This window comes from Monodon monoceros, unplaced genomic scaffold, assembly GCF_005190385.1.
Source record: "Monodon monoceros isolate NGI ecotype Baffin Bay Population unplaced genomic scaffold, NGI_Narwhal_1 Super_Scaffold_18, whole genome shotgun sequence".
NCBI classification, from domain to species: domain Eukaryota; kingdom Metazoa; phylum Chordata; class Mammalia; order Artiodactyla; family Monodontidae; genus Monodon; species Monodon monoceros.
The window spans coordinates 85,571,346-85,682,404 of record NW_021703774.1 but is presented as its reverse complement, the minus strand read 5'-3'; the positions used below and the strand labels follow the sequence as shown (position 1 = coordinate 85,682,404).

Below are 111,059 nucleotides of genomic sequence, written 5' to 3'. Positions count from 1 at the left end.
GGGCCCAGCCACTCCGCGGCATGTGGGATCTTCCCGGACCGGGGCACGAACCCGTGTCCCCTGCATCGGCAGGCGGAATCCCAACCACTGCGCCACCAGGGAAGCCCCAGCCCTTGCTTTTAAGTACACTTTTTAAATCTCTTATCTAACTGGAACATTCCTCATAATGGCCATTGTCATTCTAGGTTGTAATTTCCTTGAGGACTGGCAGCAGTTTGGTAGGACCCTAGTCACAAATGGAGTGTAACCCACATTTTCTTTCTTTTTTTTTTTTTTTTTAATATTTTCTTGGCCGCACCGTGCTGCATGTGGGATCTTGGTTCCCCAACCAGGGATCGAACACGAGTCCCTCGCATTGGAAGTGCAGAATCTTAACCACTGGACCGCCAGGAAAGTTCCATAACGTACATTTTCTGTCCAACCATATCTAGCTGCAAATAGGGTACAACCCATATTTTTGTCCAGCTATTTTTTATAGATATTTATAGCTTCCAGGGCTATAGTTCATAGTCATTTAATATTTCACTCCCCAATTTCCGTACAGTTTTTCTTTTCCTTCTTTTTCTTAAGTACAGGACAATTGAACTTCCGATGTCCTAATTTTTTACAATATCTGCAAATGTCTGAAGGCAAATAGGAAGGGGTCTGAGTGGATTTTGATTTTTGTTCTAATTTCTGTCCTTCCCTCTTATTAAGAGTCCCTAAAGTTAGCCATTACATATGTATATTTTTTAACCCACATTTAAATTTGGTCCTTGGATGAGAGCTGTCTATATTTTCACTTTTAAATATAGCCAATTCAACGGATGCATCATCTGGCCTTTGATGAGTAGGGTCCAATATTAATCTCAAATAGCAACTCAAATCGGTAAGCCTTTTTATGGCTTAACCAAAAATGCAAGAGGCACAAAGGATGAAGCCCTCATAAGATCCAGAAAGTTCATTCCCAGAATTCCTCAAGAAAGCAAAGACCAGGACTTCCCTGGTGGTGCAGTGGATAAGACTCCACACTAATGCAGGGGGCCCAGGTTCGATCCCTGGTCAGGGAACTAGATCCCACATGCATGCTGCAACTGAGTTCACATGCCGCAACTAAGGAGCCCACCTGCTGCAGCTAAGACCCGGTGCAACAAAATAAATAAATAAATATTTTTTAAAAAGAGAAAGCAAAGACCTTTGTTGTCACAGGTGGTAAGAATGGTGTACTGCAGTGTCTCCAGTTTCTCATGAGAACATGAAATGCCTCCAGTCAAAGACCCACTAATCTGTGACACCAGGCAGGTACTACAGGAATTGGACTTTTCCAGCACTAACAAAACAACGAAGGTTGAGAAGACAAAGGCCCCTTATGGACTGGACCCTTATGATAAATTCCCCTGAGAGCTGGCACAGTTGGAAAAGAGAAGACAGTTGCAAGGCTAGGTTGTTACCTGGGTTTCTGACCAACAGGCTACAGCTGCTCAGAATCCGTCTATTTGACTGACTGCCAAATGCACGCTGATACATGCACCTTCCTGATGGTGGAGACTAGAGAGAATATTCTCACTGGTCATAAAGCTAAGCTCTTAAGGCATAGAACAAGACAAACAACACAACAGACAGAGACAAAGAAAAACAGTGACCATCTCTGGGAGGAAAAGGATCAATAAAAACTGAGAGTACGCATTTACCAAATTTTTACCAGAGTTGTTGTGCCCAAGGGACTTGTTCCACAAATATCTTCTCCTGCTAATCTAAATTTAGAAAGAGAGAAAAGGGGCTCTCACCACTTTTGATTTCACTGGACCCTGCAGAGATCTGGGAGGCTGACATGGTGAGAAATTTTACCTTCTGCTGGCTTTTATCAGACGTCCCAGGATCTCATCTGTAGCAGTTTTGGGAGAAAGTTTCCAGCCAGTGAAGATTATCCTGACTACACCAACTGTTGGGGAGGGGGAAATCTCCCCCCTACCCTTCTTGAGTTCTTTTGGCTGGTCTAATAATTAAATTGACAGACGATAGATTAACAGGAGAAAAAAAAAACAAATGTAACTACTACATATGGGGGCTGCATAAGAATAGGAGGCCCAAAACCAAGTTAGGCAATTGAGGCTTATATGCCATCTGAGAAAGAGAAGGGGTTAGGGGTTTGGGACTTCAAAGGGAAAGAAAACAATTTATAGGAAGATGGGAAATGTCTGGTAAACAAATGTTTGCTGGGCCATGCAGAGACAGTGGGACACAAAGAGAACTTGGGTCTCCAGGCCCTGCAAAGTTCCCGCTACCACGCTGAGCCCATATTCTGTGTAGACATCTCTGGCGATAGTGCTCTTCCTGGACCAGGCCCTTTATCTAAATTCCTCTAGGCCGTTAAAGGGGAGTTAAAAAGAAAGACATCCTGAGTCTTTTGTTTCTTAAAAATAATCAGCCTAAGATAATCCTCATGCCAAAGAGATACATTTTAGGGTGGCAAATTTTGCTCCCCTACAAATACATAAAGCGCACTAAGAAGCATAATTTCAGATGAGTGTTTCAGGATAAAATTAGTAAGTTTCTAGTAATAAGCTTGAAAGCATGTTTAGTAAAACTTTCTATAAAAATAGTAGAAAAGCACAGAGATTCACCAAAATTTAGGTAGGTGTCTTATTATAAGCTCATGTGTCCCCAAAATACTTTAAAAAACCCAATTTCAGAAGTATAGTATAGTATTAGTATTTCTTTTAGAGCGTGGTCAGTAACTAAGAAGGTTCTTTCCTAATAAATTTTTATTTATTTATCAAAAATGGCCATGCAAAGGCAAATGACAAAACGATTTATGTTTTAGCTATTGTTCTTCCTGTTCTAAAAGAATACACCCAAGGATTTCGTAACAGTTTACCAGGCTTTCTGTGTTAAGTATAATAAAGCAAACGTGTGCATAGAAGTCTCAGAGCTACAAATAACATATGAATTGGGATTTTATACGAAAGTTCAAACTGAAACTCTTATCAATCTACGGGTAACATATAAGAAATCTGCTCCTTACTTTATTTCTATAACTTTAGAATCCCAATTATCCAGATACCATATAGCAAAATAGTATCTGTGCTATGCCTCAAGCATAATAGGTACTTAATAAATACTTGTCTGATATACCAAAACCTTTTCCTTGATCCTATCCCATAACATAACAGTCTGACTAGCTCATGCAGCCATTTACCAGGACTCAGGCAAAGCAGAAGCCTCCGCGACCCATTTAACACCTTGCTCACTGGTCGTCCACCCCTCAGTCTCTATTTGTGGTAAGAAGGGAAGCATAGAGACCCTAAGAAAATCAGGCCTAGAGAACTGGGAATGTTTTGGGACACAGGGAGAGCTCTTAAAAAGTTCTTGATTTTCAGGCCCAATGCTCAGTGTTGTCAGCTCTTAGGAGCAACTATGAAGCTCCCCTGAAGAACTTAGAAATAAAATTGCCCTCTTTGAACTACCTCTGAGATGAACATTTAAATGAAGTACAGTAGAAACACGCAAAGTCACTTTAAAGCTGACAAACAGACAATGCTTGGATGGGTATTGTCAATGGAAGTGAAAACTCAAGCCAAGTTTCTAGTGACAGTAACAAGGCAGTCTTGAAGGAAGATACCCAGGAAACACACCCCTCTGTATTGCTTCAGGCCCTGGGGAGCCACTTTTCCTGTATCAGCCCTAATCTTATCTTACCTGATGCTCTAGGTAAAGCATTCATGTAACTCCCCAAATTCTGATTTGCCCTCATAATTAATGCTTCAGTTTCCCACATGTCTGCCTGGAGAAGGGAAGAATTTGCTGGCCACACGATGCAAGTTTTACTTTACATCTGTAAATTGGCATCCATTTTCATACACTGGTCTTATGAACTTGGTTTCTGTGAGTCTGAGTCACCCCAAGAGATGGATGTGCTCTCCATTTTCTGATGAAATCAGTTTCTGAGCCTGCAATGCTGCAAATCAAACTCTGAACTACAATACATTCTCCCAAGTAACTCAACCTCCTGAGGCCTCTTGGGAAGCAGCCAAACAACTCTCCAGACAACACCTCTCTCCACTGATGAGAGGCCAAGTGAACTATTTCCCCTCATTTAAAAATTTCTACACTTAGAATATTACAGTTTTTACTTAAGAAAACCAGCTTAAATACAGTAAAAAACAATTTCAAGTGAGTCTTAGATAGCTATTAGACAGTCTGCTTGAGCAACTAATAAACATGCTAGCTAAAAAAAATAAAAGGTATGAATTTTTTCAAAGAAAGAGCTTCACTTTAAACAAAATGGGGGAGGGGAGCTATTAGAGATTAAAAGAAATTTAGACACACTCACCAAGTGCAATGGGCGACACCTTGTTTAGTTCCTGTTACAAACAAACTATGGTAGGCAGAATAACAGCCCCAAAAGATGTCCATGTCCTAATCCTCAGAACCTGTGAATGTTACCTTACATGGTAAAAGAGACTTTGCTGATGTGATTAAGTTAAGGACCTTGAAATGGGGAGAGTAGCCTGGCCTCTCCAGGTGGGTCCAATATAATCACATGGGTCCTTAAAAGCAGAGAACCTTTCCCAGCTGGGGGTCAGGGGGAGCTATGACTATGGAATAAGCATCAGAGAGATGCAACATTCCTAGTTTTGAAGATGGAAGGGGACCACGAGTCAAGGATTGCAGCCTCTAGAAGCTGGAAAAGGCAAGTAAACAGAGTCTCTTCTAAAACATCCAGAAAGGAACGTAGCTATATTGGTACTTTGATTTTGGCCCAGTTAAGACCGTTTCAAACTTCTGACCTAAAAAGCTGGAAAGAATGAAAGTGTTGTCACTATATTTGCAGTAACTTGTTACAGCAGCAATAGAAAACTAATACACAAACTCAAAGATATTTTGAGACAAATCAGGAGATTTAAACAGGGATTAGGTATTAGATAGAATATTGAGGAATTAAGGTTAATTTTTGCTAGGGTATGGTAGTAGTATTTGGGCTTTTTTATCCTTGTAGAGATACATACTGGAGTATTTATAGATGAAATAATACAGTGATATCTGGGATTTGCTTTAAAATAATACTGCCCCTCCCAGCAGGTAAGATACTAAATTAGCAAAAGGCTGGTTAACTGTTGAAGCCTGGGGCTCAAGATACTATTTTACTATTGTATATACTTGAGATTTTTCATAGTAAGTTAAAAGAAGTAAGTTAATTTAGGAGAGTGCACCTGAACGCTGCAGATCAGCACTATCTGAAATTTTCTATAATAATGGAAATGTATTGGTACTAGCCACAGGGCTATTGAGAACTTGACACGTAGCTAGTGTAACTGAGGAATTTAATTTCAATTTTATTTTAATTGGCTAAATTTAAATAGCCCCACATGGCTAGTGGCTACCATATTACACAGTGCAGCTCTAGATATTAGAAAAGAGCCATGCTGCCTTACTGTTAGAATTCAGTTAATAAGTAAGCTCATGAATCGAGTCAGTGTACACCTGTTATTTCTATCCGCCCAGCTTCTCTTTCCCTTTCTTGCTAATAGTAGTACCCAGCTCCGAGCCCCACTCCAAGCCCTTCTTCACCAAAGAGGTGGGGCATGAGACTCAGGCTACAGTACAACTTCTTCCTGGCCCAAGAATAATGACCAGAGGCAGGACAACCACACTCCTTGCTTGGAATCTTCTGTATTAGGAAGTAAAGTAACTCCCTTGATCAGGAGTTGTATGGATGGAACCCTAGAACTGCTAGCCATCATGCTCCCTTGACACATGATGAGACTCCTAAGAGAGCAAAACCAAAATTAGGATAAAGATGGGCAGAGTCTTCTCTTCAAGTTCTTAGATCCAGTCAACTGTGGAGTCAACTCCACCCTTTCTTTCCCTTCTTTCAGTTGGAGAAGCCAATAAATTCTTTTTTTTTTTTTTTTTTTTTTTTGCTTATGCTATTTTTGAGTTAAGTTCTAACAATTCCAACTTTAAAAAGTTTTAATACAAAGTCCCGTAAAAAACTTCTTAATGCCAGGATCATTAGCAAAATGGTAAGACTAATGGCACTGCTATAAGCTGAACTGTGTCCCCCTAACCCCCATCTGACTATATTGGAGAAAGGACTTTTAAGGTGGTGATAAGGTTAAAGGAGGTCATAAGGGTGGAACCCTTATCTGACAGAACTGGTGGCCTTATAAGAGGGAGAAACAACAGAGGTCTCTCTCAGCCACGTGAGGACACAGTGAGAAGGCAGCTATCTGCAATCCAGGAAGAATCCTCACCAGAACCTGACCATGTTGGCACCTGATCCCAGGCTTCCAGTCTTCAGAACTGTGAAAAAATAAATTTCCATTGTTTAAGACACCCAGTCTGACATTTTGTTATGGCAGCCCAAGCTGACTAATACAGGCACCCAGTATAACTTGCCTAGTGGCAGTTACTACCAGGTCCTTCTTCAGGGTGAAGTAGACCCCGACTAGCAAAAATAGTGATATTGGGCTTCCCTGGTGGCACAGTGGTTGAGAGTCCGCCTGCCAATGCAGGGGACACAGGTTTGTGCCCCGGTCCGGGAAGATCCCACATGCCGCGGAGCGGCTGGGCCCGTGAGCCATGGCCGCTGAGCCTGCGCGTCCGGAGCCTGTGCTCCGCAATGGGAGAGGCCACAACAGTGAGAGGCCCGCGTACCGCAAAAAAAAAAAAAAAAAAAAAAGTGATATTGATCTTTTGTTATTCCACTCTCAGTTTTGATTTCAGTTTAGACTAAAGTTGCTTTTTAACTGGTTTTTACTTTTTCAAATAAAAAGATCAGCCCAGCTATCTTGAATCTCATTACCAATTCAGAAGCATTACACGAATAATATGGAAAAAAAGTTTTTAGTGACATTAAGCAGCTAGAATTACATTGGGGAGAAAAGCTGATAAATCACATAGTCAAATTCAAGTATTAATCTTTTTAATTTTTCATAGTTTATTGCTTATATTGATAGGTTAAGAAAGTAAAGTAAAATTTTCCTAAGTACTGATTCATAATGTTTATAAGCAGCACATAAAACATTCAGTTTCACAAACAGTAATATCCAATGATCCCCTTAAATGCAATTTTAAATCCTTACTTTAAGCTAAGTGCAAGAATAATACAATAAGCTAAATACACACAACACCTGTATATGCTGAACTACAAAAGTGGTTTCCACAGCCACACGTGGTCTTAGTCAAGTACACATTTCCACAATGAACAAGTACTAACAAATATGTTAATAAAAACACGACCCCAAATGCTTATCCTACCATCAGCTTTTTCAGCAATGCCATTCCTGCTACTGAAAACACTTATATTTAGAAGCTTTAATTTGACCTGGGGAAATGAGTTCTCTTAAAACCTGACAAACAGTATAAGACCCAAAGATTTTTTTTTTTGCGGTACGCGGGCCTCTCACTGCTGTGGCCTCTCCCATGGCAGAGCACAGGCTCCGGACAGGCAGGCCCAGCGGCCACGGCTCACGGGCCCAGCTGCTCCGCGGCACGCAGGATCCTCCCAGACCGGGACACAAGCCCGTGTCCCCCGCATCGGCAGGCGGACTCTCAACCACTGCGCCACCAGGGAAGCCCAGCCCAAAAGATTTTAAATCAAATAGGTCTTCCAACACAGAAGAATTCATAGGAAACTTTTAGTTTCTCAAAAAATAAAAAATTAAAATCAAAAAAATCACTTGTTATCTAAAGAAAAGAGTATTAAAACAAATTATCTTAAGACAAACACTCTTAAAAAGGCTGTATTTTCTATCATTTTCTCCTTAAAAGAAACACAAACCAGTTCACTATCTTTTAATAACTTAGACTACTGTAATCTAAAAACTTTAGAAACATCAAACACATGTCTTAGCTATCAAAGGTACCATTGAGATTTCACATATTAAACAGCCACAGTACAGCCTACAATGGCACAAAATCAGAAGGAACTGAATGGTTTGCAAGGTACTTTGACTTACATGTGGTCATTAAAATCCAGTAAGTAATTCAAAGTATAGTAATATAACGGCAGGCAATTAAAGGCTCAAATATCACTCTAAAATTGAAGACATGAATAAAGACTGAAAACGTTGTGGTTCTCTATCTTTCATTCACATGGCTAGATATCAGAACCTTACTGTGGAAAATACAGTTATTAAATACGGTTTCCCCAGAAAATAAGCTTCAGAAAGTACCAAAGGTGTCAAGATCCATAGTTTGCTTCATCAAATGCTTTTCTAGCTCGTTTCAATTCTTCATTCATAGTAAGCAAGTCTTTAACCCTAGCAAACTTTCTTGGGTCCTTTCGAATCAAGAAGACGATATCTTCAACTTGTACCCGACCTTGTCTTCCAATTGACATTGCCTTGTGAGTCTATTACAAAAAAACATATTAAATTCAATTAATTTTTTAAAAATCTAACATTTTATTCTTTTAACTTGTGTCTATTTAATGCTGGTGAGTTTGAAACTTTCTCTAATTATTATAGCTAGTCACTTATGAATTGTCTTTCTATTAATGTCCTTTGTCCACTTTCTACCATTATTAGCAATGTTTCAATGCTTTATAGACATTTTAATATTAAGGACATTAAAACTATCAAATTCATTGATTTAAAAAAAAATTTTTTTTTACATCTTCATTGGAGTGTAATTGCTTTACAATGTTGTGTTAGTTTCTGCTGTTTAACAAAGTGAATCAGCTATACGTATACATATACCCCCATATCCCCTCCCTCTTGCCTCTCCCTCCCACCCTCCCTATCCCACCCCTCTAGGTGGACACAAAGCACTGAGTTGATCTCCCTGTGTCATGCAGCTGCTTCCCACTAGCTATCTATTTTACATTTGGTAGTGTATATATGTCAATGCTACTCTCTCACTTCGTCCCAGCTTACCCTTCCCTGCCCCTCCAGTGTCCTCAAATCCATTCTCTATGTCTGCGTCTTTATTCCTATCCTGCCCCTAGGTTCATCAGAACCTTTTTTTTTTTTAGATTCCATATATATGTGTTAGCATATGGTATTTGTTTTTCTCTTTCTGATTTACTTCACTCTGTATGACAGACTCTAGGTCCATCCACCTCACTACAAAGAACTCAATTTCATTTCTTTTTATGGCTGAGTAATATTCCATTGTATATATGTGCCACATCTTCTTTATCCATTTTCACTGATGTTTCTTTCTGTGTGTTTTGATATATGTAGTTTGTCTTCATTTGCATAAAATAATTTTATTTCTTTGTAACCACCGCTTCATTTAAACTTTGTGTCCATTTCAGTAGCTGATAAATATTGGTGGGTTTCCTTAAAATCAAATCTCATCCCCTACCGTTACATATTCATACTGCAAAAACAAAAATTCATCACAGCATTATTTCTAATGACTGAAAAAGGGAAATTAAATATTTAATAAATTGAACAAATTTGAGCACACCTAGTCAATTAATATTGTGAAGCCATCAAAAATATTAATTATGCGGTGACACAGGGAAAATGTTGTAGACGTACGTTAAGTGAAAAAGCAGGTTCTACGACTATATATACTGTATGATTTCAGTTTTATAAAGTTTAAAAATATGTGTAAAAAGACAAAAGAATATTCACCAAAATCTCAGCATTAGTTATCTCTAGGTAGAAGGATTACAGGTTTTTATTTTTTCCCCTGCACTCTTTAATACTTTCTAAATTTAATCAATATTACTTTCATAAGCAGAAAAAGATTTTAAAAAATGCACTCTCTGACCCAGTAATTTTACTTCTATTATTCTTTATGAAGGAAATAATCCAAAACACAGGGTAAAAATTCATAAGAACTGAACACAAACACACTCAGTATTCCCATCCCTGCAAACATATCCAGAGAAGGGGGAAATTTCATGAATATGGTCATTCAAACTTATCTACTCAGTTAAAAATAATATGTAAATAATTTCAGTAGGGAAATGGTTAAGTATATTAGAAAATAATTTGAATGAATTTTATGCAGCTACTAAAATAATTGTGATTAGAACATAGGAAATATGTATTAAAAACTTTGAGTAAAAAGAATGTTTACTATGATCAACACTATGTAAAACACTGTATATCTTTACATAAATACTGGAAGAGGGAAATTTATGTTGGATGATGGGATTATGGGTAATATTTTACATTTTATTCAAGGATCTTATAATTATGTCCTTATAAATAAAATTCAGAGGAGGGGGTAGAATATATTGTGTGTGCATGTGTGTGTGGGTGTTTGTGTATGTGTGTGTTTGTGTGTGTGTATACACCCACACACACTTATCTCTCTCTATCCTTAATGATAAATAGTAACTTCCACAAAACAGGCACTCAAATGGCACTCAAGCTTATTTCAAAGGATGCCATAGTTCTAGTCTTATCTAAAAGTTAGAATTTCAAATCTATTCCTTAATTAACTAAGACCAATTACAAAAAAAACTTACCATTTCAGTGATGAACTCTATGACAAGGTCTTCAAGAATATCTACTGACTCAGTATAAGGATTCTGGTCGTCCCCAAACCCATACATCATACACCGTACTGTAAAAAGAACAATCATTTTTGTTTAAACAAACTTGACCAATACTTTTTCAAATTAGAACTAAGCTATAGAAGATATTGGTATGAAAGTATATTTACATTGTATTTCTTGTCTCCAAGTATGGATTTTGGTGTAAAAGGTATTAACCACTAGCACATAACCAACTGTTCTTACCTAGCCTTCCCTAGGTAGGAACTCCCCTTCCCTCCCAGCTACTGAACCCTGATATCAATATTCCTTCCCTAATTTCTATTATCTACTCACCAACAACCCCAGAATACCTTTAAGTAGGAAACTTCATAGCAGGAACAGGATGAGTAGCAATGGTTTAGCCTTTACTGGGAGTGTTTTCGGGGGTGAGGGGGAGGTCTTGGAAAAAAGAAGGCAAAATCCTTTCTGATACTACCATAAGGAAGAGGACATGAGAGAAAGTGCTCCAATTACCTTCTTATAGGAAGAACAGGTTAATCAAAAGGAGAAAGCAAAGGGCTTACTATACAGAATCTTGACATTTTATTCCCTGGATCAAAGCAACTGCCAGCAAAGCCCTTTCAGTCTTCATCTGAAGGAACCATAGAAAATGCAAAAGAGAAGAAAAGTCTACAGAGTAATGAAAATAACTGCTAATAGCTAAAACTTATATAGCCCTTACTACATGCCAGGCACTGTTGTAAGCGCATTTAATCCTCAGGACAATCCTCTGAAGTAGAAACTACTATTATCCCCATTCTACGTAGATGAGAAAATTGAGGCATAGAGTTTAAGTGATTTACCCAAGGTCACACAGATAGTGAGATGGAACTTGAATTTGAACCCAGATGATCTGGCTCCAGAGTCTATACTCCTACCCACAACAGTATTACACTTCTTGGTAATTTAGGGCAGATGGGATCCATATGGATTCTTATGCTATAGCCTATAAACTCCCAATCAGTCCATGGACAAGTTTTGAGAAGTCCTGGAACCCTACTGAAATTATATGTAAAAATTTTATACCTTATTTGTGTGTGTATTTTTCTGGGAAGAGGAATCAACTCTTAGCAGATTCTCAAAGGGGTATATAAATACTAAGAAACTCTGTCATATGTTAGAAATGTTTTGTATCTTGATCTGACTGGTGGTTACAAGTATATGTATATATGGAAAATTCATCAAGCTGTTCAATGAAGACTAGTGCAATTTATTGTATTTAAGTTTTACATTTTAAAAAAAGGAACGGGGCTTCCCTGGTGGCGCAGTGGTTGGGAGTCCGCCTGCCGATGCAGGGGACACGGGTTTGTGCCCCGGTCCGGGAAGATCCCACATGCCGTGGAGTGGCTGGGCCTGTGAGCCATGGCCGCTGAGCCTGCGCGTCCGGAGCCTGTGCTCCACAACGGGAGAGGCCACAACAATGAGAGGCCTGCGTACCACAAAAAAAAAAATTAAATAAATAAATAAATGGAACGAACTCCTAGAACACTTCTAAAAGTAGGAATGAGTACGTCAAGAATAATTTCTATTTAGGAGAAGCAAAAGCAGGCAGAACTAAGAAGACAGTAGACCAGGCCTGCGGAAGAAAAGAAACAGGTGACCTAGAAGCCAGACTAGGATAGAGAAGTGCCCCTAGGGTTTATTCTGGCAAAAGCTTTTAGGTCCAGATACAGGAGGGAGAAAACAAACACAGGAGCCAATATTTTCTCCCCTCTGTGTTTTCTGGATTCTGAAATTTTTTTTTGCTTTTTCTTTTTTTTGGTTTTTTTAGATAATTTCAGACTTAGAGAAGAGTTGCAAAAACAGCACAATGTTCCCGAAACCCTATATCCAGCTTCCCCTTATGTTAACATCTTACACAACCAAAGACATTTCTCAAAACTAAGAAATTAACACTGGTACAAATACATAACTTATTCAGATTGTACCAGTTTTTCCACTAGTGTACCTTTTCTGTTTCAGGATCCCACAATATTTAGTTGTCATGCCTCCCTAGTTTCCTCTGTTCTGTGACAGTTCCTCAGACTTCCCTTGTCTTTTTTTTTTTTTTAATTTATATATTTATTTATTTATTTTTGGCTGCGTTGGGTTTTCGTTGCTGCACACGGGCTTTCTCTAGTTGTGGTGAGTGAGGGTCACTGTTTGTTGTGGTGCACAGGCTTCTCACTGCAGTGGCTTCTCTTGTTGAGGAGCACGGGCTCTAGGCGTGCGGGCTTCAGTAGTTGTGGCTCGCGGGCTCTAGAGCGCAGGCTCAGTAGTTGTGGTGCACGGGCTTAGTTGCTCTGCAGCATGTGGGTTCTTACCAAACCAGGGCTCGAACCCATGTCCCCTGCATTACCAGGTGGATTCTTAACCACTGCGCCACCAGGGAAGCCCTTCCTTGTCTTTTATAACCTTGACACTTCTGAAGAATACTGGTCAGTTATCTTGTAGAATGTCCCTCAATTTGGGTTTGTCTGATGTTTTCTCATGATTAGGTTGTGGTTATGAATTACTAGAAAGGGAATCACAGTGATGATGTACCTCTTAATGCGTCATATCAGGGGTATGTAATGTCAACATATATTACTGGTGATCTTATTAACTTTGATCACCTGGCTAAAGTAATGTCTGCCAGGATTCTCCACTGTAAACTTAATATTTTTCCTTAAATATTTTGAGGGAGATACCTTGTCATTAACATTCTGATGGGGAAAATTCATCAGTAGGGAAATATACTTCACTGGAAAAGCAAAATCATATTAGACAGGAAGTATGTGAACTGCATTTGGTTAAAGGGTCTGTAAAGACATAAACAAATAGAAGTGAATGCTTTGAAATTTTGTGTTATATTAGCAAAAATTTTTTTTAAAAAAGAAGGTCTAGGAGAACAGATCTTGGTCAGTAAGTCATAGGAAGATTCAGGTAAGACAAGGAAAAGGCTGTGAAGATTCCAAATTCTTGTCATCACTCTGGGATGCTCTGGTGTAGGAATCCCCTTCTTATGCCGACTTAGGTAAAACCACGTACAAATGGAGTAAATAACATCAGAGATGGAATAAGTAGTGGTAAGCTTAAGGTGAGAGATTGAGATATAGGAAGGGATTTGAATGGCAAAAAAAAAACCCCACATATTGACTCTGTAGTTTCAAGAGCATTTGGGAACTGCTTACATCGGAACCAGCATAAATAAATCAGGTGATGTGTCGCCTTATCAGGACTGGGATGGAGAGCACTTTCTCACGGTGCCTTAAAGGGGCTGACCTTGAACATCAGTAGTAGCAGCAGCTCTCCTTGCTGCTGCCACAAAAGGTCTACTGAGGGAACAGACTAGACAACCAAAACCTTATAATCTCTATGCCACTGGACTGCCTCACATTGTTCATCATCTTCCTGCCTTGTCCATTGCCTTAGTCCAAAGCCCCAACTTAATTCCTACCCTCAGCACCTGTTCCAGGACCCAAAAGAACCTTTGGCTTACAGTCAAAGGAGTCCCTGCTCCTACTGCTGAAAGGTAAGGGACAGGGGAGGTAACGGAGGTATGTTCTTAGGCCCTGAATTGAAACACTGATCACATCTCTTTACTTAAAAAAAAAAAAAAAAAAAGTATGGATGTGTGTGTATGTGTGTGTGTATACACGCATATATATAAATACATAAATTGGGGTTAGGGTTATTACTATCTGTGATTCACAGGTTAAACAGAATTTATGCACAAGTCTGAGAATATTGTCCCTACAAGGAAACACATTCAGAACAATAAATCTACTTTGAACCGACATACCCAGAAGTTTTTATCTATAAAAAATCATTGTCAAATACTACTTACATTCTTTAGAAAAAAGTCTCTTTCTTTTACCCTGTCCACCTTCTGCACCTCCTCCAATTTCTTCATTTTCCTCCTCAAACTAGAAGTTAAAATGTATATATGGATACGTCAAGCACTGCTTTTGACTTTTTAATAATTAACATTTTTTCCATCTTCAACACTGATATCATGCCAGAAAGCCTAAATAAAGCAAGCAGCAAAAAACCATGAAACCTTAGCATTTTAGGGGCCTTACAACTATCCTATCCAACTTCAGACTCACACAGGAATGGCTTCTACAATGTTCACAACAACTGTACTGCCTCTCCTGGAGCAGTTCCAACGACCATACATTCTTTTTTTTAACCAACAAAGTTGGCCTATTTCTAGACAGTTTTACTATTAAAAGAGTTGATATTGAATAAAAGTAAGCAAAACTAGTATTTACTAAGCACTGCTTACACAGTGCTAAGAACTTTCCTCAAGTAAGACTTAAGCCTATTTTATGACATGAAAACCGAGGCTCAAAGTTAAATAACTTTGCTCACAGAGAACAAATACTAGCTTTGTCCTCTGATGATTCTCTAGGTGTTTCAAAGGGTGTCTGGCAAATATGGACCAAAAGCAAAGGGCAGGGGACCACCCTCCTACTCTTCCTGCCCCGCGTCCTACGACTAATCGGAAGAAAAAGCCTAGCACGGGGTGAAGTCCCCGATTCTCTCGGCTGAATTCACTAAGGAAAACAAACCCGATTCTCGGCCTCCGCTACGGTGCCCGAGGGAGTGAATAAAAAAGTGGGCTGGAACAGAGGCGGTCACTCACCGCGGGGTCTTCTTCTTCATCTGCCATCCCAGCAGCCAGCCACCTCCAGGGCGCGCCCGCCTCCCATGGAGCGGGTTTTACTACTTCCGCGGCCTCACTTCCGGTGACGCGAGGAGGTGGGGCAGGGCCTAGCTGGAAACCCGCCTGCGGAAGTGGAGCGCGCGCGCGTCCCGCCCAGCGGTGAAACCACAGCAGTACTAAAGGAGGGAAGGGTGACGTCTTGGTAAGAAGGAATTAAAAATTAGCAACGAAAAGGAAATCACTGGCTAGGTGCCGTGTATCTCGCTGTCTCCTTGAACTTGCTTCTGCGTATCAGATCACCGCTTCCTTATTCGGGACTGCAAAGCTTTGGATCATTGAGGGGCTAGCCAGGGGTGTAAACAATTTCAACAACTTAGAGTACCACTATGATTTATTGCCAAGCTTATTCGTTATTGGGGATATTGTACTTCGCTACCAGTTCTCAAGGGAATGTGATCTCCCCTTAGACTGAGGATTTAATTTTTGTGGTTTTGTTTGTTGTTTTTTTAATCAGAACAGTGCTTGGGAAAACCAGGGACATTAGAAGGCTAAAGCTAGGAATATAAGGTGTTCTGCAATGCAAGAGATGATGTCACCAGGGAAAGATTGTTCCACAATACACTATTTCTGAATGTCCTGCTAAACATTCCTGTGAGTGAAAAATCTGTTCATAATTAGCTGGGCCTAGAACATAACTTTGTTAACATATAAACACAAAGCATTTTCCTATGCTTTTAAGGTACATTGAATTTTCTAGGAACGCAACTGTGAGATAGTAGAAAGTATATGTATTGGTTTCTGCTCACCCACCCCACCCCTCTTCCTGGCACAGAGCTCCTAAAACCCTTGTAGTTTGCTAAGTGATAAGAACACTAGGGCATCTTTTGTTCTAATGAGGCAACTCTGGGTGGGCTCCTGGCTGGCTCCTGGCTGGGTCACCAGAAAAACCAAGCCATGATTAGAAGCTTGGAATTTTCAGCCCTCTCCAGAGCGGGGAGAGGAACTAGAAATGGAGTTAGTAATTAATCATGCCTATACAAGGCATAACAATTGCCTTGTATTGCCTACTAATTCCAATAGTAGGAGGTTCAGAGAGCGTTCAGGTTGGGGGGCACATCCGCTTACCTGGAGGGTGATGCACTCCCAACTTCATGGAGGCAGAAGCTCTGTGCTCAGGATCCTCTCAGACCTTGCCCTATGTGTCTCTTCATCTGTATCCTTTACCATACCCTTTAATAAACTGGTAAACGTGTCCCCCTGCGTTTTGTGAGTTGCTCTAGGAAATAACCAAATCCAAGGGGGAGGAGGTCATGGAAACCTCTGAATTTTAGCCAAGTCAGACAGAAGTTGTGGGTAACCTGGGGACCTACTACTTTCGATTGGCATCTAAAGTTGGGAGCAGTCTTGCGGGACTGAGCCTTTGATCAGTGGGATCTAACACTATCTCCAGGTAAATAGCGTCAGTATTGAGTTAAATTGCAGGACACCCAGTTGGTGTCACAGAATTGTTTGGTGTGGAGGGGGGAGGGGGGACCCACATATTTGGTCATGAGAAGTGTCATAAGTGAAGCGTTCAGTGTAAAAGTAAAGGAGAAAGATACACGGGAAGGAAAAAGCTGAGAGTTTTCCCCCAAACAGTCACTACCCTGAAATTGGAGAGAGATAGTTCTTTGTTTTATTTGCAACTTATCAAGAGCTGTGAAACATTTCAGGAAACAATGTCATGAAAGGCTGTATCAGTTGTAATAGTTTGGATAGCCAAAACTCACTGGAATCAGTCTGCATTTTAGCTCCTGCATTCATGGTGCAAGCATATATATATGCTTGCATATACATATAGGTGCAAGCATCTGAAATCATTATACCTGCTAGTGTAGTCATACCTGAGCATTTACATATTGAAACACATATTATTATAATTTACTGTCTTTATTTTACTTTACATTATAGTTAGGACATTATATTTTATAGTTACGTGGGTAGTTAGGTTAGTTATTATTACTGTGAAACAAATTATCCCAAAACTTAGTGGTTTAAAAAATGAACATTTATCACACAGTTTCTGTGAGGAATCTGGGCACAGTTTAGCTGGATGCCTCTGGCTCAAGGTCCCTTATGTTGCAGTCAGGGTGTTGGTTGGGCCTCAGTCTGATCTGAAGTATTGATGGGGAAGGATCTGCTTCCAAAATCACTCACGTTATTGTCAGCAGGATTCAGCTACTTCAGGTTACATTAAGGGCCTCAGTTCTTCACTGGCTATTGTCAGAGGCCTCCCTCCATTCCTTGCCATGTCAACTTCCTAGGGCAGCTGGCTTCTCTCAGAGCAGGAGAGGGAGAGAACCAGGAAGAACACCCAAGAACACAGTTTTTTTGGTAACCTAACCTTGGAAGTGACATCCCATCATTTTTGCCCTATGCTATTCACTAGAAATCAATAAATGCAGCCCACCCTCAAGAGGAGGGGATTACACAAGGATGAGAATACCAGGAGGCAGACATCATTGGGGGCTATCTGAGAGGCTGCCTACCATAGTAGGTTATATTATTTGTGAATTTCATTTCAGAATAATAAAGGAGACATATTTGTTATTTAAGGAGGTTTGTTGGGTCTGAAAGGGTTGAGAACTGCTATGTTAGGTAGTAATGAAACACTGGTCTTGTCCAGGGAATCAGGTATAAAATATTCACAGTGTCCATTAGCAGGGGAATGGATAGGTAAAACGTGCTGGATGTACACCAAGGTGTACTATACAACAATCACAAGCAATAGACTAGCAACATGGATAGAGCTTAGCAACAGAGCGCTAAATTTAAAAAGTAAGAAATATGAGATCTGTAACAAAAGACCGTTTATGTATATTAAACACATAGACACACAAAAAATACATATTTTACAGGAACATATAAAAAAGGCATAGACATCAAATACATTAGGAAAGTTACAGGGTAGGAGACATAAGAATAGGGATAAAGAGAATGCATAAGATACATAACAGGGCTTCCCTGGTGGCGCAGTGGTTGAGAGCCCGCCTGCCGATGCAGGGGACACGGGTTCGTGCCCCGGTCTGGGAAGATCCCACATGCCGCGGAGTGGCTGGGCCCGTGAGCCATGGCCGCTGAGCATGCGCGTCCAGAGCCTGTGCTCCGCAACGGGAGAGGCCAAAACAGTGAGAGACCCGCGTACCACAAAAAAAAAAAAAAAAATACATAACAAGTGAAGGACTTGGGAAGGGTCAGTTACAATAGTATGGCATGAACTGTGGAGTGTGAATAATTCAACATTCTGAGCCTGAGATCCAAAATGTAAAGGAAAAAAAAATCAGTGTTGTGAGCAGAGCAGAAATAAAGCCCAGAGAGTGAAAAGTCACGGTGTGCTTCTAGAGGATGTTTCAGGTGGGTTTCCAGAGTCAAGTTTGTTGGGTGGAGATGCAGAAAATGAGGCTGGAATGAAACTGGAGTTTGAGTTTGTGAAAGGCCTTGAATATTCTCTTCAGAGACTGAACTTCATTCAAAGTGCAGAGTGCCTGGGAGGTCTTTAAGCAGAAGAGTCACATGACCCATCTTTAAAATAAAAAATCACTTCAGCAGGGAGACCACCTAAGATGAGAGCTGATTAGAACATGAATTAAGACGAAGGAATTTTAGGAGCAGAAATCACAGGACTTTGTGTCTGAATGAATCTGAGAGCTATGGAGAGAGAGGTTTATATCCAGATGGAATGCTATTAATATGAATTGGAAAGTAAAATGGAAAAGCAACTGGGGAGGGAAGGAAATGAGTTCAGTCTGAGTGTGAGAGTCTAGAGGTGTCCTGTAGACAGATGGAGGTGCAGGTCTGGAAATCCAGAGAAATCAGGACTAGAGAAAATGGCATGGGAGACATCAACGCGGGGGCAATAGTTTAAACGCTGCACAGAAACAAAAGTGAGAGAAGGGAGGCAACGGGCAGATCCTCAGAAACAGTACATCACGGGACAGAGAGAGAAGAAATGGTCCAAGAGGCAGAAAAAGATAAAAGAAGAAAAATGAAGAGGAAGTGAGGGAGGAGGAAGGGAAGAATATACAGTTGACTCTTGAACAACATAGGTTTGAACTGTGTAGGTCCACTTATATATGGATTTTTCTCAATAAATACCTACTACAATAAGTTACTTTTCAGCTTTCAATTATTCATGCAACAAATATTTATCAAGCACCTGAACAGCACTTACTATGGGACTGTTGATAAAATGATAACATAAATACACAGTTCAGGGTTCATGAACCTTACAATGTAGCAGGGAGACATGAATAAAATAGATATTGTATGCTTTGGAAGATTATGATGGGGAAAGGGGACCCAAGAAGGTCAGAGAAGACTTCCTTGTGCAAATAACATTTGAGCTGAGACCTGAGAGATGAATGGAGTTAGGCAGTGAAAGAGGAAGGGGAAAGTGGGCTGTGCCCCAAACTTATACCATCTTCAAGCCTATGGTGACACTACTCCTTTCCCACTAGGATACCTTTCTTTTCTGTTGAAATGCTACATGCCTTTCAGGCCCAGCTACAATGTCTGCCCCTCCATCAAGCCTTCCCTGAGTGCTCCAGCTGAAAGCACTTTCTCTCTTACACTCCCACCAGCACTTACTTTTCATTTTCCTTCAACACTTCTTTCTAATGTATTTTCTGATTACTTATACACACAGCTTGTCTCATACACTAAATCTTAAAACTTACTAAGAAAAGAGTCTGTTTCTTATTCACCTTTGAGCTCCCAAAGGCTAGCACATTCCTCAGACTCCCGGAACAAATATTTGTAGCATAAATTAATGCTTGTTTGACATCCCTTTTCAAATATGTTGTAATTCAATGAAGCTATTGTTGCAAGCTGTGCCTTTGGGACTGAACTTACTCTTTGGTTAAACCACAATCCCATAGTCATGGTCCCCATGACTGATTAGTGTTTGCCACAGGGACTGCAACAACCCTAACAAACGGGCAACTGTTCTTCACTGACAGGCGTTTGGCAACAACTGCCCGTCCTCCAGTGGAGGCTGAAATGAACTGAGGAAGGACTGTCTGAATTGAGTCCCCATGCAGTGGGGCTCTATTTATCCCTTGCATTTGGGCTGTGAGAGACAGTGACCCAGGCTTTGGCGTGAGGCTTTGGGGCTTTTCAGGACAACAGAAACACTAATGCTTGGAACAAAATCGTCAAAGATCAATATCAATGGACAGAATCCTAATTTGAGGCAGTGTGATAACAAGGGGAAGGGAGCTTTGAAGTCAGACAGACTAGCTCTGTGATCTCACCCATGTGCCTTCTTTGAGCCTCAGATTTCTCACCAAAAAACCATTCTGCAAAACAGTTGTGAAGATCAAAGATAATGTCTTTACACATACAATGCCTGTGCTCTACTAAAATGTGTTTATTCATCTATCTTCCCCAATATAGTTTGTACCCTGAGGTCAGGGACTCGTTTTTTGCCTCTACGCCTGCAAAATTTAGCAAAGTGTGTAAATATTTTTTAAACAAATGAACAACAACAGTGATAGCTAAGATTTATGGAGCACTTACTTCATGCCAGATATTGTTGTAAATAGTAATTTATTTAATCCTTCAACAACCCTACAAAGGAGCAACCATTATGACTCAATTTTACAGAAAGAAAGCAAAATATAATTTTAAAAAATATGAAATTCTTGGTATAACTAATTTTGAAATAAAAATCTGGTGAGATTCACTTTAATCAATAAAAAAGGTAAAAAAAAAATTTTTTTTTTTTGGCCACGGCATCCGGCTCCCCTCGCCCTTGGCGGTGAAAGCGCAGAGTCCTAACCACTGGACCGCCAGGGAATTCCTGGTAAAATACTTTTTAAAACCTGGAAATGAAAAAATACGGTGGAAGGAGAAAGAAGGAAGGAAGTAAATGTAAGAATGGGAAGAAAGAGTAGGAAGAAGAAAGAGAGATAGACACATGGAAAAAGAAGAAACAGTAAGATACTGTGGACTATCACTGTCCTTTGAAATAATAAGTAGACAACTAATTACTCTTCCCAGTTCTTCAACTGTGATATCTTTATTCTTAAACTCCGAGAGTGACAGGGGACGAAAGACTTATCTTTCAGAGCATGACACAATTGGAGTGGTTTCCATCCAGTGAAAAGACGAGGAGACAAAGTTATCTCCAAAAGAGGAGGGCATGAGCAAAATGTGAAAGTAAAGAGTACATTTGAAGAACACTGAACAGTGTTTTCGCAGCTGAAGCTTGAAGTCTGCCTATGGGAACAGTGAAAAATTCTGCTGGAAGGCCTTGAATAGCAGGGTAAGGAGTTAAACATATGTTCAGCAGACAGTCGCTGCTGTTAAAGGAAACAGCAGTTGTGGTCTGGAGCAAAATGTTTTAGTTCTGAGTTCAGAAGACCAGAATTATTGTTCAAGTCTGATACTGGTTAGTCCTTACCCTAAACCTTAGATTACCTCTAAAATAGGGGTGATAAGGCAGTTGTAAGGATTAAATAAGATATTATGACAAGGTGTGTTCATTTTACAAAGTAAAAATGTTATAGAAAAGTAAGTTTTCACTGGACTTCCCCGGTGGCGCAGTGGTTAAGAATCCACCTGCCAGTGGTTGGGAGTCCGCCTGCCAATGCAGGGGACACGGGTTCGTGCCCCGGTCCGGGAAGATCCCACATGCAGCAGAGCGGCTGGGCCCGTGAGCCATGGCCGCTGAGCCTGCGCGTCCGGAGCCTGTGCTCTGCAATGGGAGAGGCCACAACAGTGAGAGGCCCGCGTACCGCAAAAAAAAAAAAAAAAAAAGAATCCACCTGCCAATGCAGGGGACACCAGTTCGATCCCTGGTCTGGGAAGATACCACATGCTGCAGAGCAACTAAGCTCGCAAGCCACAGCTACTGAGCCTGTGCTCTAGAGCCTGTGCTCTAGAGCCCGTGCTCTGCAACGAGAAGCCACCGCAATGAGAAGGCCACATACTGCAACAAAGAGTCGCTACCCCCCCTCACTGCAACTAGAGAGAAAAGCCCCCACGCAGCAACGAATACCCAATGCAACCAAAAAATAGAAGAAATAAAACAATGAATAAATTGAGGCATAATTCAGTTTAAAAGAATAAGTTTTCACTGTTGTGAGGATTTAATTGATGCTTGAAGACTGAAATGGTAAAATTACAAAGTGATGGATGTAGAAATGAAAAGGGGGCAATTGGAACAACATTTTGGAAAAAAAGGAGTTAATCGATTCGAAGATAATTTACAAATTCTAAATTCAGTGATTAGGGGAAAAGGACTATTAACCATAGAAACAGGGAAATCAGAAGGGGGTGAGTTTTGTTTTAAACATTTCAAATGTCAGAAGAACATCTGCTAGGAAAGTAGGACTGGAGCTTGGGTAGGACATCAACTTAAGACCTCTGCACGGGGAATTCCCTGGCGGTCCAGTGGTTAGGAGTCCGCCCTTTCACTGCGGAGGGCTCGGCCACTTCGCCAAAAACAAAACCAAAACAAAACTCTTCGTAGAGGTGGTAGTTGAAGCCAGGGGACATGATAGGTCACCAAGTAAGGGTTAATAATGAGAAAAAGTGGGTGAGGGTATCTTAGGAACGTCTATGTTTACGTGGAAAAAGAGCCTGGGTAAAGAGAACAACGAAGTGCGGGTCAGGGAGGATAGCACAGTTCCACAGTATGTAAGAAAGGAGAATTTTTTTAGATGAAGATGAGCTACATGATTCAGTCTAAATTAGGGAACATGAATTTGTTTAGGACCTGGTTAGAGTATCTTGGGGCTTTTATCCAGCTTCGGTGCAGGGAACTAACAGTTGCCAGTGATGATACTAGTGCTGATACTGTTTTAGATAACTATTGATGAAAAGTTCAAAGGCAAAGACAATTAGGGATTTTTTATTGTCTTGTGTTTTTTTTGAGTAGTCCTTAGCAGTTCTTTTGGGCAGGGAGATTCGTCTGTGTATGTATTTGCACACATTTATTTGCTTTGTCTTATTTTGTCCTGTATGTCTTCCCTGGTTTTTTGTTTGTTTCTGCATTTAAGCACATTTTCACAAGGAGTCTGTCCTGCATCAGACTTTTGTTGGCTTGCCTTTCTACTCCAGCTCCTAGGAGGCTTTGGTAGCTTTTCTTCTGCGTAACCAAGCAGGCCACAGCCAGCAGATGGCACTATAGCAAGAGGGGCAGAGGGTCCCTTTAGGACCTGACAACAACTGCGGACTAGTAACTTTAGTTTCAGCCTCGGACAACTCAGTTGCACTTTAGCCCGGACTCTAATAAAGCAGGTCAAGCTGTGTGCAATTAAGAATTTCAATGTACAAAATGGGATCTGCGGCTTTGTCTCCTCCATCCTGGGCCACCATTAAACTGAAAGTATCGTTAAGCTGTGAAAGTGTTGTGAGAAGGGCTGTCCCAATATCGCCGTTTCCTAGTTAAAGTGGCCGAGGTGACTCCACTTTAACTAAATACAGGAGCCAGTCGAGACTATCCTGATAGTTTAAAGAAAAATTCATACAAATAGGCAATTACCTAAGCGTTTCCCGACAACGTGTAGCTTTAGCATATGAAATTTGCAACTTGTTTTTGTTACAGTGTTCCTAATTTCATTTGAAAGTTCAGACACAGACTCACTATCCAGATTTCCATAAGGAGTAAGAAAGATCCGCTGCGGTTCCGGAGGCCGCAGGGACGGCCTCTAGACCCCTATTGTCCGGGTTCTCTTACGTGGAAGCTTGAGACGGAGGCCTCTGTTGCAGGTGGGCTGCTCCTTACAGACACACCAAACGCACACACACAAACAGAGCAGCCGCCATAGCGGAAAACAAAGTGCAAAACTGCAAGCCTTGGACTTCACTGGTGGCGCAGTGGTTAAGAATCTGCCTGCCAATGCAAAGGACATGGGTTCGAGCCCTGGTCCGGGAAGATCCCACATGCCGCGCGCGGAGCAACTAAGCCCATGCTCAACAACTACTGAGCCTGTGTGCCACAACTACTGAAGCCCGTGTGCCTAGAGCCTGTGCTCCACAGCAAGAGAAGCCACCGCAGTGAGAAGCCCACGCACTGCAGCGAAGAGTAGCCCCCATTCACCACAACTAGAGAAAGCCTGTGCACAGCAACGAAGACCCAACCAGCCATAAATAAATAAAATAAATTTATTTTAAAAAAAAACAAAATTGCAAGCCTTTACCTTTTCAAACACAACTCGAGCAGGTCAGGTTACACCCCAACACTAACTAAAGGGGCACCCAGAAAAGATTGGTTACCATGGCCACGTAGGAAGCCTCCCGGATAGCTTTCTTAGCTTTTTTCTTACACACACCTACTCACGCGAGCTCCACCCACGCAGGTCCCTAGCTCGGCAATCTGCTAGCCACGCCTGATTGCGTTCTGCGCTCGTCTCTCTGACCTTGCACCTGCGTACTACGGCGCCTGCCCGTCGCCGCGGCCCGGATCGGGAAGTGTCAAGCGGGAGCTGGGTTCCCCCGCCTTTGCCGCTATCACCGCTGACCCCGGACCCCAGCTCCAGGCCCGGGCCCAGCCGCCATGACGAACGGTGAGAACTAATGACCAGAGCCGAGGATGGGAGTGCAGTACGAGTGGAAACCTGGCGGGCGGAGCCGGGACTGACGTGGCCGTTCTCCCCGCCCCCTCCCAGCCCAGTCCCCCTTTGGCCTCTCGGTTCCCCAACTCCTGTCCCCTATACTCCTCCGGGGGTTCCACCGTTCCGTGCCCGTATAGAACCCCCAGTGCCTCTTGTGCCCACACCCGTAGTTCTTGGCTCCCACACTGTGCCCTTCTCCCTTCCTAGAAGTTCGTTCTGACCCTTACAAGCCACTTCGAAAGGCCAGTCCCGGTTGAACTATTGCTTTAGCACCAGGAAAGAGAGGATCCTCCTCACAGCCCTCTGTGTTCTCAAACTTTTGGATAGTAGGCTCGTTGGGATGACCGATAAATCACACAGGATTTTAAACCCCATACTCTTAGGGGGGCGGGGGTGAATGTAGATCCTAAAAAAAAAAGTTTTCCTGTTTTGTTAAAATGTCGGGAAGCTTTCTCGTATTTGATTCTAAAGTCTTGCCTGGGCGATCCCATCTGGAGACCGTGGCTAGTGTTACAGGGGTTGGATTTAGACACTGCCTTTTCTAAAGATGTGGCAGTTGCCACCCTGTTTATCTGACCTAATTTTCCAGGCGTCTTCAAACACTTTATGGACATGATTTCTGAATTCCAGGAAAGGGCAGGAAATGATGACTTTGTGGTCTTTAGAGTCGATCTTACAGGAAAAAAGATGACAAGACCTCTTAGGTAGTATGATTTGAAGGGCATAGAACAGCATTTCTCAAAAGTACCTTCTTCATAAGCCTGGTACTAAAGTTTCAAATTTCACTTCCTTGTGACTTTTGGCTTTGCAAAAACTTACGGGAGAAAAGACTAGCACGTATTGTTCATCATAAAACTTGGTGTATGTGTTAATTTACTGGACCCTTTCCTGTGTGACATCTAGTTGTGAGATAGATTTACTGGAGGGAGAGAGGGAGATGGAGTGACCCAGAACTGGCAGATGCCAGTTGTGTAAAATATCCTTTTGGAGCTTCCTGGGCAGTCAGAGGTCTGAGGTTAGTAGGCACAGTACAAGAAGGGACATCACCCGGAGAAAGAAATAATCTGAACTGAGAAATAAGAGAGCAGTTGGACACATAGTAATTAATAAATAAGTTTTAGTCATCCTTTCCCCTTTTGTGGTCTGATTTTTTTTTCTACTTAGGTGATTCTTTGCGCTTACAAGACATAGCTTGGTTTACAAGTGTAAGAAATACAGCTAATTGTTCAAAGCTTTTTTCCCCCACAATTGTTCCACCTTGTCGAAGCCTCAGATCTTTTATTGCTTGTTTGTTTTCAAGAATCTGTTAACTCAGGCAGAAATTTGGTTTGTAAGTAGAGTATCATGCGTGAAGTGTAAGATAAGCATAGGAAAATTGTAGTCATATGGATTCTAACTCTTGCAATTTCCATTAAGCTTTACTTTTGCCTTAACATATTCTTCACCAACAGATGCAGATCTGAGAGACTTGGCCAAATATCTACCTCTCCTTTATCACATGAGTGATTTATAGGAAGAACATGTTTCATTCTCTCAGCTCAGGCTCGAAGGATTCTTATGCCTCTCTCAACCTAATGCCAACACTGGCCATTCCTTGTAGGCTGATTCCACATAAAGTGTTGCACTCTTCTCAGAATTGATACTTCTTGAAAGGAGAGGGAAGGGGGCAGTGAAATCTTTGTAAGGGGATTGTCTACAAGTGATTTGGGGGAACAGAAAGGTAACCTTGTTAGTCCCAGGACCTTGGCTTCCTCTTGTCAGGGCTGGCACTGCAGTTGAGATTATCATCTTGATATTTTATCACATTCTGTTCTCCAGGGGGATCGCCTGTCCCAAACTGGATTAGCACCAAAGGTTTTTTTCTCTTTCTGTAACAGTGTACTCCTTGGATGGGATTCTGGTGTTTGGTTTGCTCTTTGTTTGCACCTGTGCCTACTTCAAGAAAGTACCTCGTCTCAAAAGCTGGCTGCTCTCAGAGAAGAAGGGAGTTTGGGGTGTGTTTTACAAAGGTAAGATCATATCTGTTCAGGGAGAGGAGATTGCCATCTCTGGACAGTGAGGTGCTGCAAGGTGGGGGTGGGATAGGCTGGAATTGTATGTGGTTCAACTTTTACATAATTGTTTATTTTAGCTCCAAGGTAATTTTAGTATTCTCCATGGAGTAAAACTATATAAATTAAACAATTTTAATTGGACTAGAGTTGTTGGAAGGAATATTTTCCCAGTGAAAATTTTTTTTCTGAATTTCTGGAAAGAATTTATTGGAGTCTCTTTTAAGTGTTGATTTTATTAACTCAGATGCTTTTTTACTTTTTATTTTGGGCATCTTCATCTGGAATCCTACTTACCTAGATCTTTTTTCAAAATAAGGCAAAATATAAACTAACAGTATATTCATCTAGAACCTAGGGCTTAAGGGTAGTATTTAAATACATTCCTGGGTGGGTTCTTGAGACCCTTGATAGGTCTTGTCGTCTGTGACTAGAGATTTCAAATCTTGAAAGTGAGGACTTATATGAGGGGCAGGGTTTGACTTCTTTTCTCGTTTTATTTTTTCCTGCTAGCTGCTGTGATTGGAACTAGGCTGCATGCTGCTGTAGCAATCGCCTGCGTTGTAATGGCCTTCTACGTCCTGTTTATAAAATGAATTCCAAAGCATCCATTTCATCAACTGCCAACCAAGGGGACGAAGGTGAAGAGCCTGTCAGGAGCCTGGGCCCAGCATAGGAGAGTTCAGCTAAAATCATCAAAGTCCCCAGGATGACACCACAGCATCTGCCCCTACCTTATGTGGGGAAAACTCCTCGTGGTTACAAACATTATTTATGCTTCAGGGGACTACAGAAAGCCAGCTTCCTTTGACCTGTGTGTAAATCAGTCCTCAGCAGAGAGCATATAATGTCCAGATGAATTACACCCCTCAGTGATACGATTACATACCTCCTGCTTAAAAATCTGTCACCTATTTTGTGCTTCAGCCCCTCACCAGGAACTTTTCACACTGAGGCTCATTAGGGGAGGATATAAGCTGTATTCAAACTTCTTGGAAGGAGAGATAATTTTCAAGACTTGACTTTTTTTTTAGTGTTTGATTTGGATTTGGCAAATTGCAGGGGGCTGGGAGGCTGGGGTGGGGAGGCTGGGTGGGAAATAGGAGTTAAACAATGCCAAGGAATTTTTTGGCTTTGGAAATTTATCTTTCATATACCCATCTGGGAACATAAGAGAGAGGCATGATCCTCGTTGCAAAAAGAGAACAGACGAAATAGCTGTGCTGTGTGCTGGTAGCCAGAGAGTTTTGCCAAGAGAATCTGGGCCTACATAAGATTTGGAAATTGTCTGTGATGAGACCAGAAAGGAGTAACTTAGACAAGAAACAATGTTCTATTCACCAGTATTCCCAAAAGGAAACTTCACCCCCTCAAATGGTATATTGAAACTGTTGCTATTTTCCTAAAGCTTTTTAAATATTTTCTAAATTACTGAGTGCTAAATACTGTTACTCAGTTTTAAATGCCACCACTAGGGGAAAGAGAAACTATTGAAGAAATAATTTGCAGTTGGGGCAGAAGAAATAAATAAATCTAGTATATTAATTCATATACTAGTAAAGTCATCTAGAATTTATTGTGATGTTAGATGGAAGTTCTGTCATGTTAACCAACATACAAACTTATTCTTTGTTTAAATCTGGGTTATGGCAATTTTCAGTCGATTACTTGTGTTTCTTGGCCCACTTTTAATTTTCTTCATATTGTAGTATTTAGCTGTCTCTTGGAAATTATAAGAACATGGGAAATTTGAATGAGAGAAGTTGATGGCATTCATAGGCATGTTTGGACAGTTCATAGAATCCATGAATAAAATGAGAGTGTTTTCTAAAGTAAAGGAAAGCAGAGGTTCGCAATTGAGATTGATGGGCTTTTCCATGGAGTATGGGAACTCCTGAACAAATCATTTTAGATGACTCTACATTTGAAGTGAAGACTTCTCCATTCCCTCCTCCTTTTATCTGCAAAAGGATCAACTGTTGCATTTCTGAAGCCTAGAACTTCTCTATTAAAAAAAAAAAAAAAGAATTGGTCTAAAATTAAGTTATTGTAAAGAGCAAGCAGAGACATAGGTCTACCAGTGGAATTATTCACTAAAGTAAACTTGACTGTGGACAAGTTGGCTGTGGTTGACCCCAGTGTGGCAGTAAATTGTCTTTTGTCTTATTCCAAAAGAACAAAAGCTGCTAGGAGGTTTAGGTTCTGAAACATTCAGTTTAGTGCTTTGATGGTTCCTAGAAGTATAGAAAGTCATCAAGTAAACACTACATGTCTAATCATCTCAGAGTTATGGCTGTTGTCTCTTCAGGAATTGGTCCACAGGGTAAATTTCAATGATTCATAGTCATTTCTGAGGATCTTTCACACAAGAGAAAGGAAAGCTAGTGGAACAGAAAGAAGAGTTACACCTTGTGGGTGTGAGTTTGGAACCTGTTGGCCAACGGGAATGTCACTCTCTGGAAATACAGGTTCAGCATGTTTTGCACTTGTTATTTTGTAGCTTTAATGACTTTTGTTTCCTAATAGGGCTAATATCTCTAAGCTTGGTGTTTAGAGCTTCTTCATATTTTAAACTAGTCCCATTTCACAGTTCAGATCAATTTTTACAGCCTCCTGGGTGGGTCATCTTGACCTAAGCTCTTGAACTGTTATATTTTGAGATGTTTTCATACCAGAATGTACCAAAAAGTACACAGAGTGAAGGTAATTTACAGCAAGAAACAAATACACAGCTTATTTCATTTCTTGACTTTAGATAAGCAGAAACTTGTTTAATTCATCACTTTGGTTGATGTGTCATATATTTTTGACTGAAAATTGTAGGAAGTTGTTCCTCTAAGGGAGTCTTTTAGGGGTGGAAGAAGGGGGATAGCAGTATTGCCTCAGATTCAAACTGGCGTCACCATAAACCCTGTATGCCAGGGTGGAATGAAGTCAGCTTTTTATAGTTGAAATAAGACTTTTTATTCACCATTGTCTGCACAAATCCTTGAAAATAAAGTTTCTTTCCCTACTGTTTTTGTCCATTTTGTCACATGCATGCTGAATTATTGAACTTTGTTCAATATTCCCCTGGGTTCTGCCCATAGTATACCTTTTTAGTTTATATTAGTGAATATCATCAATCCTGTTAACCCCTTGTGATGGTCACTGAATGTATGATATATGTATGATATAGTTCAGAATCTATGAGGGTATAGCTTTCTCCTTTGAGGGAACTAATTTTATATATATATATATATATATATATATATATATACATTTTGAGGTGTATTAAACAATGTAGATAACATTCTCCAACCCTACTACTGCTATTAAAAGTATCAACTGCCATTACAAGCCATAAACTTCTTCAGTGAAATGAGGTTATCAGGTTACCCAGCCACATACCTAGAAAATCCTTGGGCTTCTGGTACATACAATGGACACTTTTCCCCAATTTGTTTATTCCAAGTACATGGTGGGACTGGCACAAGTACAAATGATAACAAAATTCTGATTTGTTTTCCCCCCTCACATATGTATTTCTTGAAAAAGGAAAAAGAAGGAACTGAGACATTCAAATTGTGCTTTGTGATGTGAAAGGAGCTAATTCTAACTTACATAATTGTTCCTTTTTTTTTTTTCTTACACTCATTCTTGAAAGATTTATTTTAGCGGATATGAAAGTAAATGAAGATTCAGCAATATGACTGCGACAGCAAGTTCTAGGTAGCAAGAGGGCTCTGTGGGGACAGGGATATGTCTTCCTACCTTTACTTATACTACTACCTAGTGTATATTAGGTAGTATATTAGTAGTATATATAGTTACTATATTCTAACTACCTAGTCCTTGGACTTAAGTAATCTATTCTCACCTTTCCCTTTGGTAAAATGATGTTTGCCTTCTCCCATGGGAGAAGGAGCTCCTAGGGAAGCTGATGTTAGTAATGACCAGAATTTGCCTTCTCCCTGGGAAAGAAATCATTCACCTAGAGGTCTCTTGAGATTGAATCATCTTATATCCAGAACTTGGATCAAAGATCAAAGAAAAACTACAGATATGGATATAAATGTGTAGCTGCACAGCGATCCAAGGACAATCACGATTCAGTATTGTGGGAATTTGTCCCGCCTTTACCTGGGCCCTTGGTTCCCCTCCGAGCCACGTGGGGGCGGGAAAGTGCGCACTCGGCGAGGGCCTGTGCTCGGTTGTTCCTCCCAGAACCTTCCGGGGCGGAGGAGGGGCGGAGGGCTTTAAAGGAGCTTGCGTACTTCCGCCCTTTCACCGGAGGGAGAGCGGCATGGGGTGAGGTTGGTCAGAGGTGTGGCGAGGTGTGTGGAAGGCGCCTGCGGGCTGAGTGTGTGAGTGGACGCGAGAATGTGTGAGTGCGCGCGTGGTGCGTGCAAGGCGAGTGCGTGCGCCCGCCCCCGTGCCCCTCCCCCCGCCTACACCTTGATCTTATTTGATCGGGTTGTGACTCCAGCCCCGCCGGACCAACCCGAAATGAAAAGCTCCCCTCCTGCGAAGCCCCTTCCTCGGGGCGCTGTGCAGCGAGGCCCCTTGGGCGGTGGCAACGCCGCGGTCCCGGAGGTCCCGGAGCTGGTCCTACGAGGCCCGGCGCTCAGAAATGATGAATTGATCAGATAGACGAGGCTGGGCTTGTCCTGGGCCACTGATTATCGAGGCGATTCTGATCTGAGCCCGGGCCCAGTGTACGGCCGCCCGTGGCGTTGAGGCTAACGTGTCAATGGTCGGCTGCGGGCCCCGGGCGCGGGCGGAGGTAGAATGAGCCGTCGCCTCGCCCGCGGGAGCGGGAGCGGGAGCTGAAAGGATATGGAGGCCTTGTTCCCCGCTGCAGTTTCCTTTTGTAGCCGCCTCCCTTTTTTTCTTTAGACCCGACTTGTCATAATGACTCTTTTGTATGGTACCAACACTGGTGCCCCCGGTCTAAAGGCATTATACAGCGCCTGCCGCGAAGGGATATATGTATATATGCATGTCTGTATACGTGTATATATCTGTAAGAGAACTTGGAGACCTTATAAGAATTCAGATTCCAGGGACCCGCACCGGATTTACTGAATTAGAATTAGCGGGGGGGGGGGGGTCTAGGAATCTATATTATTTAAAACCTCCATGCATGGATCGCAGTAATAAATTTTTTGATGTTCAGTATCAACCCACATGAGGTGATTATCCCAGAAAGTCACCCACTCTGCCACTTTCAGCTATTCTAAATAAAGAGAACTGAAAATATTGCCACTTGGCAGCGAACACTATGAACCGACTGGAGTATCTCGGTGGAAGAGGGGCTGTAATAGTTTGGTGGTATTGACCCTGCACCTGAGTACCAGGAAGAAGCCCTTTCATATCTGATTTATTCAACAATGCATATGCTGTCCAATCTTAGAAATGGGAACTTAACGTACAATATTCTAAAAGGTCTGCCATTTCTTGCTCATTTTAACAGCAGGCTCCTGTGAGTGGCTTGTAATTTTAGAAACCACATTACTGTATCAGTTTTTAGGTACCTTCAGACCCTGGGATCAGGTTGTTGAACGCTGTTTCCAAGAATAGGGGGCTATATATCACAGCACAAATCAAGGCAAAGAAAAGAGAATTGACTCCCAGGCAAGGAGACAGTAGCAGAGTTAAGAGAATGAATAATGGCAAGGAGCCAGGGAGATGGAGCCCTCATGGAAAAGTAGAGCTCAGCAGATGACTAAATCCAGAAGGTCTGAAATCTGTTAAGCGTGACCTCAGCCTAAGTGTTAATGCCACAAAGAGCTACTAAAATTAGTGTTTGTAAGCTCAAGAGAATGGACTATGTCCATTCTTGCTTTCCCAACACTTAGCTCAGTACCTGACACATAAAAGTTTGCAAGAGGGGCTTCCTTGGTGGCGCAGTGGTTGAGAGTCCGCCTGCCGATGCAGGGGACACGGGTTCGTGCCCCGGTCTGGGAGGATCCCACGTGCCGCGGGGCGGCTGGGCCCAGTGAGCCATGGCCGCTGAGCCTGAGCGTCCGGAGCCTGTGCTCCGCAACGGGAGGGGCCACAACAGTGAGAGGCCCACATACCGCAAAAAAAAAAAAAAAATGTTTGCAAGACATGTTGAATGGATATGGTTGGAATGACTCCAGTTCACAAAACGTGAATACCTGTCTTCTGCTAAAAACAGTGCTATTCTGTCCTAATATCCGTATCTTTTCAGCAAGATGACTTTCCGAGTTGCAAATATGCCCAACAGGATTAGTTTCTAGAAGTTGAGAAACTTCCATATTTTAAGAGTAGTCATGTGGCAACTGGTAGTCCATGGGTAACAGATACTCCAGGCTTCATCTTACACAAATCTATTTCATGGAGGTGGGCGGCAGGATGTTCCACTATGATTAATTAGTCCAGGGGCCCGTCAACACTTAGGTGGAGAAGAAGCCACCATCATTCTTTCGGGAATACCCTCCATTGCTGGCTGCAGTGTGAGGGGACACTGTGGAGAAAAGAGAAGAGGGAGTGGGCTGTGAATTTCAGATCCTTTGCCTTTTCTGGGAACTTGTCGCCCACACATTTATGGGGACAATGGAGAAGGTTCTAACAGCTGAGGAAACTGGCATATAGAGGACTGATGGGAGGTAGCTATAGGTCTTTCACTCCCCGGTTTCTGCCCTTTGCTGAAAATTTTTGTCCGCTAGACCTAAGGCTGAGGTAGTGGCTCTGAAAAACTGAATTCATTTCCTAGGTCTACAGTCAGCATGTACCCTGGTTTTAGTCTGATATGTGCCAGACTCTCAGTTATCCCTGATGTTCCCTAATAGCCAATCACCTCAACTCCCTGATTCCTGTGACCATTTAGAAAAACTCCTGCACCACCCATCTGCCTCCCACCCCTCAGTCTTCTGACCCTTACCTATGGATCCCTGGATGCTGTGAATAGACTCCTTCTTAGGGTTGATCCAGTGTCTAATGTTAGCTCGGGAAGTGATGGCGGGTGGCTGGGGAGGGGATAAAAATTCTCCAGAGAATTGGATCTTGATTCTAGAAGATGGTGTGGGGAAGAACATGGGAGAGTGAAATCAATCAGGAGAAGAAAGGTAAGGAGGGAAAGAGTTGCATGCAACCTTAAAAATAAAGCAGCTGGGGGCTTCCCTGGTGGCGCAGTGGTTGAGAGTCCGCCTGCCAATGCAGGGGACACGGGTTCGTGCCCCGGCCCGGGAGGATCCCACATGCCGCGGAGCGGCTGGGCCCGTGAGCCATGGCCGCTGAGCCTGCGCGTCCGGAGCCTGTGCTCCGCAACGGGAGAGGCCACAACAGTGAGAGGCCCGCGTACCGCAAAAAATAAAATAAAATAAAATAAAGCAGCTGGGGCTTCCCTGGTGGCGCAGTGGTTGAGAGTCCGCCTGCCGATGCAGGGGACACGGGTTCGTGCCCCGGTCCGCGAAGATCCCACATGCCGCGGAGCGGCTGGGTTCGTGAGCCATGGCTGCTGAGCCTGCGTGTCCGGAGCCTGTGCTCCGCAACAGGAGAGGCCACAACAGTGAGAGGCCCGTGTACCGCAAAAAAATAAAAATAAAAATAAAGTAAAGCAGCTGAAGCCCCTTTTTACCCTCTGGAATGAACCAAAGATTTTGTGCTACAGATAAGCACAATCCTGGAAGATCTCTGTTCATTTTAGAAAATAAAAAAACAGAACTTGTATTACAGAAGTAAAAAATAACAGAAATCTATAGAAGCAAGAACCTATTGATTGTTATTTCTCAGATGACACTTTACATTACTTGATTGGCATTGTCCTTAGGGAGAGGCTCCGCCTCCACTACTTACCCATGGGCATCCTGAATGGTCTCCTGGTGTATCAGCGTCTCACTTTTGCTCTTGAACGTCCCTGTGTGGTGGTTGTACAAGGCTGCTAATCGGAAATCCAAATCATCCTTCGGTATCTACGGAGGAAGCCAACCCCGCCACCCCCAGGGTTAACTTGCCACATTTGCACCTGCTCTAGTCGGGTTCTGTTGGGCTCTACTCTTGCCCCAAAGCAGAGTGAACCCCTTCTGGGCCTGAGATCCACCAACTCCCTACATACCAAATTACTATACATGATGACTTCTTAACTCTTGTCCATATAGAATTGTCTCATGGTTAGGTCTTAGGAGTGGGGAGCTCTCCTGGAGACATGAGAACCACTATATTGTCCTGGACTTGAGCTTAACGGGCCTTACCTCGTTCATGGTTATAATGAGAAGTCTGGTGAGAGAATGATTTGCTCCAGATAATCAACTGCAGCAAAACCCAAGGCTTCTGACTTCCCAGAGGAAGTTGATAAGTTGGTATTTGGTTTTAGATTTGGTAGGATCTTGGATTGGGGACAAGATAAAGATGCTAAGGTAGTCAGGGACAGACTACCTTTCAAAAAGGATATTAATTAGTCCTAAGTGGATATAAGGAGAAATAGCATTTCAATGCTAGGTACCTCAGGATCAAAAAAATAAACAGCCTGCCTCATGGACGTGATTGTGGGAGTTGAGCTGAGTCGACACCAGGGTTCCTGTTGCTGAGCAAGGTGAGTTGGGTTCTTATATGGCAGTTTCTGCAAAAGAGAAACCACACCCACCCCTGGTTACCGGAGGCCTTGCTGATGTGATAGCGTCAGTGACATCCATCCCCTTATCCCATCCCATTTTAACTGAATCGCAAACATCTAAAAGAGAAGAACGAAATGGGGCAAGACTCCCAGGCTTCTGATCCTCCTAAGTTTTCAATCTCAGAACTGACAGAAATGGGCCAGGAATACAGGGAAAGGGGTGAAGTGGGACAGGAGGTGAAGGGTGGGGAGCAGAGAGGCAAGATGAGCTCAGGTTTAGAAGTCCTGAGCTTGAAGAAGAGAGAAGATATCCTAATGCAATTAACAGGTAGGAAATTGGAAGTGTGCAATTGTTGGAGGAGAGCTCAGAACAAGTAGTAGAGATCTGGGGGTCATCCCCCTGAAGTGGTGGTTGAAGCCTGCAAAAAGGCGTCTGACCAACAAGGAAGAGGCGGTTCATGAGGACTGCACAGTATTATAATGGGGGTGGCGGTGGGAGCAGTCAGAGACAAGAGAATCAGGAGAGAGCAGTGTCTAGGCAGGTGAGAAAATTTCAGTAAGCAGGGAAGGGTCATTGTGTCTGCAGGAATGTCAAAAAGTTCATTGGATGTTCAGTCCTCTAATTAAAACCCCACAAGTACGAATATGAAAAGCACACAGCTGATTTCTTCATTACATGTAAAATGCCATACTGTTCACCACTGTATCCCCAGTGCCTAGCACAGCGACCTAACACATGGTGTTCTAAAATGAAATATTGATTGAATCAATGACTGAATTCCAGTGAGTACAACTACAACCTAGTAGAAATCTCGTTCAACCTATCGGATGTAGGAACCCTCCTCCTACCCTGTATATAACACAGGGCTGTGTGACTCAGTTAAATTAGGCATTAATTGAGTGATGTGAACCAGGCAGTATACTGTCACCAAGAAAGATGAAAAAGGAAATGGGAAAACTACAAATACATATGATGCAAGCACAGGCAGCTCTCTTCCCATTCCTCGAAGGCTGCATAAGCCTCTATAAGCAGAAGGCTGAGACGGTCTTTCACTGAGAAAGTCAAGCCTGTCAAGCGTGAGTGCCATCTTCACATCCATTTTCCTTCCATCTCAGAGAAAGGGAAGTCCCTTTTATTCAAGAATCACCCTTCCCTGAACCCAGCCCTTCCTGGTGCTTTAGGGCCCTGTGCTATCCTGCCAGCCCCTGTACCCAGCGTCTCCTCATTCCTTCGTCACTGTCTAGCTACCCACTCCATGACCTTCCCTACCGAGCCAGCCTTCTTAAAGAGTCAACACTTGCCACCTCCACTTCCTCCCCATTCCCATTCCCTCTTCTGCCCACTGCTGTCTGGCCTCTGCCTCAAGCACCCACTGAAACTACTCTTGCTGGTGACCACCGACCTTTGTGGCTAGCTCAGGTGGATCCTTTCCAGTCCGGACCTTCTGACCTCTGCGGTTTCTGCACCACGACTCTGATTCCGCGAAATGTTCTCTCCATCCTATGTGGGTCCAGATCCTCCGGGTTCTCCTCCTGCCTCTGGCTATTACTTCTCAGCTTCCTTCTCGGCTCTGCTTTCTCTCTCTGTCCCTTAGTGGTATTCTCCAGGGGGGTTGTCTCTGCCTTTCTGACTCTCACATTCACTGGATGAGCTCATTCTCTCCTATACCTTCAACCACCAGATGAATACTGTGGCTTCCAGACATTTTCAACCCACAGCTCTCAACAAGGTTGCCTACTCTTCATCTCTATGGAAATGTCCCACAGGCACCACGAAAGCAACAGCTACATAACTGATCTCAACATCTTTCTCCCCAAACTTGCTTTCCCTGGATGCCTCATTCAGTAAATGGTATCAGGTAAGCCCTCAGAAAGCTCTCCCTGACTCATCCACTCTCTTGAACCCATGTCCAGTCAGCCACAAAGTCCCATCAGTCCTGCCCTTTGCATCTTACCGCCATCCCCTGCACCACTGCTGTACATCCGTTACTCCTCCTGGTGATCGCTGCACCAGCCTCGTAGCCGATCCCTCTTGTCGCACTAACATCCTGTCCAATCCACTGCCACTTGTGCTTTCTACAACACCCATCTAGTATGCCACTCCAGTGCTTACAGTCCTGAGATGATTCCCCAGGATGAAAACCCAGCTCACTAGCATGCTGTACACAGCACACCCACCCCAGGAGGGTCACCTTTCCAGCTTCCACCCTCTCCACTCCTCCATTTCACACCAACGCTTCAGCCACTTTGGACTCTTTGGTCCCAAAGAGGCCACCCTCATCCTCCTCTCCATGTATGTGCACCTGCTGCTCCCTTTGCCTTGAATGTCTGGTTCCTGTTTCCTTCCTCCTAACTTACATTCCACCTCCTCCCTCCCCTGGTCCAGCTGACTCATATTTGAATGTCAAAACTCACCTGCTCTGGGAGGCTTTCCTTTAAGCTCCTGTTTCCCATGATACACCACATATAACTGTCACAACACATGTGCTGCTGTGCAAGCACTTTTGCTGTTGCTGTAGTCAGTCTGGCTTTTATACTAGATTTCCCTGAGAACAGGAGCTAATCTAATGTGTCTATAAATCCTCAGTTTTTAGCAGAGTGCCCGGCATACAGTAAATAATAAATGTTGAATAAACAAAAGGGAGTGCTTTGATTTTGTTATTAAGCCACGATTACCATTTAGTTCACCTTATTTTTCACCACTTCAAACATCTCAAATACTTCTACGAGAAAAGTGGAACCTGGGCCTGGGTAAGCCCCATTATAGCAATCATTGCTTAGGGCTGTGAGTGTCTCTTGTTCCTCTGGACTAGAACTCCACTTGCCTCTGCTCAAAAGCACCTGTGAAATGTTGGCAGACCTGAATATGGGGACATGGAGGAAGGCAGAGAACAGACTTTTCCGGTTCCTGACTCAGTGTCCTCACCACAGTCCTTTAAGTTACCATCTCTTCCTGTCGCGCCGACAGAAAGAAGAGTGCGGTCGACCCTACTGGGAATCTGCGCAAGAAACCTCAGTACCTCGGAAGCCCGCAGTTTTCCCAAGTAGGAATCATCGTTTTCCAACGTAGGATTCTGGAAAGGGTCTCGGGTGAGAGGCATGGTAAAATGTCGAGCGAGACACTCTTAAGGGTGACGGGAGGCCCGCGCAGCCGCTCACAATCTTGCACGCGGAGGAGCCGGGGTCCCAATTGTTTGGCACGCCCAATTTCAGTTGCCAGGCAACTACCCCGCCGTCTATGACTGAGGCGAATTCCCTCCGAGAATGGCGCCACCTGGCGGTCCAACGCGGGAGGCCCCTCGGGAAGAAGCTACTGGGAACGCAGAGGGAAAGCGCCGCTGAGTGTACCGGGGAGCCCTGGATTGGCACTCGTGAGACTTCGGTGAAAAACGCCGAACAGGTCTTCTGCAAAAGACCTCAGTTAAAGAAAGTATTCCTAAAAGGTGGCCCAGAAATGTCCTTCCTCCTGGCATCTAACCAAAGGATTTCTCAAAGCGATGAGAGAATGGGGATGTCAAGAGACAGAAGAGTCCAGGTGTCGTGCTTGGAAAATTGCCGGCTAAGGCAAACTCTCCTTGCTTAAAGGAGTCTCAGGGCTTAGCATAGCGCCGGTTGTAAAGGCACAGATGGATTTGGCGGGGTGGAAGTAAGATCTCCAGAAGAGGCCGTTAGAGTAGGTGACACGTGCCGGGGCCACTCTTCCAGGCTATAAGCTCTGGAGAAGAGACGGCATCTCAATCATTTTTCTATCGCTTCACACATAGGAGGTGCTTAATAAGTATATATAGAACGCCACGTCTGCAAAATTAGAGGTGTTCATAAGTAGCCGATGGCTACGAAATAATGAATTTGGTGGCGATGGCTTGGAGGTTGTTTCCACCTTGTTCCTTACACGAGCCCTGTGAGCGCCTGTTGGGACGGTTGCAGACCCTGGGCACTCGCATTCCCACGCCGCGCGCGCCAGTGGCGCCGGCTGCCATGGCGACCGGCAGGTGAGCTGCCGAGGAGCTAGTGGTCCGGTGCCCCACCCGCGCGGAGGGAACGAGGAGGCGGTTGCCAAGGCGACGTGGGTAGGAGGAGGAGAAGAGGAAGGAGGGAGGAGGAAGGATGGGCTGCCTAGGCGTAGCCGCAGGGAGGTGACTGAAGCGAGCCCAGCCCCTTGCATCCTCCCCCCTGTGAACCTCCCTCCCCTTTTTTTCCGCCTTCTTCCAGCAGTAGCTGCAGCCGCAGCACCTGAACCGCTGCTGCCGCTCGCTCAGAACAACACTATGGCTGAGCCTGGGCACAGCCTCCATCCCTCTGCCAGGGGCAGGGGAAGAACTGATCCGCGCACACTCCGGCTTCTGCGGCTGCTGCTCTGGGTTGGGACCACCTTCCAGGTGACTCAGGGAGCGGGACCGGAGCTTCACGCCTGCAAAGAGGTACTCTCCTCCCGACCCGACCCCACTTAGGTCAGAAAATCTTGGATCTCGGCAGGGATCTTGGGACCCACGCAAGACAGTTTCAGAAGCCACGGAGTTTAGGTTTCTTTGGGGATGGGAGGGGTGGGGGAGGAAGAGGAGTAGACTGGCGTCATGGAGAAGCCAGCCCACTGGAGGACTCACGAAACAGATCAGCCTCACAGCTTGGGCTGCTGAGCTCAGGGGAAAGGTCCCAGCTCCAAGGACCTCAGGAGGGACCTGAGTGCCTGGACTTGGGAATGAGGGAAGGAGAAGACACGGGTTGTTTCCCAGCTGGGATGAATTACCTTAAAAGTGGTTGAAAACAAAAGATTATGTACAGAGGGGCAAAAGAGAAAGTGGGAAAAGGGAGAAGTGGGGTAAGAAAGGAGTTTGGAAGGCCAACGGAAAATAATGGATCGAAGTGGGAATCCTTGTGATTTTATCATGGCTTCAAGAAAGTATGAAAATGGTAGGTCTGCAAGGGGGACTGAAGGATCCCATCACCTCTCTTCCCTTGGTATTAAACATCCAGTTTCCTTGTGGGCTGCTAAATGTGGATCCTGTTTGTAGTTTGCCTCCCCCGGTGTGCTTTCTTTAGTGTACCTGACAGTGCATGACCCACCTTTGGCCAGACTTCGAGTTCTGTAGTATCTCACTTTCAGCCAATCTCTACTTTCCTTCTCTGGACTTTTGCTGACATATGTCGTAAGTCTTTTTCAAGGTGTTTCTAAAATGTTGCCAACATAATTCAGAGAATAAGTAGTGAATGTCTTCCAACCAAAAATGCCTTTGAACATTCTTTTGGAGGGATACAAAAAAGGAGTAACAAAACTCAGTAGTTTCTATGGTACTGAAATAACAATAATTGGTTGTGTTCTGAGTAACTTTTTAAAAACCATATGGCAGACGCAGCAACAACATATTTACAAGAACTTCATGGCAGAAGGCAAATAAAAGTTGTTATCTACGTGCAATATGAAAGACTTTGTAATACATTGAGTCTAGCCCTGTACAATTAATCTGAAATGTCATACTTGGCTAAGGTTTTGAGAGGTTGAAATATTATTTATAAGTTGTCATTGTTAACTAGTGATTAGCAACCATAACCCCGTCCCATATGGAAATGTATTATTATGACGGTATTCTAACCATTAGACCATCTATAACAAAACAGATCATGAAGAAGTGAGGGGCGTGGGAAGAGAGAAGAGAATTTTTGTGTAAATAAAGATACTTCACTTCATTCATGAATATGAACAAGTGACCCCAGTCAGTGGAAATTTTTGTAACTTGTATCAGTCCCAGCAGTGTCCTGCCCTGGGCCATCCACATTTTCACCCAGTCACTGTATGACCTGTTTTAAAGATGGCTGGGAACAGGATGATTTTGTCAGTAAGTGTTGCTTACTGGCCTTGGTGGCCTGTGGTCTAACCAACCAAGTGAGTTCCATCAAGCAAACTCACTTGCCTAAGAATCCAACATAGGAGTCCCCCTGTGTGGAAGGTAACAATCTTACAGTTCGACTATCACTTCTTGCTGATATCTTTGTCCACTATGGAAAATATGAGATGTTTAAAAAATTAAACACTTTGTATCATCTTGCTTGGGAGGGAGGGAAGAATATTGATACTTGAGAGCTCTAACTTGTGTAGAAATTTTGCCTTTAGTCCTTTTTAAATGATTGGCATTTGCCTAAGCAAAAGGCCTTGCCACAGAGCATAAGCTGAGGGCAGTGGAAAGCTGTGGAACTCAACATACCAGGGTTCCAGTCCCTGCCTGTTACTTACCCCCCAGTTTTTGGATCTGTAGAATTGGTATTTCAATAACACCTACCTCAAAAAAGATTGCTTTGAGGACTGAAAGAGAAAATACAAATAAAACACAAATTAGAGTTACCTAACTCTCTTTCCCATTCAGCTTCTTTACCATTAGATCCACACCCCATGCCGGAGTGGAAGTGGCTTAAGAGTCATCTATGTTGGCCACAGGCGTCAGCAAGTCCTGTTTACACTCTTCTTGAGCAAACAGTGGCTGCTGAACACCCTCGACTCCAAAACAATAAGGAAGAGAATAAACCCATTATTATAATATTCTTTGTTTGGCAGTATGAATTGACCCAATAAGTTTTAGGGGCTTCCAATCCTAAATGGTGAAAAAAAACAATTCAGGGTAGACTAACCCTTCCCTGTTCTTACTCTTCATGTGAATTTCTTGTGCGTCTTTGCTGGGTATTAATGGCAGGGAGTCTTATCGGCCAAGGCTGACCCTAATGACAACAATGCTGTTCCTGCCTTGTTTCTGAAATCTGAGGCATCCGTCTGGATCGAATCAGGGAACAAAGAGGTTTAGGGTAAAGCCTAAACTGAGGAGGCAGGGAGCTGGGAGTTCTAGATTGCTAAACGTGTGCTGGGGCTTGGCGTTCCTTTCACAGTTTTACAATAATCAGGGTCACCAGTGGAACTAAACATCCTGTGTGGTGTTTGTCTTCATGAATCATTTCTTTAGTCCTGTGCTAGCCCAGACTAAGTGCTGACTGAGAGCCAAAGGAGCATTTTCTATAGCACAATGAATCTAAATCAAATGAGAGAGGAAGAGAAAACTGCCTTTCCCAGATCGGTATTGCTCTGAGGCTTCAGTGCTAATTGCCCCCAAAGGGACATCCCAATCTATGTTGAAAAGCCCAGAGGGTTTAGGAATCTGGCAGACATGGATTAGAATAAAATTTGGTGAAGGAATGATGACTCTGCCACTTAGTAAGGATGCTACTTTGAGCAAGTTAATTAACTTCTGACAGCTTCAGATTCCTGATCTGTAAAAGGGGGATGGTAACACCTATCTCACAAGGCTATTGTGAGGATTCAATTAAATTGGATAACACATGTAAAATGCCTAGTATATATCCTTGACATGTCATAGGGGCTTCAGAAATATTGGTAGGCAGAAAAGGTAAGTCCACAAATAATGACGTATAAATGATGACATAATGTTAACATGTGGTAAGCAGTGCGGGAATGGCAATATAGAGTTGATAGGAAAAGAAGAAAACATATTTGAACAGTTGACACTTGACCTGCTTCTGGAATAATCAGCAGAGTTTGAACGGGCAGAGATGGGGGGAGCACGATTTCTAGATAGAGAAAGGAGACCAAGGAAAAGATCCTGACAATTGCAAGTAGACCACGTGGCTGAAATGTGGAGTAGGTGTGGGGTACCATAGAAATCAAGATTGGAGAGTGGGAAACTAAGTGGAGAATCTCTGAAGGATTCTTAGCAGAGGTAGTGGATTAGCATGAATATAAAGTAAATAAGTTGAGATAGGCCAAAAGGTGAGAGCAGAGAGATGGGGGCGAGAAGACCAGTTCAAAAGATCTTACAGAGGTCAAGGAGGAGGTTAACAAAGGGACTGCACTGGGATGGTGGCAGTGGGATGAATAGAAAGGCTTGGATATGAGAAAAACATGCTGAAGGTAGAAATTAGAGGATTTGGCAACTGATTGAAGGAGTCAGGTGGATCACTGGGAGAATTAGGCAAGGTAATGCTTAAAGTGCTTTGCAAAATGCAGAGCATAGAGCAAGTGCTCAGTAAATATGCTTTTAGAAAACGTAATGGAACATCATTCTAAGTCATTAGATGGCCTTGCATAACACCGTTTTAATGAGGAACGGAATGAACTACCTATCCTGACTAATCCCTAATGTCAACCCTTTCGCTTTGACCATCCACACTAGACCCATCCCTTCTCACCTTCTTCTTCTTCTTTTTTTTTTTTTTTAATATTTATTTATTTGGCTGCACTGGATCCTAGTTGTTGTTTCCACCTTGCCCACATATTGTCTAGTGCTCAGCCAGAGTAAACCTACTGAAAATAAGACAGATATTGCCCCTCCTCTGCTCAAAACCTTCCAAAGGCTTCCTGTCTCAAAGTAGAAACCAGCTCCTTACACTGGCCTACAAGGCTGTATGTACGATCCTCACCTCCTCCTCTCCAGTCACACCAGCCTCCTCACTCTTTCTCAGACCTGTGGGGTAACCTGCCCCCTCAGGGTCTTGGCAATTGCTGTTTTCTCTGCTTGGAAGGCTCTTTCCCAGGATATGCAGCTTATTTCTTAATCCCCTTCAAGTTTTTGTTGAAATGTCTTCCCACTTCCTATCCCATTTTCTGTTTTATTTTCTCCAGAGAACCTACCACTTTCTAACATGCTCTATATTTTATTTATTTTACTTATTTCTGTCTTTTCCCACTAACACGTAAGCTCCACGAAGGCAGGGCTTTTTGTGTTTCATTTAATGCTGTGTCTCCAACACCCAAAATAATATCTGGCACATTGTGGGCCCTTAATAAATTAATGTAATAGATTAATAATATTCCACTGATGAAATTTATTTAACCAATCCCCCATCATTGAACATATATGTTAGAAACATATGTTAACATATGTTTCTAATTTTTGACTATTATAAACAATGCTAAGATGAGCCTCTTTTTGTGTATTCTTTCCAACACATCTGTCATTACTTCCTTGGAATAAATTCCTAGAAATAGAATTGTTGGATGAGAGAGTAAGATCATTCAGTTAACTCCTTAAGTTATATTTCTAGAAATGGGGATTCCTTGATCAAAAGTCACATATACTTTATATTGTTCCATATTATGAGATCCTCTTTTGGAGAAATTGCATCAATTTTGCTTCCCATCAGCTTTGCACGTTTTCTCACATCCTTGGCAAAACTATCAATCCTGGGCTTCCCTGGTGGTGCAGTGGTTAAGAATCCGCCTGCCAATGCAGGGGACACAGGTTCGAGCCCTGGTCCAGGAAGATCCCACATGCCGCGGAGCAACTAAGCCTGTGCGCCACAACTACTGAGCCTGCGCTCTAGAGCCCACAAGCCACAACTACTGAGCCCACGTGCCACAACTACTGAAGCTCGCACGCCTAGAGCCCGTGCTCCGCAGCAAGAGGAGCCACCACAATGAGAAGCCCGCGCACCGCAACAAAGACCCAACACAGCCAAAAATAAATTAAAACAAACCAACCATCAATCCTTTCAAATTTTGATAAATCACTAGACAACACACACACACACACACACCCCTTCATTCTTGCTTGGCTCATAGTGGAGGGACCCTGTGTGTTTCAAGGAGGATCCCATCTATAGCTCCTAAGTGACCTCAGAGTGTTTTGGGATGCTCTTACTGTGACTGAGAAGTAAAATGCTTGCTCATTCTATAGCAAACAATATAAAAATCCCTACAGATCATTCTTATTCTGAATCCCTTCTCAGCTGCTTCCCCCTCCACCTAAACTGGAGTGAGAACTCTGCCCACCCACACTGTGCCTGGCTTCCCCTCTCCTCTCTTTCACATTTCCCCACCTAGGTGGTCACTGGGAAGGAGTTCTTTTGGCTTGAAAAGCAAAGTAGATATTCATAAATAACCACCCCAGCTGACCTATGCATTTGGTTAAGTGCTATGAGAGAAAAGGGAAAGATAGGCTGAGAGATTATGAGAGGAGATCTGACTCAGATCAGGGAGGTTGGAGCAGGACTCTCTGAGGAGTGAGTTTAAGCGGCGAGCTGAGGATGTGGAGGAGTTTGATGGGTGAAAAGGTGCAGACGAGCTTGCAGACAACAAAGAGTCTGGTGCTTTAGGGGATGGGGAGAAGGCCAGTGTGGCCGGACCACATGATTTTATACTCATAAATGAAAAAGTATATCCCCATTTTGAAGGTTCAGAAACTACTAAAGAACGAGGTGAGATTTTAGTCAAAGTTTCCTGGAGGCATGGGTTTGTTTAAAAATTATCATTTAGGGGTTTCCCTGGTGGCGCAGTGGTTGAGAGTCCGCCTGCCGATGCAGGGGACGCGGGTTCGTGCCCCGGTCCGGGAAGATCCCACGTGCCGCGGAGCGGCTGAGCCCGTGAGCCATGGCAGCTGGGCCTGCGCGTGCGGAGCCTGTGCTCCGCAACGGGAGAGGTCACAACGGTGAGAGGCCCGCGTACCGCAAACAAAACAAAACAAAACAAAATTATCATTTACTTTTACATGCTAAAGTAATATATGCTCATAGCAATAATAATAATTCATATTTATTGAGTGTTCTACGTGACCAACATGCATTAACTCAGTTCCCACAGTTACTCTATGAGGTAGGTCCTATTAATATCCCACCCCACACCATTACCTCTCCTCTTTCCTGTTTTATTTTTCTCCATAGCACTCTTTACTATCTGACATATATTTTACATATGTACATATGTGTGCATATACATACATATATATGTATATTTTAATTGTCTGTCTCTTTTGACAAGATTGTGAAGTCTACGAGGGCAGGTATTCTTTTTTTTTGGTACTGTTCTTTTTCTCTTTTTTATAAATTTATTTATTTATGTTTGGCTGTGTTGGGTCTTTGTTGCTGCTTTAGTTGTGGCGAGCAGGGCCTACTCTTCATTGCGGTGCTCGGGCTTCTCATTGCTGTGGCTTCTCTTTGTTGCGGAGCATGGGCTCTAGGTGCATGGGCTTCAGTAGTTGTGGCGCACGGGCTTAGTTGCTCCGCGACATGTGGGATCTTCCCAGACCAGGGATCTTCCTGGACCAGGGATCGAACCCTTGTCCCCTGCATTGGCAGACGGATTCTTAACCACTGCGGAGGGCAGGTATTCTTGTATGTTTTTTTCATTTCTATATTTCCATTGCCTGCCATATAGTAGATAGATACTCAAAAATTGCCCTGAATGAATCCCCATTTTATAGATGATGAAACTAAGGCAAAGAGAGATTAGCCTGCCCAGGGTTACTTGGCTGGTAAAGGAGCAGGAACTCAGGCAGCTGAGCTCTTAACTACCGTATTTCCTGCCTGTCCGTGTTAACAATCCAAACTAGGCAGAGGGTATAAGCTGAAAAGTACAACTTTTCCCTACCACCTGCAAACCCCCAAAGGCTAACCTCTGTCAACACTTGCTTAAATATATTCTTCTTGAAATGTTTTTTGCCTATACAAGCACATCCGTGTATTCTTTTGCCCTTCCTGTACAAATTAGATCAAAATATTTGTCCTATTCTGTATTTTATTGTTTTCATCACTATAGCTCCACTGCGATTCATTATATGTATGTACTGTGATTTATTGAAACAGAAACTTGATGAATAGGTTGATTCCAGCCACTTATATGGTAACATTGCTGCGGTGAATATCCTCCTACAGGAGTACATACTGATGCATACTTGTTTGAGTCTATCTGCAGACAAATTTTTAAAAATAGAAATAGTGGGTCAAAGAGTCTAAGTGTTTAACATTTTGATTGATTTGTGTCAAGTTGGTAGCATGGATTTTCTTTTCTTTTCTTTTCTTTTCTTTTTTAATATTTATTTATTTATTTGGCTGTGCCGGGCCTTAGTTATGGCAAGTGAGATCTTCTTTGCAGCATACGGGATCTTTAGTTGCCGCACGCGGGATCTTTTAGTTGCGACGTGAGGGATCTAGTTCCCTGACCAGGGATTGAACCCGGGTCCCCTGTATTGGGAGGGCAGAGTCTTAACCACTGGACCACCAGGGACGTCCCAAGCAGCATGGATTTTCAAAGAGCATTAGTTTTCTCCATCTGCAGTCAATGGAGGAGGAGGGAGGCTTTGGCTGTGAGGGTGGCAGTCAGAGTTTACTCTCACCCGGGAATCATAGAGACCTGGAGGGCCAGCCTTACCAAGCAGCCAGCTGGTCCCAGGCAGGGCAGCCGGGCCTGATGTTAATTCTGCCAAATTTTCTGAAAAGAAGTTGGGCAAACTCGTAGCTTTTCCTCAGTCTGTACTGTCCCTCTGGTAAGTGATAAAAATTGGGCCATTTGTCACACTTCTTCTTAAGCTTTCCTTCTATGTCATAGCAGATAAAGCACAGAACAGATAATTATAGTTAGCGCTTGACAGCTGCTGAAAGAAAATATATTTATCGTACTTCCTAGGCTCTCCACTTTCCAAATTCCTTGAAGTCTGAGAAGACAAATATGAGGTTATCACCTATTTTTCTTCTTTGATTTGTCATGTACCATGAAAGGCATGTAAAAAAAAAGACCCATAGAACTATGCTGAGTGACAAAATAAATAAATTGAGTTTCATAGGCCCAGAATGTGATTGTCCAAGTCTGATTCTTACTGATGATACAAAATAAAAGGCAAAAAAATATATGGACTTTAATAAGCCTGGATGCTAATTTGAGCATCCTTCTTCTCACCCCATGCCAAACAATAAAGCTGTTTCTGAACTAGAAAGGAAACTGAAATTGGCTAGCTTTCTGCTTGAAATTGATTACTTCAGTCTCCAACTCGAAACATATGACAATAAAAGGGTGGCTAGTAAGCCACTAAGAGAAAAGATAAAGGGAGCATCAGTTATGCCTGTTCATCTGACTTTTCCTTACGAGAAACCATGCTTACAAGAATTTTAAGGATGGTTCTGACTCAGGATAGCACTTGAGAAAAGTCAGCATGTCAAGCACTGTGCTACACACAGACTAGATGCTCCATACGTTTTGAGTTAATGGATCAACTTACTTTCCTTGTAAAGAAATTTTAAAAGATTAGGGCCAGAGCCTCCATTTACAAATATTAATTCAGCTGTGTAAATCATCTGTAAAAGAACAGAAGGAGCTGTGCCCAAATATAAAATAAATAACAGGTTAGCAGGACATGAGAAGAAAACAAAGAACTATGGTGGGGCGGGAGGGAAAGTCAGATTTTAAAAAGAACATACAGACTTTTAGTCCTGGACTGTCTAAAAGGCTACCCCCTGATTCTTGTATTCACCAGCTTATTTCTCCCATGTAGAGACAGGCCATGTATGATTTCTGAGGAATGTGTGATAGTGGCCAGTGCACTTGGTTGACTTTGATGCAGGAATTGCTTATACATTCTTATGTTAGATGATGAGTAGCTAAAGGGCAGGGACGTGAATGAGTATGAGCAGATAAAGGTGATACCACTGGGAGGATGCTGATAGATTCTCAGGAGCTTCTCTGCAAGAGGAGACATCCTTTTAATTTTCAGAAAACTGAAAATCTAAGGTTTTTAAAAACCTTAGATTGCTATCATCCCAAATTTATTAAACTCTTTTTAAAATTGAATTATAGTTGATTTACAGTATTGTGCTAGTTTCAGGTATAAATCTTAATTTGATACTTGCAGAAACTGAGGACCAAGGAGATCCTCAGAGGATGCAAGGAGATCAACAGGTTGGTGCAATCTATGTCATTTAGATATGAAATTGCGACCTGGTAAAGTGCTGGTGTTAGGGTGGATCTCAGTGATCATTCACACCTAAGGCATCTTCACCAGCTCCCTAACATAGCGGAGCAGGTGCCTATCCTCAGGTGGGTTAGGTTGCCTAGCAATTACAAATGTTTAAAAAGGAATACTTTTGGGAGTTCCCTGGCCGTCCAGTGGTTAGAACTCGGCGCTTTCACTGCTATGGCTGGGGTTCAATCCCTGGTCTGGGAACTAAAATCCTGCAAGCCACGCAGCGAGGACAAAACAAAAACAAAAACAAAAACTTTTTACCCTGGGTAATGAGAAGCTCACTATTTCTAGAGTTAAGCCATATCCTTGGGGCAAAAAGTATTCTTTTTTAAAATTTGTAATTGTTAAGCAGCATAACTGGTTACCTATTATAAATGTTATTATTTCTGACATTTCCTTCTCCACCCTATACCCTTTCTGTTTTTTGTCTCTCTTAGGAATATTCACAATACTGTCCATACTGATACCTGGTCCCAGAAAGCAGGTATCATCACAGCCCTCACAGTCTGAAAACATTAGTGACAGATTTCCTCTAGATTGTAGGCTACTGTTATGTTTTCTGCACCAAATACTTATTCTTTTCTCTTTTATTTAACTTTCTTAATCCACTGAAATTTAAAATAATTCATTCATCAAGTTTTATTGAACATAATGGACTGAAAGAGACACAGAAGAATTATATACAAGAAACTAACACTGATGCACATACAGCCTTTAAAAGGACAAGCAGTTACAAATAGAGATCAAGTGCATGATGCAGTGAGGCCAGATAGGAAGGGGCAGTGGGCAGAGCACATGTTCATAGCCCAGGTGAAGTTTTCCTGGCTGTGGGACTCATTTACCAAACGAGCTAATCATATTTAATTTGAAGGATTGTCATGAAAATGAGGAATGAGAAAGAAGATGTGAACATTAACTATCTGTGTTAGTTTGCTAGGGCTGCGGTAACAAAGTACCACATGCTGGGTGTTTTAAAGCGGCAGAAATCTATTCTCTCACGGTTCTGGAGGCTAGAAGTCTGAAATCAGAAAGTCGGCAGTGCCATGCTGTCTCTGACAGCTCTAGGGGAGAATCTTGCCTTGCCCCTTTCCAGCTTCTGGTGGTTGCCAGCAATCCTTGGCGTGTCTTGCCTTTGCAGCTGCATCTCTCCAAACTCTGCCTGCATTGTCACATGACTTTCTCCCTGTGTGTCTCTCTGTGTCTTCACATGGCTTCCTTATAAGGACACCAGTCGTTGAATTTAGGGCCCACCCTAATCCAATACGACCTCATCTTAGCTGTTTACATCTACAAAGACCCTATTTCCAAATAAGATTATACATTCTGAGGCTTTGGGTAGACACAAATTTTGGAGGGACACTCTTCAGCCTCGTACACTGGCACATAGTAAGGACTCCATAGGTGGGAGCAATTATAGTTATCAAGTGCCAAAGTATAAACAGAAAAATTATTTCAGTGTGGGCTGGAGTGGTTAAAGAGAACTTTGTGAAAGAAGTGAGAGAGTCAAGCAGGGCCTTAAAGAGGTGATAAAATTAGGTAAGAACTGAAGATGTAATAGGGTGTATCAGGTGAAAAGAAGAGCATATCAGTATTTTAACATAGAGTTATTAGCCTTGTAAAATCAGGAATCTCCTTTGGTCCAACAAGAATTAAAAACTATACCTTTTTTTTTGGAATGGATTGTTATCTATTAGGCAATAGCCTTATAATAAATTACCCTAAAATTTAGTGATTTAAAATAACAAAAATTTTTTCTCACAGTTTCTGTGGGTCAGGAATTTAGGAGGAGCTTAGCCGGGTGATTCTGGCTCAGAGTCTTTCATGAGGTTACTGGCAAGATTTCGGCCAGGGGACTTCCCTGGTGGCACAGTGGTTAAGAATACGCCTGCCAATGCAGGGGACATGGTTTCAATCCCTGGTCCGGGAAGATCTCACATGCCACGGAGCGACTAAGCCTGTGCGCCGCAACTACTGAGCCTGCCCTCTAGAGCCCGCGAACCACGACTACTGAAGCCCGCGCACCTAGAGCCCGTGCTCCGCAACAAGAGAAGCCACCGCAATGAGAAGCCCGCACACCACAACCAAGAGTAGCCCCCGCTCGCTGCAACTAGAGAAAGCCGGTGTGCAGCAACAAAGACCCAACACAGCCAAAAATTTAAAAAGAAAAAAAAAAGGATGTCGGCCAGGGTTGCAGTCACCCAAGAGCTTGTTTAGAACTTGAGGATCAGCTTCCAAGATGGGTCACTCATGTGGCTATTGTCAGGAGTCTGTTCCTCGCATATGGGTCCCTCCAGAGGGCTGCTTGAGTGTCCTTATGACAAGGCAGCCAGCTTCCCCCAGAGTGGGGAATCAGAGAGAGCAAGGAAGAAGCCACAACACCATTTATAACTTAATATCAAAAGTCACACAGCATCACTTTTGCCATATTCTGTTCACTAGAAGCAAGTTACTGAGTCCAGCCTACACTCAGGGGGAGGAGAATTAAGCTCTATCTTCCTCTTGAAGGGAGAAACATCAGAGAATATGTGGGCATATTTTAAAACCACCACATCACAGTGTATCATGAAATCATCCATTCCATTAACTGTTGGACTAGTTTTCCTGAATTTGGTGTTCCTAAATCTCCATGTTATTATTATTACTTATTAATAACAGTAATTATTTTGAGCACTCCAAATGTGTCAGGCACTGTGCTTGCAGATGCAAATGTGGAATGAATTGGCCCAGTGCTTGCCCTCAAGGAGTTTACAGTTTAGTGGGGGAGAGGGATTATGTCCATAAATAGAATGCACTTATATAAGAGATAAAACTGAATATAAACAAAGGGCTTTGGGTTTGCACTATAAAAGGGAAATTGAAGGAATCAGGGAAGGCTTTGGGGGTATACTGGTAGCATCTGAGGGCCTGTCTCAAAGCTTATTCCTCACCCCAGTATAGAGTAGATTTTGGGCAGGTCACCAGGGAAAGACATTTGAGGCCAGGAGATGGGAATATGCAGGGCTTGTATGGGGGAATTTCAGGTTGTCCAGGGTGGCTTTAGTGGAGGGGAGGGGAAAGGGTATGGGAAGGTGGATTGAGGCCAGTCTTGGAGGCTCTTATAGAATAGACTGTGTTAAGGAGAAAGATTGAACTTGATTCTGAACACACTGGAGAAGTTTTTTGAGCAGCGTGGTTATATGCTTAGATACGTGCTTTGGAAAACTGAAAAAATTTGAACCAGAGAAGCCAATGTGTATGTATGTATGAACTCATTCATTCAATTCATTGTCTTTCAACAAATTTTATCACAGACCTACTATGTGCCAGGCATTGTTTATAGAGAACTTATAGTTACATATATATATATATATATAAATAGCTGTATTTATATCTGAAATATAAATCATATATATATATATAGAGAGAGAGAGAGAGAGGGAATGAGGATGTTAGTTTTTATTTATCTTTTTTTTTAATAATTAAAAAAAATATTTATTATTTTGTCTTCGTTGCTGTGCACGGGCTTTCTCTAGTGGCGAACGTTGAGGTGCATGGGCTTCTCATTGCGGTGGCTGTAGGCGCGTGGGCTTCAGTAGTTGCAGCTCGTGGGCTCAGTAGTTGTGGCGCACAGCCTCAGTAGTTGCGGTGCACGGGCATAGTGGCCCACGGGCTTACTGGCCCTGCGGCATGTGGGGTCTTCCCGGACCAGGGATTGAACCCTTGTCCCCTGCATTGGCAGGTGGATTCTTAACCACTGCACCACCAGGGAAGTCCCAAGAATCTTAGTTTTTAAACCAATTTCCTTTGGTCTCAAATTGAAATAGCCGGGAACTTGATGTTTAATTACCATCTATTAACCATTATAGAAGTTGGCACAGCTCAGAGTGGGAGATAAAAACGAGGCAGTTTATCAGTAGGTATAAAAATAAAGAAGTGGGAAGGTTTGTCCTATTTCCTCCTGTGGCTGCTGAAAAAACAGGAGCATCATCTGAGGTCTTCCTGAAAATTAGAGAGAATGGCATCCTGCCTTAATTTCTTCCACCAAATTTCACTCTTGGACTCAGGCCATTTCTGCTTTGGCAAAGCAAGAGGTGGTGATGTGGACTCTGTTCCCAGTGATGGTGCCCCAGGCTGCCCCAGGGGAGCCTTTGGAAATGACCATGTATGGTGGTTGCCAGAGCCTCTGGCACTGTCAGGTGCCTGGCTGTGGGTGGAGGACGTGGAAGGGGCCAGAGGAATGCTGAGACCAATTTTCGTAGCGTGTAAAGGAGCATTTCATTTTTCTCTCTTGTAGAAGACACCCAAGGAAGTGAACTTAGGCAAATGGCTTGAAGCTGAGCATTCTGCTTTAGATCCTGTTCTTTCCTCCAACTCCCCTTCCCCCAGCCGCACCTCCCCTTTTGACAATGGACAATATTACAGTTTCCAAAAGGAGAACATTGCTGGCGAGTCAGCAGCAGCTGACTCTTGCTTTAGCTGCAAAGCCTCCTAACCTTCTCCAGGCTGAGCCCAGTGGCAGAACACTGGTTTGGGCCTCACGCAAGCCTCACAGGGCTCCAGGCCTCTCCCCTCCATCTGCCATCTAGCTGCCACCCTCTTCTGCCATCAAGATCCTCGGGAAGAAAAGTGCCATTCTTTAAGAAACAGATCATTCTTGCAAACGGTTCCTGAGTCCCAACCCTCCATCCAGTGAACAGCTGGCTTAAGATTTATGACCGTGCCCTGTTGGTTTACAGATAAGAAATGGATATCTGCTCAGCCGGCTGCTGCACCTGCTGCTCTGGTCTCTTCTTTCATGATTGTGTGGATGAAATTCTACAGAGCTGAGTTCATTCCACCTTCAATTACTTCATTCACCTTGGAAGCCCTTTGGCAGCTTTCAAAGAATCTTGCCAACTTTATCCTCGAGAGGACTGTCAGTGTTCTTTTCTGGGTGAAGCTGAAGCTGAACTTAAGAGTTCTCATGGTGTTTTCATCTGAGCTTCTCCCAGGGTGTCTCATTATTTGCAGCAGAGGAAAGAAACTGGAAGAAAGAGTTCAGATTTGAATACTTACCTCTGGGCACTCTTTCTTTTTCCTCCCTCCTTTCTGAAAATAGTGGGGTAATTTAATTTTTCAGCATCAAAAAATAACAATGGTTGGAATAGAAGGTAAGGTTTCTGGAAATCCTGGAACTGCATAGGCAACTCAAAAAAAAAAAGACCAAGCCAGTCTCTAAGGTCACACCCACTCTCAACTTCTCCCAGTTGCTTCCTGGTTTAGCACAGGGGCTGCCAAACTGCAGGGGGTCACCTGGAGGGCTTGCTAAAACCCAGAATGCTGGCCCCATCCAAGAGGTTCTGATTCAGTGGATCAGTGAAGAGGCCTAAGAATTTGTATTTCTTTTTTTTTTTAACTTTTTTTTCATACAGCATGGGTAACTTGCAACTTTTTATTTATTTATTTATATATTTAATTAAAAAAATTTTTTTTGGCTGTGTTGGGTCTTCGTTGCCGCACACGGGCTTTCTCTAGTTGTAGCAAGCAGGGACTACTCTTCGTTGCGGTGCGGGGGCTTCTCATTGCAGTGGCTTCTCTTGTTGCGGAGCACAGGCTCTAGGCGCACAGGCTTCAGTAGTTGTGGCACGTAGGCTAAGTAGTTGTGGCACACGGGCTTAGTTGCTCTGTGGCATGTGGGATCTTCCCGGACCAGGGCTCGAACCCGTGTCCCCTGCACTGGCAGGTGGATTCTTAACCACTGCACCACTAGGGGAATCCCTTTGCATTTCTAACAAGTTCCCAGGCACTGCTGGGGATGCTGGTCCTGCGAACATAGTTCGAGAACCATTGGCTTAAGTATAATGGAAATGACATGAACTTTGAAGAAAGGCAGGCTTGGGCTTGAGTCCCAAACCTGCAGCTTCCTTACCAGCTGTGTGGCTTTGGGACATGTGTCTGAGCATCTCTGCAGTGAGTTCTTCATCCTTAAAATGGAGGAAATAACATCTACCCCACAGAGTTTATTGACTCAAAAAATATTTGTTTTATAACTGTTGCAGCACCAGGTTCTAAGCTACACAGTGGGGATATGACAATGGATGGGACAGTCTTTGATGTCAAGGAATTTTGGGTGGTTGTGAAGACTAAAGAGATGAAATTTGCAAAGTTTGAGGACCATGAATGATGCATAATAAGCATTAATTTTATTTCCCTCGAAGGAGGCAACATGATTCTGCTTTTACTTTTTTGTTTGTTTGGTTTTTTTTTGTTTATTTATTTTTGGCTGTGTTGGGTGTTCGTTTCTGTGTGAGGGCTTTCTCTAGTTGCGGCAAGCGGGGGCCATTCTTCATCGTGGTGCGCGGGCCTCTCACTATCGCGGCCTCTCTTGTTGCGGAGCACAGGCTCCAGACGCGCAGGCTCAGTAGTTGTGGCACACGGGCTTCGTTGCTCCGCGGCATGTGGGATCTTCCTGGACCAGGGCTCGAACCCATGTCCCCTGCATTGGCAGGCAGATTCGCAACCACTGCGCCACCAGGGAAGACCTGCTTTTACTTTTTTTGTCCAAAAAGGGAAATTTCTCAAATTTCACAGCATGGAACCTAGAGCTATGAGTCTCTCCTTGTCTAGATGGAAAATCTGAGGTATGGGCACTCTTATGGGTTGAATCGTGCCGTCCAAAAATTCATGTATACCTTAGAACACCCCCTGTGTACTCTACCACCTCAGAATGTGACTTATTTGGAAATAGGGCCTTTGCAGATATAGTCAAGTTCAGATGAGGTCATTAGGGTGGGCCCCAATCCAATATGACTGGTGTCCTTATAAAAAGGAGAATTTTGGACTCAGACATACACAGGGAAAATGTCATGTGAAGATTGGAGTTATGCTGCTACAAACCTAGGAACGCCAAGGATTGCTAGCTGGAGAGGCATGGAACAGATTCTCCCTCACAGCTCTGGAAGGAATCAACCCTGCTGACACCTTGATTTCAGAGTTCTAGCCTCCAGAACTGTGAAACAGTGGATTTCTGTTGTTTCAGCCACCCAGTTTGTGGTACCTTGTTACAGTAGCCCTAGCAGATTGATGCAGGTCCTGTGATGGATAATATGGCATCATTCATGGGTGCAGTGAGGAGAGGTGAAGGAGGACATTTACTTTTTATCCATACATCTCTCTGTTATTTGAATTTTTATATAAACATGCTGATAATTAAAAGATTTTAAATTAGATTTAAAGAATAAGAAAAGATTTTAGTGTAGGTATAATTACTGCTAAATAATCTGGAGTACACTCCTCTGCCTCTAGATCTTTTGAATCTCTCAGTTGTCCAACCTCTCTAACCATCCGTCAGGTCACTCAGGGATGTCTGCACCAGGTTGGAGTTTAGATTAGTAGACCTCACTTCAATCTACAATGATATGACATTTTCCAAAATGCCTGGGGAGTGTCATTTAGGGGTTGTGACACAGAAATATGGGTCAGAGAATTTACCGTCTAATTGGGACCAGGTGAACTGAGAAGTAACACCAGGGCAAGGCAGTTGATGATCATCACGCCATGAGTGGTGTGAAGGATGGAGGTCTCACCTTCTAGAAGGATCAAGACTGTTTCCTGAAGGCCTGGGAAAGGGTGCTTCATGTGGGACTGGAGGGGTGAAGAGGGTTAGGCAGGGCATTCTGTGGGGTCGGAAGAGACAGTACAATGCTCTCTTCTGACTCTTTTATTTTGGAGATCAGTTGTAAACCCAGGCCACTCTGAAGAAGTAAGTGACAAAGGCAGGGTGATACATTAAAAAAATATATATATATATATATATATATATATATATATATATATATTTTTTTTTTGCGATACGTGGGCCTCTCACTGCTGTGGCCTCTCCCGTTGCGGAGCACAGGCTCCGGACGCGCAGGCTCAGCGGTCATGGCTCACGGGCCCAGCCGCTCTGCGGCATGTGGGATCTTCCCAGGCTGGGGCACGAACCCGTGTCCCCTGCATCGGCAGGCGGATGGACTCTCAACCACTGCGCCACCAGGGAAGTCCTAAAAAATATTTTATTTTTAAATTTATTTTTTTGGAACAGGTAATACAGCCACATGGTAAGCAATTCAAAACGTATAAAGGGCACACGAGAAAGAGCTGCATTCTCTCCTTCACATGTGTACAGATTTGTCTGATTTCTTAGCTATTTCTAGAATGAAAATTAAGTTAACTGAGGCCCAGGATGACTAGACTGCCGCTTTATGGGACAGGGACTGGAGTCTGCTGGTGCAGAAACTTGGTCAACTGCTGGGAGTCATTTCTAAAACCACCTGCCTCAGCACATTTTCAACTACTCCTGCCCCCAGATCTTGACCCCGGGCTGCGGCCAAGTCTGCTTAAGCAAGAGCCAACATTTTGTTTGGTTTTAGGATCAGGTTGAACAGAGGAGGCCAGGCGTTCTAGAGCTGATTCTCTGCTCACCCATCTCCAGTTTCCCCAGTGATGGCAGGAGGCTGGGTCAGAATCTCTGTTGGTGACACGTGGCAATGACCTAGGGTGAGACTGTCTCAGAGAAGAGCCTGGGATTTTTATTCACAACTTTTGCAAACAGTACATCCACAGCTACACCAGTCACCAGCACAGTTTTCATTTTACAGGACAAGAGGCACCTGCCCAGGTGTCTACTCAGCCTCTCTGGTTCTCACATCCACACATCACACTCATCAGTGCCCATAGCTGATAAGATCCCTGGGTGAGACACAGATAAGACGTCAAACATAATAAAAGAAACTGTTCCTGTCACCCTCCCTCCACCAGCAGGCTGAGACTTCCTGATTTCCTAATTTTTCCTCTAAAGAACATATTCCCATGGGTCAGAGAAACACAATGACAATGTCAGCTCCAGCCCAGGTGGTAAAATATGGCTTCAGCCTCCACTGCCAGCTCTAAGAATACTGACAAAACAAAACAAAAAAACCCCCACTTCCCTCTAAGGGAGGCATTGCTTAAGAAAAAAAAAAAAAAAAAAACTTGATTAAATTTTTTTTAGCAGGTAATTCACCCACATGGTAATCAATTCAAAAAGTTTAAAGGGGTACAGAATCAAAAGTAAGTGTCCCTCCCACCCTTGTCCCCCACCACCTAGTTCTCCTGCCAGGAAGTGATCCCTGCTGCCTTCAGACTTACTCCTGAAGTTAGTTTGCACTCCTGGGGCAGCCTGTAGCCCTGGTGGCACACAGAAGACATGAGGGCAGCACTGACCATAGGCTTCTCTCTCTAGGAGAATAAAATCAGGGGCACGAGAATGCTCATGGAACAACATGCTGGTCACAAAAGCAAGGTACCATGCAGGGTTCCTTTAAATTAATTTTAATTATTCAGAAGGGGACCGAATGCCAGATGTTACAAACCAGGAGATTATAGACATGGATTGGAGGTAAAAAGATAGCTAGGAAGCATTAAAGAAATCACTTCTTTTTTAGATTCTTAAAGCATGTTATTTCTCAACTGTCACATTCTCCCTGATATTATGCTTCTGTATATATTTAGAATATTCTTACTTTGTTGTATGTATTTTATACACTAGTACCTTAGTAGACTATTATGTGAATAGCACTCCCTGGGATTGTGCAGTGTACAACCTATTCAGCTGTACACAGTGGTCCTTATAAATGTCAGGACTGCCTTGATCATATCTGTATCCCCTCACCATATTCTTAGTGAATATTTTTAGTTGAATTACTTTGAGGTAAAAAGGCACCATCTCAAAGTGTTATGGCCTTGGGCATAGAGCAGGAATAAACTGACAGATGGCTGGAGAAGTAAGCAGGGGCCAGGGAGTGAAGGCACTTGTATTTATATATTTTTATTTATTTATTTATATATTTTGGGCCACACCGCATGGCATGTGAGATCTTAGTTCCTCAACCAGCTTACCATGTGGCTTAGTTCCTCAAACCCACACCCCTTGCGTTGGAAGCGCAGAGTCTTAAACACTGGACTGCCAGGGAAGTGCCTGAAGGCACTTGTAGACCTTGCGAGGAGTCTGGTGCCAACCCTGAGGGCAACAGTGGGGCAGTGATTCAATCTGATTTGCATTTCAGATGGGTCACTCTGGCTGTAGCCTGTAGAGTGTCTTGGAGGAGAGGAGGGAGCAAAGCCCGGGAGAACAATGAGAAGGCTCCTCTAGGCAAGAAGTCACTGTTTTGACTTCATTAGTAACAGTGCGGGTGGGAGACCAATGCAAGAGATATTTTGGAGGCAGAAAATAGATAGGGTCTCAGTGATTATACACAGGGCCTAAGAGAGAAAGGTGTCAAAGACATGGTTCCTGGCTTGAAGAGGTGCTAAATGTAGCAGTGTCAAAACTACAATGAGATATCACCTCACACTGGTCACAATGGCCATCATCAAAAAATCTACAAACAATAAATGCTGGAGAGGGTGTGGAGAAAAGGGAACCCTCTTGCACTGTTGGTGGGAATGTAAATTGATAGAGCCACTATGGAGAACAGTATGGAGGTTCCTTAAAAAACTAAAAATAGAACTACCATACGACCCAGCAATCCCACTACTGGGCATATACCCTGAGAAAACCATAATTCAGAAAGAGTCATGTACCACAGTGTTCATTGCAGCTCTATTTACAATAGCCAGGACATGGAAGCAATCAAAGTGTCCATCAACAGATGAATGGGTAAAGAAGATGTGGCACATATATACAATGGAGTATTACTCATCCATAAAAAAGAATGAAATAATGCCATTTGCAGTGACAAGGATGGACCTAGAGATTGTCATACTGAGTGACGTAAGTCAGACAGAGAAAGACAAATATCATATGATATCGCTTATGTGTGGAATCTAAAAAAAAGGTACAAGTGAACTTATTTACAAAACAGAAATAGAGTCACAGATGTAGAAAACAAACTTACGGTTACCAAGGAGGAAAGGTGGGGAGGGATAAATAGGGAGATTGGGATTGACATATACATACTGCTCTACATAAAATAGATAACGAATAAGAACCTGCTGTATAGCACAGGGAACGCTGCTCAATACTCTGCAATGACCTATATGGGAAATGAACCTTAAAAAGAGTGGAGATATATATATATAACTGATTCACTTTGCTGTACAGCAGGAACTAACACAACATTGTAAATCAACTATACTACAATAAAAATTAATTTCAAAAACCCCTGAAGACCAGTATTGCCATCACAAAGTGGATGATGGCACCATTCAGTTAGATACAGAACAGCAGTGGGGAGAGCAGTTGAGAACTTTTTTTTTTTTTTGCTATACACGGGCCTCTCCCGTTGCGGAGCACAGGCTCCGGACGCGCAGGCTCAGCGGCCATGGCTCACGGGCTCAGCCCCTCCGCGGCATGTGGGATCTTCCTGGACCGGGGCACGAACCCGTGTCCCCTGCATCGGCAGGCGGACTCTCAACCACTGCGCCACCAGGGAAGCCCGAGAACTATTTTAAATGTTGGATCTGATGTGCTTGGGGCACATCAGGCAGTTACACTAGATAAGGACTGGGAGCTCAAGAGTAAGGGCTGAGCTCCAGATAGAAACTTGGAGTCATCAGTCCATGAAGGCAATTGAAACTCTACATATAAGAGAGTTCAACTGAACCTTAGAGAAGACTAGGATTTTAATTGAACTAGAGGATGTGTAGGGAGAGGGGTGGATTTACAAGCTGAAGAAAAGAGCAAGTCAAAGAAAGCTGTGGAGTTTGGAGTAAGTGGATGCTGTTAGTGATGTGCTGATAAACGTTTAACAACTGGCTCTTTAGGGAGGGGAAGGGAAGTTCAACTTTTTAATGTTTGCTGATTTCCATGGTGTGGATACTTCCATCATAGCCAATTTTAAGCTATCAGTGTCATTGAGCATGGAGTTGGGAAGAGATGAGCACAGTCAGCTCTTGCCAACTCAGACAAGTGAACTCTAGTCCACAGCTGCATGTGACCCTGATGGAAACAGAGGACCCTGTCAGGCGGTAGTGGAGGATCCATTTAAGAGATAAAGTGGGGCTTCCCTGGCGGCATAGTGGTTGAGAATCCAGTGCAGGGGACACGGGTTCGAGCCCAGGTCCAGGAAGATCCCACATGCCGCAGAGCAGCTAAGCCAGTACACCACAACTACTGAGCCTGCGCTCTAGAGCCTGCAAGCCACAACTACTGCAGCCCACGTACAAGAGAAGCCACCGCAATGAGAAGCCTGCGCACCGCAACAAAGAGTAGCCCCCACTCTCCACAACTAGGGAAAACCCACGCACAGCAACGAAGACCCAATGCAGCCAAAAATAAATAAATTAATTAATTAAAAAAAAGAGAGATAAAGTGAACCACTGGTGCGGCCATAAAGACAGATAATAACAGGTGTTCACAAGGATGTGGAGAAATTGAAACCTTCATACATTGCTGGGGAGAATATTAAATGGTGCAACCACTGTGGAAGACAGTTCGGTGGCTCATCAAAAAGTTAGGCATAGAGTTACCTTTTGACCCAGCAACTCCACTGCGAAGTATATTCCCAAGAGATTAAAAACATGTTCACACAAAAACTTGCATGTGAATATTCATAATAGCATTATTCATAATAGCCCCCAAATAGAAACAACCCAAATGTCCATCAACTGATGAATGGATAAATAAAATGTGGTACATCCATACAATGGAACATTAATGAGCCATAATATTAAGTACTGATGCATCCTACAACATGGATGAACCTTGAAAACAATATGCTAAGTAGAAGAAGCCAGATGGAAACGGCCACATATTGTAGGATTCCATTTATATGAAATGTCTAGAATAGGCAAATCCATAAAGACAGAAAGTAGATTTGTGGTATCCAGGGGCTGGGGAGATGGTGAGTGACTGCTAATGAGTAAGCGTTTGACGACTCTTAAACCCCAGTTTGAAAAACAGTGTACTAGGAGATCGTGGTGTTGCAGCTGCTCATGTATATTTGTTCCTTTGGAGTTACAGAAGCCTTGTCTGTTGACTTGGTTCTCTAGGCTAGAAGTCTGTCCTCCAGGTTCAAGCTCTCCACCATAAACAGCTAAAACGTCCAAACACTAAGCTATCCTTGGAGGGTTTTGCATAAGCCAGGACCTAGATGGCCTGTTTCTTTCAGGCATGATTAAAAGCCTAGGTGAAAACATTTAATGGAACATTTTGATCTCATTAAAAACCAAGAAAGGCACATCTTTGAAATACAATCTCATAAAGCCCTGCCTTGTAGACAGATGTGTGTACCAAACTCTCACCTATCAGGAAGGGATTTGAATTTATAAAGCGACATTTTGTTTCCTGGCTACAAAGCCATTTCAATCCTAGGGATATTTACAAGCAATATGAAAAGCCCTCTGCACTTGATGGACTGGCCGCTGTTACCGAGTGTCATAAATGTCAACGACCAGGCTTTCTCCTGGAGAGATTAGCTTTGGGGGAGTTGCTGGGGGAAAAAGGACAGATGTTGTTTCATATGTATGAGTAGACTAGGATCAGAGAAGAGGGTGAGTCAGCGTGGGTGGTAAACATCAGGGGAACCGAGGAGGATCGAACTGCTGCTGTCATCTTTGCCGTTAGGCCAGAAATGTCACCTGGCTCCTTTCTCCCTGTCCTATTGCCAGAAAGAGGAGAGAAGGACTGGGTGACCCCTCCACGTGCCCTCTCTTCTTTAACCAGTTGCTGGCTTCTTCTTCTTCTTTAACCAGTTTACAAAGAGCATTCCTGAACCTAATCTCCTAATTGTCTTGATAGTTTGATGTTAGTCAGTTTAGGGGGAAGGAATCTGTTAATCATCTTAGCAGAGTGTTAGCACCCCTGTTCTATGGGGGAGGGAACTGAGGTACGTGGAGATTTAATAACGGGCCCATAATCATATAGTTTGGGGGTGTCAGGCCAAGATGAGAGTCTAGATCTTTTGGCTGTAATCTGGAGTGTCTGCACAGCTCCAGAGCTACTCTCAAGTCATGCCTTTGCTCACCATTCAGTCACTCAACAAATACTTATTGTTTTATATTTATCATTTATTTTATTTTTTTAAATTTTATTGAAGTATGTTGATTTACAATGTTGCGTTTAGTTTCTGCTGTACAGCAAAGTGACTATTTACACATATCTATGTATTCTTTTTCATATTCTTTTCCATTATGGTTTATCACAGGATATTGAATATAGTTCCCTGTGCTAGACAGTAGAACCTTGTTAACAAATACTTATTGATAGCTATTGTGTGTCAGGCACTCTTCTGAGCTCTTTGGCTGCATCAGTGAGCAAAAACAAAGATCCCTGTTCTTCTGGAGCTTACATCTCATCTACAGTGACGGCAGGGGCAGAAATTGACAATAAATATAATGAATAACTAAGTTATAAAGTGTGTTTGAAGGTGATACGTGCTATGGAAAAAAAAGTCATTCAGGATTTGAGGATCAGTGGGACTGAGGGGAGTGGATTACAGCTGTAAACAGGGAGGTCAGGGAAGTAGGGATAATAGCAGGGGGGCTTGTGGGACTAAAGGGAAGATGCATGTAAAGTGCCCAGTCCAGAGCCTGGCACATGGGTGGTCATAAGCCCTCATTAGCGGCAGCTGTTATCACGGTACCAGTCCTGTCTCCTAAGAGCCCCCAACCAAGACTGTGCCCAAAATGGACAAGCAGCTTAGTTACAGACAGGTTAGACCTCAGGGTCAGGGGCCTGTCTGGCCCAGAGCATGGTGCCACAAACTGCCCCAGCTGGGTGTAGAGACCCCGTATCTGCTTTGTGTGTTGTGTCCACGGCCAAACCAGCAGGGCAGGTCCTGCTGGGGACACCAAGCACCATCTCTGCTGTATTTGATCAGAATGGAATCTGGAATTCCAGAGTAGAATAGAAAATGTGAAAGAAGGGGCAATGTAAGGCCAGGGCTCCCCCATACTCCTGAGATCCTTAGGGCTCCTGACACCGTGTTGCTAGGCAACAGCACACAGATTGAGGACAGCTGGCAGGGGTCAGCCTGCTTGGGGTGTGTCAGCTGGTGCCTGCTCTGGGAGAGAGGGGGCATCGCTTGTAGGTAGAGGTAACAACTGACTATGTAGGGGGATTAAGAGAAGACCAAAGAGGCATCCTTAACTCTGTGATTCTGCCTCATGCCTGCAATTTCACCTTTAGGGATTTGCTCTTTCAAGTAAAGATTGGTGTTAAACTTTTTCTGAGTGTGGAACTTTTTTTTTTTTTTTTTTTTTTTGGCGGTACGCGGGCCTCTCACTGTTGTGACCTCTCCCGTTGCGGAGCACAGGCTCTGGATGCACAGGCTCAGCGGCCATGGCTAACGGGCCTAGCCGCTCCACGGCATGTGGGATCCTCCCGGACCGGGGCACGAACCCACGTCCCCTGCATCGGCAGGCGGACTCTCAACCACTGTGCCACCAGGGAAGCCTGAGTGTGGAACTTCCGATTCAAACAAAACCTAAACTGAGAAGACTAGCATGTTAAACAGATTTTTAAAAACAACCTTGCTCCATTAAAGTGGGGAATCCCCACTCCCCTTTGAAGGGTCTGGCTTTCTAAACCCCTAGACTCTGGAGCAGAATTTGAAAGTGCCTGGGTTAAAATATTTCAGCCCCCTGTTAAAAAGTGAACAGCCTGTTGTGGGGTAAAAATATTAAGCTATTTAAAAATTAAGAACGCATTATTATAGATTTCAATGATTTTCCTCTGTGTGAGGGGATGGATAACAGCCTCCTTAGAGGGTCTGATGAAAACAGTGCCCAGAAAAATGCATATACCTAAAATTCTGTATCTGGTTGTATGGGGAAAGTGGTCCAGGATCCTAGATTAAAGGTCCCTGTCTTGTGTGAGATGTATTTATATGATTTGCTTCCAAATGGGATAAATATTTAAGTCTTGAGGCATAGAAGAGTGAGTTTTGAAAGAGGGCGGAAGGAGAAAAAGATCTAGTGGGGAATCAGAATCTTGGAGGTAGAGCCCAGGAATCTGTATTTTTAATGTGATCTCCAGACGGTTGTGATAATCAGACAGATGTAGGCACCAGAGGTTGAGGGCTGGTATGTCTAGGCCTTTAGGGCCCAGGAGACACTGCTACTGAGTCAGCAGTCTTAAAAGGGTGGGAAGGAGGGAGGGAGAGAAGGGAGGAAAGAGGGAGTCTCTCCAGTCTGATGGCTAGCGAACAATAGGAAAGGTCCTGAGAGGTCAAGGTCACTGTGTCTCTGAGCCTCAGCGGACCATCCACCCAAAACCTGAGTGAGGACACTCCGAAGCCAAAAGAACAAAGAACAGGAGTTTGGGAAACCATCCAGCTAGGGCTGGGCCACAGAGAAAGTCTCTCTGGGGCCCTGATGTTCAAATTCTGACATTTCACCGTGGTCTTCCATGTTCTGTGCTAAGTAGAGCTCACTCCTCCCTCCCAGCGAAGGGCTGGTCTCTCCTTGACAGTCAGGATTGTTTAATGGGATCTGCTCCTATCTAGGTCAGAGGCTTTCCAAGCAAAGTGGCATCTGCCGCTGAACCAACAAATACCTACTGACCCCACTGTACCAGCTCAGGTGTTTACCTGGTGCACCCAGCCCCCATATTGACATTCTCCCCAAAGGATCTGCCCTTCAGGGATGGTGAGAGGAGAAGGGACTGAGCCTGCAGCTGGGGGAAGAGCAGGAGGGGGCCTCCTCCAGACCCCAAGGCCTCTAGTCAGAATCCGGGTTTACTTAAGAACCTGTTTCTTGACGCAGGCCCTGTCCCAGCCAAGACAAACCCAAGTTGTGTTGCCTGCCTGCTTCCTTGGTGGCTGTGACTTTGTGCAGCACTGGCTCGGTGACTCTAAGACTCAGGATCTGAGACTCTGCTTGTCTCTGTCTGTTCTGTCTGTCGGGGGGCGGTGGCCGAGGGGTTACCACTCTCCCCAGCAGTCTCTGGGCGGTGATTCTTTGTTTTACTCAAGTGTAGCCATTTATCCAAACTGAACAAGTTAAGACTTATGCATTTCAATGTATATAAATTTTTGCTAAAAATTTTAAAAAACCTAGAAAAAATAACAACTTCGAGTGGGGAGGAGTGGATAGAAGTAAATGAGGACTGCGTAGAGGTAGATGAGCAAGAATGGCAGAAACTGATAAGTATGGAGGCTGGGTGATGGGTACATAGGGGTCATCATATTCTGTTTTTTTAAAATATATATTTGAGGGACTTCCCTGGTGGCACAGTGGTTAAGAGTCTGCCTGCCAATGCAGGGGACACGGGTTCGAGTCCTGGTCCAGGAAGATCCCACATGCCACGGAGCAACTAAGCCTGTGCGCCACAACTACTGAGTCTGCATGCCACAAGAAGCCCACGCGCCTAGAGCCCGTGCTCCATAAGAGAAGCCACCGTAATGAGAAGCCTGCACACGGCAATGAAGACCCAACGCAGCCAAAAATAAATAAATAAATTTATAAAAATATAAATATATATTTGAAATTTATTGTAGTAAAAAGTGAAGAAATAAAAAAGACTTAGAAATGTCTGTTTTCTCTTAGAAATATCCTCCCCGATCAAGAATCTTAAAGAAACTCATACTCTTTACCCTAGTAATCCCACTTCTGGGAATCTCTCCAAAGGAAATAATCAGAGATACACATAAAGCTTCATTGTAGTGCTATTTAAAATAAGGAAAAATTGGACAAAACTCGATGTCTGACAACAGGAAAATGGTTAGAGAAGTTATGGTGCAAAACCTTAAAGATACAGGAGAGTGCTTGTGACCTAAAATGTAAAAAAAAGAAGAAACCACATACCATATGATCTTCATTTTGTTTTTTATTTATTTATTTTAGGCTGTGTTGGGTCTTTGTTGCAGTGCGCGGGCTTCTCATTTCGGTGGCTTCTTTTGCTGTGGAGCACGGGCTCTAGGCGTGCGGCTTCAGTAGTTGTGGCACGTGGACTCAATAGTTGTGGCTCGCAGGCTCTAGAGCACAGGCTCAGTAGTTGTGGCGCACAGGCTTAGTTGCTCCGCGGCATGTGGGATCTTCCCTGACCAGGGATCAAACCCGTGTCCCCTGCACTGGCAGGCAGATTCTCAACCACTGTACCGTCAGGGAAGCCCCTTCATTTTGTTTTTTAAAATGCATATGCATGTATAGAAAATGAATTTGAAAAGAAATACAATAAAACGTTACAACTAGTGATCTCTGCTTGGTAGGCTTATGGCAGATTTTAATTCCCTTTTTAATTCTAGCCTGTATTTTCAGCTCTTCTACAATTTTAACATTTATCACTTTGATAATTATTTTAAAAACTGAGAAGTGCCTTTTTTTTGTTGTTGTTGTTGTACGCGGACCTCTCACTGTTGTGGCCTCTCCCCTTGCGGAGCACAGGCTCCGGACGCGCAGGCTCAGCGGCCATGGCTCACGGGCCCAGCTGCTCCGCGGCATGTGGGATCTTCCTGGACCGGGGAACGAACCCATGTCCCCTGCATCGGCAGGCAGACTCTCAACCACTGCGCCACCAGGGAAGCCCAGAAGTGCCATTTTGAAGGAAGAGGGGAAAAGGTGGAAAGAACAGATTTCCATGCACACACCAACCGTAACATAATGAAGTATTGGAACTGGAAGGAATCTTAGAAGCTAGAAATCGCCTAAATCCAACTTCCTCATTTTACAAATGAGAAGACTGAGGCCCAGAGTGTCGAATGCCCAACTAACCCATTTGTTCTTAGTCTCTCTGACTGCTTGTTTTAGCAGCTCACTGAGCCCTCATGGCCCCAGGAGCTCTGCAGCCTGTGCCATACCCACAATGTTAACAACTGGAGGCCCTGTTTGGGAAGCAGCCCTTGGACTCTCCAGTCAGTCTGGGCCACCCGTTGCCAGTGTCCTTGGCCAGCTGGGCTGGAGAAATGCCCTGGCAGGAAGAAGGCCACTGAAACTCTAGACCTCACTGCCACCCAGTCACCAGTGCTTCTCCCTCGGACAGTCGTAGCCATCTCTGTCTTCTCTGCTGTGGCAGAGGTTACTTCTAGGCAGCTAGGCTATCTTTTTGTCAGGTCTGGCTTGTCATGACTTTCAAACCGTCATGAGTTGAAAAAGAAACAGTGTGGTTCAATGGTTCGTGTCAAGCTGGAGTCAGAGACATGTTGCGGTCTTCGCCAGAGTCCCTAGACACTGTCTTCATCTGTTCGGACTGCTAAAACCGAATACGATAGACTGGGTGGCTTAAAACGTGAACAGCTTATTTCTCACAGCTCTGGAAAGTTCACAGGTCTGGGAAGTCCAAGATCAAGGTGCTGGCAGATCCAGTATCGGGTGAGAGCATTCTTGCTGGTTTGCAGACAGCCGTCTTCATGCTATATCCTTTCCAGGCCTGAGAGAGGGCTAGCTCTGCTTCGCTTCTTCTAAGGGCACTACTCCCTTCATGGGAGCTCCACCCTCATGACTAAATTATCTCCCAAAGGCTCCACCTACAAATACCATCATTTTAGCGCTTCAGCATTCCTTCTCTGGAGAAAGTGGGGCCAGCAAGAGTGTACAATGACAAATAATTGTAGAGAACGGTGGAATACTGGAAATTAGCACATGCATAAGTGTTTATAGTCTGTCTCCTCCCCAGTGCATCCCTGCCCCACATTCCCCGCCTCATACACATCTACGCTGCTTGAGAGCTGTGACTTTGTCTCAGACACCACTGCTTCACCAGAACCTAGCACACAATAGGCCCTCAGTAAACACTTGTTGAACATGGAATGAGTGAACACCATTTTCCTAGAACGTAGAAGACCTGACATGTTCCAAGTTAACAGTATTTCCAGAATTTAAACATTTTAATTCCAAAAGAGCAGAATGTTTGAAAAAAAGTAGTTTTAGCATTAATATTTATTTGCACACCTGCAATGCAATGCTTCAAAGAGTTGTCAATGGCAAACACATAAGCATCAGGGAACCACCATGGGCATCTCCAGGGAGACTGTCATGATGTCCACTCCAGTCTGTTGTCTTCCACTCCTTCCTCCACTCCTCCCTCTTGAACTTGGCCATCCAATTAGCTGACATACACAATCTTATTTGGGGGATATTTCTTAAATTTAGACTACCAGATGATCCTGCTTCTACTCTCTGGGGGACTTATTAGGATAAGTCAGAGACTGGGCATGTTCCTGTAGCATAACTTTTTTTAAAAATTGTGATAAAATACACATAACATAAAATGTACCATCCTAATCATTTTTAAGTGTACAGCTCGGGCATTAAGGACATTCACATTGTTGTGCTAGCGTCGCCACCATCCATCGACAGAATTATTTTCATCTTACAAAGCTGAAACTGTACTCGGGCGCCCAGCCGCTGGCACCCACTGTTCTGCTTTCTCTTTTCCTGAACTTGACTACTCTGCGCGCCTCACATATGCGGAATCAGACAGCATTTGTTCGTTTGTGGCTGGCTTATTTCACCTGGCATAATTTTCAGCTTTATGACTGCTGTGGATTTTGGCTGGGGAGGGGCACCAACGCCAGCCCTAGGTAGAGCTGAGAAGTAAGGAGGGGCTTATCCCCAGCTAGCCCACTTTCCTGCCTCATCCTTCCCTGAGTTCCCACCGACTTCAGGTCCCTACTCACGGCCAAGTGGCCTCACCCCCTCATCCCATCTCCTGCTTACCCAGAGAGAGCCTCTGATTTGCTTTGTGTGGGCCGTGTGTCCATGCCTTGGCAGACGACAGATGGCCACCTCTTCTGACAATCCCGCCTAGATGGAATAGAATAAGGAGAGGATGTATCCTCCAAAGAGGCTCTGCTGCATGGGAGGGAACTGTGGATAGTGGGCAGGCAAGAACCGCAGGCGTCCCTGACGGGGAGGTCCTCCAACCAGGTTTAAGTGCCTTTCAGCCTTCCCATTCCACATGGCGCCAGGCTTGACTGTTTCCCCTTTGGGCCCTGTTCACAAAGGTTTTGATGCCTTGGCTTTTGTTGCAAAGTTTTCAGCAGCTTGAGTGCCAGTGCCGGGCCCCAGACACACTTTCACTGAGTGTGACTGTAGCCCACACAGGCTGCCCTCAAACACCAGCAGCCTGGAACACAGGCTACGGACTCAGATTGCCTGGGTTCGGTCCTAGCTTGGCAATCTCCAGGCTATGTGGCCTTGAGCAGGTAACTTCACCTCTTGACGCCTCAGTTTTCCCATCAGTAAAATGGCAAAATAATAATACCTACTCCATTAAGATGTTTTGAAGATTGACAAACCTACTGCTGTAAGTGCTTGACCTGTATCTTATTTATGATCACAACCAACCTACTACCCGTGGGAAAAAGGCACCCCCTTTCTGGGCACACTGCCTAGCATGAAGAACTTGAGCTAGATTTCAACTTTACTCACACTCTGAGTTGGGCAGCTTTCTGGAGAGGCAGGTACTTGTGTGTCCCCATTTTCCAGATGAGGCAGCTGTGGCTGAGAGAAGTTGAGCCCCATGTGGTGATGGGGTGTCGAATCCCTTCTAGCTCGCCTATTTACTTAGTGCACGTGCCAAAGAAGCTAAGCACCACCTGTGCCATGGACCACATCCCTTTGGCACCAGCTCATCAGCTTACACCTTGTGCATCTTCCACAGTAGATAGCGACCACATGCCTCTCTAGCACTTAATCTGTAGACCAGTGATACAAATCTCTAGTCTCTAATCTATTACTTGGACAATCATTAAAAAAACTAAGACATGTTATTTGAAAGAAGGGGGAAAGGTGGAAAGAAGCACACATTTGCATCCAGGCACCATCCTGGCTTGGTGATTATTTTTTCATTTCAGCAGCCCACTCATTACCCAGACAGCAAGGACCCCAAACATTGTGGGTCTGAGTGAATCCTTCTTCTGGAGCTGAAAGATCAGCGTTACCAATATTTGGCAAAGCAGATTCCAGCTTTGGGGGTTTTCCCTCTAATTTCTTGTGTTGCCTGGGAGCATTACATGTGGCTGGGTGATTTAGGGGAGGGCAGATTAAGTAAGATGCCCACCCCTCGTTTTCAAACCCTTCCCTTCTTTCCTCGATGAACAGGCAGCAGCCACTGCTTCCTGTGCCCCATTTAAAATTGTGATTTGTGTCATATCTTTGTGAATGGGGAGAGCAAGGAATTGTATGCTGGACATACGAATTAAATCTATTCGTGTGTCTCCTTTGTGAATCCGTATATTGTGCAGACCGTATGCTCTCAAAGACAGATCACGGGTTAAACTGAGGTACTGTGGGGGAATTGATTTGTTCACAGAACTCTGAATATAATTGAGGAGCGCTGCCAGTTATGTCTCTGATTTAACTGTCTGTCTAAGCCTATGTCTTAGATGGTGAGATCGCAAAGTATAGTTCAGATTTGAAACAGCTGCAGCAGAGCCAGCCACATTGGGTGGTGTAAATATCCCCAAGTGACATGAAGTAAAGTAGCACATATTGAAAGGGAAACTTTCTAAGGTTCGGAACCAGCATTTTCCCCGCAAACCTCCCACCAGAGCAGGACCCAGGGGGCGCCAAATGAAAGACGATGCAAAGAGAAGCAGGCTTGGCCCATGTGTCTCCGAGAGGCCAAATGCAGTCAGTGTGACTGAAATGATCTGCTCGAACAGATTAGATGTTTTTTGTTTGTTTGTTTGTTTTTGCGGTACGCGGGCCTCTGACTGTTGTGGCCTCTCCCGTTGTGGAGCACAGGCTCCGGACGCACAGGCTCAGCGGCCATGGCTCATGGGCCCAGCCGCTCCGCGGCATGTGGCATCCTCCTGGACCGGGGCACGAACCCGTGTCCCCTGCATCGGCAGGCGGACTCTCAACCACTGCGCCACCAGGGAAGCCCCAGATTAGATGTTTTAACACCAATTCTCAGGCCTCAGAAGCGAGCCTGGCTGCTGGCAGACAACCAACACTGCCTTGCTTAATTTTTAGATTTGGCTGTTAAATTTCTCCCAGTGTGAGTTTGTGTTTGATGGGACTTATGAGGGTGGAAGATTCCTGGTAGCAAAGCCTGAGTTCTAGCTCAGTGACTTACCAGCTGTGTGACCTTCAACAAGCCATTTCACCCCATGGAGAGTGTTTACTCATCTGTGCAATGGAGGAAACGCCCCCTGCTCTGCTTGCCTTCTGGGAGTTTAAAGATCAAATAAGATGGTGTTTGGGAATGTAAAAGCACTGTGCAGATGACAGGCATAATTACGTTCGCAGACAGAACATCGAATCAGTTCTGCCTGATTCACTCAGCTCTCCATTTAATTTACATACTGTGGATTTTACCCCTCTTTCTTGCAGCAAAACCCTTTGGAGAGTATCATTTTTAGACCTGAATTGATACATGTGTAGTTGCCTTATTTATCCTCAGAGTTCTCTGGGATGAAGAAAAGAATGGAATTAAGAGGAAAAGTAGGGGCTTCCCTGGTGGCGCAGTGGTTGAGAGTCCGCCTGCCGATGCAGAGGACATGCGTTCGCGCCCTGGTCCGGGAAGATCCCACATACCGCTGAGCGGCTGGGCCCGTGAGCCATGGCCGCTGAGCCTGCGCATCCGGAGCCTGTGCTCCGCAACGGGAGAGGCCGCAACAGTGAGAGGCCCGCGTACTGCCCAAAAAAAAATAGTTAGGCTCACAATTCCCCCAACTCCTCCTTCTACTCCGCATCTGCTCCCTCTGGATGAAAGTGCCCAGTTTATGCGTTGCTGTCCTGAGCCACGCTGGACGCAACATCTAGTGCTGGGCAGACAATATATATTTGGTAAATATTTATAATAGAAGACAATAAAAATGGAGCTCTAAAATTGTTCTGTCATCACCCGAAGCTTCTGAAACTACAAATCAAGAAACAACATGTTTACTGTATTTCCACAAGTCTGAAATAACACTGCTTCTAAGACCAAAAGAAAGCCTATGCTTAGTAGATGGACCTGGAGTGAATAGCATAAGGTACAGGGAACCCCTAGTGTGTCTACGGTTCCATGGAAGCCGCGAGAAGCCAAGCTAGCACAGGAGAAATAGAACTGTTTTTTATGTACCAAAAAGAAAGGAAAAACTCCATCAGTTAAAACATGACACGATGCTTCCTTAATTGTGTCAGTTATAAGCCACAACTTGATTTCACAGATGTTAAAATGTGAAAGAAATACGCATCTTAGAAGAGATGAAAGGCAGTCTATTTAACCCCTCAGAAAAGTAAAGATTTCTTTTTTTGGTTCTGATACATTCTTAGGTTAGCCAACTTCAAACTGTCTCAGTTTTAGGCCCAGCTCCTTGCATTTGTATATTATGCAATCATCCTTTCATATGGATAGAAGGGGGACATTAATTCTGTTTTTCTTATGGATACAGTAATACAAAGTACTTTAGGGCTTGAATATAGTTTTTGGTAAGTGAGGATTGTAAAATGCTTATCAGAACCAAATTCACATTAATTCTTATAGTTGTTTTTTGTTTTTTTTTTGCGGTATGCGGGACTCTCACTGCTGTGGCCTCTCCCTTTGCGGAGCACAGGCTCCGGACGTGCAGGCTCAGTGGCCATGGCTCACGGGCCCAGCCGCTCCGCGGCATGCGGGATCCTCCCGGACCGGGGCACGAACCCGCGTCCCCTGCATCGGCAGGCAGACTTTCAACCACTGCGCCACCAGGGAAGCCCAAATTCACATTAATTCTATGGACTGTTGTTTATTATGAGATTTAAAAGAGGAAGAATGTTGAAGAGTATTTGGCACATTTATTGTGCTTTCTTTTTCCCAAGTAGTGCTTTCTGTGATTTTTGTTGTGGCTCTTGCTGTTTTATTTAATGCTTGATTTGGCAGTTTTGTTGTTGTTATTCATAGTTCAGGTAAAGAAACTGAGCTGTGAGTTTCCATTGCACAGAGAAATTAGGCATGAATAGGCTCGTGTGATGAGAACCCATCACCTGCCTGAGCTAAATGTGACATTTTCATAAAATTCGAGGTGGGAATTCATAGTTTTTCTGGAGAAAAGGAGAGAGCATGAAAAATGCAAGGAAATCAGGGAAACAGAAATACAGCTTTTGTCACAATCCTTTGTAAATTTTTCATGGACCTGTCCCTGCTCATAAATTCTGCAGTTTGGGACAAGAAAAATTCCACCTTTTTGTAGCCTGTTCTTTAGTTACCGTCTCACATTCCTCTGGCCTATCAGGACATTTATACACAACCGCAAAGAGAGCCATTTTAAAAAAAAAATGGGGGGGGGTTTCTAGGGACTAGACCATGGCCGGTGGAGAGGAATGATCCAATAACCGTAGCTCCTGTACGTGTTTGATAACAATCATTTGGTTCCATGATGCCTTGTTCCCTGCCGGGGTCCCAGGGCCCATTACTGTGATGATGAGTGTCAGTAGCCATCGTGCTGGGCAGGAAGTGGGTAGGAAGTTAATGTTTGACCGCTACTAATGCACATTTTGCCCACTCTTCTCTCATCTGCAGTCTGAGTACCACTACGAGTACACTGCGTGTGACAGCTTGGGTTCCAGGTGGAGGGTCGCCGTGCCGCATACCCCTGGCCTGTGCACCAGCCTCCCTGACCCGGTCAAGGGCACCGAGTGCGGTAAGCAGCCCTGCTTCTCAGCTTTGGCCTCTGCCCCAAGCCTCCTGCCATCCAAGTTAGGCACTTCCTGACAGTGTGGCTGCCTTAAGAAATCAGATCTCGCCCCGCCCCCCTCCCACCCGGTCAGTCCTCATCCCCAAACCTCTTGAGATTTGGTGCAGAAGTGTTATTTCGCGGATGCAAACTGGGTATTTCAATTTACTTTTGTTTTATTTTCAGATTTAAATCCCATGAGGGTATAAAGTAAAAATAATTCCGGCTGTGTGCCACTTAGATATTTTCTCTGTTTGCATACATTTTCTTTTTTTGGCTGTGCATTTCTCTCCAACCTACACTCACTAGCCACAGTCACTCATTTAGGAAAGATTGTGATTTGCAGTCGTTCTTGAAAAAGAAGCCAGAGAAGATAACTTTCTGCAGAGACAGACCTTTAAAATGCACTGGGCATTACTTCAGGGAACAAGGATCTTCCCTGACTGTGGAGCTGACCGTGCAGCCGGAAAGGCAGTGACTTCCCTGCAGCTCCCACCCCACCTCTGGGACTCTGCAGCTACAACTTTGCTACCACTGGCAGCTATTCCCCCTGAGCTGTTCTTTTTAGAAACGCAAAGGGGGGCCATAGATAACAATAGAAATCAGGAACTAGAATCAAGGAATACTTGAAAATTTGGAAAGGAGGTTGAAGGCATTTAAAATCTAAAATAAGCTTAGCCTAGTGCCTGGTTCGGTAGGTGAGCAAATAAGTACTTGTTAAATCCGTGAACGGATATTGCTAAGATCTGAGTAGCACTGAGGTGTGACTAACGGAAACAAATGAGCCATCTTCGGTAAACTTGGCCAGCGTTCTTGAGCACTACATGCACCTGCTATGTGAACCACAAAGATAAATAAGGCACAGTCTCCGCCTTCAGAAGCGTACAGTCTGGTGGAAGGAGCAGACACCCGTTCATCCATTCATTTTTTTCAGCAAACATTTATGTAGCCCCTGCTATGTCTGTGCCAGTCGCTGAGCCACCGTCCCTAGAGGAGCTCAGAGCCTAGTGGGAGGCACACATCAATATGATGTGCTGTATGAGGTGAAAAGAATGGGAGTTATGGATGCTTAGGGATCAGGAACCGCTGGGAGAACCACTTGAGCAAAAGCTTGGAGGTGGGAGAACATCAGACACATTCAGAGAAGAGCTGGGCTGGGGTGGAGGCAACACAGGGAGGGGATGGATAGGAGTAGGGTGGAGAAAGGTCTGTAGTGGGAGATCAAGCCGGAAAGTTAGGTTGGGGGAAAATTGAGGAAGAATTTGAATGCCAGGCTGAGAGCATAATTCTATAACCCAAAGTGGGGATGGTGCCTGATTATTTTTTAAATAACAGAAATAATAGTACATATGAGTGTTTTAGAAAGATACTTCTGACCACCGAATGAGCAAAGACAAGAAACAGGGAACTAGTTAGGAGGACATTGCAATGGTTGAACTAACAGGTCACAAGAATCCCAACTAGTACAGTGGCAGTGGGACCAGAAAGGAGAAGACAGAGGCCAGAAACTCAAGGGGGAAGTTCAAGGCTGAAGGGCTAGGTGCCATTCAGCGGGGTCAGCACGAGAGACCATGCTCTTCACTGGAGAGCTCTCAGAATGGCTGAGGCTACCCCTTAGACCCCTTAGGAAACGAGGCTGACAGGGACAAACCCAAAGTCCTGCAACAAGGCCCTAAATCTTTTTTTTTTTTTAAATATCAGCTTTGGGAATTCCCTGACCGTCCAGTGGTTAGGACTCGGCATTTTCACCGCCGTGGCCCAGGTTCAATCCCCCGTCAGGGAATTAAGATCCTTTAAGCCGTGTGGTGTGGCCAATAAATAAATAAATAAACAGACAGATAGAATAAATAGAATAAAATAACAGATTTATTGAGATATAATTTACATCAGAAGATTCACCCCTGTAAGTTATAAAGCTCAGTGGCTTTAGAATATTCACACAGTTGCATAACTATCACCACTATCTAACTGCAGAACATTTTCATCACCCCAAAACGAAACATATCCATTAGCAATCTCTCCCCATGCCCCCTCCCCCAAGTCCCTGGTGCCACAAATCTCCATTCTGTCTCTATGGATTTGCCTATTCTGGACATTCCACGGAAGTGGAATCATACAAGATGCACCATGGCTCCAAATCTTAGTGGGGGAAACTCCCAGGTCTCCATCCTCTGCTCCTCCCCCTAGGATGCACAGAACCCACCCACTTCTCCTGCGTGGCAGCAGCCTCACCACCCACCCTTGTCCCCGCTCTGTGTTCCAGCCTTCTCTTGCAAAGCTGGGGAGTTTCTGGACATGAAGGACCAGTCGTGTAAGCCGTGTGCTGAGGGCCGCTACTCCCTTGGCACAGGCATCCGTTTTGACGAGTGGGATGGGCTGCCCCATGGCTTTGCCAGCCTCTCAACCAACATGGAGATCGAGGACGGCACCACAGATTCCACTGAGAACTGCACTTCGTGAGTCGCCCCTCTCCCCACACTCCACGCCCGCCCCCTTAGCCCCACGCCCCCCTTACCTCCCTGCTCCCCCTATTGGGGAAGGGGCTGCAGGGAGCACTTCACAGCCTCCTCTCCTGCTCCTCGGGGTGAGGGCTAGAGCAGGCCCCCACTGGACTGCTGGACATGACATCCACATCAGCCCAGCCTTATTGACCTAAGCTTACCAGCGACTGACAGGTATTTGTGACAGGTGAAAAACACGGTGAAATAGAGACAGGTGGATAAGATCAACAAGGATTAAATGGCCCAGTCCCTTTAAAACAAAATCCAACTGGATTCCACTGTGGAATTTTGGATCAGCCAATAAACTTCCTCAACTTGATTGCAACACCATGTGCAAAGCCTTGGGTATCTTCCTGGCTTTGGTGCTAGCTTCTAAAACTGGTCTGAGTTTATGGGATTGGGAGGATAAAGTGGGACCAGAGCTTTGGTCAGTGATGGCTGAGATCTTCCAAACCCTTTGAGATCCTGATGACCAGAGAATTCTCCAGCTCAGAAGGAAATCTTTTCAGTAATTGAAAGGCTCAGCCCAGAGTGCTTACAGAACGGGTGAGCTATCCTTATCAAATCTCTGCATATTTAATTCCCGGGATGGGAGTATCCTATCCCTGGAATTAAATGATGTGCCTTCTATAGTTCAGGCACTATTCTGGATGCTTTATGTATATTATTTTCTCTAATCCTCACAAGAACCCTTGTGACAGTGAAATAGGTATTATTGTTCCCATTACACAGATGAGGAACTGGAGGCTCAGTGAGGTTCAGTGACTTGTCCTTCATTACCTAGCTTACAACTGGGGAGACTGGAATTCACACCTGGTCCAAGCTTTCCACTGCCCCACGCTGCCACCTTCAAATAACATTTAGTGCACGCAAGGCAATATCCAGTCCTAGAGAGGAAAAGTTGGAGGATGCGTAGATGTAAAAGACAGTCGTCCACTGCTCTCTGTCAAATATTGACAAAGAATACAGGAGAAAAGTACATGAAAGTTTCTCTTATACCCAAGCAATCAAAATGATAAAAAAGGATTAATTGTATTACACCTGGATTTCTAAAGTTGGGAACAATGTCTCCCATTCCTATACTTAAATCTCCTAGAAGCACCATTGTGTGAGCCAGGCAGGAGGCCTCTAACAGTCCAATTTTAATGTTATTTTAGAGTTCAATATTGTGAGTCAAAATCATTAGCATGACAATGTTGGCAGCAGAGATAAAGCTGGAGAGGATTCAAGCTGGAAGGAGAGGGAATGTGTGGGTTAAAGACAATCAACCCCCATTTTAGTCCTAACAGAGAACGTGACTGACCCTGGACAAGGCGCAGGCCTGGCTCAGTCGGTCAGTCGCCACGTGCGTGCAAGCAGGGTTTTCTCCCTGTCTGGGGAGCAGTGAAAGTCCAGAAATCTCTCTCAGCGAGGCCAGATGTGGGTCTGTTCAAAACGACTTGTGTTTCCACAGCATAGACTGCTTCAGGGCCTGGATCTTAAGGCATCCCACGACATTCCCGGGAGGGGGAAAAAGGAGAAATGGAAAGGAAATGGCCACCTAGAGAGGGTTTGTGATTTCCCCACCGTGCCCCAGAAAGGCAAAAACAGCTGCTATCAGGTCACCAAGTGTCTGGCTTTCCTGCTCGACTGTGTATTTACCTGAATCCAAGCCCACTGCCCCCAAACTAACCCCGCCAGTGGCGCCTCCCACCTGCTCTGCCTCTAGCGCCTCCCACCTGGTCTCCGCTTCCACCCCCAGCTTCCTGCAGGCCACCGTCCCCTCAGCAGCCAGACTGATCTTCTTAAACACAAGCCCAATCACAGTACTTTGCTGCTCAAAACTCTGGATTCTGTGGATTCCCACTGGAATAAAATCCAATACGTTGTCACAGCCTGCAGGGCCTCTGCCCTCTGCCCCTTCTTCCAGCCTCTCTCCAGTGCCTCTCCTCCTGCTTATAGAGCTCCAGCCAGCTGGCCACCATGCTCCCGCCCTCCTGGCGCCTTTAACACACTCTTCTCCAACTCTTCCCCCAGCTGACTCCTGCTTCACCCTCGGGTCTCTGTCTGAAAGTGACTGCCTCAAAGAAGCCATCCCTGACCCCACAGGCCCCTGTTACACACACATACATCATCTTGTATTTCTCCTTATGGCACTTACCATGGTTATTACTATGTTATTAACTGCGTGATAAGTTTCTGTCTCCTCCACTAGAAATAGAATGCAAGCTCCAAGAGGGAGGGGGTCAGGGCTGTCTTGTGCTTTGCTGTGTCTCCAGTATCTAACACCTGGCACAAAGCAGACACAAAATAAATAATTGAAAACACAACAGGCCAACTGAATGGAGTTTCCATGGCAGGTTCCTGAGCCTTCAGGGGGTCATCCTTGGTTCCTGGGTAAATGTCTCAGGACTAAGGTGATGGAAACAGTCCTCAGATCCAAAACTGGGATAAGCAAAAGGGAAGAAGAGTGAAAAGGGAGTCGTGGAAAGGATGCTGTACGTTCACGGAGAAGAACAGAACACCAAATACTGTGAAGGTGAAACAAGAATGAGAGAAAGCATTAAAAAGGGTCTCAAACTTTGGAAGCCTCTAAGTTTTCCTGTACAGTTTCTTCTTTCTAACCTGAATTTATAAACAGTGCTACCCAGTGTGAGCTTGGCAGTGTGTCTGGGTGGCCACCATGTGAGAATTCCTCTTTGAAAACTTGCCTCCCTTTTCCCCAGGGCCATGGCAAAACAAAGCAGGTATAAGCAGATCACAGCTAAATGACCGGGGACAGGTTCCTAATCTCTTCCATGCCTTGGCGTCCTCATTCTAAGAACCAGTGATAAAAATAGTACTCTTCTTAGAGGCCGTGGTAAGGATGAAATGAAATGATACTTGTAAAGATTTGGAGCGATGCCTGGCATTAGAAATCAATCAAGACATGTTATCATTGAACGTGAAACGATCTTCACCAGGGACAGCTCTGACAAAAGTCAGAATTGTGATGCATTTTGCAAATGAAATCCACTTATGGCATCCTTTGAATTATTCATCCACCTTCAGGAGTTATTTATAGCTGATGCTGTGGAGCACATCAGCTTTAAGTGCTGTCTCTTTTAACAAGGAGAAATCAGTACTGTTAGGTTAGCTGGGTATCTTGGATGAGCTCAGCTTAGGTATTTTGGATATGCTTCCATTTGAGAATAACACTAACTGTTGAAGAGCTGGAAGTACCATGTTATTCTGACAAACACAGGGGGAAAACAGTGGATTAATCTGAGGTCCCCTGAACTGACCATTATTAATCACTGGAGACCTGGGCTGGTCTTAGCACAGCAGTGAAATAGTGGGATTTTCTTTGATCACCCATTTCCCACATTCAGCTGTTTAATGCCCTGAGTCCCTCTTATGTGCCAGGTCCAGGGCTTAGCGCTAGGGACACAGAAGTGAGCAAGTTAAGTTTGGTCTCTGCCCTCACAGCATCGACGAGCCAGGCAGGAAGACAAGCAATTCAAGAAGAATTCAAGTATGACCAGAAGAGGAAGCCAAACTGCAAATAAACTAAGAAAAGATGCTCAACCTCACTTAGAGTTAAGGAAATAAGATTTAAAGCCCACTGAGACATTCTGTCCTACCGTATCATATTGGCAACAATTTTAACGTCTGACCGTTAGAGATGTGTGTGGGGGGGGGGGTTGTGGAGCCAGAACAGCTGTCTTTCTCTGCGGGTGGGTGTAGCTGACGGCAGCCACTCTGGAGCACAACGTGGCCATAGCTGGTAAAGTTGGAGGTTCACATACCCTGTGACCCAGCAGTTCTACCCCCAGACTTTCCGCTCAAATATGCGTAGAAGGAGACGTGCGAGAATGTTCCTAACAAGAGTGCGCACAATAGCAAAAAACTGGAAACAATCTAGATGTCCGTCAACAAGTAATGCATAAATAAATATGGGCGAACCATAGAAAGCAATCTTATATACTGGTAAAAGTGAAAGAAGAGCTGTTATTCACGTGACTATGGATATGGAGGAATCCCACAATCATTATACGTGTTGAGGGAAAAAAAGCAAGTTTCAGAATCCGTGAGCACATAAGATATAAAAACGTGCAAAATGCTGTCATACAGTATATTGTTTAGAAATACATACATAATTAGTGAAGGGCAGAGAACCACATGGGGACGTCAAGCACCAAATTCAGGAAAGTGATTACTTGACAGTGGGGAAAGGTGTGTGTGATGCGGAGGGGGTTGAGATTAGCCAGGGGTACACCAACACTTCTGCTGTGTTGCATTTCATAAGCAGCGTGGCGGGTCTTAAATATTTCATAACATGTTTAAATGAAATACAGGAGGACTGTGATTATGAGAAAGGGAACAGTGAGAGCTGAGGGCACACGTAGCAGAGGCAGGTAAAGGAGTCAAGGAGGACTTCTCAGATTAGGTGACATTTGCTCTAAGACACGAGTAGGAATTAAATAGATGGAGGGAGGAGGAAGTTTGTTCCAGGAAGAGAGAACAGTGTGTGGGAAGACCCAGAGGTGAGAGAAAGTTTGGCGGAAGAATTGAAAGAAATGCTGTAGGGCTGGAGCATAGAGAGTGGGTGAGGAGTTCGTACCCCATCCTAAGGGCAACAGGGAGTCAGAGTTTCAAGCAGGGAAGTGACAGGGTCAGATTTTTGTTCTGGAGTCTCTCTCCAGCCACACTGTGGAGAAGGAATTGGAGGAAGCAGGACTGGATGCAGGGAGGCAAGTTGGGGCTGATTCAGAGCTAAGGGACATGCAGGGAGGAGAAGGAAAAGCCCTTGGGTAGAGTAGACACAGTAGAGGTATTTCGAAAACAAAATCAACATGCCTTCTCCCTTCCCCCTTCCCATAAAAACCAGTTCCTAGTAGCATCTAAAAGTGGGCATTTCAAAACCAAAACCAAAACCAAGAAAATGGGTGGATTAGATTGGATGGACTTCTGAGTTCTGAAGAATAGCTTTATCTACTAACTTTCTTTGAGAGCTTTGAGTTTGGCAAACCTGGGTTTGAATCTCAGCCCTGTCACTTGCTGGCTGTGTTATACTGGCCAAGGCACTCAACAAGCCTCCGTTGTATCATCCCTTAAATGGGGACAAAATTGCATTTCCTCTTACTGATAGAAAGGAATCATGAATGTAGAATATGTAGTTCATCATCTGGGAGCTAGTAAGCAACCAATAAATATTATCTACCTCCCCCTATCCACAACCTTACCTGCCGTCTATCTTCTGGGTAGCTCTGCATAATGTGGAGGTACACATACCTGTCCTCCTCTTGGCTGTACCTCCAGGCTCCTTGACTTGGAGGTCATTCTTCACTGAGCATTTTCAGGTGTAAGCTTCCACTTGTGAATCACAAGTCTGGAATTCTGCAGAGACCTAGCAGGACATGAGACCTGCATATCGCACAAGCCCTGGTGGGCTGGGCTCCTGACTGTGAACTTGGCTCCTGTTCCCTCACAGGTCCAAGTGGGTTCCTCTGGGTGACTATATCTCCTCCAACACGGATGAGTGCACGGCCACGCTGATGTACGCCGTGAACCTGAAGCAGTCTGGCACTGTTAACTTTGAATACTACTACCCAGACTCCAGCATCATCTTCGAGTTTTTTGTAAGCCCCTGGCTGAGGGGGAAGGTGGGAGGTAAAGACCCTCCGAGGCTCACATTCATTTACAGGAATCACACGCATAGTCCTGCTCGGGAAGTTTTCACAGTTGTCTTCCCTCTGGAGAGAACTGTGGTCAAAGTGAGCTGAGGCTTCAAAAGGCAAAGAGAAAAGCAGAAGTCAAAGGACCCTGGGGGGAAGAGTAGATAGAGTCTGGGAGATTCGTAGGTGTTCTGCCCTGTTCAGACATGAAAACAGCACGTAGCAGCTCTGAGTTAACGCATAATTTCTTTAGTGTCCACGTACTGACATCTTGTGTGTGTAACTAGCTCCTGCCATACTTCAAATCTCATGACTTCTGAGCTCAGTCCTTCTCCCATAAAAAGGGCCCTCTGAAGGGCTGGGGCATCATGGGGTAAGCAACTCGTTTCCTTAGAAAGCTGAGAGACTCTGATCTCAAATTCCTGCTGCCTCAGGTTCAGAATGACCAGTGCCAGCCCAATGCAGATGACTCGAGGTGGATGAAAACCACAGAGAAAGGATGGGAATTGCACAGTGTGAGTATCAGAGCAGCCTTCTCCCTGGAGATTCCAGAAAAGGGACCAAGGGCCTTTCCTCCAAAGAGTGCTTCCTTCCCATCTGGGCCTCCACTCTTCTCTCCCTAGAGGGCAGTTGTCTGACAACATGAGGATGCTATAGTTTCTCCCCTCTTGAATTGACATAATGTGGATGTGAACTGACTCGCTCCTCTGGCTTGACCCCAAGGACCAGCAGCTTTCCGGCTTTAAAGGCCCAGTCTTCTGGGGCTGGGGCATGGATAAATAGAACCAGAGAAGAATGAGGGAGTTTCAGCCACCCTGTTGTCAGTACCCTCAGGTCCCTTCATTGGTCTCAACATAGAAATGCTCATGGTATATGTGACTGAAGGAGAAGTGGGAGAGGGCATGAGAGGGTTGTAAGAGGAGCCTTAGAAGGAGAGAGAAGGGCTCCCCTGGTGGTGCAGTGGTTAAGAATCCACCTGCCAATGCAGGGGACCGGGTTCAATCCCTGGTCCGGGAAGTTCCCACATGCCGCGGAGCAACTGAGCTCGTGCGCCACAACTACTGAGCCTGCGCTCTAGAGCCCTCGAGCCACAACTACTTAAGCCTGCGCGCCTAGAGCCCGTGCTGTGCAACAAGAGAAGCCACCACAATGAGAAGCCCACGCACCACAACGAAGAGTAGCCCCTGCTCGCCGCAACTAGAGGAAGCCCGTACACAGCAACAAAGACCCGATGCAGCCAAAAATAAATAATAAATTTATAAAAAGAAAAAAAGAAGGAGAGAGGAGCTGAGCCAAGCTGGGAGGAAGGGCAACGCTGAGGAAGTTGAGAGAGAGGAGCAGAATAGGCACTGCCATGCAGACTGCAAGAGGGGGGATCCCAACAGGAGGTTAATGCAATGGATTAGCAATACCTGTCTCTGTGACTGAACTAACTCCTCCTGTTTGTGGTTTTTAGGTCGAACTAAATCGAGGCAATAACGTCCTCTACTGGAGAACCACAGCTTTCTCAGTGTGGTCCAAAGTTTCTAAGCCAGTGCTGGTGAGAAACATCGCCATAACAGGTACAGAGAACGGAGAATGGGGTTGGGTCTGGGGTCTGATGCTGACTTCAGCAGGGAGGGTGTGGGTTAGTCCTCAGGGCGCTCAGTCTCTAGGCTCAATTCTTGCTTTCCTATGTTGTTCTTCCTCCCTAGGAGTGGCCTACACTTCAGAATGCTTCCCCTGCAAACCAGGCACATACGCAGACCAGAAGGGTTCCTCTTGCTGCAAACTTTGCCCAGCTAACTCTTATTCCAATAAGGGAGAGACTTCTTGCCACCAGTGTGACCCTGACAAATATTCAGGTGATGTTTCTGAGGGAGGGAAGAGTTCGGTGGGGGGGTACCAACATATACACAGGGACAGACAGGACAGTGGAGCCATCCTTTTGGCCAAGCTGAAGATGATTCTTCTTAAGCACTTGCTTTCTGGGTGCTGGAAGAGCCCATCTAATCCGCCAATCACTCTTGAAATGAAATCATTCAGTAAGTATTTATCAGGCCTCTACTATCTGCCAGGCCTTTACTCTAGGTGTTTGGAATACTTCAGTGAAAAAAATAGACAAGGGTCCCTGTCTTCATGGAGTTTACATTCTGGAATGTAAATGGGATACATAATAACTATAATAACTAAATAATAAATATATAGTAAATTATATAGTGTATTAGATAGCAAAAAGTGCAGGGCACCACAGCAAAAAGCAAAAGCAGCTCAGAATTAGAGGAATTAGGAAAGCTATGGAAAGGGGTTGCAATCGTTTTTTAATGAAACCTTAATTAAGATTATAATTATAAATAATATATACAGTAGATAAAAGAGGCATAAATTTATACATTTTAATTTATAACAATTATTATCAAAGTTAATTTAGAAGAGCCATGAAGTCATATTGGGTTTTTTTGTTTTTATTTTTTAATTTTATTTATTTATTTATTTTATTTTTGGCTGTGTTGGGTCTTCGTTTCTGTGCGAGGGCTTTCTCTAGTTGCGGCGAGCAGGGGCCACTCTTCATCGCGGTGCGCGGGCCTCTCACTGTCGCGGCCTCTCTTGTTGCAGAGCACAAGCTCCAGACACGCAGGCTCAGTAGTTGTGGCTCACGGGCCTAGTCGCTCCGCGGCATGTGGGACCTTCCCAGACCAGGGCTCGAACCCGTGTCCCCTGCATTGGCAGGCAGAGTCTCAACCACTGTGCCACCAGGGAAGCCCCATGAGGTCGTATTGTTACTCAAAACACTTTGATAGCAAGAAGCTATAATCTTTCATCCACTGAATTCAAAGCATCCATTGAATTCAAAGCAGGCCTTGTCAGGAAATCCAGCGTTCCTCGGAACACAGTTGGAAAACCACTGCTCTAAGGGAAAATAAGAGGACAGTGGGAAGCAGCCTATTTCTGCAGTCCCTGGATAATTTCCTAAAACAGCCCAACTTTGAGAAACGGGACCTGGTTATTTGAGAGGATCTCGACAGCAGCAGGGCTCTGGTATAAGATGGGCAGTGTCCCCAGAGGGCCCTGTGCTTAGACGGCCCAATGACTGGCACAGCGACCAATCTCCAAGACAGGTTCTGAAACAAACAGGTAGGGAGAGAGAAAGAGTCCCCTCCCTTCCCCTGCAAATGCCCATAACTATTCCATTTTTCCTTTTTTACACAGAACTATATACAAACCCGGCTCAAGGCCCTCTCTTAATCAGACACCCCCATCCCTACACAGACACACCCACCCTTCACACAGGCGTCACAGTACGTGTTTGCTCAGCCAAGACCCGCCACTGACCTCGTGAGCTGCTTATTTCTACACCATCCCTAAAATAGAAGTTCTATTTATCTACACAGATCTTGCCAAATGAGTGTAGCTTTCAGCAAGAACATAGATTTTTAGATCTTGGGGGAAGTTTTTACCTATAAGTCTAAATTCCCGTTTTTCCACTTGAATTTCGTATTCCTCTTCCCTGCTCTATCAATAGCGGCCTTTGTTAGTCTTTTTCTCCAGCTCCCTTTCCAGCCCCGCTGTGGTACAGGGTTTAAATGGCAAGGTGGTTCTAGAAGAACTGCCTACAGAGTGTTTTGATCAATGCTATGTAAATTGATTTCTATCCAGAGAGCGGTTAGGAAGGTATTAGTTTGGGAGTCTGAATTCTTGGAGTCTATTCTCCTTTTGCCACTGATTTCTCCATCCACCTCTTTAAATGGAAAGTGAGATTTTACTATGAAGAATATGTTCAGCTTGGGATACAAAGAGTATCACGTTTCTTTGGGACTTGATTGTTCCAGAATACAGGGTCAGTGGGAGACTGGGAAAATGCAGAGAGAGTCTGATGAGAGCCTATGATGGAATGTACATAAAGGGAGTGGCAGGAGGCCCTGTGACCATTTAGTCATTCATTGTAAATATATTCTGAGTGGCCACTGGGTGCCAGGGCTTGGACTTGATGCTAAGGTTACAGCTGGTGCTGCCCTCCAGCTTATATCAAAAGTGGAAATGTGGTTATAGAAACACCAAGTGTAATAACTCCACGGTACAGGAGGTGCTAGGATAGGAGTACTGAGTGTAATGTGCGGTGGAAGCAAAAGGGGGAAGTGGTCAGTCCTCTCTGGGGAGGGAGGAAAGGCTGCACTAGCTGTGGTCTTGAAAGATAAGCTATCTTGAAAGATGAGTTGGTGATTTGATGGGGGCAGGATATTCTGGAAGAAGTGTGAGCCAAGGCCAGAAGGCTCAGGGATCCAGGAGTAACTCAGCATTGCTGGAGCTTACTTAGAATTAGCATCCAAGGCTAAGAGGTGGGCAGGGAACAGGTTACGGTTAAACCCTTCTGTGCCATTGCTACAGAATTGGGATTTGATCCTATCAGCGTTTGAAGCCATTAAAGAATGTAAAACTGGGAATGACATGATCTGGCTTGTGCCTTTGAAAGACCATTCTGGTTGCCATTTGGAAAATGGATGAGGAAAGGAAGAGCTGGAGGCAGAAGCTACAGTCAGAAGATTTTGCATCGGGTGCCATTGCCCGTATCCAGGACCTAGACTAACGAGGAGCTGATGCGCATGAGGACAAAGGGACAAAGGCTTGACTGAAAGCATCTTTCTCATTGAGAGATTAAATTTGATCACTAGGATTAATTCCTTTGTGTTATGTTTAATATTAGGGATTCATTTCCTAATAGAACAGCACAGGGTTTAAGGGCATGGACTCCAGAACAAAAATCACTGCGGTTCAAATACTTGCTCCACCACTTCCTAGCTGTGCCACCTTGGGCAAATCACTTGTCTGTGCCTCAGTTTTCTCATCTCTAGAATGGGCATGACAATAATGGTATCTACCTCATAGCATCATTGTGTGCACGGATTAAAACAGGTAAAGATTTAGAACAGTGTCTGGCATGTAGTAAGCACTGATTTTATTTATTCATTTACATTAAGGCCTGTCCCAGCAGTCTTCTTGTGGTGTGAAACCACTCTGGGCATAGGTAACAATAATAAGTCACTTGTACAGTACTTTACAGTTTACAAAACATTTTCTCATTACTCGTAGCATAGTGAAGGGGTGATTTCCCCATTTACAAATGAATTAGGAGAAGCTCACAGAGGTTAAGGGATTTGCCCGGAGTCTGTGGTGGTATCGGAGCTGGGCATTGGGTTCATTCGGTACAGAAATCTTCAGGGAAAATGTTTTCCTTGGATAAAAAGGATCAGAATGAGAAGGTTGTATTTCCGGAGGCGGGGGAAGATATGGAAAGGAGGAGGAAGGTGCAGAAAGAGCAGGTGGAGCCCCCAAGATAAACTTTATCTACAAACAGTTTTACCCAGGGCCAGTCCAACAGGAATCACTTTTCATTTTCTCAACAAATATCTAGGCCAATCCTTCAAACATGACTAGTCTCCAGCTTCAACACCTTGATGAAACCTGAGCTGGGAAAGTGAGGTCTGGCTCAGCATTTGCGTTAATCATTTATTAAAACCAGTTTAGAAGTTGTCACTGTGTAAACAGCTGGACCCTTTTTGCTGAAACCCGGAGCTGGGGTGTCAGGTTGAGCAAATATTTGACAAGCAGAGAAAGATCCCTGTGTGGAATGCACTTTCTAACACGTAACTTGCAATTTGCTAGATCTAGTATGCAAGGGCCTGGGAACTGGCTTATTTTCAGCATCTCCCCCCAAATTTCTCCTGGCCAAGTCTGTCAAAACCAGGAGTCCCTGGATCCCTCTATGTTGAAATAGGCCTTTGTTTGTTAACCAAGTAAATGAGCTGAGAAGACCCCAGCTGTTTCTCAGCCAGTAGTTCCCTCTTGCCCAGGCTAATTAAGATGGGGACAGAAGAGGCATGAAAATGTGTGATTGTGGGAACTCCCCAGTGCAGGCCAACAAGGCGGTAACTAGGAGATTCTCCGATCTAGCAACTCATTTGGTGCCTTGGGAAGAAGAAGGGACCAGTTGAGAAATAAGCCTTAACTGGAAGAGAAAGGAGACTTCTAATCCTTTTTAAAAATCCCATGACAGCTACCAAATAAAAATAATTCCCACAAACCCAGGTGATAATAGTTACCAGCACTTAGCAAATTCTTACTTACAATGTGTCAGGTATGTGCTGGCTCCAGAAAGTAGATGTTATTATTCCTGCTCTACAGGTGAGAGCACAAAGGCTCAGAGAGGTTAAGTAACTTGCCGAAAGTGACGCAGCTACTGAATGATTAAGCAGGATCCAAACCCAGATCTGTCTGACTTAAAAATCTCATTCCATTCTACCAAACTGTGTGTCAGGTAATAGAGAGAAGAGGTCTCACCGTTATCACCTACTTACCTGCAGGTAACACAGTAGTCATATTAGAAATAGTGGTGACAGTAGTAGTAAGCAGTATTGTACTGGCACTCTGTAAAGCAGTGGTTTTTATTCTGGAGAAAGTAAATCTCCTGGAAATTAAAAAAAATTATTTGCAGGAAGTATGTATATTTTTCAGGATACAGGAAACTGGTCTTTTTTTCAAATTCTCAGAAGGGTTTGTAATTCAAAAAAGGTGAAATCTATTGCTTTAAAGAGGGATTCATTGAAATAGTTCTTGCTATCCAGGGGTTCATAGTGTTAAAGCAGAACTAACCTAGATATAAGAAGAATATATAGAAGGGCTTGCCTGGTGGTGCAGTGGATAAGACTCCACACTCCCAATTCAGGGGGCCTGGGTTCGATCCCTGGTCGGGGAACTAGAGCCCACATGCATGCCACAACTATGAGTTCTCGTGCTGCAACTATGAGTTCTCATGCTGCAACTACAAGGTCTCATGCCGCAACTACGAGTTTGCATTCTGCAACTAAGAAGCTCGCATGCTGCAACTAAACATGCCACAACTAAGACCTGGTGCAGCCGAAATAAATAAATACATAAATAGTTTTTTTTAAAAAAAGAACATACAGAGAGTAAAGTAAGTAAAAATGATAATAAAATTTTTCATTAAGTTCAGGTCAAAGCTTAGAGAGTGCTGTGAGGCCTGGGGGTGGGGAAAGTGGGAAGAGTTGGATTAAACCGTCACCTTATTTGCGTAGGATCGTTGCATGGAGAAGGGGAAATACAGAGGTGGAAGCCCTTCATTCTAGGCGTATATTAAGAGACAATTCAGAGACAGAATTGGAGTAAGAGGATGAAGCACTGTCCTAGCTTTCCTATGTTTTGCTTCAACCCTTCAGGAGTAGAAAAACCACCTGCACAGTCAGGGTTCTGAGGCACCTGGAAGATGGCGAGTTCCAGGGAATTGGTGGTAAACCTGCAAGATGCTCCTTCTGGCTACCTCCCTCCTTGCTGGTCCTTTGGCCAGTCCACCTCTCCATGCCCTGCTCCACAGGGCAGGCCCAGTTGTTTCTCATCAGCACCAGGGAGAGGCGCAAAGGGTGTATCTGAGCAGGGATTTAGGGACCGAAAATGTTGCTGCTCAGGCAAAGGGAAGGTGGGTGTGCAGGATTGTCTACTTTTGCAATGTCTGTGTTGTGCCTCACCCCAAGGTCTTGGGCGTTATAGCATCGTAAGCAAGTGGTCAAGAGCTCTGCTTTTTTAACTTCAAATATTTGTCCTTTCATCTGCCATTTAGAAAAAGGATCCTCCACCTGCAGAGTGCGGCCAGCCTGCACAGACAAAGATTACTTCTACACTCACACGGCCTGTGATGCCAGTGGAGAGGTGGGTAGCACGGTCATGGGGCCCCTTTGCCTGCTCCTTGGGCTTTGCCAGATCCGGACCTCCAGCGGCCAGTGAAGCTGGCACCCCAGAAAACCCCACAGACCTCTGCAGTGACCCTGGGGCCTGTGGGGAAGTAAAACGAGATGGCCTCATTTATTTTCAGGTCAGAAGCTGTTTTTGCCACATTTGTTCTGCTGCTTATTCACATATGCTCTGTTTCGAAAAACACCTTCATTTTCTTTTCCTTGGTTTCTAACATTTGCTTCACCCCCTGGGCAATGGCTGCCTGTCCACGCGTACTTATTTCTTCACGGAACTCATCAGACTTGTCCCCTCGGCGCTGCTCTTGTGGGCTGGCAAAGGGGATGATTCCTACTTCCTGGCTCACTGGAGAATGGCCTGACTTGTTCCGTCTCTGCTGGCTCCCTCTTTCCCCCCAGGCTTTCTGCCTCAGAAAGACTTTCCTTTGTAGTCTGCTCTGCCGTTGAGTCAACAGGCATTTTTTGAGCATCAGCTGTTGCGCCTGGCCCTGTGCTCCAGCTGGGGAATCAGAGCTGAGCAAGACGGGCTCCTGCCCTCAGAGGCTCACAGTCCTGTGGGGGAGGGCAGGGACAAGGAAGATGGGCCTGACGGTGTGCAGGGCACTGGGGGAACCCAGAAGAGGAGTGACCAGGACGGGGGGTGGCGAGCAGGGAAGGTGTTTCAGAGGAGGTCATTTGTTCACACGTACAACCAGCCACTGTGCTGGGCGCTAGGTGTGCAGCAGCTCACAAAACCAAGGGAACGTCTACTCTCGTGGAGCTTAATTCCTGTTGGGGAGCAAGTGGAGGGAGAGACAACAGACAGACAACAAATGGGTGTATAGTAATACGTCTGATGGTGGTAAGTGGTAGGAAGAAAAACATAAAAGAGGATTGGGAGATAAAGGATGACAGAGCTATTTTAGAGAGGGTAAGGATGACCTCTCTGAGGAGGTGACATTTGAGCAGAGATCTGAGTGAGGTGAAGGGGAGCTCTCCAGGCAGGGGGCGTGCAGCATGTGTAGAGGGGGCAGGTGTGTGCCTGATGACTTCGAGGAACAACAGTAAATGAGCAGGGATGGCTCAAGGGCACAAGTGGAGGGATCTGTCTCAGATTAGACATTCTGAATGAACTGCTGCCTATATCCCTAAATCAGACCCTCTCAGGAAATAGGAGTGGGGAATTCTGCATCATTCAGCGCTAAGCATATGCTTGGCTATTAGGATGTATAAATGTTTCCTGGCTGGCTGGCTGGCCGAATCCTCTTTTTGCTAATTAAGCATGGGATAAAGTCCAATCCTTTATGGTGATTGTTTCTATAGTCATCTCTTACTGCCCCCGCACTGCCCCACCCCACCCTCACGATTCGAGCAAAATCCCCTTCCCTAGCAGCCAGGTGAAATGATATATCTTGTCAGTTGCACCTTAGACCCAGTTCTGTAGTGTCTGGTGTTCTGCATGACCTTGTAAAAATTACTGTCATTTCCTTGGCCTCAGTTGACCCACTGATCAAATGAGGACAATCCTGCCCCTCTTCTCCCTCCAGGGCATAACATGTGGCCGATTGTGGCTGTCTTTGCTTCCTTCTGCCCCACTCTTTCCCCTCCCGGCTTAGACCAAGGCATTCAAGATCCGTAGTGTGCTCTGATGCCTGCAAGCCTGGGTGCCTGCCCTCCCCTGATCACCTTGAGGGTCTTTAGATGCTGAGTGGGGCCAGAGCCAGTGCTTGCACCTTGCAGCCCCACCAAAGCACAGCTCAGGGAGGAGCCCTGGAGTATACATGGTGAGGAGTGCACACGGATATGCAGTCACCAGGAGTGCTTTACAGAAGCCTCAGCCCTCAGGCCCACACTGGTTCTGCTCGGGATTTTGTTTTCTAAGCTGTATTTTAAAATCAAGGGACTCCTATTATTGCCTTTATGGCCTTTGCTGTGCCTCAGTGCTTTCTCAGGGACCAGGACGGCCGATCCACTGGGGCTGCTGAGTATGCTGCTCCAAGAGATGGCCTAAATCAGTCCACCAGCTCCCCAGACCTTTCTCTCTATGGGACCCAAGGAGACAAGCCAGTTGAGATAAGGTTAGAGCACTAGTCCAGGTCTCTGGTCACTGGCTGCTCTTCACAGGGAGAAAGGCTGAGCTGAGCAGGGAGAAGAGTTGTCTGTCTCAGGGCTCACCTTCAATGCAGGCAGCATGGGACCCTTTTAAGACCCTGTCATTTCTTATCCTTAATAAAATGGACCGATGCTTTATTCACCCACCTTTTCACATGTATGGTATGCTACACAGAGCATTTGCATCATCACCTCAATGCAATCCTTTTGTTTCTGACTTGCCCGAGGGCCACACGGGAAGCTTCACGCTGCCCAACCTCACCCCTGATTCACCAAGGCCTCCTGTAATTCATCTCCTCTTCTCCATCCAATTTCTCCATCAAAAGACTAGGGACGACCCTAATAAGTGACAGATACAATGCTTCTCTTGTCCACTGACTTGGTGGCTGACCGTTCCTCTTGCCTTTTTCCCCTGGTTTTTTTGAGATATAACTGACACATAACATCGTGTAAGTTTAAGGTGTACAATGTATTGATTTTATACACTTACATACTGCAAGATGATGACCACCATAGAGCTAGCTAACAGCTCCATCAGGTCACATAATTACCATTTCTTTTCTGTGGTGAGAATGTTTAATATCTACTCTCTCAGCAGCTCTCAAGTATATAATACAGTATTATTAACTCTAATCACCTGTACCTTAGATACCCAGAACTTACTGATCTTATAACTGGAAGTCTGTGTTCTTTAACCGACATCGTTCCTCTTGCCTGGATGTCCCAGAGAACGTAGTGTCCATACCCCCATGGGGATTGTTATTATGTGCTTGGTGCCCTTGCTAGACGGTGAGCTCCTTGAGGGCAGGGGCCACGTCCTTCGTCTCTGAGTCACATAGATCTATTACACTTGCTATAGGTGCCTACTGAATAAGTGAAAAAGCAAAGAAAACACTTGGAAGACAAACTGGGACACCTCAGCCAACCTCTCTTCCCCCCAGGGGTTACATAAGCCACCTCTACTCCATGCCTTTTCGTGTTCTGGGATTTTCGCCGGTGGCTTTTCCTGTGACGTTGGTAGGAATAAGATTCTACACTGGAATCAGAGCTTTCTCTGGAGGCAACTGGTCCCCCCATTCCATCTGACACATGAGTCCTCATTAGGTCTATCCCTCTTCATTCAGTTAACATTCATTCAGCAGGTATTTATTGAGCATGACCATGTACCAGGCACTAGGCGACGGGCCTGGGATATATCGGTGACCAAAACAAAGTGCCCCACCTTGGTGGAGCTTTCACTGGAGCCCAGAATCCCCCCACTCTCAAGGTAAATTCCTGAAGATAATCCCACACAGGAAGGCTGAGTCGTGCTTTGTTTCTGCAGACACAGCTCATGTACAAATGGGCCCAGCCGAAAATCTGCAGTGAGGATCTGGAGGGGGCAGTGAAGCTGCCCGCCTCTGGCGTGAAGACCCGCTGCCCACCCTGCAACCCTGGTTTCTTCAAGACCAACAGCAGCACCTGCGAGCCCTGCCCTTATGGCTCTTATTCCAATGGCTCCGGTAACCCCTCCCCCACCCCACTCCCTGCCTTGCGTCCGTTCCCACGCCACCCACATGGGTGGGTCATGTGGGCACTCCCAGTGTCAGCTGAACACGGGCTCTGTCCTTCCAAGGGAGGCAGGAAGGGCCAGGCCACCTCTGAGGACTATACTCAGGAGAAGAGAGGTCAGGATGGGCCCTGTCTGTAGGTCCGAGTCATACTTGAGAACTGCCAGCCTTCCTCCTCATTCCAACTTTGAATGTGACTCAGGCCTGAAGGGACCCAATCCTCACACCAAAGGCTTCCAGCACGTGGCAGGGACGCTACCTAGAAGGTTTAGGGAGCTGGGATGGCCACATTGACACAATCAGAATTTGTAAGCCACTCTGCAAAAAGGGAGTTGGGGGGATTTGTATACCTATGAATGTGAAGGCATTTGAGGATAACAATGTGACAAACAATATTAACTATATGTACCAGACCAGAGGATATGTTTAAGCTTTAAAATGAATAATTTGATGGGCCAGTAGCCTAATTGGAATATGAGAATGAAGGGTCAGTGTTTACGCCCTGAGTTTTTTAAATAACATTGTCAGAATGCTTTCAAGTCAGCTTGATGTCACTGTGCAACGGTGCTCAGCACCACTCCTGTTGGGCTGCCCACCCCTGTTGCCACTTGTCTGTGTGACAGCAGCTCCAGTAAGGGTGGCTGTGGCCTTCCTGCTGAATGCGTGGATCTTACGGCTCCCCCAGATTGTAGCCACTGCCCAGCGGGGACCGAACCTGCCGTGGGATTCGAATACAAATGGTGGAACACGCTGCCCACGAACATGGAAACGACCGTCCTCAGTGGGATCAACTTTGAGTACAAGGGCATGACAGGTAACTGCCTCCCTCCTGACTGTGAGTTTTCAGCTCGCTGCACTGCCACAGGGGCTCTTCCCACCTCACGTTTCTTCATAATAGGGATGTCTGGAGAAAAATGAGCTAATCATGCCATGCACTCCCCTGCATGCTCCACTGCCCATGGATATAATATATATTCTGCCAAGCCTTTGTTTTAGAGACAGAAACAGAACTAGAAACAATGTGTACACACTCCAAAGGCCGTGCTCTGAGAGTTTCAGAGACTTTGACCAAAGTAGCCAGAGAAGTAACATGGTTTGTTTGGCGGTGATTCTGAACGCCTCAAAGGACGGTGTTATCTCTCTTCCAGAGTGTCATCGGGGTGCACATTTGCCCTGCACCCAAGACCACTGGGCATTAACTCTTCCCTCTCCTTTTCCAGGCTGGGAGGTGGCTGGTGATCATATTTATACAGCTGTTGGAGCCTCAGACAATGACTTCATGATTCTCACTCTGGTTGTGCCAGGATTTAGGTGAGGAGTACAAAGCTAAAGGGAAGCCCACACCACCCTTGGCCACATCCAGGTCCCACATAGCTAGGACTGTTGTAGAGGAGAGGGCTTCTGGCTTGTGGAAGTGTCAGTTCAGAACAGAGGAGATCATGGTTATGGTCTGATAAAGTTAACCTGAATGCTAACACTCATTCTTAGTTGCTGCCCATGCTGATTACCTACTGCTCTCTCATCCCGTCTAGCTTCTTCTATCATTTGGCCACATGCTACTTGAATTCCTCCTCCTCACAGCATCAGATAAGATTTTAAAAACCTGTAGAAAATAGGGCCAGGGGTGCCCATAGACAGTTCATCTTTATTTGGGGCAAGAAGCTTGGGAGGGATTGTTCTTATCATATTTATCCCCATATCCCAAGAAGACCTAGGATAATAAGCGATTTGTTTGCCATTAAAAAAAATACAGGCAGGGTGGTACGGTGCAAAGAACACGGGACTGGGAGATAGGGCACTTGAGCTTTGCCACTTACTGGCTAGGTGAACTTGGGAAAGCCATTGTGCCCCTATAGGCTTTAGGCTCCTTGTCTGTAAAACAAGAGGGATTGACAGTCTGTGATTTTGGACTAACTCAGATTGAGATGATTCTTCCAGCCCATCGGTTAGCACCACTGTGTAGGGAGGAGCCAGGAACTGGAGGTCCTCAGAATTCAAGCAAATGGCCAAAGCCAAAAGAAAAGCCATAAATGGATTTCCAAAGCCAAAGTGAACTCTTCTGCCTATATGTGCTTTAGAGGCCAGGGGGAACCACTGAATCGGCGTCCCAGTTGCAAATTTGGCTTCTCCATTCCCTCCTTCAAGCTCCCTCCTTTCCATCCCTGGCACAGTGCTCAGCCACAGCGGTTGCTCAAAAGGTTTCCCTTCCCTTAATTTACATTACTCAGAGCCGAACAGCTATATCCCATGTTTATGAGGTAAGCAAACTTTTTAGACTTTTGGGAGGTAACACTCCCCAAAGTACTTTTCAATTTGCAAATATGATTATAGCAGTAAAGCACTTCCTCACCCCACTTATCCCCCCCCCCCCGCCATCCTCATCCATCGGGCATGGCTATCTCTTTCTCCAAAGAAGGACCAGCCTGAGAACCTTGTTAAAGAAACAAGTTGAGGGCTTCCCTGGTGGCGCAGTGGTTGAGAGTCCGCCTGCCGATGCAGGGGATGCGGGTTCGTGCCCCGGTCTGGGAAGATCCCACATGCCGCGGAGCGGCTGGGCCCGTGAGCCATGGCCGCTGAGCTTGTGCGTCCAGAGCCTGTGCTCCACAGCGGGAGAGGCCACAACAGTGAGAGGCCCGCGTATGGCAAAAAAAAAAAAAAAAAAAAAAGAAAGAAACAAGTTGAAGTACCTGCTAATTCGATCCAGGCAAAACCCCACTATCCCTGGGAGAGAGCTGCTGAGCGAATGCAGACAATTGACATCTTATGAGTGATGATTCTCAAACTTTAACGTGCATATGAGTCACCTGGGCATCATGTTAATGCACAGATTCTGATTCAGTGGGTCTGGAGACCACACTCTGCTTGTGAGGCTATACAGCATTTTACAAAGCACTTCCACATCTGTTAGGCCTTCGGATCTTACCACAATGATGGGAGGTAAATAAGAAAGATTATAACCTCCGTTTTACAGATGAGGAAACTATAGTTTGTCTAGGTCAAGTTCACACAGCTAGGGTGGCAGAATTGGACTTAGTCTATGCTCTTTCCAACATACTCAGAACTTAATCCTGTCCCCCAGCAGACCCTTTGCTGCCATCTGGGCTCTTCAATAAGCACTGTCTGCCTCTGGAACCGACTTTTGATTTCTGCCCCACAGACCTCCACAGTCAGTGATGGCAGACACAGAGAATAAAGAGGTGGCCAGGATCACGTTTGTCTTTGAGACCATCTGTTCTGTGAACTGCGAGCTCTACTTCATGGTGGTACGTTTTCTTTGCCTGCTTTGGGGCTTCCAGGGACTATTGGGAGGGTTGGCCCCTCTGCCCTGTCGGGGTATTGACATAACTGACACCCTTGCTTACAGTGATTTCGCAGAGGAAGGGCCTGACTGTCTGTCAGGGACTGCACCGTTTAATATGGGTCTAACCCACTGTGATGGCCCCCAGGATGGCAGCGGTATGGGCATCCTCTCCCTACCAGCCACCCAGCCATCATGCCTTCTTCACTTATCTGTCTTGGGTTCAGGGTATGAATTCTAGGACCAACAGTCCCGTGGAGACGTGGAGAGGTTCCAAAGGCAAACAGTCCTATACCTACATCATCGAGGAGAACGCTACCATGAGCTTCACCTGGGCCTTCCAGAGAACCTCTTTTCATGAGACAGTAAGCTCCTCCCCTTACTCAGATGCTCAGCGCGCAGAAGAGACCTCTGAACCTGGAAGGATTCCTGCATTAGCTTAAGTATGAGGTTGGGCTTCAGAATCCAGGGATTAGAAGACTCCTAAGGAGTCAAGCAAAGAACGCCTATTCCAGCCCCTGAGGAGCATCTAGCCTTAGCCAAATGACTTCCAGGGGAAAATGACACTCTAAACTCTTAAAATTACCTGTCCCTCCTCAGCAGACCTGCCCTGAGTGGTTCCTGACCTGGTATACCCTGTTCAGTCCTGCTCTATTTTTTTTTTTTTTTTTTTTTTTTTTTGTGGTACGCGGGCCTCTCACCGCCGTGGCCTCTCCCGTTGCGGAGCACAGGCTCCGGACGCGCAGGCTCAGCGGCCATGGCTCAAGGGCCCAGCCGCTCCACGGCATGTGGGATCCTCCCGGACCGGGGCACGAACCCACGTCCCCTGCATCGGCAGGCAGACTCTCAACCACTGCGCCACCAGGGAAGCCCCTGCTCTTGTTTTTAATAATAATAACTCCGGTTTTGTTGTATTTTCTTAACTCAAAATAATGTAGGTTCATTGCGAGAAAACTTAAAAGATAGAAATAAGCAAAAAGAAGAAAATCCCCCATAATCCTACTACCCAGAGATAACCCAGTTAACATATGAAGTATCTCCTATACAGTCTTTATTTCTCCACAAATACTTTTTTTCTTTTATAAGGAAAAAAACTGCTTTTTTAAAACATATGAGTATCTACTGCATATTTCCCCACGGTACTTAATATTTTTATATGTCATTTAAGTTGTTCAGTCTTATTTTAAAATGACACAAAATGTACATAAAGAGTTACTGTTAAGTGAGTAAAAAGAATAGGATGTTTCTAAAGATTTTTCTCAAGTATCACATGATAAAAAATATTAAGTCATACTCTTACTATTTCCAGAGCACTCAATTGCTACTGCTCAGAACTTGGCCCACTCTCCTCTTGTCTCTGTTTCCAGGGAAGAAAGTACACCAATGATGTCGCCAAGATCTACTCCATCAATGTCACCAATGTCATGGATGGCGTGGCTTCCTACTGCCGTCCTTGTGCCCTGGAAGCCTCTGACATAGGCTCCTCCTGCACCTCTTGTCCTGCTGGCTACTATATTGATCGGGATTCAGGAACCTGCCGTTCCTGCCCCCCTAATACAATCCTGAAAGCCCACCAGCCTTATGGCGCCCAGGCCTGCATGACCTGCGGTCCAGGAACCAAGAGCAACAAGGTGCTAGCAGTTGGCCGTACATCCTAACCTTGGCCCTCTGAATGGGCCACCTCAGAGGGTGCCGGGTCCTGGGTGGGGTTCTTGAGGGGCTAATACCCAAGGACCGCCCCCCGCCCCTAGTATACTCCCAGGTTGGCATCCTAGAGGACACCCATCCAGGCTATGACCATAGATGGAGAGTTCTTAGCTGTAGTGGTTGGTTTTCAGGGTCTGGGCCTCAGTCATGAGCGAGTCTCATCTTCAGGGGATGGGTAAGGGAGATCTGTGACCATCTGGTCCAGAGGGTTATTTGACATCTGTGCAGAGACCTGAAGGGAAGGAGTAGTGGGACTTGTGGCTCAAATTCAGCCTACTTCAGTCCAGCCTGTTATCACGGGAATTTGCCTCCTCTTTGTGGGGAGGGTAACCCACCTTTGCTGGGACATATGGTTAATTGGCATATTGCTGTCTCCTTTCCCAGGGGTTTCTTCTAAAGTGGAGCAGCAGTGCTGTTTCCCCCATGCACTTCCTGAATCTAAGAAAATACTATGACCAAAAGCTCTTAGTTATTCATTAATGCTTTTAAGTGAACTTGAATTTTACTAATCACAACCACATGGACACACATTTGTAAGACATTGTTTACACAGTCTGCAGATGCTGCTCAGTTTAGCTGTGCAATAAGTGCATCAATTCTGCAGACCCCTGGCAACCTCTTTGGGGCACCCTGGGCTTTTGCCACAAAATTCCTCCCCCAGGGCTCCCTCTGCTGCCATGGGAGGGATTGACAGTTGTGTAAGGCCACTGCTGCCTGGGGACCTTAAAATGAGCAAGAAAGGGGTTTATGGCTCAGTTTCCTACAGAGAGCCTGGGAAAAAGTAATCTGGGGTTCAGTGAGTTTTAAATGGGGGAGGGGGACCAGGCTTGTAGCTTCTCTTCTGCCATCTTGGACACCCTTCTTCCAGTTAGCACCTTGTTGTCTTTTGCTTGAAAGTAAGAAGGGCTATCTCGTGTCTTGAGAGAGTTTTATAATCTAGGCATAGGAACGAGGCTACAGAATCTGACCCAACTACCTACTGAAAAATAAGAGGTTTGGGTTTGTACATCATATATGTGCTAATAATTGAATGGCAAGATGTACATAAACCACACTAGCCCCTGTTTTGCATCTTTTAATGCCCACTCCTAATCCATACTTCCTCTTCTCTCACCCTGCGTGGGCTGGACCAGGCTGGGGAGAGTGACTGCCACTCTCCGTGGGGCCTCCTCAAGGCCCTGCCTGCGCAGCCGGCCTGATGGACCCCTTTCCCCTCAGATCCACTCCCTGTGCTACAATGACTGTACCTTCTCAGTCAGCACTCCGACCAGGACTTTGGACTACAACTTCTTGGCTTTGGAAAACACCGTCTCTCTGGCTGGAGGGCCAAGCTTCACTTCCAAAGGGCTGAAATATTTCCACCACTTTACCTTCAGTCTCTGCGGAAACCAGGTAAGCTGTGCAGGTACTGACCATGTGAGAACAGAAAGGGGGCACCAGAAGATCAGAGGCCAGAGGACACGGGAGGTTCAGATCGCAGAGGACTGGGGAGATTCAAAGGTATTTTAATGATTATTATTCTCCCTGAGGACTTTCTCCTCTAAAATCAAATCATCTGGATTATAAACATTTAGGAAAACGAGCGTGTTTAAAATAAGGTGTAGGGAATTCCCTGGCGGTCCAGTGGTTAGGACTCTGTGCTTCCACTGCCAGGGCCCGGGTTCCATCCCTGGTTGGGGAACTGAAATCCCACAAGCCGTGTGGTGCAGCCGAAAAAATTTTTTTAAATAAAATAAGGTGTACATTTACTCCTCCCTGACCTTTATTCTCTCAAAATGATTATATAAAAACTATGCACATACATCAACTATACTTCAATTAAAAAAAAACTATGCAGGAGAAAGATTATTTTTCCTTAAGAAAGCAGTCTTCAGTAATCATGACACTTGCCTTTCATTTTCTAGAGGCTGAATAAAATAAATGACTCTTTATTTCATCTACATGTATCTTTGCTGACAGTACATGTTACCATCAGCATTTCAGGCTGCTGCAAATATTTTGGATGCAAAATTCAAAGGCAGAAATGTAAAGGATAATCACACCACCACTGCACTTGACTAAATTACAAACAGGCCAGGATTAGCGGTTGGAAAGTTAATTTCAAATGTTGCAAAATAAAAAGCGTCTTGAGCATTTAGTCTGTGACTGTGTGTGGAAGTTAGGTCTTTATACCACACAGCTTCTACCCAACTTCTGCAGCATGCAAAAAAGTTGATTTTTGTTTGTAGAGAGAACATGCCAAGAAATAAACTAATCTGTGAAAGATTAGAGACAGATGTCTCTATCTTGTTTTTAAGAAGTCTTTGAAGAAGTTAAAGCCTCAGAAGTGACAGTGATAACTCAGGAATTGAGACTGATTAAAGCAAGCCCCATGCAGCAAAAGTTTCAGTCATTGAGTTGGGAGAGAGAAGATGGGAATTTGCGGAGTCTGTGAGTTTTCTTTTCTTTGCTCCCTTATTCTTATATAAGCTAAAGGTTCCTTTCTGTTCTCATGTTCTTTACCTATTTCTTACAATCTTGAAAATAAACTGAGATACCAGATTTAGCAACTTAGCTCTATTTGTAATAAAATTTATCATATTGAAAACCCTACATTCTAAATGCTTGGTCCACTTAAATTTAAAATATTGAACAAATGATCTTATATTAGTAAACATGTTATATATTCATATTTCATAAATTTGAAGAATTATTTATTTATTGGCTGTGTTGGGTCTTCATTTCTGTGCAAGGGCTTTCTCTAGTTGCCGCGAGCAGGGGCCGCTCTTCATTGCAGTGCGCGGGCCTCTCACTGTCGCGGCCTCTCTTGTTGCAGAGCACAGGCTCCAGGCGCGCAGGCTCAGTAGCTGTGGCTCACGGGCCCAGTTGCTCTGCGGCATGTGGGATCTTCCCAGACCAGGGTTTGAACCCGTGTCCCCTGCATTGGCAGGCAGATTCTCAACTACTGCGCCACCAGGGAAGCCCAAATTTGAAGAATTTTTAAAGGAACAGGATCTCAATATCTCTTCTATTACAAAATCTCGAGGAAGGAGTTTCAATTCCCTCCATCTTCCAGAGTTCTATACTATACAGTATGGGTTGTTAAAGACTGGAGGAGAAGCAATCTTTCTTCTGTTGATAAATATTTTATTTATTTATTTTTTTGCGGTACGCGGGCCTCTCACTGCTGTGGCCTCTCCCGTTGCGGAGCACAGGCTCCGGACGCGCAGGCTCAGCGGCCATGGCTCACGGGCCCAGCCGCTCCGCGGCATGTGGGATCTTCCCGGACCAGGGTACGAACCCGCGTCCCCTGCATCGGCAGGCGGACTCTCAACCACCGCGCCACCAAGGAAGCCTGATAAATATTTTTAAATGGAATAGGGTCCAGTAGATCCTAAGATGTCCTACCTCAAGGCAGGGAGAGAGCTGGTTATGGGGTCTGTTTTAACCCCCAGGACACTCTGGAAGGTGCTTCCAAAGTAAGTATGGTAGAATCACAGCTCCAAGGAAGACACAGAAAGGGAATGGGAAGCAGGCCAGAGGTCCAGATAAATTTCATGGGATTAGTTACACATTTCAGTATCTGCCTAGAAAACTGACTAGGATAAGGAAGGCCCTTAACTGGTGGGCTGGTAGATTAGATCTCCAAATCAGTTGCTATCTTCACAGCACTGCTTATATAGGGCTCCCAGGTGACTCCAAGGAAACAAAAGACTGGGGATCCCTGAACCAGAGTTCTGGAAACTAGGACACCTAGGCCTTATTCTTAACTTTTTTATCTTTTAAAATCTGTCTTGTAATTAGAACTGGGATGAATCGTTCCACTGCAACACACTCTTAGAAAGTTGAAATTTTAGACACGGAAAAACTGTTCCCTGTTCCCTTCTGGGAGTTCTTCTGTGATCACTCATTCCTTCCTACTTCCTCCCCACATCCCCCTGCCCAGGGTAAGAAAATGTCCGTGTGCACCGACAATGTCACTGACCTCCGGATTCCTGAGGGTGAGTCAGGTTTCTCCAAATCCATCACAGCCTACGTGTGCCAGGCGGTCATCATTCCCCCGGAGGTGACAGGCTACAAGGCCGGAGTGTCCTCGCAGCCTGTTAGCCTCGCAGATCGGCTTATCGGTGAGTAACACAGTTGCTCTCGCCTCTCTGAGCATGTCTGTAAGTGAGAGTGAGCCTACCATGCTCTGAGGTAAAAGGCCCCAGTTGAGGGGCCCAACCTCCTGACCTCTGTTTCCTATTCCATCCTGGGGTACGAAATGCCCCTGCGGCCACTGACAAACCTTTGTTTCACCCTTTCACGAGCCACTCAAGGATGTGATGAGATGAAGGAAGGTGGGATGTGGACAGGTATTGAAAGAACAGAAGTGGTTGCCAGCTAAATGCTACTAGTGAGGACTAATTAGGAGCTCTAATTTGGCAGGGGTGACAACAGATATGACTCTGGACGGAATCACCTCCCCAGCTGAACTTTTCCACCCGGAGCCCTTGGGAATACCGGACGTGATCTTCTTTTATAGGTGAAAATGAGAGGCCAGGCTAATGCAAGTGAAACCCAGGGCTCCTCCGCAATCTCTGTGGCGTCCCTCCCTCTCTAGCCACCTACTACTTATCAAGCCAGACCACTTCCAAGGTCTAGCAGACCTGCCCAGCAATGAGCACTAAAGGCTGGGATTTCCCCATCCTAGCTTCTTGGGTATTCCTGGGGCAGGTCTGCCTCTGGTGGCAGGGAGGAATACTGGATGACCTGTGGCGGACTACCCTTCCTGCCTAAGGGAGGCTCCAGTGTTGTGCATCTGCTAGCCTTTCCTAGACCAGTGCATTTCCCCTTGACCAGATCTCCCTGACCCCAACACTCTCCTGTGTGTCAGGCCACAGCCCAAGTCCAGACTTCCCCAGTGAGGGAACCGTTCCATGTTGACTTTACTTAGTGGCTCTCCAATGACACAGATGAGTGACTCGTTCCCCCATGGGGGCTGCTTTCTCTGCAGGTCCAATGATGTGACCCAGTCCTGCAGTTCTGGGAGATCAACCACCATCCGCGTCAGATGCAGTCTGCTGAAACCTGCTCCTGGAAGTCTGTCGCTGCCAAGGTAAAGGGATGTAACAAAGTCTCCCTCCCTTGGCCTCATAATGTCCCAAGAACCAAACAAAGAGTACTGCAAAAGAGCAAAAGAGAAAACCATGTGAGATCCATTCATGGGTTCTTGGGGACACAGTCATGGCTCCAAACCCTCAGTCTTTAGATGTCAAGAATGGAGCAGAAGGAAGAGTCAAAGCTACCCTCACACTCACAGACCATTATAGGGGCAGCTGCCTAGCAAAGTGACGAACTGCTGGGGCTGAGAGCCAGATTCGATTCCCCTCCTCCACTTACCAGCTCTGTTATGGATACAGTTCTTATCTTCTCTAGGCCTCTTCTTCCTTATTTGTAAAATGGGGATAGTAATAAATTCCCTCAGGGGGCTGTTATGAGAATTAAATGAGATAATGAGACTTGAGGACTTCCCCAGATGTCTTTCTCAGATGTGGTTACTTCCTATTATCATTAGGATTAGTAAAGGTTTAGGGAATCCTAGGAATCTCTCTACAGCTGGAAGACCCTATTCTGAGTTTAATAGCTGAGTGCACTAAATTGAGGACTCCTGAACTAATTTGATTACAGTACCCTTCCCCCGCCAACCTTCCTTTTTTTCACATAACACTAACATCTTGAGGGGTACCAGTCTTGAGGAAGATGGTTTGGGAAATGCTGCTCCTAGACAACAACTGATCAGGGAGATGGGGAGCCCAGCAGCACATTTTGACCCAGCAGTGGTGTCAAAGTGTAAGATCACTATTCTTGTTGCAAACGTTACAGTAAAGTACACTGCAGATAGCAGTGACCTGAAGTTCATTCCTGAACCCTGCCCCCACCTCCACCCTCTGCAGGAAGCTGCATGTGACTTTTGCAAAATGTCACATGTCCATGGGTTGGACAGGAGCTTCTGAGGGGTTAGTTGGGCAGCTATGCTAGAGCTCAGACAGCTTACATTAGTTCTCATCGGATGTCAGCAGAAACAAACGGGCAGAGGGTGGGAGCCCTGGTGAAGGCCAGAAAGGCCTCTTATCATCAGGGAAATCGGAGAGCGATACCTGGGTTAAGGACTAGTTGGAAGGATCCTGAAGGAGCTAACAGTTTGGCAAGGAGAGGACAGATCAGGCAAGTTATGAGATGCCAGGACTCCAGCCAGATCTTCCCAGCAGTCCTGCGAGTGTGCGCTCATGTCTCCTTTCTGCTCTGCTAGCACATGCTCCGATGGGACCTGTGATGGCTGTAACTTCCACTTCCTGTGGGAGAGCGTGGCCGCTTGCCCACTCTGCTCAGCTGCTGACTACCACGCTATCGTCAGCAGCTGCGTGGCCGGGATCCAGGTAGGTGTCTCTGCTTGGGGACTTCCCAGGAGACAAGGGAATGTGATATCTGAGTTCCTTGTTTTTCTCCCCGATAGAAGACTACTTATGTGTGGCGAGAACCAAAGCTGTGCTCGCGTGGCATCTCCCTGCCTGAGCAGAGAGTCACCATCTGCAAAACGATAGACTTCTGGCTGAAAGTGGGCATCTCTGCAGGCACCTGCACTGCTATCCTGCTCACCGTCTTGACCTGTTACTTTTGGAAAAAGAATCAAAAGTATATGATGGGGTATTGCAGTTTGGGGATGGCCAGGATTGGATCATTGAGCTGGGAAGAGCATACCTGAGAGTATAAGTTCATGGGGCTATTCTTTGGCATTGGCCACAGTCCCTGTGACTCTGGCCAGAGATGTGTTGAGCCACTTATCCAGTGTACGCCTTGGTTATCCTGACTCCTAAACAGGGATGGTATCACATGGCAGTCTGTGAAGGGCTGTTAGATTCTCAAAAGAAAAGCAAAGAGAATTCTTAATTTGTTATTATTAATGATAAAAATAATGACTTTACAATTCCATTATTTCTTTTAAGCTTTGAGATCACAGAAACACCTATACTTGAGGAAAAAGATCCCTGACTTGGGAGTCGGATTCCTTAGTTATATGCCCAGCCCAACACCATTTTGCTATGCTTCAGTTCCATTACCCATGGTATGGGAATATCTCTTTACAGCCCAGCCTTTCTCCCTTTCCCTTTTATTCCACGTTTTGGTGGCTTGTCTTTCCCATCCCCTTGTTTCATAGGCTAGAGTACAAATACTCCAAGCTGGTGATGAATGCTACCCTCAAGGACTGTGACCTGCCAGCAGCCGACAGCTGTGCCATCATGGAAGGCGAGGATGTGGAGGATGACCTCATCTTCACCAGCAAGAAGTCACTCTTTGGGAAGATCAGATCATTCACCTCCAAGGTAGGGAGCCTGGCCAGTGCACTGAGGTCAGCCTGGAGGGCTGGAGAAGATACCAGTCCTAGGATACTGAATGACCCCACACTGTTCAGGGACCACTACTCTGCTCCCCATCCTCCATACTATTCTATCCCCCCACCCTGTGAATCCTGGCTTCTGCCTTCTGTATTTCAACACCAATACTCTTTCCCCTGGGGCCCAAGGCTGCTATTGACTAGGCTCCTTCTCTCCCGACATGCACTCCAGTGGATGGACTGTTTGGGCCTTTTAACTTCCAGAAGTATTGAACCACCCATGTTGTAAGATTCATGACCCCCTCCCCCCTGCCCTTTTTTTTTCTTTTTTTTTTTTTTTTTTTGGAGGGAGGGGAAGAGGTGATCTCTAGGATCAACTTCCGATAGAAGTGCGGCTCTCCTTTGGCCATTGGAGGGTGCTGTCCCACGGATGTCTGGGCCTGGGCCTGGGGCAAGCAGAGAACATTCAGGCAACTCTTCCAGGGCCGCTGCCCTCTGCAGCCCCACTCTGCCAGTGCCCACAGCTCACTGCTGCCCTGAACCAGTTCATCCAAATGGGGTGGGGAGGGATGGCGAGGAAAGGAAGGTGGGGAGGTGTTTACTTGGCTGAATCTCATTCCCTTTGTGCTGATCTTCCAGGGTGACTCCCTTGGCCTCCTTAGACCTTGAATTTTTTTTTTTTAACTAATGGGAGAACAATTTATCCTGGGACACTTGAGTCTTTCTGGAACTTCTAGAATTCAACACAGATGCAGAGCAAGGGGTTTTAAAGATATTTCTTACCCTCTGACTGGCTGAAGGGAGCAAGAATAGAGGATATCTTAGGTCCATGTTTCCACAAAGCCACTGAAAGCAGGAATTTCATGAGGGCTCCTTCTGTCACCTATTTTCCATTTCCCTCCTTTGTTCCCCAAACTTGCCACGTGCAGCAGCCAGCTCCCGTCACCATCTCTCTTTCAGAGGACTCCTGATGGATTTGACTCGGTGCCACTGAAGACATCCTCAGGAAGCCCAGACATGGACCTGTGAGGGGCGCTGCCCTGCCTCACCTGCCTCCTCACCTGGGCACATCACCTTGCAAGCCTGTGGCAATGTGGGTGCCAGTTTCCTGCAACACCCACTGCTGGAAATCTCTTCGTTGTGGCCTTATCAGAAGAAGTTTGAATTTCAGATCTTTGTTTTTTTATAGAGTACCCAAACCCTCCTTTCTGCTTGCCTCAAACTTGCCAAATATACCCACACTTTGTTTATATATTACTCCCTCGCTTGCATCTTGTTTCCCAAAATGGACCAGCCATTGGAGCCATAGCTTCATCTGCTCATATTTCTTATAGCTCTGGAACAAAAGTATTTCTCTCTTTTTAAGTATAGAAACTCCCTCCCCTGTCCTCTTACTTAAGGGCACAAGCAGCTGGGAGTCTCCCAGATCATATGCCCTCAGCTCACGATCTCTTTAGGAGAGAGGCTGGGTGAGGAGGGTACTGGCATCCCCTGATGAACCATCTTCACGGATGCCTGGATTCATCTCTCCTGGATAACCAACTCAAACTGGTATAGTGGGTAGGCTGAGGGCCAGATGAGTAAGCCCTGGGTAAGAAAGGGCTTGATAAGCACAAAGAGGCAATAAAGGAAGGTTTTATTTTGTTTTTTAAACTGGGTACTTCATTCCCTTTCCTTGAGTAAGCTATAACTATTCTCACTGGAGCCAAAGGAAAATGTTCATTGAGAAAATGGGGAAAGCCCTGATGGATCTATTCTCCCTGCAACCCACTGCGTTTTGTTTTGTTTTGTTGTTTTTTTTTTTTACCTCCCACCATCTCCCCATGACACTAAAGGGAACCAGGTAAGCCCCAATCCCGGATGTTCTAGCTTTATTCTCTATTTGCTTCTACCCAGAAATGACAAACATTGCCAGTGAGGAAAATTCCTCATCCTTGAGTGCCCCATTCCTAGAGGCTTGGGCCATATTAGGGAACAGGTGTGTCGTATTTTGAAAGAACACAAGGAAGTCAAGATTTTAATGGGGCCCTACTAGAGAGTCAGCCTACAATGGGATGGACCTGAGGTGGCCATGATGTCTGCTTCTAAACTTAATTCATCTGCTCAGCCACAGAATAAATAACCTCAAGCCTGGCCAAGAAAGGCATGGACTTGTAGCCCATGCCCCAGCAGTGAGTAGATCCAGATCAGTCTTCAAGGAGGAAACACTAGGGGAGTTGGACAAGGTGTTCACCAAACTGGGAACCCTTGCACTTTCATGCCCCTGTCCTTCCCTTCCTCCTGTTCTCATTTCCTTTGTGTGCTAAAAAACTAAAAAGACTTCCGGCCCCACCTTCTCGCAGCATTTGTTTTGAAAGGTGAGTAAAGTGAATGTCCTCTGTGCCCCTTTTCTCCACTTTCACAACAAGTATAACTGATGAACTTTAAGTAACTAGAAATGGTAAAACCAGAGCAAGAGTTTAAATTCTCTTTTTCTTTCTACGAATGGCTATTCTCCTTCCCTCACTGTCAGGCTAGAATGACCATCCTTGTTCAAGGGCCCTGTTTCCCATGGTTTGTGCCTGTCTCCTTTCTCAAGTGACCATTGGTGACCAGATGGTAGGTAAAGAATGGAGACGGCACTTGTAAGTGGTTTGTCTGCCACATGATGGTTTGCTGATGTGATTGGCCACTGCTGCCTTGGCAATGGTCTTATAAAAGGGTCAGTGAGAATTGGAACCCTGCTGTAACTTCTGGCCAACAACCGTATCACTGAAGACAGGCAGTCCCTTTGGTTCAATAAATCTAGAAGCTTTTCTTTGGTATCTAAATTCTCCCTCCTCCTGTGGGACTCAGGCTCTCAGAACCTGTGGCCATGCTGGAATTTCTCCCAGTGGATGCAGATAGCCAGCTTCCAAGCTCCAGCCTGAAGTTTTCTGTAGCCTCAGCAATACCCCGAGCAACTGCCTTTCCACCAAATAAATTTCTTTTGTGACAAAGGCCATGGAAGATTCTTAGACTATTCTAGAATCACTCAGAAAAAGTACATACCCCACTGACTTCTTTATTCTGACATCATGAATCTGAGTGCCCCTAGAGCAAACTCAAACTCTATTGACTTAGTCATAATATTTTAAGGATCTCCTTTCTACACCCCTTAGTGTACCGACTTCTGCAGATCTTCCCTGCATCCTGCCAGGAACTCCTGAGTTATGCTATCGGGGTCACCTGTTGCTCCCCTAGCAACTTAGACACATGTTAGATATTTTTTAATAGCTCTATTGAAGTGTAATTCAAATACCATACAAGTCACTCATTTAAAATGTACAATTCAATAAATTTTAGTATACCCACAGAATTGTACACCCATTACTACAATCAAATTTAGAATAGACACATGTTATTTTATATGGGAAAAGCTTTTAGCAAACTAAGGCTATAGCATTTTGCACAAGCTATTGGAGGAGGGAGTGTGGGCTCAGGAGACAAAATACTTAAATCCCATTTGGTTACTTAGAGTCCGAGAACACACATATAACTCTCATCATGTAGGTGTCACCTGTATTTGGCTGGGAGTACAAATGAAGATTGTGGTGTATTCAAGGACAGGGATTTCTTATGCCAACAAAACTTTTTTTTTTGTCTCACTCTACATTAAAGATAAGACTGACTATATTTATACAACAGAGACTTTGTAATGGATTTTTCAGCTTTGTGAAATCAAGTTTTTGTCTCATCAAGACTGGTTGGATTTCCTTTTTACTCTGTATTCCAAGAGTTTGTAGATTGTTAGGGGATCGGTATCGCATGTCACACTTTTTTGTGAAATAAAAACATACCTTTCAGCTGTTTTTCTTGAACATAGGTTGGATGGCTGGATGGGTGAGTGAGAAGTGGTAAATGTCCTTGAAGCTTAAACTGAAGAGAAGGATTCTGGAACCCCAGAGTGACAGAGAAAAGAGCATACTTGGGAGCAATAGGGACCTATGCTAGAAGCCTCTCACCACCTGCTGAAGAATCAGCCATCAATCAAAACCTCAGTTTCCACAATAATAAAACACACCTGATGATGCCCTACCTCCCAAGATTGGGTGAGGATCGAAAAGGAGAACACATAAAACACTTGGAATGTCAGTTCCATTCCGTTCCAGTTCAGTTTTCCCTTGGGTGGCACTGAGGCCAGCCACATAACAATGTGCCTACAAAGACAGGTAAAATTAGCTTATTTGGGTATGACATGGATTATTATGGACTAGATGTGGATAAAACCCTAGAGGACATCAAGGACCCACCATTTCCCAGAGCAGCTGGATTTTCCTGCTTCCGTGCTTTCCTTCACTCTAGTTGAGGGCACTTAATCCCCTAAAAACAATTCCCTCAGCTGATTAGTTGTGACCCAAATTTGTTTTGACTGGGTGGTACCTGGGTTGTACTGGTGGTTAAATATTTTAAATATCACCCCTGTTATAGGATCAAATCTAAACTCTTAAGAAGGAAAGTAGGAAGCTCACATTACTTTGGCATTTCTGTGTGTCAAGCCTGGACTAAGTTCTTTCATAACATTGCTCACCTGGTTCTCAGAACAGGCCTAGAGGCAGGTACTAGCCCCACTATAATGAGGAAACTGCATCTCCAACAGATTTAGTAATATG

General features: G+C 44.8%; 4 protein-coding genes and 1 non-coding gene across 6 annotated transcripts; 3 read left to right on the top strand and 2 right to left on the bottom strand.

Annotated features, from left to right (window-relative positions):
- Nucleotides 1–6,692: 6,692 nt before the first annotated feature.
- Nucleotides 6,693–15,175, bottom strand: TAF13 (TATA-box binding protein associated factor 13). The gene is made up of 4 exons (XM_029227083.1): nucleotides 15,093–15,175; nucleotides 14,292–14,370; nucleotides 10,415–10,512; nucleotides 6,693–8,338 (listed from the first exon to the last, which is right to left on the bottom strand). Exons 1-4 carry the CDS (start codon nucleotides 15,117–15,119, stop codon nucleotides 8,168–8,170), a joined length of 375 nt encoding a protein of 124 aa, XP_029082916.1. The 5' UTR covers nucleotides 15,120–15,175; the 3' UTR covers nucleotides 6,693–8,167.
- A 9,371-nt stretch (nucleotides 15,176–24,546) lies between these two features.
- Nucleotides 24,547–28,878, top strand: TMEM167B (transmembrane protein 167B). The gene is made up of 3 exons (XM_029231085.1): nucleotides 24,547–24,664; nucleotides 26,590–26,721; nucleotides 27,277–28,878. Exons 1-3 carry the CDS (start codon nucleotides 24,655–24,657, stop codon nucleotides 27,357–27,359), a joined length of 225 nt encoding a protein of 74 aa, XP_029086918.1. The 5' UTR covers nucleotides 24,547–24,654; the 3' UTR covers nucleotides 27,360–28,878.
- Nucleotides 28,879–31,027: 2,149 nt separating this feature from the next.
- On the top strand, nucleotides 31,028–31,447 carry LOC114900179. Its single transcript, XR_003794791.1, has one exon.
- A 1,607-nt stretch (nucleotides 31,448–33,054) lies between these two features.
- Nucleotides 33,055–51,467, bottom strand: CUNH1orf194 (chromosome unknown C1orf194 homolog). Of its 2 annotated transcripts, XM_029230251.1 has the most exons (7): nucleotides 51,457–51,467; nucleotides 43,762–43,765; nucleotides 38,344–38,477; nucleotides 35,213–35,329; nucleotides 34,567–34,682; nucleotides 33,653–33,780; nucleotides 33,083–33,235 (listed from the first exon to the last, which is right to left on the bottom strand). In XM_029230251.1, the coding sequence occupies exons 3-7, from the start codon at nucleotides 38,422–38,424 to the stop codon at nucleotides 33,165–33,167; spliced, it is 513 nt and encodes a 170-aa protein (XP_029086084.1). In that variant the 5' UTR covers nucleotides 38,425–38,477; nucleotides 43,762–43,765; nucleotides 51,457–51,467; the 3' UTR covers nucleotides 33,083–33,164. The 2 variants fall into 2 exon arrangements, with proteins under 2 accessions (XP_029086085.1, XP_029086084.1); XM_029230252.1 differs by lacking the exon at nucleotides 35,213–35,329 and having other exon boundaries at nucleotides 33,055–33,235.
- On the top strand, nucleotides 39,519–107,685 carry KIAA1324 (KIAA1324 ortholog). The gene is made up of 22 exons (XM_029230250.1): nucleotides 39,519–39,744; nucleotides 74,399–74,519; nucleotides 76,816–77,008; nucleotides 82,506–82,653; nucleotides 83,124–83,204; nucleotides 84,146–84,251; nucleotides 84,384–84,533; nucleotides 90,299–90,387; nucleotides 93,844–94,021; nucleotides 94,755–94,883; nucleotides 95,290–95,380; nucleotides 97,227–97,332; nucleotides 97,595–97,732; nucleotides 98,735–98,998; nucleotides 100,293–100,466; nucleotides 103,000–103,180; nucleotides 103,482–103,578; nucleotides 104,050–104,151; nucleotides 105,346–105,472; nucleotides 105,550–105,728; nucleotides 106,252–106,417; nucleotides 107,389–107,685. The coding sequence occupies exons 1-22, from the start codon at nucleotides 39,592–39,594 to the stop codon at nucleotides 107,455–107,457; spliced, it is 3,042 nt and encodes a 1,013-aa protein (XP_029086083.1). The 5' UTR covers nucleotides 39,519–39,591; the 3' UTR covers nucleotides 107,458–107,685.
- The last annotated feature ends 3,374 nt before the right edge of the window (nucleotides 107,686–111,059 follow it).

Bases quoted from the DNA above. Each gene is read 5' to 3' on its own strand.
- TAF13 (XM_029227083.1), bottom strand. From the start codon at position 15,119: ATGGCAGATGAAGAAGAAGACCCCGCG. The intron at 10,513-14,291 runs GTAAGTAGTATT...TTCTTTTTACAG, and splicing joins GAGACTTTTTTCTAAAGAAT to TACGGTGTATGATGTATGGG. The intron at 8,339-10,414 runs GTAAGTTTTTTT...TTTTTGTAATAG, and splicing joins TAGAGTTCATCACTGAAATG to ACTCACAAGGCAATGTCAAT.
- TMEM167B (XM_029231085.1), top strand. The intron at 26,722-27,276 runs GTAAGATCATAT...TTTTCCTGCTAG, and splicing joins TTGGGGTGTGTTTTACAAAG to CTGCTGTGATTGGAACTAGG.
- CUNH1orf194 (XM_029230251.1), bottom strand. From the start codon at position 38,424: ATGCCTCTCACCCGAGACCCTTTCCAGAATCCTACGTTGGAAAACGAT. The intron at 35,330-38,343 runs GTACTGAGGTTT...TCTCTTTTGCAG, and splicing joins GAAAACTGCGGGCTTCCGAG to AAACTGCCATATAAGAACCC. The intron at 33,236-33,652 runs GTAAGGGTCAGA...TTTTCTCCACAG, and splicing joins CAGCATCCAGGGATCCATAG to TGTCCCCTCACACTGCAGCC.
- KIAA1324 (XM_029230250.1), top strand. From the start codon at position 39,592: ATGGCTGAGCCTGGGCACAGCCTCCATCCCTCTGCCAGGGGCAGGGGA. The intron at 84,534-90,298 runs GTGATGTTTCTG...TCTGCCATTTAG, and splicing joins TGACCCTGACAAATATTCAG to AAAAAGGATCCTCCACCTGC. The intron at 97,333-97,594 runs GTACGTTTTCTT...TCTTGGGTTCAG, and splicing joins GCGAGCTCTACTTCATGGTG to GGTATGAATTCTAGGACCAA.